The 142,460-nt window shown below is 50.8% G+C and overlaps 2 protein-coding genes across 8 annotated transcripts; both read right to left on the minus strand.

The window, feature by feature from the left end:
- Positions 1-11,687: 11,687 nt before the first annotated feature.
- Positions 11,688-73,829, minus strand: Spsb1 (splA/ryanodine receptor domain and SOCS box containing 1). Of its 5 annotated transcripts, none has more exons than XM_074081423.1 (3): positions 73,648-73,829; positions 20,802-21,644; positions 11,688-13,644 (listed from the first exon to the last, which is right to left on the minus strand). In XM_074081423.1, exons 2-3 carry the CDS (start codon positions 21,493-21,495, stop codon positions 13,517-13,519), a joined length of 822 nt encoding a protein of 273 aa, XP_073937524.1. In that variant the 5' UTR covers positions 21,496-21,644; positions 73,648-73,829; the 3' UTR covers positions 11,688-13,516. The 5 variants fall into 5 exon arrangements, with proteins under 5 accessions (XP_073937524.1, XP_020013094.1, XP_020013095.1 ...); XM_020157505.2 differs by having other exon boundaries at positions 73,620-73,829; XM_020157506.2 differs by lacking the exon at positions 73,648-73,829 and adding an exon at positions 55,876-56,006.
- Positions 73,830-84,557: 10,728 nt separating this feature from the next.
- Positions 84,558-113,781, minus strand: H6pd (hexose-6-phosphate dehydrogenase/glucose 1-dehydrogenase). Of its 3 annotated transcripts, none has more exons than XM_020157502.2 (5): positions 113,359-113,781; positions 103,476-104,112; positions 102,216-102,333; positions 91,853-92,122; positions 84,558-89,814 (listed from the first exon to the last, which is right to left on the minus strand). In XM_020157502.2, the coding sequence occupies exons 1-5, from the start codon at positions 113,361-113,363 to the stop codon at positions 88,451-88,453; spliced, it is 2,394 nt and encodes a 797-aa protein (XP_020013091.1). In that variant the 5' UTR covers positions 113,364-113,781; the 3' UTR covers positions 84,558-88,450. The 3 variants fall into 3 exon arrangements, with proteins under 3 accessions (XP_020013091.1, XP_073937526.1, XP_020013090.2); XM_074081425.1 differs by lacking the exon at positions 113,359-113,781 and adding an exon at positions 112,956-113,351; XM_020157501.2 differs by lacking the exon at positions 113,359-113,781 and adding an exon at positions 112,938-113,351.
- Between the last annotated feature and the right edge of the window lie 28,679 nt (positions 113,782-142,460).

The following is a 142,460-nucleotide window of genomic DNA, read 5'->3' on the forward strand; positions in this document are numbered from 1 at the left end:
TCCTCGGATGGGAAAGAAGGGGTGGGGTAACAGCCCGAAGTCTGGGGATTACCCATGACCCTCGGCTCCCTTTGTCTGGGCCACAGCCATATTGGTGATTGTTGAGGTGATTATGAATTAGTGTAGGGCTCTCAGTTTCAGTTTTGGAGGTTCTGTGAAAAATCCAAGTGCGCTCCCTGATGAATGTCTTTATCTATTATGTGCTTTGCACAGGGGAAAAACATGGAATGCTACAATTCTGGAGGTCTGAGAGTCAGTGGGCATGGCTAGTCTTTCCCTGGTACTGCTGGGAAATGCTCGTGGACTCACTTCTGGTCTCCTACTTGCGGGGAGCCCCTGAGGTTGGTGGTCTTGCCCAGTTTGGGATGCGTGGACTGGTCTCCTGGGAGCTAGGAAAGGAGTGTAGACCCTTGAAACTCCATGTTTGATGGAGGAGTTGGTCCAAAGATGGACACAAAATCTTGCAACTCACTCTCCCTCAGGAAGTGTGCCCTCCCGGGGATGAAAACCCTACTCAGGCATTTTCCTCCATGATGGTCTGGAGCAGGTAGCCATGGGAGAAGCCAGCAAGGGCTGCATCCCAGCCACCGGGTCTTAGCTCCAGGGTGCCGAGGGGTCAGTGGCTCTGCAGTTGGGACCTGTCTTTGGACATCTTCCCTTTGTCCCCTTTCTGGTCCACTTGTGCCCAGCTAGGCTGGAGGCCAGGAAAGCAGGGCAGCTGTTCTAATGTCCCCCTTTTCATTCTCAGCACCCTTAACACAGTCGCTTGTTTGAGATGTGGATGTGTGAGATGGGAGAGCGAGGCGCTGAGTGAGGCAGAGAGGGCTCTGTTTTCTCCATCGGGCACTGAATAAACACGTCTGCTGCCAGCGCTGTGGCAGGCAGTGATGGACACAGAGAGGCCGAGGGGATAGGGCCCAGCTGGGAATCAGAGCCATCTCTGTCTGGAATTCTGGCTCTGTGGGGCATACTTGGGTCAAGCCTTGCCCCTCTGGGCCTCAGTTTCCTCCTCTGTAAAATGAAAATGGGCCATCGTCTCTTCCACCCTTCCTTTGTTCTCTGTTCCCAGAAGGTTCCTGGTGTCCCTGCTTGCCAGCACACTCTTGTCCCATGGATCGCTCCCTGGGTGTCGGGTTGGAAGCACGTCTGCTATGTTCTATGGCACTTTTTTTTGTTCATGGCCAGCCCCATCTCCACCCCACCATTTCTTCCTGACTCTCTTCCCCACCTTCAGCAAGTCAGATGTGTGAGTATCCCTTGCTTGTGGTCACCCTTTCCCTGTTCCAGAACTGGCTTGGGTCACCCAGTATTCTCCGGTTCTTGTCCCTGTAGTCAGAAGAGGGAACTGCCTGGGAGGGGGGTAGGGGTTGGGCCAAAGCCCTAGGCAGGTGAGGGAGGCCTGACACCTCTGTGTCTGGAGGTGCTATGATTTGGGGCCACAGGGAGAATCCCACTAGCTTCCCTTCTGGAACAGAGGGAACAGAGTCATTACTACTGTTCCTTGTTCTGTGCACTCTTGTCAGTGCAAGAAGAGAGGGAGGAGAGGAGAAAAAAATAGCGTGATTTGGGGAATCCCTCACTGAACACCCTAAAGATGCCATTTAAAGCAAATAGGTCCACAGAGATCCCAACAGATCTGCTGGCTGGTCCCAGGGGATTGCAGGAGTCTGGTGCATTATGGACGTGTTGTATCTGGGTGCTGCCTGTCTTACTGTGGTCCCACTGTCCTCTGGCTTACCTTTCAAAGGCCCTCACTCTGTGCAGATGGAGAGCCACAGGGCAGGGAACCACATGAGTTTGCCAGGTGCCCTGGGGGAAGCTGCCCCCACCCCCAAGGTGGGCTGCAGCTCTCGGTTAGGAGCCTGGGGATGGGAGTCTAGTCCCAGGTCACCATTAATGAACACAGAAGCTCTATCCCATCCACAGGGCATGGACCACTGTGTACCAGGCCTCATGCAGGCTCTTACACATGTGTCTTCCCTCCCCACCACAGCCACGGCCAGGTTCCATCTTAGAGATTCCTCTTTGTTCTCTGTAAATCTTCTGCTACTCTCCCACTGACCCTGTGGCTTCCCCCAGCCCATGTAAGAAGCCAAAGTGAAGATGCCACAAACCCATAGAGAAGCCAGGAATTTTGTGCTAGAGACTTGATCTTACTAGGACTGCGGGAAGGGAGACAGACAAACACAGTTCTGCCTTGTACAGGTGTTCGGGTTGAGTACTGCACAAAGGTACATCCCCTGAGAACAATATTCTCCGTGTGGATATAAATTAATCTACATGAGAGTGTGTGGGTGAGCACGGGAATGTGGGGCTGTGGCCAAGCCTGGAGCAGTGAACTCCCTTCGTGGGGCTTGGACACAATTAGGGAGGCTTCTGGCACACCCGCACGATGTGTGAACAGTGCCCGGCCCCTCGGGCTGGAGGTCACCCTCGCTCCCTCTGCCTGCCTGCTATCCTAAGACCTGGGCTCAGCCCCTCCTGGATCCTCAAAAGCAGGTCTCAGTCAGCATTGAAGGAGCAAAGAGAGAACAACTCAGTGGATGAGCGATGAACCGTGGATGACAACGGCGTGTGGAGAGAGTGGACCATGGAAGGGGGCAGCAAGTGGAAGGAATGGCTGAAATGCCTCAGTCTCTCTGCTGACGTTTTCTCTGGGTTGGGGCCTGGGGCCTGTAGCCTCTTCCATCCCAGGGAGCAGTGGGAGGATTGCTGACTTTGGAGTTTAAAGCTAAAAACTCAACTGTCTACCTGGTGCCCACCGCCCAAGCACCCTCTCTGGCCTCACAGAGGGCGAGGGACAAAGACAGGTAGGATGTTGGTTGTCTTGGACCTCTGGGGGCCACAGGCCACTCTAGGATCCCAGGGCATTCCCTCCTCCCTCCTGCAGGTTCCGTGCCAGGCTCCTCTGGGAGTGGAGCAGGGACAGGCAGGAGCCAGGCAAGCCAGCCTGCCGGGAGCCTGCTCAACCCTCTCTGGGCCCCAGTAAGAGCTGGAACACAAAGCTATTTTTATTTATGATAGTGTCCGGGGGCCAGCCTCTGTCTAGACAGCTGGTGTTATCATTTGAGGCCATCCTGGAATGCGCAGCTCCATTTATTGAGAACAGAGGACAGTGTGCGGATTAAACTCATAAAAACAAGCCAGCAGCCAATGCTGAGCAGAGAAGACCAAGGTGACCTCAGCTGGGTCAATTGTCCTCGCTGGTCTTGGACATGAGAATGTTTTCAGAGAAAACAGGAGTGATGTGGACTCGGAAAGGCCAGAGTGGCCTTGTGGCTCGGTGGAGCTGTCCTTGAGGGTATGGCAGAATGTGGTCTCACGAGTACAGCAGGTACAGGATGGCATGAAGGGACTGTCTTGCCCAGAACGGGCCTTCCAGAACATTTGTGACTTTGTCTGCAGAAAGATCGACGGAATTTGAGCCTCCCAGTTCTGGGAGCTGTCATGAGCAGCCACCGTGTGCCCACCTGCCCTCTGCAACAGTCCTGTGCTGGTCATCCAGGTTATCTGGGCTCTCTAGGGCATCCATCTTTGAGTTGTGTCTACTGGTGGCTCGTGTCATTTGTTTATCTATCCATTTGTTCATTCCTTGGCTCAATCAAGCCTCAAATAGGTATTGAGCAATCACAGTGTGTTAGACAGCAGCTCAGGTCTTTGAGAGGTGTCCACATGGACAGGCGTGAGGCAAATGGACATGAAAACATGATCTGAGCTCCCAAGGTCACGGAAGCTGTCATGGGTCCCAGGTGTGGACACAGTACACTGGCGACAGGACAACACTCTCAGTAAGGTGTAGATGTCAGGATGGAGGGTAGCTGTGGAGGAGTAAGCAGCAAGGCAGTTTTCCTAGGACCACAATGAGCAGAGTGACAGCTGGCACCTGGCACTTTCAACTGCATCCATTTCTGAAGCCATTGCCCTTGGGAGGAGGCAACCCCAGCTCTGCTAGGTTTCAGCTCAGGAGATGACTTTAGGAGAAAGACCGCCTCGATTTGCTCTCTGCCATTCTGTAGCATAGGGAGTACTGAGCCTCCACCCACCAAATTCTTAAATGGTACTGGCGCATATGCCAGACACTCTTCCCAGAACCTTACAAAGAACCACCTAGAGACATTCCCATTTTATTGAGGAATGTACACAAACAGGTTCACTTTCCTGCCTTGGCAAACTCCTATTCATCCTTTTATAACCCTGTGAGGGCATTTTTGCCCTGATTGCATGGCACACTCCATCACTCCTTCCTGTGCATCATTCCAGGTCCTGTCTCCTATGTCTGCCAGTCTGTGATCACCCACTGAGCTCCTTGCTCCGGTTTTCTGAGCCTGTGTCTGGCATAGGCAAAGGAGTCAACACCTATTGGCCAAACGGGATGGTGGGGGCTGGGGTCTATAGCAGCCTCCCCAACTTGGGTGCTAGGCCCCCACACCCTCCTAAGTGGGTGGCATGTCCTCAGGGTCCATTCTCCGAAGGCCAGTCTGGGCTGGGCTGCCGCCTCAGCCATGTGACTTCCCTTGGTGACAACACCACTCCCAATTCATCCTTGCAGAAAGCCAGGGTAGGGGGATACTCAGAGGGGACCCCCAGCTGTCAGGATGACTGCCGCAGACTCAGGAGTCGAAGCTGCTGGACTAGAGGGAGGGGCCTCTCTGAGAGGGGGTGTGCATTCCTGGGATGCCTGCCTTTCCCACTGTGCCATGAATAAGTAGTATGACAGTCTGACCTGGGGTGAGCATGGGCTCTGCAGCCTTTCATCTCACACCCAGGCCTCATTGATCTTGGCAACGCCATGTACTTGGCTGGAAGCTGTCATGATCTCCACTACATGGAAGACCCGACCTGCTAGTCGCATTTCTTGGGCCATGCCTGAGGCGCTGAATGGTCTAGTCACGGGATCAGCAGCTGATGTTCTGAGTCCCAACTCCTGAGCCCTGTCCTGGGCCTCTGCACTTCTGCAGCAGTGTCACCCCTGCCATGGGTCAGCCTGGGAACATCCTAAATTCCACCATCATTTTTGGGTTGGTAACATGGGCTCCTGGGAGAAGGCACAATGCCCAAGGCCTTTGCTCTTTCTCCTTCTCTGGAGGGCGCAGAAGGAAAAATGGGAGGGAGGGTTGGGGTGGGGGCACAGAAGATGGAGTTCCTTAGGGCTGCCCAGCATGAAGGCTGGAGGGTCTCCTTTTACACCCCAGGGAGGCAGGGTTCCCAGAGCCCTGTAGCCACTAGGCTCCACTCCTCCAAGGCCAGGCCCTCCATCCAGGCGTCTCTGGAAAGGGAGAGCCAAATTCTAGCACACAGGCAGAGGGTGTTTTCCTTCCCGGCGGACAAAACATTGCTGGCGCTTTCAGGGGACTGAACACTCTGTCCACTTGGGCGGCGTCCGGCCGGGATTCCTGGACAGACACGAGTGCGCTTTCACAGGCAACAAGATTAATCACGAGCCTCCTCCCGCCTCCCGCGCCCTGCTCTCCCCATCCCTTCCCCTGTCACCCGCTCTGCTCCACAGCAAACTCTGAGAAAGCCATTCCCAGTGGCCTCAGGAAGTCATCATGAGCCCTGAGTCATGTGCCTCTCACCACAGCCTCCCCTGCAGGGGAGGGGCTGAGCAACACCCCCAAGTTCCAGTGAACCCCCAACCCCAACCAACACCTTTGTGCTTGGGGAATTCCAGCAACCAGAAAGATGATGGTCTTTCTGGCCTACCCTGAGACAGTGGTCTCCATCCACAGGCTGGTCCCACTGGTCCCTCCCCCTGGGACTTTCCTGGTTCCCAAGGTTAGGAACTTTCCAGAAGCTGTTGGCCGAGCTGTGATCCCAGTCCTGGTCCCCTGTGGCCTCGCATGGTCCATTTTAAGATGCTGGCGTCAGGTGGCCAAAGTAAAACAAGTGGGAGGGGTCAAGATGGAAGAATAGGAAAGAAAGTGAAGCATAGCCTGCCAATCTATGTCACATCTCTCAGGCCACACCCAAGTGTATGGGGACAGCTCTGGCAGGTGGACCTCGTTGCAAAGTTATCGGATGTGTTTGTGGGAGTCTCTGCCTCTCCCAGAAGTGAGCTCAGACAAAACATTCCACAGCGTTCTTAGGGTTCCTGAAAGACATCCTGAAGTCAGAGCTATGTGACGTCTCCAGAAAGGCTTCAGAAACTAGGCTGCACCCTGGCTCCACTAGAGGCCCAAAGGCTCAGACTGAGCAGGAGGGAGCCATGGGGCAGCTGAGTAAAAGCCTGTGGGTCCGCGCCAGCGCCCTGAACCCGCTGGGGCAAGCCGAACTCCGGCGGGAGGCGGCTGCTCACCAGTAAGCAAGTTGTAAAACGCAGCTCAGACGCAACATCTGGCAGCTGCTTCAAATAGTTCTCTGTCTGCTGTTGGAGCTGCTCGCGCCGGCCTCCTGTAAATCAAACCATGTGCACAGAGGAGAGGAGCCCGGTGCCGGCCAACCAAGGCACCCCAGTTTGGCCCGGCCCCAGCAGTGCCTCCAGCCTCCTGAGAGCTTTAAATAGCCTGGAGCTCACATTCCATGCCCTTGTAGGATCAACTCAGAACAGCCCTGTGAGTTATATCCTTCTGCCCCAAAGTCTGATAGAGGGAGATGAACTTGGCTTCTTTCAGGCTCGTCCCTGGGGATTTTGTCACTTGGGGCATGATGCCTTGGGCTTGGACTCTATTTCCAGTGACCTCTGAGCAATGACAACCCTTCTCAGACCCAGGAACCCACACATGGTAGCCTGTCAGAGAGGAGACTGAAAGTCAAGTCCACTGTGCACTAACAAGTGTCTGGACTGAGCCTGGCCCTGTGGCTCCCAAACTAACTCGCCTGGTAGAACTCAGGTAAAGCTGGTGTTGGGGGAGTAGCCATAAGAGGCCAGGGCAGAAGAGAGATGCGTGTGGCTCTTAGCTATGGGAGCCTTTTCTGTCTGGCAGCACCCACCACAGGCCCACCATGGGCTGTGTTTTGCACCTATATTGTCTTATAAATCCGCAGAGCCACCCCAGGAGAGGGCGCTGTTCTGAAGATGTGAGTAGAGGGTTGTATGGTGGCTCTTAGCAGATGTCATTGAGTTATGAACCTTGAGATGAGATCGTCCTAGACTGTCTGGGTGTACCCTAAATCTAATGACAAATGTCCTTAGAGTGCAGACCCAGAGAACAGTGAAGAGAACTCTATGAAGACAGAGGCAGAAGCCACCAACACGTGGGGCCACCAGGAGCTGGAAGAGGCCAAGAAGACTCCATCCCTAGAGACTCCAGACCTTTGTGCTGGAGTTTGGCCTCTACAGCTGTGAAAGAGTAACTGTGTTGTTTGGTGCCACCCAATGGGTTGAGCGCTTTGTCACCGCAGCCTCAGGAAACGAAATTAAGGATGAGAGAGGTTGAACAAGGCCACAGTGCATCTACCTGCCCTGCCCACTGCTATCCATGGTTGCCAAGACTGATTGTACAAACTGGACCTCATTTCTGTCCAGAAGGACAGAGGCTTCCAGGCTCTCACAATTACCCTGCAAGATGCCCTCCTAGGAAAGGGCTGGCTTTGGTAAACTCACGACACACACGAGGGACTCTGGGCGCTCAGGGGATGGGTGGGGAATCATCCCAGCTGCTCTTACTGATCTAGAGCCAGACGGTGTTCTAAGCACACTGAAGAGACTGACTCACTAATCCCCAAGCAATCCCAATAGGAGGAAATGTTCTCCCCATCTGACAAGCAGGGAAAGGAAGAGAGGGGAGGGTGTCAGGGAATATCCCCTTAAAAGTCCATTTGAAACCAGGAGAAGCCAGACACAAGAGGCCACACAGTGTGTAGTTCCATTGATCTACATACAGTGTTCAGAACAGACAAATTCAATGAAGCAGAAAGAGAATTGTGGCTGCCGAGGGCTGCAGGCTAAGGGAAGTAGGGTCACTGGGTAAGGGGGTCCCTTTGGGGGGGTGAGGAGAATGTTTTAGAACTGGATGGAGGTATGACTGTACCACATAGAGCATGTATTAAATGCTGCTGAAGGGTACACTTTATTCTTAATTGATTTTCTTAATTTGAACTGGGGCTTGAACTCAGGGCCTGATGCTTATTAGGCAGTAATTCTACCACTTGAGCCATGTCCCCAGCCCTTTTGGTTTTACTTATTTTTTTGGATAGGATTTCATGTTTTTGTTTTTTTTTTTTTTTTGCTCAGGGCTGGACCGAGATTCTCCTCCTCAGTCTTCTGAGTAGCTGGGATTACAACTGTGAGTCACTGTGCCTGGCCCTTGAAGTGCACACTTCAGCTGGAGCTGGGTGCTGGTGGCTCACACCTGTAATCCTAGTTACTCAGGAGGCAGAGATCGGAAGGATAATAGTTCAAAGTCAGCCCTGGCAAATAGTCTGCAAGACCCTATTTTGAAAAAAAAACCCATCACAAAAAAAGGGCTGGTGGAATGACTCAAGGTGTAGGCTCTGAGTTCAAGCCCCAGTACTGCAAAAAAAAAAGAAAAAAAGAAAAAAGAAAAAAGATGAATTTGATGTTATATGGGTTTCACCTTCATTATAAACAAAAGGGCAGGTTCTGAGTGGAAAGTCCTGCTAGGAGGGTTTGGTGGGGGCAGTGGCTTGGTGAACTGATGAAGTTGCCAAGCTTCTGGTTCTCCAGGTACTGATTTCTTTGGGGAAACAGACTCAGGGGAAGTGCCCCAGGCTGAGGTTTCCCAGCCTGTGCTTCCTTGTGGACCCTCTTTGTTCATTCCTAAGGCCAGCCCTTTTGTGCACAGTGACACACGGACATTTGTGTCAGCTCCTGGGGGCTCTGGCTGGTGCTGAGATCCCAAGCAGGTACAGCTCACTGAGGCTGGGCCACAGTGACCTTCCTGGGCATCTTCTGTACCAGTGATCACCAAGCTTCTTAGAGTCCCAGCCCCCTGCAGGTCTCTAAAGAAACATGAGAGTATGGCAGAGGGGTCTCATGGGTGCACTCTGCACAAAATTCCAGGACCTCAGGGAGCCCCAGGGCAACGGAAAGATGAAGACTCTAAGACCCACCCATGGCCCATCAAGCTTCCTATGATTTTGCTTTTTCTCCAGTTCCTGTGGTGATTCAGATGTGGGAGGAATCAGTGAACTACAGGGCGAATCATCACCTAGGCCACCTTCTTAGGGACAGCTGCAGGCCCACCATCACCATCGGGGGAAGAAAGAGGTCTGAGGAGGCCTTTTCTGCTACAAAGTAGACCCAGAAGGGCTGCAGCTGGACCCAGGTGGGACAACCCAGGGCTAATCAGAGGTCAGAGCTAGCTTTTATCCAGCAGGCCGCCTTTGTCCTGGACTTTTTCACAGTGAGCATTCCAGTGAGCATTCCCTCTGCCCAGAATGTCATGGTCAGACTAGTAGTGACAGTAGCAGCAATTTCTCTGGCCTGGGAACTCTTCTCTTTCTTTTCTTACAAAAAATAATAAAAAATCTGAGTCCAGAGTGGAAAGGGTGAATGAAGGAGATGAAGGTGAGGGAATATGGTTGATGGGCTTCATATACATATGTGAAATAGAACGATGAAACCTCTTGCAATTGCTTCAAGTGGGGTGGGGAGGAGTTCTCAGGGTGGGGGAGCTGGTGGGGGTGATCTAACCAATATACAATGTTAAGTCTATTTGGAATTGTCACAATGAATCCCCCCTGTACAATGAACATATGCTAATAAAAATGGAAAAAAATCTGAATCCAGAAGAGGACCCCAAAATCTGAGCACCAGGAGAATGGGCACGCTGAGTCCTGAGAAACCCTAGGAGAGCTGTGAGCAGCTTCCTCTGGCTCACTCAGCCAGGACATCATTTGTTGATCCTCGAGCCCAATCCGAGCTCATGATTTCCCCCCGGTTGCCATGGCCGTACAGAAAACACAGCAAACTCCTGGCCCTGGGCAGCCCATTTATTTCAAATATTCCTTGCAGCTGGAATCCAACCATGTTTGGGTGTCTGGACTGGGGCATGAACTAATTACTCTGTCTTCAGCCCCCTCCCCAGCTCCCCCAGCATAGTTTATGGTTCAGTAAAGTCCACATTCCTCATCCCGCCGAGGAGCAGGAGGGAGACTGCTTCAGAGGATGGAGACCGAGGACTCTTCCCATCTATGGCCAAGCCCGCGAGTCTGCTACCTGCTTGAAGGCAGGGGATTAATTACAACCACATGGGCCAAGTCTGCACAGATGGTTTTATTAATACTGCTCTCTTCAGCACAAAACCGTGTTCCCCCAGAAGTCTCTGCCAGCACAAAGGCCCTCAGTTTTCCTGAGCTTCCCCCATCCCCCATGCCTGACCCCACTCCTCCCCTGCCACCCCTTCAAAGGAGCCTGAGTTCCAACTGCAACCCAGACATGAACTCCAACCTAAAAATAGTTCGAGACCACCCTTTCCTGCGCCTGTGTCCGAGGCAGGCATCAGGGGCTCCTTTCTTCAATATCCAACCCCATCTTTGGAGACTACCTGGGAAGAAAGAAGATTCACCAGGAAGTTCATTCAGGAATATTTGGTTCATCCTCAAAGTCTAAGACCCAGTTCAGGAATTGCCATCTTCCAGAAATGCATGAGTTTTTAAAGCACTTGCTGGTACACTTGCTGAGAAGCCAGGCCCCAGTCTGGAAGCCTCATGTCCCAACCCCCTAAACCCCACCCCACCTTGTTACCTGCCTCTGACACAGGCATATCCATTACTGCCATATTACAGAGGCTCATCCAAGGCCACAAAGCTAGTATTTGAACCCAGGTCTGACTCAGAGTCCATGTGCTCTTCCCTGGGCCAAGCCACCAGCCACATTGAAATAAGCCACACTCTACTCAGCAACCCTGCAAGACAAAGAGCTGACACAGTCAAACAATGGCGTCCAACTTTCATAGGCAAGGTCACCTGGGGACCTTGGGAGAAAGTGCAGATCCCTGGGCCTGGTCCCAGAATGGTGAGTCCCTGTGCATCTCAGGTGGGGCCCCAGGATCTACATCTTAACAAGGAGTCTGAGGAAGGCTGGTTAGGAGGTTTTCAGAGAAAGGAACCTGAGCTCTTAGACCAGGCACTTCTCACACACTCCTAGATCCTGACATGCCTGGAGGATGAGAAACCCCCACAGCTAGCTGCACACATGCTTGCTGAGGCTTTGGAAACTAGTCATGAGGTATGATCACAGCAGATTGACTGTTCATGGTTTCACTCATCCATCCTCTAAGCCAGAATTTCCTGTCCTTCGTACTGGGGGCTGTACCCACAGCAGCTAGCAGGCCAGGTTCACTGGGCAAAACTCTGAAAGCAGCACTGCACACTTGACATTGGAGACACAAAGATGAAGGAGGATCTGCTCCTGCTGAGTGCTGAGTCTGGACGCCATGGCTGCCATACTGCTGTTCGGCTCCTAACAAACCTGTGGCAAATATGAGCTTGTTAATGAGGCAGACAAACCAAGGTGCCCATCGTTGTGCAAAATCACATTCTGTTAGCCTCAGAGAGCTTTCTTCATTGGGCTGCTGGAATAATAATCTTCCAAAAGGGGCAGGCATCCTCAAATGTTACCCAGGATGCTCCTCTTCCATCTGAGACTCCAGCTGACATTCTACACTTGACCAAGTCAAAGGGTGGCAGAGAAAATCTTAGGCAGTGCTACTGGCTGGACCGGAGAGGGCTTGGCCATGCCTCTTTCTCCTCCCCCAAGGCACAAAGGAAGGACTCAAAGTGGATTCATGTTTTACCAAACTTTTCTTTATTAGGTTACTATTATGAGCCGTCGTAAAACAGAAGTAGTTTCAAAACTGTACATGCCACAAGGCTCTGGGCTGATAGGAAAGGAGGGTGGAGTTGAGGGTTCCAGGGAGTTGGGGGGTGGGGATGCAGAGAGAGCCCCGAGATTCCCCAGCATCCACAGGGGACAGCTGGGTCAAGGCAACAAGCTTGGATCTGTACTAGTGGACCTCTCTCTTGTGTAACATTCATGAGAACACAACCCACCCTGAAACAGAAGTGAGAGAAATTTTCAAGAGTTTGACAGGTAAGGTTCCCTGCTCCAACAGGAAAAAAAAAAAACCCTCAAAATATTAAGGGGATAATTTACATTCCTCACCCAGTCTTGGCACCAATTTTGTGCTTCAAAAAAATATACCCCACTGGAAGATTTTTTTTTAAGGTACCCTACAGCAGCTGCTTAAAACATAATTCTTATGGACAAATATATATATATATATGTATATATATTAAACACTTTAAACAAATAAAGTCATCTATTGTACCTGTGTGGAAATGAACAGAACTCAGACTCTACGGGAGTTGATTTTAGGATACAAGAAATGGCGAGGGTACTTGCAGGTGCAGAGATGCTACATGGAAGAGTTGCTGGGGTGGACGGCCTTCTGCTGGCTGCCCCACCCGGCCCTTCTGAGGCTCTGAGCATGTCGTGATGAACTTGGGCTACTCAGTGTGGGTCCCAAGCTTCCATGACACTTGACTCAGTTTCTGGTCTCCCCTGTCCTGCCCTGCCCCTGGCTTCTTAAGGGATGAAGACCCATTTGCTACCCACCCCGCTTTTTTGCCCTGGTTATCCTCTGGATACAGTTTCTGAGGATACCCTTGGAAAAATCTCAGCCAGATAAGCAGATACAAAATCAAACCCACACCAAAAAACCTATAGAAGACAAAAGAAATTCAAACATGTGCGACGATGTATGAATTCTGGAGGTAAGTGGCTACCTGGGGACATGGGGACCTGCCCCCCTCCAACAGGACCCTGACACTCATTGCACGTAATGCTAATTCTCCCTGAGGGGCCTGCTGGGGAACTCAGTGCAGAGCCCCCTGGAAACCAGGTCAAGGGACATATACAAAGATACCCTTGTATCCATGCATATGGGCTCACGTGTCACAGGCAGGACCCTGGGAGAAGGTGTGGCATGCATGTCTCCGGGAGGCAGCAGGTGGGAGAAAAGCAACAGAACACATCAGAGCTGACCAAACAAGGTTTCCTCTCTAAATGGAATAAATAAATGACCTTTGTTATTGGTAAAAGAATAAATATAGGGTATGGGGCACCAATAGCTGGGATCAAGGCTGAGTACTTACTAGCCCAAAGGAGGTCCAACTTGGGGTTCTGCCTCGGTGTTTGTGGGTCATGACATCCTGAGCTTCACCCATGTGGCCTAGTCCCAGCCTCTCCCACTCCTAGTATCTGCCCTCGAGCCTGGCACCTCCCACAGACCCCACCATCTGGGACCCCGAGGCAGCTGCAGCCCACCACATCCAAGAGCAGACAGGCGCCCAGGCAGGCTTTCGTAGGAGTTTATTCTCTACGTCTGGTTCAAGGAGGGGCTGTTTCAGCATGCTGGGATGCTGTTCCAGCCAGTGGGAGGAAAGGCACCCTCCGGGCATCTGTCTTGGGGCAGAAGCAGCTGGGAGGAAGAGCAGGTGCTTCTGCCCATGGCCGTGGGCAGGTGTCCATCCCAGGCGCAGGGAGCAGCAGCCCCGGCGGCTCAGTGAGTTGGCACCAGGTGGCTGTCATGTGGCGGTCCCAGGGCAGGCATCACTGGTAGAGGAGGTAGGCCTTGAGGGAGGCAGGCAGTGGCAGCGCGGGGATGGCACCCAGGCGCTCCTTCCCCAGGGCCAGGCGCACCGAACGCCGGCAGAGATCCATGAGTGGCAGGGGCTCGGCTGGGGAGACCAGGAGAGAGAGAGAGAACTTCAGCACAGCTCGGGATGGTTCTAATGACGTACACAAGGTAACCATTGATTTACTTGGATTGGAATAGATGAGCAACAAGTGTGAAGGTTAGATCTAACTGCCATGGGCTTGGGTGGCTTTGTAAGCCCTTCACCAGTTCTGACTCATTTAATCCCCACAATGGGTATCATGAATGACACAATAATCAGAGATACCATTGTCATTCTCATCCTCATTTTATAGAAGAGAAAACTGACAAAGTCTGAATAACTTGCCCAGGGTGGCCCTGTTAGAGGAGACAGAGCTTGGATTTGCACTGAAGCCATCTCTGGTGTCCTTATGGGATCACTCTGTTCCATTCAGACAAACAATGCCTTCAGTGAACAAGTAGGAGCCAGCACACTTCCCAACACAGGACCTGGGATAGGGTTTGGGAGGGGGATCCTTGTATGCCACCCACCTGCTCTCAGGTACCATTCTTGCCTTTAATTTATAGCAGAGGACACCGAAGCACAGAGAAGGAACCTAACATGCCAGGTCAGAGGCTGGGATCTGAGTCTGGACAGCCCACACCCAGCCACTGGCTGTGCTGTACATTAAGACATAAAAACCACTGACACAGAGCCATGCATTACAGGTAGAGAGCAGGTCCACAGCCTGACAGTGTAGCATCTGGGCCATACGGACCAGTGTGTCAGAATGGGAGAAACCCCAAGGCCGTATAGGCTTCTTTCTGCCTAACAGTGAAGCCCAGAGAAGTTGGAATGCCAGCCCAGCTGCAGTACGGACCCCAAGGGCACTCTGGACCACCTCTGCCACAGTCCTAGGCATCAAAAGGTTATCTCTCAAGCAAGAGACTCTCATAAGAGTGGCTTCCTGATCAGCCTCTAGGGCTCTCGTAGGGAGAAGGCCCTGTCTTCCTGCAAACAAGGCCATGGTCAGCCAGGACCTCAGATCAACTCTCAAGGAATCTGAAAATCTGTTCTCTCTCAGGCCTCTGAGCACCCTGAGGCTGCCAAGGGTACAGTGTGCCTTGCTTGCTTGCATCCCCAGAGCAATTCTCTCTGCTTTCTCCTCTGGACCAGGCACAGGTGAACACACCTAGAACTGCTTGGTGCTCCTGGGTCTGGAGCTGGAAAGGGCGGAAACAAACTGACTGTGGCTTTGACCCTGGTCTCTCCTTGACTGTGAGTCTCCTTTGTGAGCAAAATAAGGGTCAGACAAAAACAAAAAACCAAAACAACGACAAAAAAAAACCCCCAAAACCCATTCCACTAATTAAAAAGCTGTTGAAATTTTTCATCAGTCGCCAATGTTATCTAAAAAATATTATAAATGCTATTAAAGGGGTGGAGATGTAGCTCAGTGACAGAGTTACTGTCAGAGTTAGCATGTGTGAGGCCTGGGTTCAGTCTCAACACCAAATCAATCAATCAATGAGTCAATCAATAAATCACTAAATAAATACCATTAAAAACCTCAATTGTTGAGACCAGATCCCATGGCTGGGGGAAAATGGAAGGAGACTACAGATGAGTACGGGTTTCTTTTGGGGTGATGAAAATATTCTGACAAAATACTCTTGAGTTGACTAGTGATGGCTGTGCCCCAAGGCCACTGAATTTGATACTTAAAATGAGTGAGTTGTATGCATGGTATGCGATAAAGTTGTTATTAAAAAGAATAGATCTCAGGCTTGATAATGTATTTCCTAAGTTCCAGACTTTGAAGGAAGACAAGTAACTGTTCTTCCCCTTCCCCAGGGCAGCTGCAGTCACAGCTAGACAGGAGAGGACCTGAAATGGGAACGGTTTTTAACAGGAAGCTTTGCAGTAGGGTATTTCTTGGACAACACAGGGTGAAAACCAGGAGCCAGACCTAGAGGTAGGAGGATGAATTAAATGACCTTTCTGTCCTTGAGGGTCAAGCATTCCACGACCTCAAAGGAGGACTTGAGGCTCCCACTTACCTGCCTGCTCAGAGTCTCCACCAGGAGACCCCAAGGCTGGCTCCTTACTTCACCTTGTACATCAGTCTGCCATTAAGCAGGCCACTTCTCCTACCTGAGCCTCAGTTTCGCCATCTGTAAGATGAGGAATCTGGGCCAGATTCTTCCCAAAGTGTTGTCACTAAGAGAGCCTCAAAGCCAGAAAGACTACACTTCAACCTATGGGCAGGACTGGACAGTTGCAAGGTGGCCCTTCTGCACCATGGAGTGGGGAATTCACTGAGCTTCCTTTTTGCTTCTCAGGACCTCCTTACATCTGCCCCTAATGGGGCCAAAGGGCCTGGGGCTGTCCCCAGTCCCTTCCCTGGAGGACATGGCTCAGCCCCATTGGGAGGCAGAGGGACTTCCCCAGGGGCGGAAGACACTTGAGGAAGTATCAGGGACCACTGAATGTGGCCTGCAAGCCACACCCTGCCGTGGGAATGAGACTGAGAGGGGTTCCCAGGGCCACCCCAGGAATACCCTGTGAAGAAGGTTCCCAAGCAAGAGGACTGAACCAGCCCCTAGCTCCATCTGCTTTAGCTGAGGGGGAGGAGTTTGGTCCCCAAACTATGAATAGGGAAAGGGAATTTGGGGGCCTAAGGTCTGAGGGCCAAGAGCTCTGAAGGGGTGAGGCCTTGTACCCACTTCATCCCACCCCTGCTGAAGGCAGCTGCATAGGGGGAAGTTTCTGTGGCACTAGCACAGGCCATGGAACCTTCTAGGACTGGCTACTGAGGGGCAGTTAAGGGCTACAGTAATGCATCATGAGCTGAAAATATGACAAGAGTTACCAGGAACCCTGTGGACAGGTCTGTCTTCTGAGGCCTTAAGTACACAAACAGGTCACACCTCCCAGATCTTGTGCGCGGCAAAACAATGTTGCACATTGCTGTAGTCTGACTCTCTTAAGGCTGGGCTGAGACCAGGAAAGGCCTGCCATAGAGGCATATGCCTTGGCAAACTGTCCATCCTGGCAGTTGCAGTTGGTCACTACCAGGACCCAAGAAGATCTCATCCTGCTTAGTAGTTCTGACTGAAGGCTATAGGATTTGTATTGAGCCCAGGTGCACTCAGAAATACCACTGTGCTGGTGGGCACCTGTTGTGGGGGGTCTAGCCACTGTGCCAATCCCCAGGTATCCAGGCACCTATTCATTTAAGTAATGAATAATGAATGAAAAAGAAGATGGATATGCTGGATGAGCAGCAAAGAAATCAGGGAGTACATCAGATGCTATTTGAGGCAGCAAAGGTTGAGGACTTGGAAGAGCCCATGTGCCAATTTCTGCATTTCTATGAGAAACAACCCTGGCCAGTTTAGACCTCCATGGCCCCAGAGCCTCAACCCACAACTCCTGTGGTTCTCTGAAAAGTTTCGACCCAACCGAATGCAGCATTGGCTGGGGGTGTGGGGGTGTGCAGTAGAGCACCTGCCTAGCAAGTGTGAAGTCCTGAGTTCAAACCCCAGTAAGGCCAAATAAATAAATAAAAGGCAATGCTATGCCTGGTACACAGGCTAAAGGAATGAATGGCAGGTCTGTGAGGTCAAGGAAAAATGTCACATCAGGTAGTGCCTCTGATTCAATGATGGTCACACTGCTCTCCCTCACAGATCCTGTGACTGGCCTGGTGCTCACTCAAGCAAGCAGCTGGCAGCAAAAATGCTCATTGAATGGGTTCTAGAACATTGTAGGTAGGGGTGGCCATTGCAGAATGTATGTGTTTTCTCCTTTAGATTAAATAGTTCTTAAAAAACAAAGCTGAGTCACAAAACATCAGCTCCTTGTCCTTGTCACCCAGGGAAGGATGTCTGAAATCCATCCAGGTGGTAGGCATCCTTGGTCCCTGTCCTCCAACTCAGAACCTATAGTCCTCAAAGGACCAGCCTTTCTGGGGGAGAGGGTATAGAACAACCCCTCCCCCACATGGCCCGTCACCCATGGAAGGAAGTTTTAGCAGGGTAGGGTAACCAGTCTCCCCAGAGCCCTGCTGGAATGCAGGAGCAGGAAGAAGTCAACATGGGGTGGGGTGCCTGGGAGAGAATTTTGGGAGGAAAGAGACTTGCCCAGGGAGGAGGCCAGGTGCGGAGAGGAAGGGAGAGTAGCACAGTTGCAAGCCAAGGATCGCCAGGGGCTGCAGCAGCAGAGGCAGGAGCAGGCGCTCTCAGAGCTTCAGCGAGGGCCAACCCTGATTTGGGACATCTGACCTCCTGAACTGTGACAGAATACAATTCTGTTGTTTTAAATGGCTTGGTTTGTGGTGATTTATTATGAAACAAATACCATCCTTCCTCTTCCTCCATCAGAATTGACCCCACTCCACCAGAATGGCTCCTGGCAAGATTACTAATAACTTCTTTGTTGCCACAGCAGCTGTCATTACTTTGCCTTTTTCAAAGCTCTTTCTTCATTTGGCATCTCAGATACAAGTCTTCTGGGTCCCCTCCAGTCACACCTCCTCCTGGGCCTCCCAGCCTCTAATAGGCTTGGCCTTAGCCTTCTAGCCTGGCTCTCCCCTCACTCTGGTGATCTCATCAGGGTGGCAGCTTCATATTTTATTATCATTATAGATAGATAGAAAGATAGATAGATAGACAGACAGATAGATAGATAGATAGATGACAGATATAGCAGTGCTAGGTGGAACCCAAGGCTTTGCACATGCTAGGCAAGTGCTCTACCCCTGAGCTACATCCCCAGTTCAATGGTCACATCTTTAAACGTCATCCGGACATGGATGACATCCAGATTCAGCTCAAATAAGCATCTCCAATTAACTTCTACCCTTTGAACTGCTCCTTTCTCTAGCTTTTCCATTTCACCAGACAGCAGCCCTATCCTTCCACTTGCTCAGGCCACTTGGAGTCACCCTGACCCTTCCCTTTCTCATCTCACAGATATGTGCCTTCTACCTCCACAGTTCTCACCCTGGCCCAAGTCTGTCATCTCTCACCTGAACAAATGTCATGGTGGCCATTCTTGCCCTACCATTAGTCAAGAGATCCTTCTAAGACATGGGCTATGCCCCTTGATAAAGGCACCAAGGTCAGTGCAGGCAGATCATGACTGGCGGCTCTTACACATTCCATCTCATCCTGCCCTATGACTGCAGTGGGGCTGATGACAGCACCCTGAGAGGTGCTGCTCAGCATCCCAGGAACTGGCCATCTATGTTGCCATCCACATCCTCCAAAGTCAACCATATCTGATCAGGACTGGGGAAGATGAGAAGCCGGAGACCCTGGCACTGCCTGGCATTTGATTCTGGTGGAGAAGGAAGGTGGTCTCGCCACTGACCAAGTGTCCTGATGTGACACTTTGAGTCTCTGTCCCAATTCCAGTTTACAGATAACAGTTGCCAACAACTTATTCCCATTTGCACCCTGCCCACCAACCCCTTTAGGATTTCCGAGTAAGAACAATTATAAATCCATCCAACCTTCCACTGGATGCAGCACTGAGGAGAGCATCACCTATCTGTACAGCACAAGTGTGGACCTCTGGGATGGCATCTGCAGAACCTCTATTTGAGCTGCTTGGCTCACCAAGAGCAAACAGACTCCAGCCCCTCCCAGCTACTCAGGGTCTGTGCTCTGTATTGCAGCCAGGACACACAGACAGGGAAGTCATACAGACTCACAAAGCTCACGATGGTATCAGCAGCCTTATTCCCCAAGGGACAAGGCTGGGCCACTCTCCTGGAGACCAACCGTCTCCACGGCAGCCAAGGGCAGCAGGCCTAGCAATCCCCTCATTGTCTGTCTGCACGCGAGAGACAGTAACCTCTCTGGCTCACTGACCAACCCGCTGCCAGGAAGAGGGAGGCAAGGACCAAGTTCTGGGCTCCCAATCCTACCCGTCCCTGCTTGGGGTACATTTGATTATGGATTTGTGCCACTTATTTCTTTCACCTGGGGAGATGGACTCACAGAACTTGCTCTGCTGGTTCTCTAGTCCAGGTCTGAGATGACTTCCTCAGGGAGGTTACCTGCTGGGTAAATACCTGGCTTCCCCTGCCAGAAGCACCATGCCCTTGGGGTGCTGGCTGTACAGGGGAGGAAAAAGCAGCCTGGGGGATTCTGCACTGCATATACCTCACCTGGCTGCTGGTTCACTGTTACCCTCTAGGCAAAGCCTGAGTGGAGGATGGAGAGAGAGAGGGATGGGGGAGGAGGCTTCCAAACAGAAAGGTTCCCTCATGCCTGACTGCCCTGGATGTTCCAGTAGCTTCCAAAAACTGACATGAGAAGAGAGGGGGATGGAAGAGCCTGCAGGTTTGGAGAATGTGAGACACTCAGGGCCTGTTCTCCTGACCCCAGTGGTAGCCTCCCTCACCTCGCCTACCAGTAGCCTAGCCCATAGAACAGGGTTAGAACTTGGGGTACCAGGTCAAACCTGCCCTAAAAACAGTCAGTACATGAATGGATGGAGGTTTCTGGCCCACTGTCTTCCTAAGATTATTTGTAGGAGGTACAAGGGACCCACACAGGCAGTGAGCTCCCAGAGTGAGGGCCAAGCATGGGGGTGGATGATTCTGGAACATAGGACCTCCTGCTAGCATAGGCTTCCAGTTGGGCAGCCACAAAGCTGCAGCTCCTGCCAGCACTGTGCCACTGCACATGAGCTATTTCCACACAGAGTCTGAGTCAGGACACCCCCCTTTCCAAAGGAACAAGCAGAAATTGAGAGAAATACCCCAAACCTGTCACTTGAGTGGGTGAGGTCACTGGTTTTCATTTATCTGAAAGGCCCTAGTATTCCAAAGGCTGCAAAGCTCAACTCAACAATACACTGGCTACTATGCTAGAATTTGGTCAAAGTGCAAATGGATCAGAGACAGACAAAGACTGTTCATCCATTCATCCATCTCCTCATTCCTCCATGGCCCATTTATACGTCCATTCATCTATCATCCATCCCTCCATCCGTCCATCCACCCATCCACCTACTCATCCATCTCCTAGCCATTCATTCATGGCACTGCCAGATAACCCAGCAGACTTTGGCTCGAATTCCTCGTTTAACCAGATGCAGGCAAGAGCGGCCTCCGAGGGTCTGAACACATTGGCATATCTACTTAAAGACATTTTAAGTCCAACAACTGCATAAACTCTTGGCCCAAGCCCAGCCAGGACCGCAGGGATGTGGGGAACACTTACGATCGAGTCCATTCAAGTAGCGCATACGGATCTCGCAGTGGCCCCAGACAGCGCTCACTACAGGATATAGTTTTTTGCCCTTGAGTCCCCGAAAAGCCACTCCCATGTATTGTCCATCCACAATGAAGCTCAGAGTCCCATCATCCATGTCCAGGGCAACGAGGAAGGAGTCGGGGACAATGAAAGTCTCGTCCGGCTCCAGAAAGGCCGGGTACGTTTTGCTTGGCTGGTTTTTCCCATCATGATAGAGCCGGTTGCGTCCCAAGTCCCAGCCCCAGGACTCGTGGTTATTCCCCACGAGGGTCGTGTACCCAACAGAGTGTAGGGGCGCATCTGCCGTGGCCACGCCCACCACAGCATGCGTGCCCCGCTGCCGCATGGCCCACGTGATCTGCCACACATGCAGCCCTCGCGTGTACCCGACTTTGCCCCTGATAGCATCTGTGCTCTGGGCCACCGGATGCCGGTGAAAGATCAGCTTGTCGTCCTCCTTCACGAAGACATTGAGCGAGCGGTCGTTGTTGTTCCAGGAGTGGAGCAGCTGGACGTCGTAGGACACGGGGGGCATGTCCAGCAGTAGGTCCAGCCGGGTGGGCTTGCAGTAATCCAGCCCCTGGAGCTCGTGCTTCAGGGGCCGGTACGTGGGGTCCCGCATGTCCACAGTCTTGATCCCTCCGGTGACCTTCTGACCCATGTTTGCCTTTGTTTTTACCTTCTCACCAACTCCCAAGGCAAACTCATCAACCTCAGGGCGTTGGCGCCAGTTTTCCAATCAGGGCCAGACAGAATTCCTAAGGAAGGTTGCTAGGAGACCTTCTCACGGTGTGGAGCTCTCGGTTTTGCCTAATGGATGGAAAGAGACACAGGAGGCCGTGTGAGCAGGGGCATAGGACCAGGGGGAAGGGTAACTAGGAGCGCAGGCTTCCCACACCAACACTCCCCAGCAGCCTATGTGGGACAGCCCAGAGCTTGGCACAGAATGAAATGCTCCTGTGCCCTTGTGGCTACACTGTCACAAAGGGAAGGGCCTGTCTACCCCATGAGTGGAGACATGGGCTTGTGCGCCAGGCGTCACTCTCAAGGTGTTGTGTCGGTCTGAAACACATAGCGGATGCATGCCAGGTACCTAGGCAGGGTTTCACAGGGCAGAGGGCCAAGGTGGCACAGAACCTGGAGTTGACCACAATGCAGTGGGCAGCCTCTTGGTCAGAATGAAGGGAAGTGGACTGGCCTGGTCTTGCTGTGGAGAAGACAGAGTCCCAAGTAGCAGCAGATGGAGTGAAGATGCTAAATCCCAGGCCTCCTGTCTTTTCCAGCACAGCCACCTCTGACAGGTGTGACATCAAGTAATCCCAGGGAGGGGACCTGGCTGTGGATGGGAGCTCAACTTGGAGGTCTGTGTGTACACTCGGCCAGAAGAGCCCCAGGAGACTCTGCTCCACAGCTCTGAGGTTACAGCAACTCCTCAAGTAGGTTGGGGACTGGACTGGGCAGGCCCTGTTCAGATGGTCATGGGCTTAAGGGGCTTATCCCCCAATCCCAGGTAATTCTGGGCCAACACTTGGATGATTGACTGCCTCTTTCCTACCTGCCCACAACCTTAAGCCAGAAGCCAACATTTCATCCTTTGGGTTTCAACAGCCTGCTGGGAAGGGGGCCTGACTCCATAGAGCCTCATCACTCTCTGGCATCACCAGAAGGTTCTCTTGGCTGCCCAATCTGGGGACAGGTTCCTAGAATCAACAGGACAAGGGGGAAGACAGTTTCCTGGTTAAACAATCTAACAAAACAAATTAGAGGTCACTGAGTATTGGCTGCCGAGCATACAGCCATGCTGGGTCACTTGTCCCAAGAAGCACTAAAGTGCCTAAGTAAAGCAGACAAAGAGAATATGAAGGAATGCAGTATCAGGGAGCTGCAGGCTGCCAGACACAGGGACAAAAAGCACTGACCTCCTGTTCAGTGTAGGTACTGTAGGGTTTGGAGGGAGGCAGGAGCTACAGTGGGATGAGCTGCATCCTTCTTGGCTTGGAAGAGACCCCATAAGGTGATGTCCTAGGCCTCTGGAGGCTCACTCCTGGCAGAATGGTCTGGCAGAACTTGGGGCCTGATGCCCTCATCCCATGGGCAGGTCGTGCTTTTTGTCTTCCCCTTCCTGGAGTGATACAGAGGGTCCCCTCCATCCCAGAGACATGGACATCTCTTCAGAGTCAAGAGTAGGACTCCTGTGTCCAATGTGGACAAAGCTAGCACAGAGCTGAGATGTCCCTATACACCTGGGAGGTTGCCCTGGTTCCAGAAAGTACAGTGACCTCACATCCAGGACCTCGAAGGACCATCCCAATTTCAAGCTCTTAATCTGCAGAGATCCTGGGTTTGGGATGGAACTGGCATGCTAAAGGTAGAGACTGACTGAACTCAGCAGCAGCCTTCACTGAACAGCCCTCCTCCAGTGCTCCCCAACCTCCCTGAGCATCTTCTGGAGCTGGGGGAAGCTACTCAAGGTGGCTCTCAAAGTCAGAGTTGTGCTGAACAACCCAGGAACAGCACCCCATCTCTCTGGCTGGATGACCCCTCTTACTTAGTGCCCAGTGACCTAACACCTTTGGTTCTGTAGGACCCTGTGGGGATGGACACCAGCTCCCTAGGAGGAGGGGAGAGGAGGAAACTGGCATCCTTAGAAAGTTCATTTCACTGATTCCTGCAGTAAAGTGGCCCATAGCCTCTGCTAGCACCATCATGGCAATAGGAAGGACCTCTCTTGCAGATTTCACTGGCATGGGAGATAATCCCCCTCACCCCCACAGGACCAGGTAGGAGGCTGGGGGCAGGCAAGGCAGATGGGAGAGGAAGCGGAGGGAGGGGGTAGTGGAGAAGGACCATCACAGGGAGGTTGAGAGGAAAGAGAGGAGTGAACGTAGAGAGGGGTGATGAGGGGTGAGGGAGAGAAAGAGAGAGGGAAAGAGGGAGGGAAGAAGGTAGGAAGATCAAAGTCCAATACACCTGGGTCTGGACACACAGAAAGCCCATTTCAGGTAGACCAGACTCTAGCAAACTTTCTCTGTAAAAGGCTGGATACTAAACACCTTGGGCTTTATGTGCTAGACCGTCCCTGTGCAACTACTCAGTTTCTTCTTGTAGCACAGATTCATCCATGGAGGGTACAAATCAATGAACATGGCCATGTTTCAATAAAACTTTATTTAAAAGAACAGGCCAGTCCATAGTCTGCCAACCCCTGAGCTAGACTACCAGCCCAAACATTATCTCTACCAAAGACACAGCCTTGCGACAGTCACAGTAGGCATGGTATGACGGATGGGAGACAGCTCACAGTAGCCTCAGAAAGAGTGATCAGAAAAGACAGTCACACCTCCACTCAGCATAACAATTAAAAAAAAAAAAGAATCAAAGAAAAGACAGCTACCTCATCATGAAACATCTGTCTGTCCGAGGCAGCTCCACAAGCCCCTCTAGCTCTTAGATGCCACCACTGCCTGAGGCCCAGTGAGTCCATTAACACCCACCCTGAGCTGAGCTGCTTCCCTCCCTGGGCTGTCAGAAAGGGAGGGCCCTGGGCCTGGACCACATGGCTGGGAGTAGTGGACATCCATGGGAAGGAAGATATGTGGGGAGGAGGCAGGTAAAGGTGCCCAGGGCATCTGGTGGTGACTCCCCAAGAATGCTAGGGGACCTGGGTTACCTACTCTGCCATACCTGATGTCTGAGTCAACTTCTATGTGGCCAATTGCTATGGTGACCCTTCAACCACTCTTGACTTGTCTTCTCTCACCCTGTGTCCAGTCTTGTTACCTTCCTGCTGTTTACCCCTAAACACCTCTATCTGTGCAAGGATACAGAAGCCATCCGGTCACCCTCCTCCTTCCATTCATTTTTAAATGTGACAACACAGATGTACCCTTTCTGTAAGCTCCCCGGGAGGGAGCTTGATTTACCACCTTCCCTGGGACTGCAGCCTGGCAGAGCATATCCCCTGGGCTCCCAAACCCACGCACAATAGTGGCTTTGGTACTGACTAAGATCCACCCTTAGCTTTTCCAAGCTTCCTCCTGCTCATCTGTAACAAGGGTGTCACCTGTGTGTCACACACTTATCTAAAATCAAGTGGAAACAATGTTCCAGAGAGGGCCTGGCACAACTGGCATTTTATTTTTGTTTTCACATTCCAGAATATGCTCATTCACTGAACAAAGATCACTATTGACCAGTCTTCCTGGTCATCACAACTGGCCCAACAGATGGATGCTGCCTTGTGACCATGACCCAAGTGCATGGAATGCTGGGCTACAGCAGATCAAGGTTAAGATCTCTCAACCCGGGGGGTCAGCAAACTTGTTCTGTGAATGCCCAGATATTAAATATTTTAGGTTTTCCAAACAATGAATAAATAAATGGATGTGCTATGTTCCAATAAAACTTTATTTAAGAAAATAGACAGTGGGCTGGATTTGGCCCAGAGGTACGGTCAGATGGCCCTGTTCTAAACCTGTGCAAAACTGCTGACCCCTGTCAGTAAAATACCTGGACACAGAGCTCAGGGTGGGGGAGGGCTGCACCAGCCTTGAATGCTGAGTGACAGGGACACAGGACACAGCTCCTGTTAGCATGAGGAAGACACGCTTCACTGAATCGGGGGGAGCCCAGCAGTAGGCACCCAGCTGCTCCAAGAAGGAGGAGCACCGGGACAGGAACTGACTCTGGGTCACCTCCGTTTTTGGTCCTTCTGGGAAGCAAATGCAGAATCCCAGGCCTTGAAGGGCCTACAGGTGCTCCAGAAGGGTCAGGGTCTGGGGCACTGAGCAAGCAGATAGCACTGTCTTGGGAAGATGGGAAAATGGCCTTCGTTCCCACTCAACAGGTCAAGCTACAGAGGGTGTGAGGGGCGAGGCTGTGTGCTGCAAGAGAGAGTAGACAACAGAGACAGCCCTGCTGCGTCCCCACACCCCACTAGTCACATACACACCGGCATACGCATAGGCACACACGCACACACGTGTGCCACGCGCTGAGAGCAGTGGCCACTGAAGCTGATAAGCAGGAGAGAGGCATGAAAATCCCGGCAGTGCCCTGGCCAGTGGCTTCGGCTGCCATTCCCTCAGCGGGTGTTCTCATTCCCAGAAAGCACACTCTGGCATTAGCCACCACGTCCCCCGAGGCTGCACCTGCCATTCATTCTCACGGTTGGACAACACCCAGGACACACAAATTCTTGGTCTGTACCCCTCTCGCCCCACCAAACTCTGTTTACCTCCAACTGAACAGTTCCCACTGTGCTCAGTCTCCAGGGCTGCAAGGGCCAGTTGTCACCATAGAGTTCCCGTGCTGGAGCCTCCCAGAGGCCAAGGGCACTCCCAAGGAAGGGCTGAGGAGGAGGAAGAGGTCCACCTGCTTGGTTGGGGGATTGTTACCCCCCCTCTAGAGCAGCAGAGTGAGTATCATTACCAGGATAAAGTGTGTATTTGTGTGCGTGTGCGTGTGTGTGTGTGTATAGGAGCTCTAACTGCAGATCTGTCACTCTTACAGGGTGGCAGGGAGATGGCAAGTCATTCTCCTAGTAACATTTTTCTACAGGTAAAATCAGATTAAAGTCAAGGGGAGAAAAGGAGCTGTCGAAGGGTGGGCTGGGAGCACGGGAGACAAGGGAGTTCTTTACAGACCCATGAGAGTGCTTGTGGGTCCGGGAACAGAGCTTCATCTTATTTGTGGTTCAAGGTCTAGAACCAACTAGATGATAGGACTGTGTGCTGTAAAAGTTAGCTGGAGCCAGGCACTGGTGGCTCATGCCTGTAATCCTAGCTACTCAGGAGGCAGAGAAGCCAGCCTGGGCAAATAGTTTGTGAGACCCTATCTCAAAAATACCTAACACTAAGAGGCTGGTGGGGTGACTCAAGGTGTAGGACCTGAGTTCAAGCCCCAGTAGTGCAAAAAAAAAAAAAAAGTTAGCCGGACATTCGCTCAGGAAATGCCACAAGGCATGACAGGCAAGTCACCCATCCTACTGATATCCCCATAGGCTCGTTCTCCTTCAGGGATGTGTGGTCTATGATGGAGACGAGCATCTGTAGGCAGCAGGTTCGTGGGAGGCATCAGCAGTTTCAGGGTCCACAGCCTCTGCTCCAGTCACAGCTCAGCCTGCTCTGCCTGGCCCAGCATTGGCCCTGTATACCTAATGCAGCTGGGGGAGGAAGAGGGAGACCTGTCCCCAACATCAAAGCCAAGCATGCATGGTGGGAGTGTCCCATCTCTAACACTGGGCAGGCCGAGAGGAACAGGGTGGAGAAGGAGCAAGAACCAGAGTCAGGACACCATAGCCAGAAAGCAGGATGTCTACCCTTCAGGCACCAGCTCTGTGAGCTGACTGGCTGACCCTGTCGAGGGATGGACACACAGACACAGACACACATACTGATTCTACATTTACTTACAACAGAGTGAATGCAGTCAAAAGCCTGGGACTAGGGGCCTCTGCACTCACACCAGAGCACACTGACCCCGTGGTCACTTTATCCTGTCCTTCCCCCCTGCCCTTCCCCCTGAGAGGAGCTCCCACCCCACCACCACCACCACACACACATTCCCGGCTGAGGTCATAGCCCAGGTGAAGGTTCACTGGGAAAGGGACACTCTCTAACGGGCAAAAGCCTTCAACCTAGTGGACAGCTGCTATGGGAGGGGTGGTCTGGGACCCCTAAAACACCACCAGAGCCATGTGTCCCATAATGGACTTTCGGGTGGACAGCCTGACCTCTGAGGAGAGTTCCCAAAGTCTTGGCCTCCCTCTGCAGGCTATAGAGCCATTTAAGGATGTCTTGGTCTGGGGTCTGGGGCTCACCACTGCTATCTAAGAGGGAGGCCTGCTTCTGACAGGATTTGTGGGGGGCCAGGGCTCTCTGGGGGAAGGAATAAAATAACCCTACAAACCAGCTTCCTTCTAGTTTCTCAGGTGGGGTGAAACAGCCAGATCAAGAACCATAGAGGAAAGAAGCCCAGAGCCCATTACTCACCCCTCGGGCATAGCCCTAGGGCATGGCGAGGGGGGTGCAGTCCAAGTGTACAGTTGAGGGGTCCTAGACCTGGGACAGGCCAAGGGTACTCTCAATCCCAAGCCTGTAATGATCTGAGGCAGTGAGTCTCCTGGAAGAGGGATGGTGCTGGGAGGGGCAGGAGAGAAGACGTGGCACATGCTGGACACACAGTACACAATGTCACCACACCGATGGCGACACCAGTCAGGAGGGGTGAGAGCACCTGTGCATGCACAGGGCTAAAAAAGGGGAAAAGGAAGCATTTGGGGAAAAGGCCCCTCTTACACAGGTGTTGGGTGTGTCCCTCCCAAGGGGGGAGTGACAACCTCTTGGCAGGCAGGTGAGATGTGGAGAAAAGTTGCCCTCCGCATGTTTAACTATTTACAGGCACAGAGAAAGGGCCAGAATAAACATCATACACTTCACAGTGGGTAGTCCCGGGGGTGGGGTGAGAGGAGACGTGCTCTTTTAAACACTTTTTAAAGCATGTGTGTTACTTTTTTAACAAAATGATTTTTCAGCACACAAAAAAGAATCAAAGGTTGAAAATCACTGATTCATCACAGTGTACTCACAACAGGTTGTCCACAAAACATTTCCTGGACACTCCATCCTGTCACTTCTTACAAAGTAAGCACAGGAACAATGTTTAAGCATGCTCTGCCCTTAGAGGTCAGGTTGAAGGTCGCTAATCAGTGGAAGGGCACTGAGGGTACATAGAGCGCTTGCTTAGCATGCACGAGGTCCTGGTTCAATCTCCAGAGTGGAAAAATAAAATAAAATATAATAAAAGAAAAGAAGGTATATGGCAAGACTCATGGCGAAGTTTCAGGGCCAGCCCAAAGTGGAACCTTAATTCTACCATGATTTCTCCTAACACTTCCAATTGCACTGCTCTAAATCACTGATTTATCCAGTAACAAATGGGGCAGCCATCTGTCTCCATAGCCCCACACAGCTGCGCTATTCCACAATCCAGCCCCGTGGGCTGTGCCTCAGCGCTGCCCTTGGCGAGAACCTGGAGAGGCTGTCCCTTCACAGACACCACGGGGGCTTTGGCCTTGACAGACCAACTGTAGAGAAGGGGAAGAAGGGAGGAAGAATGAGGACCTGAGAGGGGCACCAGAGGGGGCAAGACTTTCAGCACTTGACTGAGATAGGACAGCCTGACAGCACCTACCTGAAATCCTACAATGTCTCTTCAGCAAATACCACAATCCTGAAGACCTCACCTTGCTCCAAACACTTTCGATGAAAATTACCCTTCTGTTGTGTGGTTTGCAGCCTTTGTTGAAGACAGTCAGGGTAACCAGGGGCCAATGGATGGGGGTGGGCAAGGGACAAACAAAGAAGGGTCACCAGAGAGTGGCAGACACCACGCCCACCTCCTGAAGTTTGGTTCCCCCTCAGTGCCTCTGACCCCAGAACAGTAAAACCATTGTTTTGACACAAGACGGGGAAAGAATAAAATTCAGGATGTAGAACAAGGTGACCTATTTATAAAGCCTCCTTTCACCTGAAGATCAAACGCGCTCCCTCCCTCGGCCTCCCTGCCTCACACATCAGTGGCTACAGCCCAGGATTTTGCAAAAGAAACATGCCCCAAGCAGTCTGCTGGCTCTGCCTGCTAATTAGGGCTCAGCGCTCCCTCCAACCTTCTGAACCCAGCACTAGTCAGTGGGAGCACCAGGACGTGCTCCGTGCCAGGGGCCCAGGGGGCCATGAAGCCCTGGTAAAGGTGTGCCAGCCCCAGCAGGACCTGTGCCACATGGGTTGCAATCCCTAACCCCATCCAACTGCCCTTTGAGAGGGGCTCCACAAGCAAGGATATAAAGTTAAGTCTTTGCCCCTACAATGAACAGACAGGATTGGACCCTTCTGGAAAGTTCTGACAAGCGATTTTGGAGAGAAAAATCCCACACGGTCCATGGCTCTAGCCTCTGACCTCAAAAGATCAAAAATGTACCTGCCACAAACACCTACGGAAGGACCCAGATTACTCACAGCACTTTCAGAATGGGCTCAAATCAGTTGAGCAGTGCCCCTGGGAAACCAGCGTGACATTCATACAGAGACTCAAAGTTAAAATAAAAAGTTAGGGTTGTAGCCTACTTAGAGCAGTGAGGACAGGGCTTGTGGCCCTGTTGGTGGAGGGCCCTCAGTGACACACACAGCCTTGCCAGAAGGTTACCACACAGAGGGACGTCACCTTCAGAGGCAGTGGGAATAGACTGTGGACACTGATCCTACACGGCTGGGGGTGGGTATCTGTCACAAACCAGGCCACATGGGAGCTGGGAACCCAAATTGCAGAAGTAGAAAGACTGGGGAGAATAACTCCTGGTCATTGCCAGGGAAAGAACTGTGACAGGAGCCCACAGAAAAAGACCTTGTCACTCCTTGTCCCCACCCCCAAGCTCCAGAGGAAGGCAGGAGATGGGGACTCAAGGCAGATGCCTGAATCGCCCTGGTGTGGCTCTAGAGAGCTCACTCCTAGAAGGAGGTTCCCCAGGGAAGAGGGAACTTCAAGAGAGCGGGGCTTCTTCCTCCTTGGGCCTCCTGAGAGGAGAGCAGGCCTGAGGTCAGTCACAACCCTGCATATGGGTGGCTTCCTGCAAATAGGATGTCACACCAAACCCCAGCTTGGATGGGAGCAGGTGATCTCCTCCCACAGTGAAGGTCACTTCTAGAAGTGAACCCTAGTTCACACCATGCCCCTCTAAGGAGAAGTAGCAGGAGAGAGACCAGGGAGGGGATAGGAAGAGGATCAGAGGCCTCAGGAAAAATCTGTTCACAGACAAATTTGAGGGGCTATTGTCCAGCCTGTGAGAGTCAGAAGAGGCTGGGGGGCCCATCTCACCCTGCAGACCCAGGTGGTGTAATAAGGAGGAAGAAGGTGGCATTCATGATTTCAGCTTAGAACTTGTAGCTAAAGCTCCTGACAACAGTATCAGGCACACAGTAGGAGCATAATACAAGCAGCACCTTGCCCCTCCAATACCAGGGGACAGCTGAAAGCAGGGAACTTGAATGTGAAGTATAGGAGGGCACTCTGCTTTTAGGTACAGGCCCACAGCTCACAGGGGTGGCCCCAGTTTCTCATCTGTCAAGAAGATACAAGGGTGACACTGGCAGACAAGTCTGTCCCTGGGTCCATGAAAAAGCAGGAAGGCCGGGACCCCACACACCTTCAAACCTCCATGTTCAATCATACACACCCCCTTAGTCCATGCCCACAGGCTCCCTGGACCAAAGCAGCAATATCCCCTGAAAACCTATCTGAATTCAGATGCTTGGCCCCACCAGACCTGAATCAGGACCAAGGACTGAGCCAGCAATCTATGTTTGAATGAATGTTCCATGGGTTTAAAAGAATTATATCTCAACAGTTTGGAATCTGAAATCCTATTAAATGAGAACTACCAAGTTTGGGCTCACTCCGTGATTTTTTTAAACTTCTTGTTCTACATTGATATGAAGTATTTCAAATATTGTACTTCTAAGAAATCTCATTACTGAAATGTATAAAGTATTCCCTCTCCTCTTACCTACGAGGAAGCACTGAGGCACGTGTATGTGACTTACAGACCATTCTGTGCACATACAAGTACAGATACAAGGACAGCCAGTTATGGCCAAGGGTTACACACTACATAGCACTCTACAGTTTGCCTTTTCCAAGTCATAACATATTGCCCCATATCAATTGTTTTGTTAATGGTTGCATAATAGCCCTTGGGTGCTATCACCAAAATTGTGACAACACAGACACCTGGGTTCTTACCTATACCAATGGTGACAGTCACGAAGGGTTAAGAATTTCCCTGTAGCCAGGAGACAGACGGTAAACCTGCTCTCACCCTCAAAACCTTGACTCTCAGGGCTGGGGGTGTGGCTCAAGTGTTAGAGGAGCTGCTCAGCAAGGGCAAGGCCCTAAGCTGAAAACCCAGTACAGCAAAAAAACAAAACAAATAAACTAGAACAACCAACCTTGGCTCTCAGAACCTCCACCCCATTTTCCTCTTTTGCAGCAGGAAATCAAATGTCCGACTAACCTACCTCCAGGCTTCCTGGTCTTTGCAACTGACCATGGCAAGGCTGAAGGTGCTCAGGACTTTTGCAGTGCTAGTTGAACTGAAGCTTGTCAACTGGACCTCAACTGGATTGCAGCCAATGAACTTGGACAGGATTCTAAAAGGAACTGGGTAATGTGTCGACTCATGAAACCTAATCACCATTTCCTAGGTGGGATTTCACAGGACTGAACAGGAGGCCAGGGAAGAGGTAAATCCCAGACTTCACAGTTAAAAGGACTTTAATATCTTAGGTTATAACAGCCTCCAGGAACGTCCTCTTGTATGTTCCTGACCTCCCTCCTTCAAGCCCAACATCCTGGAAAGTCCTGAACCCTCTAGAGGGGAGGACTGGGCAAGAACAAAGAAGGTGAATAAATTAACCCTACACTTCCAGGCAAGCTGAAGGGTCTTGGGGCCAGATTTCCATGATACCAGCTTGTCACGTGCAGGATAAGGCAAAGAGAGAGGACATGACCTCCTAGCCAGTGCATGGATGGAGAGTAGTCCTCAGTTTCCAAAAATGCTTACAGGGTCTCTGGGGGCTCAAGTGGCAGAGCACCTGCCTAGGAAGGAAAGGCTGAACGTGCAGGAGCCAAGACAGGGTGGGTGTGGTGGTACAAACCTGTAATCCTAGCACTCAGGAGGCTGAGGCAGGAGAATGGTGACTTGAAGCCAGCGTGGGCTGGTTCTCTCAAAAGAAGAACAAAACCAGCACTACCAAAATCAAAAACCATCACATGCAGGCAAAGAAACCCAGAAAGGTAGAAATGACTGTGTTTAGGATGAGTTAATGAGTTTCCCTCTTTTTAAAATTTCTTCACAATTGTTTTTTATTGTTGCAAAAACAAACATGAATGGACTCAAATGTCCATCAGCAGATAAATGGATAAACAAATTGTAGTCTACGCAGCAGTGGAGTATTATGTGGCAATAAAAGGAATAAGTTCCAGTGTACACTGCCATAGGGATGAATCTGAAAACTACAGGAAGTGAAAGAAGCCGGACACAAAAGGCCACATATATTAAGATTCCATTTCTATAAAATAGCTAGAATAACAAATTCACTGAGACCAAAGCAGATTGGTGGTTGCCAGGGGTCAGGGGAGGGGGCTGGGACCTCTTTTAGGGGTGAGGGTAATGTTTGGGGACTAGATAGAGGTGGTGGCGGCACACAGCGAATTTGCTTACTGCCACTGAATTGTACCCTTTAAAAAGGTAAAGGTTATGCCACATAAATTGCACCTCAATAACGAAGAAAACCTAACTGCATTACTTCTCCAAAGCCCAAATGGACAGCAGGAGGGTGTGGACGGAGGTTCAGGGTTGAGGGAAGCACAGATTCCAAGGACCTGGCCACTCCAACAGGGCTTGTTAGCCAGGGTTTCACGCGGGGACAAGGCTAACGATGCTCAGATGTGGGTGTTCAGAGCCTTCCAGGGCCGAGTTGCTGCAATCTGGTCTCCACCCTCCTCCCCTTTCTTTTCTGCAGAAGAAAAAGTGCAGAGCTGTGGTTTGGCAGCTTTGCTGCCTTGGGCCAGCACCTGTAGATCAAATTTCTCTAGAGGAATCTGGAACATGTGTCTGCGTCTCGTGCCTGCGCCCCAACTGTGGTCTGTGGAGGGGCAACCCACGTGCTCAAGGCCTGCTGGCGTGAGGATGAGGGCATGGGAGAACTGATGTCAGGACCGGTCGTGCCCACTGTGGGATGGAGGAGGGAAGGGAACTTTCTAGATCCTTACTTTCCCACAGAGCAGGTCCATGCCTCAAGGCTGCTTGCATTGGCAAAGGACCCACTTCTGATATCAGGAAATCATCCCAGCTACTCAGCTTCTGCTTGCTTCTCCTGCTGATGGTGTCAGAGCCTCGCTGCCAGCATTGTCACACACTGAGTTCCTGCCCATAGCCAGGAGGTCCCAGGTGATACATAGCTGGACCAGACTTGTCACCACATGCAAACCTGTTCTAAACGAATGAGTTGATACATCGTGTCAAGATGGCCACTCATGGACCTGGGTACAACCCTATCACCTCAGCCAGGTGCCACCATTTCTCACACTCTTCTGGGCTGGCCTCGCTCATGTGAAACACAGGAAAGCTGGCCCAGAAAGAGGGTTGATTAAGGGGGACTCATTTACCACATGCCTGCAAAATGCAGAAGGTGTGCCATTTGCAGTTGGGCTGTCTGGACTTCAACTTCAGTTCTACAAGCTGGGTGACCTGGGGCAAGTCTCCGCACCTCTCTGAGCCTCAGGTCTCTCCTCTATTGTAGTCTCACTGGTTTGCTTTAAGGGTAAAAAGAGGATCCCACTGGGAGCTTAGCATTAAGTGGACAATGGACACTGGCTACATATTCATCATTTACTGGTGTGAAGAGAAGGGAGGAAGGAAAGATGGAGGAAAGGAAGGAGGGAGGGTCTCCTGAGATGGGGTCTCTGGGTGTTCCCCAGTGGTGGAACACAGACATGCAAATCCCAAAACTAATTTCCCTGACCCAAACTCAGCCATTTCAGCAAAGAACAGTTGCCTTGAGGCACTGTGACTTAGCTCTGTGGCCATCTCAGCCCACCTTACCCTCATTAATGTCCCTGGAGGAAGTCTTCAGGGGCTGCTGAAGCCAGGTTCCTCAGGGGAGAGAGGGTGTCTACAGGATCTGGGTGGGGCCAGGTGACAAGAGACTGTTAGGAAAGTTTCTCAAGAAATCAACTTGGATCAGGGTGGGGCTGTTCCATTTCTCATGTCTGCAAACACAAAGGGAAGAAGGGGGAAGTGGAAAGGGGAAATTGGCCCAATATCCATTTAACAGGCTACAATCAGAGCAGAGAGAGAGGAAGAAGCTTGTCCCAACACAGCCAGCCAGCTTGGGAGGCATAGCAAGCCCAGGAATGGTCACTTGAATGTGATCAGCCCCCACCACCTCTGGTACAGGAGAGGCCCACGAATGTGCATTTCACATGCTCTCCTTGCCCCACAGGCAGAACTGCTCTGCAACGTCCCAAGGGCTGCATTCAGAAAGGTTATTTCCTAGGCAGGCTGGACTTGTCATGAAATTAGAGCACCAACATGTAACCTTCTCACACACGTAACTGCACCCGGGTGGCCAAGGGGGCCTGCCCCATTACAGGTGGGGAGCTCCCACCAGACCCAAGTGCAGGGACCCCTCTCCAACCCCTGCTGCAGCCTTTCCACCAGGCACACGTTTCACAGCTTGGAGTTAGACCTCAGTCCCTACTCCCAGCGAACACACAGAACTCACTGACCGGTTCTAATGGTGTCCGAGTTTCCGTTCCCATATCAAAAGCACCTCTTTTCTGCTGAGGCAGTAAGACCTGCCAACAAAACAAGCCTCTGGGACCCAGGTTTTCACAACAAAATGCACTGCAATGAATCACTGAGGTTTAATAGGATCGGCAGCTGGGCTGGTGGCAGGAACCCATGTGAAAGTTGCACTGTGGAGCTCAGGGGTCCCCACTCCCTGCCCCTCCTGATTGACAGCTCCCTCTCCAGCCCTCAAATGGAAAACTAGAGAGGATGGAGACCGTGACATGGAGCAGTCTGACCCATTTACAGCTCTTTTATGGGCAAACAGTCCCTTTATTTAGGATGCGGGATCCAGTCACAGAGTTGCCCTGTACCTGGTGACACCCATGGAAGCCCGTGTGTATGGCCTGGGAGCTATGTGGAAAGACAAGAGTCTCAGGACCCACTCCACCAACTACCCCTGAATGGAACAGGCACCAGACTCCAGGTGACCTGTGTGCCCAGGTGGCTGGTGGTTGCCAGTGTGGATCCTTCAGGAGGTGGGAGGCTTGGAGGAGAACAGATAGAGGGCTTCATCTCCTCCAAGAAGATGGTTCTGAAACACAATGGACAGAGTGACAGACGTGGTGGGTGATGCCCTGTCCCAGGTCAGGGCCCCTGGCCTTCTGCCAGATCCACAGAGGTGGGGGATAGGGGGATATAAAACAGGCTATTGATCTCCTGGCTCAGACCTTACAGAAACCCATGGTCATGGGTCTGGGAAGACAAAGGTCATGGTGACATCACCCTGGGGCCCCTCTTCTGCTCACAGCTTGTCATAGGTTCCCTCTGCCCCTCACCCTTCAAGCTCCAACAAGCCTCTCAGCTTCCTCTACTTCCCCAAATATCCCTTAGACACCAGCTAGTCAGACCAGCCTTGAGTTCTCTTGGAGCCACATCTGCTACAAAGAGTTCTTTGCACTTGATGGTTCAAGTGCAAACCCCACTCAGCTGAAGCCTGACTGCCCAGACTTCCCTGAACCCTCATCCACAGAATCTTCTCTAGTTGGCCTCCACAGTTGCCTCACAGCCAGCTCCTCCACCAAACTGCCCCCCAAGATTACCTCAGGAGCTTGGGTCCTGCTGGAACCAAGCCTGGTGGTCAGTCACATCCCTGACTCCTGGCAGACATCCACAAGTCTGATTAAGACCACCCATATGTGGCCAGTGAGCAGGTGGCCTCATGGACTCCCAGACACCTACTAGAGGATACGGAGTTCTGGAATGTTCCAGGCAAGGGCCTGAGGAAAGAGCCAGCAGAAGAGCCCATGGGTCCTCTTACCACTGGTGGGAGAATTAAAGAGAAAGGCAGCTCCAGTGTCTGGGAGTAGGGTGTCCTCCTGCCAGTGGCAACTTCATAGAGTCCCCTGGCCTGCCTTGCCTGGGCTGTTGGATCAGCAGTGGCCTGAGTGAGTGAGTGAATGAGTTCCGCTGTCACCAAGGGGAAGCAGCCCTTGGTTACCACTCACCGAACACAGAAGGCAAAACAAACACTGGAGTCTGGCTAGGAACAATTACAGGGTGATCAGCCTGAGGCGTTTTAAAAGCCCTCCAGGAGTGAGGTTGCCAGCCCAGTGGGAGGCCAGTCTGTAACCCAGTCCCTTCCTGCTCCTCAGTACAGCACAGCACCCTCCATAGGCCTCAGAAACCCTCTGCCACTCCCTCCCGCCGCCAGGAAACCAGGGGAAAGCCAGATCCATGAAGGACACAGGTACAGCCCTAAATCAAGTTCAGTTTTTCACCACCAAGCCTGACAAGTGCAGAGGTGACACCATCAGACCTTGTGAAGACCCCAGCTCAGGCAGAGAGGCAGACTTGAGTTCGCACTATTCTGCCAGACCACAGAAATTCAGCAGCAAAGGGGAAGGCGTGCTCCCTACCAGGTTCTAGCCAGGTCTGGTGGGAGAGCGGCCAGGACCACACCAGGGCCCTGTGCTGGCCTAAGCGGGGCTGCAGGCACAGCTAGTCCAGCCCAGACACTGGTCCCTAACCCCCTCCTGTCCAGAAACCCGGCCCCCCTAGTCAGGCCTAACCTCTTTGGGACAGGGTCTCTCCTATGCAAGACACCCACAGTGAGTCCCTTAGGTACCCATGAGTATACACTGTGGGGAGGCCAAAGTCAAAACGGGGTAGAGGAAGAACTGAGTGATACACTGCACCCCACCTCAGACCCCGAACCCTGGTCTCCAGGTCTGCCCCAGGCTATTGGGGAGGTGGTATGAGTGGCACCTGCTTTGAGAGATGTTTGCCCCTCCCCCACCCAAGACCCTAATAGCGCCCAAGCACCAATCCAAGTCATACTTTCTCTTCCCTACACACCAACTGGGAAGGTGGGTGCACCCCCCATCAACCCCCCTGGTGTTTTGGGCGGACAGGTGCTGACCTTGAATGGGAATGTTGGCAGGTTCAAACCCCCACTAGGACACCTGGAAGACCCTCTTACATTATCCCCTGCCCACAATACAGGTACACTTGGAACCCCTGTCCCTCAGCCTCACTGGAGCCACGTTGGCAGCCTGTAGCCTGTCCTGGATTCATATATTTGCCTACAGCCTCAAGAACTGTCAGCGCATGACCCAAGGTGGCAGGACTGACTCCATGAGGGTAGGGCTGAGGTTGTGAGTGGGAGGTACCCCCAGAGTGTCTGCGGAACTCCCTACCCTGAGCTGGTCTCCAAAGGGCTGGAGGTCAGGAAGTCAGGGTGTGCCCCTTCCACGGGGGCCTGGCTTACTCTCTCATCGTCATCCCCCCACCTCAAGGGTTTTCTGCCACCAAACCCGGGAGATCTTAAAGTTAAAACATGTTAACAACCTCACTAACTAGCCAGGAAGGCTGCTGACTGGCAGAGTGTGAGGTACCCTGGGCCATCTTCTGTGGGAGAGAAGGGGTCCACCTTGGAGTGGTCTCCCTGATATAAAAAACCAAATCATTATCTTGGAAGCAGAGGCCCTACTTCACTGAAATATCAGGAGTGAATGTGTCAGCCCTTCAGCTTCAGCTCTCTTCCTCGCTTGTCTCGAGGGACCTGAGGGCCCACTCCAGCCCTTCCTCCAACCCAACCTCAGTTGCAAAGAGGGGAAGGCTGGGCAGCTGGAGGTAATGTGTGTGCGTGGAGGATAGAGTTTCAGATCCCGATGTTGACATGCTAGAATTTAAATGGCACCCTTCTGGACAACGAGCCAGAAATTACTAGAACTCATTCCCTGACCCCCCTCATTTTGTCCTCTGAGTAGAGAAGGTGCTTGGAACAAGGAGCATTGAGTGCAACAATATCGGAAAGAGCTGGAAACGTGGTCTGCAGTCAGACGGCAGGGGCACCAGGCCCTGTCACAGCAGGGAGTCAGGATTCCAGCACTGGAGAATAGCCCCCGAGGGGGGACACAACAGAAAGCTTCCTCCATGAGGGCGTCCAACCTCCTGAGTTCCCAGACAGGAATGAGAAAGCACTATAAATGGAAAGCCAAAGTCCTCCTGTTCCCACACAGTGGTTACGGTTTCACTACCTAATGGAAAGGGCAGCGAAGGGCAATGATTCCAGAAACACAACAGCCAGTGCCCTTTTGGTGTCTCAAGAGTCAGCCATGAGGCCCAAATGGGGGAGGTGGTCCCCAAATGTGTCCTTGAATACCACTGGAAAACACACCTCTTTCTTAGCCCTTCCTTCCTTTCTTTCTTTCTTCTTCCTTCTCTCCATCCTTCTTTCTAGCCTTCCTCCCCCTCCTTTTCTTTCCTTTTTCCCCTCCCTCCCTTCTTTCTTTCCTTCCTTCTTTCTCCCTTTCTCTTTTTCACTTGGGGGAGGTAAGTTAAGAATGAAGAAGGATTCGAAAATATCTTTTAGGTACACAGAAAATTTGAAGTGAGTTAACCTAAGACATGACACTTCAAACAGCATGCAAAAATGAGAATAAATACCTGCCCTGGAGGACTGCTGAGAGAATCAAAGAAAATGAGCATGCACAAGCACACAGTAGTCCTCCAATAATGCTGGATGCTTACGCAGCTGTGTGTGCAGGCACTCTGAGAATCAACACCCGCCATGTATTAATGCAGTAGGAGACGGCTATCATACCGGTCACATAACATTCAAATCTTAACACACTGATGGGAGAATCCAAGGACCACGGCACTGTTTTAAAGCACAAAGATATCTTTAAGATCACCCAATCAAAATGCTTCCTTTTGTAAGAAATGGCGCAGTCACTGTGGAAAACAGAATGGTCATGCCTGAAACATGTGACCCTAGGATCTAGCAATTCCACTTTCCAACATATAGCCAAAAGAACTGAAAGCCAGATCCTGTACATCCGTGTTCATAAGGTCATTATTCATAACAGCCAAAAGGTGGAAGCCACCCAACTGTCCACAGATGAATGCATGGATAAGCACGACGGGATATAATTCAGACCTAAAAGGGCAGGAAATTCTGACACATGCTACAGCATAGCTGAACCTTGAGGGTATTTGGGGAAGTGAAATAAGTCAGTGACAAAAAAAAAAAAAAGCAAAAAAAAAACAAAACCCACACTGTAGGCTTCTATTCACATGGGGTTCTTGGAATGGTCAAATTCAGAAACTGACAGTAGAATGGGGGTGACAAGAGCAAGAGCAGGGGTGTGAATTTGTGAATGGGGATAGGGTTTCAGTTGGGGAAGATAAAAGGTTCTGGAGATAGACAGTACTGACGGTTGCCTAACATTGTGGATATACTTAATCCCACTGAACTTTCTCTTAAAAGTGGTAATGTGATAAATTTTATGTCTATTTGCCCCAATAAAGAAGAGTTGTTTTTTTTTTTTTTGTGGTACTGGAGTCTTGTGCTTGCTAGGCAGGTGCTCTACCCTTAGCCTTTTTTACTTTGGTTATTTGTGAAATAGGGTCTCCTGTTTATGCCGGGCCAATGATCCTATTTATGCTTCCTTCAGAGCTGGATGACAGCTTTTTATTGGCTGGGATGGGGACTCATGAACTTTTTGTTCAGGCTGGCTTTCAACCTGCTGACCAAATAGCTGGGATCATGCTACCACACCTGGCTAAAAGGCTTCCTTGTGTATGAAAATAAGAGAAAGAAAACCTGGGGCACAGAAAAATGAAATAATGAAAGTAAGAAATGTTTGAAATTGCTAAGGAATGTGGTTGATCACCCTTGGCTGTGTCCCTACACCTCTCAGAGCCACGGTCAGTGGTCAAGGTTTTCTATCTATTGAGCTGCTTTCCCAGGAGCCTTGCTGGAGAGGACAAGCAGCCTCACAGGGAGAGGAGGTCACCTTTATTTGGCTAGCAGTTTCCTTGGACCTCTTTTCAACAGCCTTTCCTTTGGATGGAATAAGAGAGGCCATCATAATTCCAGGACTGCATCTGTGTCCAGTCTTGACTGGGTGAGGCCATTCAGCAGGGTCCATGCTCACAAGCTCACACCGTGGCACCTCACCAAGCCCTAAAGGGCTAAGAAGGGAGGACAGGCTGCTGTCTGGGAAACGACTCTGGTCTCTCAGGGCTCCTTGCATGACAGACACTGAACAGGGTGGACGAAGGATTTCAGTGAGGAAGGCCCTTTCCCCTGTGGACCTGTGAGGCCAGTTCTTGGACACTGGGGACGGCTGGTGTCTAACATGCCCACAGGAGAGCACCTTAGCTGACATTTGCTGGTGAACAGCATTAAAGTCAAGTCTGAGGCACAGAGCTAGGGGTACCAAGTCTGCCCCATGCTTTCTCCTGCTGCCAACCACACTTCTTGGGGCTTCCAGCCCCATCCACACACTCTGAATTAAGAACCAGCTGACTCAAGCCCAAGTCCTGTAGGGAAAGTACTTTTCCAAGGTCATGAACTCCTAATCAATAAATTGACCAGGCCTAAAAACAGCATCCTTCATATTTCTCAACTGCGTCTGAAAATCCTGCCTTGCTATGAGGTGTTCTTTCATCTCCATGACACACCCTGCTCTCTCTCCCAGACACTGTCCCAGCTCCCTGGCTGGTTCTCGGCAACCCCGAGGCACAGGCGTTCTCAGTTACTCACTGCAGGCTCCTCTGCTCTGGTGGCTCTAGAGGCTATGCTCTCTTGAACTTACCATGTTCTCCAAACAGCAGCTCTCTCATGGCGACTCAGACAGGCCCCTCCCAGCCTCTCCACATCTGTCACCTTCCATCCTCAACCTCCCAGTCAGAAACCATATCTAATCTGGATCCCTCCTCTTCTCTGTGTCCCTTATGAGATGTTGACAGTTCTTTCTGCACCACACTGCCTGCCTGAGTCATTATCACTTACAGACAGAGTTTCCAAATCTGGTCTCCCTTGCTGAACCCCACTACACCCTCCCAGCCACCCGTCCTAAAGCACTCTCATTGAACAACTGTCAGCGCTCAGTCACATTTGCTTTTAGTTCTCTTATTGCACAATAATTAAATGGTTACAGGGTGTGAACAGTCCATTCAGAGAAAAGGCGAATAGCAAACAAACTTGTATGAAAAGATCTCAACCTCTCAAGTAGACAGGGGAACAGAAAATTAAAGTAACGAGACATCACTTTGCACTCCACAGACTTCTACTGTGCCCATCCTGAGGCCCCTGCTGGGGTAGTGGAGAGGCCAGCACCACACAGTTTGTTTAGGGAAACAAATTTGGAAACCAACTCAGCAACTCAACTCTTAGTGCTTGAACCCTTAAGAATAAAGTGTCAGCCAGGCGTGGTAACACACACCTGTAATCCCAACACTGAAGAAGCTGAGGCAGGAGGATCAAGGGGCAGAGGCTAGCCTGGGCTAGAAAACAAGACCCTGTCTCAACAAAATAAACAAGAATAAAGCACCAGACTATGGTATACTTAAAATGGTTCTGCTGACAAATTTTATGCTAATATGTATTTTACAATTTTTTGTTAACACCAGTTTGGAACTGGAGCGAGAGAGAGAGAAGGGGAAGACGGGATGGCAGTGGTGGACAAACACAAGGCACCCCCAGAAGTGATTATGGAAAGGTATGAATACATATATGTCAGCATTACAAGGCGTGGTGTCAGACTGTTGACTGGTTACCTTGAAGTGGTAAGATTTGAGATGATTTGTACTATATTATATTTACATAAATAAATATTTACATATCACGGATGTGTTTGAATATAACAATTATTCAGAATCTTCAGATGAGTGTGTGTTATAATCAGGAACAAGAATGAAGCAATTTGCATTGTGTGAAAGAACTGCCTATACAGGAAGGTAGGTTGAAAACACCAAACCCACATTTTCCTAGGCAGGACTGATCACTATTATTGCTGATGGATTCAGGTCGAGCTGCGCCCCCTATGAACATCATGTCAAGAGCCCAGCTCGTGGCCCTTTCACTGTAGATCGACTTCATCCTGACGCCCCTGCTTCTTCTGTCTACAAGACCAAGTCCAAGTTTTTGAGATGGTACCAAAGGCTGACCCCACCCTGGCCCCAGATTACTACACAAAGCACCTTCTCAACTCTCCACTAGCTCTCACCTTAAACCATACAACAGAGCAACCTCGAGGATCCAGTCCTCCTTTTTTTTTTCCTGTCCATACCAGAGTTTGAATCCAGAGCTTTACTCTTGCTAGGCAGGCGCTTTAACACTTGAGCCATACCTCCAGTCCTTTTTTGCATTAGTTATTTTTCAGGTAGGATCTCGTGGTTTTTTTGCCCAGGGCTGGCCTCAGACTGATCCTCAGACAGAACTGCAGTTTGGAGAAATGTTTTATCGCCTCTCAGAGAGTCACAAGGCCCAGCAGCATCATGAATGCCCTGAGCAGTCCTGCAGGGCAGAAACTCCCAGGTTCTGTTAAACTCCAGCTGCTTCCAAACTTGAAGAGAAGGGGACATTCTTTCCAAAGCTTCCCTTTTCACAACATCCAGAGTGATGCCAGTTGGAGGCCTCCAAACCTTCCTGGCTCCACTGTTTTGAGATTCTATGACAAGCTGGGCCCTGTCTCCCCCTTGCTCCTCCCATGTAGTGCCCTCTACCATAGACACGTTTATGAGGCTCTAAAGGAGGTGGTATGCACACATGGGGCACAGCTGAGTGTATTACAATGACTGTAACAGGATGTCTGCCTGTAACAGCTACACATCACACCTCCAACCCCTCAGAGTACAGGCCTGACTAGAGCGCCCATTCATTTTCAGGGAACAATTGCACCGGGGTGGAGAATCAGTGCTGGTTTTGAGCTGCATTGGGACCTGTCCTCTTATTCTACATCAGGGCTGGTCAAACGATAGTCTGGGGGCTAGATCTGGCCTGCTGTCTGTTTTGTAAATAAAGTTTCATTGGCACACAGCCAGGCCCATCTGTTTACATATGGCTGGGTTGCTTTCACACTGCAGAGCTATGTGGTGGCCACAGACCCTGTGATGACAAAGCCTGCATATTTACTGTCTGATGCATAAGGTTTGCTCACGCTTGGTTGAGACTTCTGGAAATGGCCAAGCTGCTCTCTAAACTCCTCTGTCCAGGCTCAGGCTCCTGCAGGAGGACCAGCTGCTGAAAAGGGAAGGACCCTGCTGTCTGCTTATACCGATGATACTGTCACCCCCAAAAGACACAGATTGATGCACACATCAGACTCGCGGTCATGCTGCAGCAATCCATAGTGTGCACCATGAAATAACACGCAACACACTCATCCTGTGAGTGCCACTCTAGAGACTGGGGGCTTGGAGGGTCACCTGGCACCCTGAATGTGCTGCACGTGCAACAGAAGGTCATGCTTGTCTCTTCCCCAAGATGCAATGGCGGATACATCAAAGAACAAGGGATCCTCCTGACACCCAGCCCTGAGCACCTACCCTGAAGCAAACGCCCTCTGGTAGGAGGATCTTAGAACCCAGACCTGGGAGATCTGGGCCAGGGCATGCAGGAAAGGAAGGCTTAGGGAACCCCCTCCCCCAGAAGGCACAGCTACTCCCCACTCTGCCGGCCCCCCCCCCACCGACAGCCAGTAAACACCACAGTGCATCCAGGGGGATTTTTGTGTTTTGACTCAAAGGCAGTAAGTCCTTCAAATTAAACCAAAGCAGACTAAACTGCAGGAGAGAGGAAAGCCCCCGCCGGGCATGGCAGACTTACCGCTTCTGCCTGGCTGCTGTTCGTCTCTGGGGGCGGGAAAGAGGGACCCTTGGGGAAAGTGGAGGAGGGAAGCTGCAGAAGGAGCATTGAGGTTCCAGCTTTTTGGGGCTCTCAGATGTGCTCCCTTATTTCTGTACTGAGCCCTCCCCAGCTAACCCATCTACCAGGGAGGACATTCAGCTACATGCAAACAGGGACCTGAGAGCCTAGGCCATCTCCCACCTCTTTCCATTCTGGTCATGCTCTATGAAAGGGGCAGTTTTGAGGGGGCTGCTCAACTTTTCTGGGGGCTCCAAGTTCTTCCACAAGGTTGAGTCTGAGTGGCCCATGGCATCTCTGCCTCTGTGGCATGGGGAGACTGAGGCTCAAGAAAGCAATATGACTGGCCCTTGGGGTGGTGCTAGGAGCAGATTCAGATTGTCCCCAGCAGACCCACAGGGAGACTCATCTTACCCAAGAGGTCTTCCCATGAGCACCAAAGGTTCAACCAACCAATGGCAGAAAAGAGCAAACCCTGAACCTGGGGAACATTCTACCTGATCCCCTCAATGCCAGCAGCTGACTCTGCCACACACCTAGGGACAGATGGGTGCGAGACAGGGCCAGTTACTTGTGGATGCTTTTTGATCCCAACACAACAAGGACTCTGGGGTCGGGGCAGGACTGCATCTATTCTTGAAAAGCCAGGACAGCAGAGGAGACTTGGCTGCATCTTCCTTTCCATGTTTACAGAGAGCAAGTTCAATGGCAGGGACCTTCTTGCCAGTCCAGGAAGCAGACCACCCAAGTGAGAAGGCGGCTTCAGTGGGCAGCTAGCCACCTTTAGAAACACACCCTACTTGTCTACCACGAGCCGGCTGGCAGCTAATCAGGGATGTGAAGGAGGCCACCCTCCACATCCGACGAGTGAGAGGAAGCTGGGGCAGGCTAATAACAGGTTCAACTCTGCCACCCAAATGTGTGCAGGCAGCTTCACACGCAGAGGGAGCCAGAGCACATGTCAGCCCCAGCAGGAGGAGGCAGAGTGGCAAGGGGCTCCTGGGGCCAAACTCTGGTGAGCCCTCTTCTAGGATCGTCATGAACTCCCCCCAGCCAGCCCCACACCCAGCCTGGCATCCACGTGGTGCCTTCTCACATGCTATCAGATCACACCACCTCCCTGATCCTGTGGCCATCCCTGAAAGACACAGATCACTCCTGCAAGCCCACCAGGTGCTTATTACACACCAGGCACAGGCCACCTCAAGGACAATGGTCAAAATCTCACACACGAAGGCATTTTAGACCTGGTTCTACCTTTCCAGCTTTTCTCTCCACTCCTCCCTACCACCACCCTATGAAGATACTCAGTGCCCCTGACAAGTTGTTGGGGGGTTGGCAGGGCATCTTTGCCCAGCTCATAGTTATCTCGTTCTGTGGATGCACCTCAATTCTGATTTTGAGGCCTTCTTTCCTACTTCTAGAGTAGGTCTTCCCTGGGCTCTGGAGGCTGAGGACACAACCCCTGTCTGTACATCAGAGCATCATATGCTCCTAGGACAGTGAAGATACAGGACCAGTCAGAGACAACCCTGGGACTTTGGCTTAAATAATCATCTGGAGAGAGACAAAAAGGAAAACAGATGCTTAAATGGAGAGATACGCAGTTGCTAATGCTACCGTTTGAGCCCCCAGATCCAGCTGTGCCTGCAACCTTGACACTTTTTAGGAACTTCTGGTTCAGCAAACCAATCTCTTGTGCCTAAGCCTGTTTGGATGGGATTTTGACTAGCAAGTCAAGCTTTTTAAAGACTCTTTTCTTGCTCATGCTGTGTTTTGCATCTGGAATGTACTTGCTTCCTTCTCAGGTTTTATCTCCCACAGCCTTTGAAACTGGGCTAGGGTTCCTTCTGGAAAGTCTTCTGGTCTCTCCCTCTGTCTCAAGATGCCCCTCCTCCATGTCCTCTCAGTACTTGTGGATTCTTTCTGCTCATTTACCTGTAAGTCAAATAGGTACTGAGCCACAAATTCCCTGGCCCTGGGTCAGCTCAGTCCAACAGGGAGAATGTGATGCTGCTAGATTTTTTTGCTTCCTTGAAGGCAGGAACCAGGTTGCTCAAGCACCTGGTCCTAAGCCTGGCACACAGCAGGTACAGATAAATGTCTGGATGGAGCAACCTGCCTCTGCCTCCTATTGTCCTTCCTTTGACATCATGTCAGGTGTAAGTTTTGGGACAGAAATCTCACCCATTTTAAGCAACCCTTGTTGGTCCTACCTTAAGCTACCCAGAACCTAGCCATAATCACCATCTTACTGCTTTTCCTAGGCCTAGCATGACAACCCCTCGTGCTGCAGGGCCTTGCCCTTGTCAGTATGGGTCCCAAGCTAGCTGTCATCCCTTCAGTGCTGCACTCCATCATACTCCCCTGGGGTTCACTCAGGGAGGAGCTGGTGATCACAGCAATCCACAGACCCAAGGGTGGCCTCCTGTCACCTGCTCCTCTTCTCCCTTGCCCTGCTCTGTCCAGCCTCCCTGGTCTTCCAATGGCTCCTATACATGCCCAGTTTCTTCCTCAGTGTCTCTGTACCTTCCCAGCCCTCTGCCTGGCTTCCATCAGGTCTTGGCTCCAAGTTGCCACATTGTAAAGCCTCCCCACCCACCTAATTTACAATGGCAGAGTGTCTGCCCCAGCTCTCCTGCCCCACTTCCCACAACCCTTGATAATGATGCTCACTGGGCTACCTGCTTCCGACCTGTCCTCCACCAGCATAGCTGCTACACAAGAGCACGGACCTGCTTACCGCCATGGCTCAGGACCGGGACTGGTGCCTGGCACTTAGTGGCACTCAATAAATGCCTGTTGGATGCGTGAGGGGCTCTTTCTGTCCCACACCTCCATGTTCACAAAAATATTGTTCTAGGGAAGCAGGGCCTGGTGCCTCCCTAATTATACCACTTTCTTGAAGGGGTGGCCAGGCATCCATCTGTCTATCCCTGACCCACTACAGAGCCTTCCTCCATTCAATCTGAAGTTCTTTGGCACCAGGTCCCTCATTCCTCATGGACTTAGTCCCCAAATGGAGCCAGGGCATGTCCTGCCAAACTATCTCTAGTGGGTAGGACTGGCTGGCCCCAGAAAGCAGGACCAGCCCTAGCCCCTCCCTCCACCTGCACAGGCCAGGAGTGAAGGTCATCAGCTCAGAGCTGGATGACACAGCACAGGCCCTTCTGGGCGCCCAGCCCTGGCCTGGGGAATTCATGTTCACAGTGGGAGCAGAGGCAGCTCCATGAAGCAGCTCCATGAAGCAGCTCCGTCCTCACAAGCCTGTGGGCACTGCTGTCCCAGATGGGGCTGCCCACTGGCACACAGCAGCTCCTGGGCACCTCCCATCCACCAGTCCCCACTCCACTTTCTAAGAAAGAATGTGTCTGCTCTGGATTCAACCACACAGGCTCCACGGCACAGAGAACAGACCTGTCCCAAACATGACCGTCTGGCCCAGTGTTGGCTGTAAGGAGTCAGGAGTCACAAGAGTTATCGTTGCACTGCATTATGGCTCTGAGGCCATCAGTCACGCCCTTCCCAGAGTGTCTGGGTGCCAGGAGACACTGGCCCGCCACTGCCTCCCACCAGCAGCCACACACAAAGTTCCCTTTATGAGAACAAGACAGGCTGGGCACTGGCAGACCCAGAACCAGGGAAAGGCAGGTTTGGATTTTTTCCAAGGACACAACAGGCTTCTGTCCGGACTCCTGCCTGTCCCCACCTGGCCAGCCTCCTCAGCAGGCACAGATGCAGGACTCCACAGCTCTGCCAAAGCAAGCCTTCTGTAGCTGGCCACAATGATACCATCAAGGACAGCAAGACACGTGCAGCCGGCTCTGGATGCCTCCTCACTACCCATGAGATCAGCTCACCGAGAGCCAGAACAGTGGTGCACACCTGTAATCCCAGAACTTCTAAAGGCTGAGGGAAGGAGGATCATGAGGTTGAGGTCAGTTTGGGCCACATAGAGAGACCCTTTTTTCAATCTTTAAAAAAAAAAAAAAAGAAGAAGAAACTGCTCATGGAGGACCTACTGCACGCTGAGGAGTGGGACCGAAGCAGAGGCAGCTGGATAGCAGGGCCACAGATGGGACAGCATTGGCAGCTAATTAGGACACCATTCACTGATGCCATGGATGGCCATATGCCCTACTGTGTGCAAGCCCTTGCACAGTGAGTCTACATAGTGATAAGGACAAAATACTGCTCACCTGGGGCCCATTGTAGCTACATCAGAGGTTCTAACTTGCTGGCCAAGAGAAATGTAGACATGTGATTATCTACTAGAAATTTGGGTCCCAACATTGGCACACCAAAAAGATATGAACTAAAAACCCTAGGAAAAAAGAGATGAACTAGAAAACCCAGGAATTGTGACCAAGATGGAATCAAGAGGAGGACCCAAAAAGGAGGTCCATAGCCTGGTTTCAGACCTCTTCAGGGTCTGTACCCTAGCTTTTCTTTGTGTAGGAAAACACTCCCTGAAATTCTCACTGCCCCTACAAGGGAGGATCCAAGAGGGACCAAAAGGCCCATCCATGGCCAATGGCGGCTGAAGCACATTCCTTATCACCTTGGAAACCCAGGAGCCATGTCAATGCCATGTGGCATTGTCTGGCTGAGGCCTGAGAAGCCAACTAAGAAGCTGCAAAGGCCATTTCCCCAAAATCTGTCCAACAGGGGCTACTGTGCCTGAAGACATAGGACAGCCATGGGTAAGAAAGAAATTATCTCCTTAGAGGTCTTCCTTTTCTGCTCATTGACATCTGGATTCCATGAAGGCTAAAAGTCAAGGCCCAATGAAGCCCCCCTTGCAGACAGGACTCCAGACCTAGGCAAGGTTGCCCACTACCAACTTCTGACCTTAGGGTCTTCATGGCTCCTGGCTCTCTGGAGAGCATCTCCTGAGATCCACGGAGGTCTCTGACAGCAGGCCCGAGGACCAACTCAAGAGCCAGCCAGGAAGTGGAAAACCCCAGTGATTCTGCAGAAGGCCAAGTGGCTAGGGGTTTGGAATGGACCAAGTGTAGCCAACAGCTGCCCTCGCTATGTCCCAGCAGGAACTCGTCTGTTTCGTCCAGACACTCAAAGCTGTCAGGTCAGCCAGGGCAATTCATGAGACCGGAAAAGGTCAAATGCTCTGACAGAAGGTCCCAACGATGGATTTCCCCTTTTCAATATGGTGAGAGGAGGAGGGGCTGAAGGAAGGCACATCCAGCGGGTGGTAGCTGAAGTACCAAAGTCCTAGAAGGCTGTAGCTGGGAAGAAGTAGCTGTCTGGCCCCCTCTGCTACCAGCATCAAAGAGTGACAGTCAGACACTGTCACCACGGGGAAGGTCACATTTGGGTCAGCGCTGGCGGCACGGGAAGGGAGTGACTTATTTCCAAGGTCCAGTCAGGAACCTCCCTGCAGGCCCAGACATCTGACGCAGCCAGACAACAAAGGGAAGGGGGCTGGGAAGAGCATCAGGAAGGGTGGGGTGGGGACGAGGGGCTGGAGGGGTGTCTGGTGACCTAACATGGTGCTTCCCTCCATGACACGGGATCCTGCCGCCTGCTAATCATCAGAGTGACCAAGGCAAGACCCAACGTATAAGCCACTGTCCTACAATACCTGCCACCTGTGTGCTGGCTCTCCTGGCCACAGTGGAACCAGCAGGTGGTCCTGGCCTCCTCAAAATTTGGCCCAGGATCCCTTAGGCATGACCCTCCTTAGCCCATGGCCACTGTCTGTTCACCAATGTCACCACTTCTTATATGCTTTGAGGAAAGCATGGCAGCTCTGGACAATGGGTCCTCTTCACAGACATCCCTTTACAATCAGCCACCATGGCAGGACTTTAAACCTCACTTGCCAGGAGCTTTATCACAATTCACATTGGGCAGGTGGCAGGTGCTTTTCCAGACAGGAATAACAACTAAGAATCTGTTGAAAATTTGCAAAAAATGAGAGATAGGCACAAGCTTTGGAACTGATAGTCTTGGGTTCAAATCCCACCTCTGACCCTGATCCACCTATGACCTGAGATTCTTCTGGACCTATTTCCCCATCTTCAAACTGAGGATAATGACCCTGGAACAATGCTGGCACCCAGTCAGCCTTGTACCTGATATATGTGAAACTTCAATTTAACAAGAAGCTAGAGCCAGATGCTGGTGACTCACGTCTATAATCCTGGCTTCTTGGGAGGATGAGATAGGGAGGATCGAGGTTCAAGGCCTGTCCAGGCAAATAGTTCACAAGAACCCCATTTCCAAAATAATCAGAGTAAAATGGACCGGAGGTGTTGCTCAAGTGGTGGAGGAACTGCTTGGCAAGTGAGAAGCCCTAAGTTCAAAATCCAGTCCTACCCAAAAAAAAAAAAAAAAGACGGATGGGGCAAAGTTGGTCATCGGGGCTAAGTGACAGGAGGCTGGGTCATTGGTAAAGGGCCCCTTGAGCCCCTCACAGGATGGTAGCCAGCATTTCAATCACCTGCCCATTTGCATAAGGACCTGGGGATAGTCCTGGATAAAGTAGAGACCATAGTTGCTCCCCCACAGGATTAGAGGCTGCACTGAGAGCCAGAGGTGGGCCACTGGTCAGGGACATCTGCTGCACTCATCCTACTGCTGCCGTCCTTCCCAGCTTCATCCTGTCCATAAAACATCACCAGAGACACCCTCTGCCCATAAAGAATCTTTCCTGTGACCTTGGCAGTACCCCTGCCCAGTCACCATCCTCTGTCCTTCACTGACTCAGTCACGTGGTTCCTGTCTTACATCTCTGCCATCTGACTGGTCCTAGAGGTGATGATACCTTATGGTGATGACTGGCAGCATATAAAAAATGGCAACCTCACTCCCTGACAGTCGTTGATGTGATAAGCCACCCCACGCCTGTCTCCTTGCAACTCATCTGCTTCTCTGATACCTCTTATCCCTTCTCAGCTGCATCCCTGGCACACAGTAAGTGCTCAACAACACAGCGGGTGTCTCTGAAACAAAAAGACACTTCTCTCCCGGCACCAAAATGACCATGAACAAGTCAGGTCATCAGTGGGTCTCTGATGAAGCCTTAGAGACCCACTGTCCTCCAAGAATGGGCCCTGGTGCTTGGAGCCCCCCTCCCCCCAATGCCATGCAGGATACTTGGAATTCCAAGGCACACACGCCTTCTTTGTAAAACATTCTTGCTTCACCCTCAGTGGACCACTAACCCAGAAACTCGACACTCAAAAGAGCCACTGAGCGTGCAAGAATGCAGATGTTTGAGGCCCCAACCAGAGACCCTGCAGACTAAACTAGAGAGGTTTAAGGGTTTTGTTGTTGTTGTTGTTTTTCAGCTTAGTATTTTGAGGGGATTTTTCTTTCTTTCTTTTTTTTTTTTTTTTTGGTAGTGTTTTCTTTTTTTGAGGGTGGCAGGAGGAGAAGGCTGAAAGGAAATAGGACTATTTCTAGCACCTGTAATTACTCTGTGCCTCCTTCACCAGAATCCTCAGCAAGTTTCTCCCAGAGCCTTGGCCTACAGATCTGGAGTCAGAGATGCAGGAATTCAGACATGCCAACAGGGCAGAGAAGGGGACAGAGAAGCTAGAAGCATTTGTAAAGGAAGGGAAGGAACTTCTCCTGGAGTCTGGGGGTTCACCCCTCCTGGTACACCAGTGTTTCATGGTCAGAGAGCACTGAAACTCCGTCCTACTAAACTTGGCCCTGGGATATTGTGGCCTGAAAAACACCAGTGACATATACAAAAAGTCCCCCCAAGGAAGCAAGAAACATGAACTCACTCTTAGCATATCTCAAAAGGAAGGATATGGTCAGCCTGTACTAGGAGAGACAAACTGGGGTGCAGACCTGATCATTCAAGTGGGATTTCAAGGGGTAGAAAACAATCAACCAGCCAATTCAGTATTTCATTCCAGGTCAAGATCCAGCCTTCCCGTGTGCCAGGCACTGTCCTAGGCACAGAAGCTGCAGAAACAGATGGATAGAGCCCCAAGAGTGCCAGTCAACAGATAACCCCAGAGTATGAGCTAGTTGGATCCAAGATGCTAACTTTTTCACCATCAGTGAGAAGATGCCTAGCTCATTCATTCAATCATCCACACACTCAAACTCCCAGCAAGTAACAATTATGCCCCAGTCACTGTGCCCCAGCCACTGTGAGAGGCAGGCCAGGAAGTCAACAGCGATCAACCAAGGTCTCTGCCTGGTTGAACCATGCATGGTTTAAACCATGATCCAACACCTGCGACAGTACCTCTGGGGTTCCTTACAAGCCCCTCAGTGGGGGCACTGAGGGTGTAAGGCAGCCCCAGCTCTGTCTCCGCAGCCTCACTGTCTGAAATACTTCTAAATGGGAGGTGGGAGCTTCCTCCATGTGCCAGGGACTAAATGAGATGCTCTGAGCAAACCGATAGTGTGCAAAACACCCCCTGCAACAGTGCACTGGGGAACACGGACATGAAAAGGGCTCTCTGGCCCTCTGGAGTCTCCCAAAGGCATGGAGGAGATGGGCCACCCCACATCTGCACACACCTGGGACTGGGCAGCGGGGAGGAGTGGTGAGACGAGGGGAAGTCCTGGAAGTTAAGAGAAGATGGACAGGTTGATGGGTCATACACAGAGGGCAGTCCTGGCCCAAGAGACAATGATGGCTAATTATGGCCCTCTGATCTTTCTTCTTCCAATTGCAACCGTCTGTCCGGCACTCGTTGGCTGTTCATAATATTTGTAGGAGGACATTCCTGCCATGCAAATCAGGGAGCTAGACAAATAAACTATAGTAAAGGCTAGGAACTATGAAAGAAACATGCCAGCCTGGATAGCCCAAGTCCCTGGTAGGAGACTCTGGCCCTGTCTTGAACCTTTACATCTGGATGGGAGTCCCCTGACTCAGTGGGCTTGAAAGTGGTTCCCTCCCCCATCTTTTCCAGGAGAGGGACTAGGAAGGTAGCCAGCTGAGGTCAGGGCCCAGCCATGGTCCCCCAGGAGGTCTGAGGTGGGTGGTTGGGGACAGGAGAGGCAGGGAGGCAGCTTCTCACCTGACTCCCTAGTGGAGGAGTGGCTGGGCCACCAGAAACAGCAGTGCAGATGTGGAAGGAATGCCTGCAAGCTGCCTAGTCCAGTTCCCCCTCCCTGCTTCCCCTCTGCCTTGCTGCTCTCTCTCCACTCTACAGTGGACACCTGGGGCTGCTCCTCTCCAGGTCTCTGCCAGTGGGGCTCAGCCTCCCGCAGCTTCCTCTGTGGCTCCTGACTCCACTTTAACGATCAACAGGGCACAACTCTCAGCTGGGCTCTCAGCAGGATCCCTCCTGCACCAGTCACACAGTGTTACAACTACCAGATCATATGACTTCCCCCATCGCGGATGGCTCGGCCTCAGGAGCAGAGACACTTGTACAGCTGTGGATCCAGAGCCTGGCAGAGGCCCTGATCTTTCTGCATGAGCTGAGCACATTGTTGAATGGACAAAAGAACAATCCTCTGAATGTCATCAGTCACACGTCTGTCTGCAGTCAGTCCTGCAGCATTTCTGTAGCACGACCTCATGCCCATTTCTACAGATGTGGAAACTGAGGTGCAGAAAGGCTAAGGAACTTGTCCAGAATCCATGTCAGAAGCTGGAATCGAAGTATGTGATGTTCCCGAGATACTGGAAGCCTGGGAGTGGAGGTGGGAGGGTGGCCCCGGGACAAAGAAGAGCATAGCAGGAGGGCCTCAAAGGCACTGTTCCCACTACCCCCTTGCTGCTCCCCCAGGGAGCCTGGAGATGCTGCATCTTGGGCAGGACTTAATCTACCAGGGGAGAAAGAGAAAAGAGGCCTCAGCCGAGAGAAGGCACAGCAACAGGAGTGGACATGGACAGAGACCAGCATAAGAGGACCCATTGCTGCCTGTCACCGGCTGCCTCCTGGCCAAGATCTGGGGCATCTAGGCCTCTGGGTGCCCACGCACACCTCCAGCCTTACTCACCATCAGCCCAGACCCCACAGCCCTGCCTGCACCAGCCGCAGGAAACACAGTGGCTTTCCAAGCTGAACTTCCCAGAACAATTGCTGCGCCTCCCCAACCTGCCCGGAAAGGGGGAAAGAGCACAGCTGCTTCCTGTCCCCACCTGACTCGTCACAGCCCACAACTGTCCACCCCACTTCCTCTGGCTCCCGGGGACACTTAGGCCATGCCTGGTACATACAGGTCCTCAACACGCATGTGGAGTAAATAGAAGGTCAAAGAATAAAAAGGTCCCAGCCAGGCAACCAGTTCATCTATGGAGGCTCCTCCTGCCCCCAGCCAAAAAAACCCAGCTCCCTCACCACAGGAAACCAGCTACATATGACCTTGAAACTGTCCTTTCCCACCTAGTAGCCTGAAAATCTTTAATGCACACATCTCTCGCCAAAATACCTGAACTGAAAGTCCTAGAATCATACTGATTTTGATGATGGTGCTTATTAGGCACTTATAGCTGGACTCCAGGTCCCAGCTAAGCCCCTGCTGGTTTTGCACACACACCACCTTTCACCAGAGCCAAATCTCTTCCCAGTTTCCCTTCCTCCTTCCTCTCTAGTTCTCATGCATCCTAAGACCCAGCGTCACCTCCAGGCTTCAGTAAACTCTGCCCCCTATCAAAATCCTTCAGAGCTCTGCTGCACCTCCACTGTCTTCACCACCCACCGCCACTGCTGTCTTACCTGAAAATTATCTGGATATTTGTCTCTTCCCTTCCAGAAGCAAACACTCAAAGGCCAGGATTAAGGATCGTAAGTTCTACAAAAGGTTTCCACCTTGAAGCTCTAGATCCCAGCTATTTTAAGGACAGCACCAGGCATCCTATCCATGGGGTATTTAATACCCACTTCACAAGGGGGAAACTGAGGCTCCAAGGTTAAACAAGACACCGCAACACAGAGGCAGGAAGCACCACTGCTGAACCACAGCCACCTCCCTGTCTCCCAGTCAGGCTCAAAACTGCTTTCAGCCCCTACATCCAGACTAAACACGGCTGTCCAGGGCGGCTTCCTTTGGAGAAGGGACTGCCATACTAAAGAAGGGCCACATTCAGAGATGTCACCAACAGCCTACCTGTACCTGAGCTCTGAGGCAGTAGAACATGTGTGGGCTCTAGAACACTGAAATTCTGTAGAAGCCTCCTGCTCACCCCACACTGAGACATCAACCTCTGCCATGACCTGTGTCCCCTCCCTATCCAGCAACTAAAGGGGTTGTGCCCTTAGTTTAGGGCACAGAAGAGGCACGCCCCAGGTCCTCACCAACACCAACGCCAACACTGCTCTGCTTGGCTAGTGGCCGGGCCAATCCAGGTGCAGCTGTTACCTGGATGAGGCAGCATGAGAGAACACACACACACACACACACACACCCTCCCTCCCTGTCCCCTGGGAGCTGTCTCTCACCCATTCCACAGCAGAATCTAACAAGCCTGGGCACACCCCCATCTCCAACCCACCAGAACAGGTGGCTGGGCCAGCTGGGAAGCATCTGCTTGCCAGGTCAGGTCCCTTGGGAGTGCCATGGGCCCAAGCCGCTGAGGCTGCGCTCACCTGGCTGGCACCTTCCTCTTCACTCAGCTCCCCTCCTGGATGGGGCAGGGTTGAGCTGCAAAGAGCACCAGGCTGCTGTGGCTGGGTGGGCAGCCCCTCCACCTCCCTGACCTCCCGCACCTGGTCCCCGCTCACTTGTAAATGACTAAGCGATTTCTCCCTGGAGCAGGCTGCCAGGAGGCCCGGCTGGCTGCAGAACTGCACCAGGATGCCCGGAGCCACACGCGCTGGACCCGTAATTAGCTAGTTCTCTTCTTGGGAAAGAAAACCCCTCCATGTTTTGTTTTGTTTTATTTTCCCCTTAAATGAAACAAATCCACCCACAGAGTTACTGGAAGCGCAGGCATGTGAAACTGAGCCGTTTGCAAAGAAAATTAGTCAGCAGCCTTTAGCTGCGCTGCTCGGGCTCTGTAGGTGGGGCTGCCTGGGCCCCAGAGTGCCCGCTCCGGAGGGGAACCAGGTGGCCCCGACCGCCCCACCTGCCGTTCCCACACCGGGTGATGCGGGCAGCGGGTCTGATTAGAATACAGCCCATGCCATGGGCAAGTTCACCGGTACCGGATGTAGAATGCAGTGCACTTTTTTACCGTGGGCCATGGAGGAATCGGACTGGTGTTCAAATCCTACCCGACCATGATAATGGAGCCTCTTGGGGTCTCAGGTTCTTCATCTGTAAATGGGAATGACAGAACCTACCAGGTGGGTGTGGCGTGTCCCCAGAATGGTAACATAGCATGCAAAAGGCAATCCCAAAATGCTAGCTGTTGATTAGGTGTAGGGGAGCAAAGGTGAGGGCCGTCTCAGGGTCCTGTCCCTCAGAGCCAGCGTGAGCCTCTTGTCACAGGGAAATCAGCCCTGTGTTTTACCCACAGTGCAGCCTGGTAAGGTGGGCAGTGGGCCAGGCCAGGGGCTAGCAGAAAAGCTCGAGTCCTTGCCTCTCTGGACCTGAGCTGTGTGACCTAGCTGGGCTTCTCCATCTGCTCCCCACCCCCATCTTGACAAGGAGAGCAGATTCATCCCACAATGTTTTATTTTCAACCAGTGTGTTGTGATTTTAAAAACAACGAACCCACTGAATTATTTGCCAATGTTTTTAAGGCCTGGAATCTTGGCTTCTCTAAGGGGGAAGAAAGGACACTCCAGTACCAGGGAGCTCCATTGCCCCAGGGCCACCCTTAGGAAGGACATGCACCTTCTGCTCTGTCACAGTCCTCCCCTCTGCCCTACAACCTTCCTTCCAAGTCCCTGGGGACATGTGAGTTTGTGACCCAGTTTAAAACCCTAATTAAAACCCTAAGGCACCACCTTAGCCACTTGTCACTAGAAATATCCACAGGAAGTATCCCTGGGGAAGGTAATTAAAATCTGACGGTTAAGGCTAATTTTTCTTAGAGAAAAATAAGACGCTGTAAGAAGACCTACACCCTGGGCTGGCCAAGGGAAACCCTGTCTGAAAGACTTTCTGTGATCTCCTAAACAAAGGACAGAGTGAGTGTCAGTGTCCTGCTCTTTTTTCACAGCCTCCCTCTCTCTCCTGGTTAGGAACTCAGGGCGGGATCCCCCTGGCTCTCACACCTCTGGACATGCAAAAGGAGGGCAGTAGAGTCAAGATGCTGGTGGGCAGCAGACCTGTGCTCATCTTCAGCAGAGAGACTCTGGACAGCCTTGAGGAGCCCTCCTGCTTACCCAGTCAGCCAGCTCTTCTGTATACTTGCATATTCTGTATATTTGAATTCAGTGGGACACGGCTGGATCTACTCCCACTCCAGCAGAGACACTGAAAATGTCTAGTGGGCCTCTGGGGCAATTTCCAGTTGCCCCAATCACTGCTGAAGAGAAAAGTGTTGAGGCACAAGATCTCCAGCTTTCGCTTTTTTTAAGGTGGTACTGGGGTTTGACCTCAGGGCCTTGCTCTTGCTAGGCAGGCACTCTACCAGTGGGGTCATGGCCCTTCTTTGCTTTAGTTATTTTCACATAGGGTCCTTGTGCTTTTTGCCAGGGGCCAGCCTTGGTCCTGTATCCTCCTACTGGGATGACAGATGTGTGCCTCCAAGCCCTGCTCTAGGATCTCCAGTTTTCTCCCTCTTGAGTGACATCCCCTTTGTTCATTCAACCATCACCAAGCACCCCGTAAGGGCCAGGCACCAAGACACAGCAGTGGGTGAGCTGGGCATGCCTCAGCTTCCAGGCTGCAGCATCACAGGATATTTTCTTTTACCTCCTCCCGCTGGTACCCTCTCATGCCCCAATTAAGAAAGACTTCCTTCCATCAGAAAGTCCTCCTGCATGGCAACAAGGTGCACTCCGCAGGGCTTATGCTGCGAGGTACGGCAGTGACTGCTGCCTTCCAGCAGCACTGGGGTTTGAACTCAGGGTCTTATGCTTGCTAGGCAGGCACTCTTACCACTTGAGCCACTCAGCCAGCGACTACTGCTTTCTGATCTGCTCCGCACCCCTATCTAGCTCAAGGGTCCTGTGGGCAGTCTGCATTGAGCCTAACTGCTTCTCCAACTCTGGCCTGATCTTTTAACCCATTTTAGCTTTGGTTTTTCCCACCTGTAAAATGGGTGGTATATGAGTTAAAGATGGAATGTGTCATGTATCTAGGAAGGTGCCTGGCACACATAAATCTTCCGTTAACATTGAGCAAACTGGTCTCCTTTCTGAAGCTGCAGAGAGAAAGGCAGTCTGTGTGCAACAGGCCCACTGTGGACACATGTGGCCTTGGGCCCTGGCTTTGTACAATCAGCACATCTGCCCACGGTCACCTCCCCCAGACAGCTTTCCCTAGGTACTTCTGAAAGCCAGGCCGCTTTTATGTGATGAGTCAATGAAAGATCATCCAGTTATCACAAAATCCAGTTCATGAGCAGCTCGTCCAAGAAACTTCTGTGACAGCGCCTGCCTAGGTGACTACTGGCCCTTCACTTGAGAGCACTTTCACCTGACACCCCAGTCTTCACCTGCAGGGTGTGCTGCAGTGATGAGAAGAAACTGAACTCAAGGACATGTCCATGGCCTGCCCTGACTGCACAGGTCCTAAAAATCACCAATGTGGACACTTACAGCAGGTAACCATGCGGCTGAGTTACAAAACCATAAAAAGAATCATGCAGCTGGGTGGTGGCGGCTCACACCTGTAATCCTAGCTACTCAAGAGGCTGAGATCAGGAAGACTGTGGCTTGAAGCCAGCCTGGGCAAATAGCTCATGAGACCCCCCACCTCGAAAAACCCTTCACAAAAAGGGCTGGTGGAGTGGCTCAAGGTGTAGACCCTGAGTTCAAACACCGTTACTGCAAAAAAAAAACAAAAAAACAAAAAAAAAAGAGAAAAGAAAAAAAAAAATCATGCACTAGCTTTCATGGCATATGTTCTGAGCCCTGAAGAGGCAGCATCAGTCTGCCTAGTGTCCAGTAAGGTCAGGTAGGCCTTTACCTTGTAAAATATTGACGAGAGAGAGAGAGAGAGAGAGAGAGAGAGAGAGAGAGAGAGAGAGAGAGAGAGAGGGAGGGGCGGGGGGAGGGAAGAGACAGAGAGAGATTGATCGATGGGAACCAGTGACCAGTGACACAGGGACAAAAAATTTGACCGCCTGAAGCCCTCCCGTATCTCAAGACTTAGTGACTGGCTTCAGAAAGACATCAGCCCCATCCTCTATTCTGTCTAAACAAAGGTAGTTTACCGGGCTGTGGCTTAAGCACAGCTCCGCATCACAAAGTTCACGTTCCCCAGAGATGCTTACCGCACCCATCTTCCCAGGAAGAAAGGAGAGGTCACACCCCACATTGCCAAACATTTCACACTTGACACACCGCACTTACAAAAACAGCCTGGGTGCCACCTGCTTGACCCCTGTATCATTGGCTCTGATCTATTCCTGACGGTTTACAGAAGCATGTGGAGAGAGGCAGGGAGGCTGGAGGCAGCCATTCACAGCTGGCCTTTGGCCTTGGACCTCTTTTGTGTGTAGCGGTACTGGAGATGGAACCCAGAGCTCACTTGAGTCACGTCCCCAGTCATTTTGCTTTTAGTTTGTTTTTCAGATAGGGTCTCTAGCTTTTGCCCAGACCAGCCTCAGAGTGTGATCTTCCCACCTCTGCCTCTCAAGTGGCTGGGATTACAGGGGCTCCACATGCCCGGCCCATTATAACTATTGTCAGCAGTTCAAACTACTTCCCCTAAAGCTAAATCGTGTATAGAACCCTGTGTCCCCCGCCACACATACATACAGAGTGCAAAAATAAATAAGATTCCTGTGGTTCAAATGGCCCTGAAGTCCTTCAGTAAACTGGGGACAATGTCCAAAGGAGTCTGTGCTCTGAAGAAGCTCAGTTTAAATCCCCAAAGCACAAGAACCCTGTCTGACCTTTTCTAGGACTCCAATGTTATTCCTAAGCCTGACTGATCTTTCCGGAAAGGAGAATATCCAATGCACATTGAAGAGATGAGGGAACAAGAAGTAATTGTTGGGGCTGGAGGATCAAGGTCTAGAATTCAAGATAGCAGTCTCTGCTCTTTGTCTGTGTTTAAAATTTTCCATCATAAAAATACACAAACTGACAGCACAGCAAAACCTCGGCTGTGGCCAGACACATTAGGGGAAAGAAAAAAACCCAGTCATGGTGAGGACTCAGCTCCAATGCAGTCTCTGGGTCGGCCCTGTCTGGGCATCTCCCCCAGTAGAGGCACCAGGACAACCAGGACAGAGCCAGCATTCAGGGGACACAGGCTGGATGATGAAGGGATTTTTAAAAGGGGGGAACCCTTATCCCAAGCTGTCCAGACAGCCCTGAGTGTGTCTAGTGGCAGAAAGACCACAAAGGGCAGAAGGCAGGGGCAAGAGAAGGAACCTACCACAGGGAACAGCTCAATATGACGCAAGGGCAAGAAGCAGAGAAATCCCATTTCTCCAAAGATGACAAGTCTTTTCAATGGACCTGTGACACATACATATAATTTACAGGTAATTACACCTGTGCTGCCTCTTGATCTCTGTAGCTTCACAAACACAATGTAACCACTTTCTTCAAATCTCCAAATTGAAGACCCTGGGACCAAAAGAAACATTCACCAGCCTTCCCTGCTCCTCATCTTCAGAGAAATCAGTCAACTTGATTCCGGTTCCCCAGCTTTCTGATTTTCCCAGGGGTTCATCCCCCAGACATCCACGTAAGCACCAAGCAAAGCCCACCATTCTCCCACTCCTGTGCTGAATCTGAGGCTTCCTGGGATCCACCTACCAGGCAAATCTCCCCAGCAGGGGCCATTTCCTATGGCTTTCCCATGGCAGGTGTAGGAGCAGCTGTTATCATGGGGTCTCCCCAATCCCTACCCAAGGGAAGATTCGGCAAAACAGGGTAACACCACCCCAGCCAGAAACTGGTGCCTTAGTCAGACCTGCAGCTAACTCACCAAGTGGACATCAGTGACCTGATTGGGAGAGCCCCAAGGTGACCCAGGGAGCTGAACTGGGTCTCGTGGGGACAATGACCAGGCCCCAGTGACCATGTTTTAAATTCAAGAGTGCAGAGTGTTGGGAAGAACTCTAGCTTACCCACGTATTTCAGGAACAGCTTTGGTGGTAAGTGGGTGGAGGAGGGCGCAAGGATCCCTGGGCTTAGCACCAGATGCCTCTCTCTGCTGTGTCTCCATTCTTCGCTCCGTGCTCCCATGAGGCCAGTCTCCCGGCCCCAACCCCGAAACCCCCCACACCAGAAGGAACCCTCCTGAGCATCACACAAGGCCCTGGGGGCCACCTGGCACCCTGGCAGCTAGTAATGCTGCCAGTTAGGTTGCTGGCTCTCGAGGGCCCTGGGCTGCTTCCCACACCTCCCAAGCCGGGCCTGGCAAATAGGAACACCCCATCCGCGATGCTGTGGGGTCAACAGTCACAGTACAAAGAACACAAGCTCCGAAATCAGGCTAGCCCACCATCACCGACATGGCTGTGCTGCCTCCTACATCTTAGACAACCTCTCTGAAGCTCAGTTTTCCCACGTGTAAACGGGGAGACCATATCCACCTCCCAGGATTGTGGTGGTGTGTGGCAGGCACTGAGAAAGGTTCTAACTACCCACAGAATCATCCTTCTAGCAGACGGGATTTCAGACACCTCCCAACTGCCGGCCTGAGCATGGGAGAGAGAAAGCAGGAAACTTTCAGGGAGCTCCGGCAAGAAATCAAGAGAAAATAAGTCTAGGTAACCAGGATCTGGGGACTCCATCTTTCCCCCACAATCCTGGGGCCACTTCTGGTCCTGCTCAGCCCCCTCCAACCCACTGACCCGGCCACAGGTGACGTATGTTTTGCTGACAGTCTCACCAATCGCTCATTTCTTCCTTGTTCCTTCCTTGAGGCAGGAAATGGTGATCAAAGGTGCTTGGGTTCAGCTGCTGGTTCTCCCCCTGGGTGGCCAAATGACCCTGAGTTGCCACCCCTAACCCCTAAGTACCATGGATACCTTGAAGACTGTATGACTTCATGTGCATGCAGCACCTGGACATGACCTGGATGTGCTGGCCTCAGGCTGGTGACTGCTGGGCCTGTCTCTCCTGATAGACAGTGGTCTCTGACAGCAAGGTTCTCTGTTGCTTGTGACCTCCGCCCTGGCAGATTGGCTCATGTAACAGGTGCTTGGTAAATGTTTGAATGAATGAATGAATGAATGACAAATAGTCTGAGAATGTTTGCAGTTCCTGACCACTCACAGGGTGATGTGGGAAATTCTTTTTTTTTTTTCCAAGCCAAACTGTATCCAGCTTTATTAAAGATACTTTTCATAAACAATCATGGTATTTCAGGCAGGACACGGGCAGACAATCTTTAAACAGTATACAACAACTTTCAAACTCCCTTCTTGGATGGACTACCAAAATCAGAAAGCCACTATAAAACCCAATGACATCTTCATTTGAAGCTCTGAACATGGAAGTTTAGAGTGAGGGTTGACATTTCACATTAAACATTCTTACTGAGACTGAAATCCTCGCAGTCTGGTTCTGTGATGAGGTCCGTGGGGAGGGAAGCCTGGCAGTGGCCAGCACCCCAACACCCAAGATCACTACGCCGCACATCAATGTCAATACATATCACCCCTCAAACCTCCCAGCCCCACAGGAGGTAGCTGCCCCACTCCCCAGCCACCCGGCCAGAAGGGACTAAGCCGCCCCAAGCCCACATTTGGTTCTCTACAAGGCTCTGCCTGCTCTCACCCACCCAACAGGTGTCCAAGAACCTCCTAAGGATGCAGCAGGGAACAAGAACGACATACATAGTCCTGCTCTCCTGAGCCGTAGTCCAGTGGAACGACAGCTGCTATCCTCGCACTGTCCTCACACCTAGAGGGGGCCAGGGTGTGTCTGCGTTACTGACACAGGGAGCAAGCTCAGTTTCTAGAAACAGTATGAAAGGGACTTGCAGGACAGCCTGCAGAAACTGGGGGAGGGAGAGAGGGGCCTCCTCAATCTCCTTCCTCATGGGTTTAGTCACTGCCATCTGTGTTATGCTGACCCCCATCTACCTCTGGTACAGATGTCCTCACCTGTCTCCATGTGAGGGAGATTGAGGAGGGCTGGGAGAGACAGAGACCCTGGATGGGGGAAGAGCAGGCAGGGTTGGAGGCAGTAGGAGGAGTTAGGGGAGGGGACAGGGTACTGAGGTAGCACAGGAGGTGAACCGTTCTGCACAGGAGCTACTGGAGAGGCCTACAAGGGCAGGGAAATGAGGAAGTAGAGACCAGATATGCTGACCATGCCTGGAGACATGGGAATGGAGGCCAGACACTGGATGAATGGCACTTGCTCATGTTCCTCCTCTCACCTGGGTGGCAAGCCTGGCTATCAGCAGCCAAGAGAAGTCAGAGTGGCCCTGCAACCTAGGACTCCAGGTGACCTCACCTCACCTGCCATCCAGCAGAAAGGGGCAGCAGCAAAGCCTAAGTCCACCCCCAGAACTCCCGAGGCCCTATAGTCACAAGTCCTCAAAGGCACACGATGAGTGGTGTACTGGTGGCCCACACCTATAAATCCTAACTTTTCTGGAGGCAGAGATCTGGAGGATCATGGTTCAAAGCCAGCCCAGGCAAATAGTTCACAAGACCCTATCTCAAAAATACCTAATACAAAAAAGGGCTGGTGGAGTAGCTCAAGTGGTAGAGTGTCTGCCTAGCAAGCGCAAGGCCCTGAGTTCAAACCCCAAGACCACCACCAAAACACACATACACACAGAGGCATAAAACATGGTGTATCCATACGATGGGCTTTGAGCCAGCCTTAAACTCAACATGTGCTACAACACAGATGGACACTAAGGTCATTATGCTAAGGAGATAAGCAAGTCACAAAAGCACAAATATTTTATGATTCCACTTATCTGAGTGCCTCAGAGTAAACAATCAGAGGCAGACAGTAAGTACAATGATGGCGTCAGGTGTTAGCATTTAATGGGACAGGGCTTCAATTTGGGAGGATGGAAAATTCTGGAAACAGTGGCGATGGTTACATAACAATGTAACCTTGCTTAATGACACTGAACTGTGCACTTGAAATGGTTAAGATGGTAAATTTTATTGTTGTATTTCGCCACAATTTTAAAAGAGAGACAAAAGCATAAAACTGTAAACCAAGAGAGGCCTTCCCAGATGGCTCTGGGGCATCCTGGCAGTCACCTGGGGACCTTAGCAAGTAACAGGTGTCATGAGAGGTGGCTTCTCCCTACACAGAGGTCCAGACAGAAGCACAAGGCAGGAAACCTGCCAGTTCCAGAGGAAAATGCCAGCAACAAGGCTCAGCCTGGGGGTTTCCAGTGATGGCATTAGTGGCTTTGTAAGAAGGAGGGAGATGGAGCTGGCACATTTGCTCTCTCTTCACCTGTGACGTCCTTATGATGAGACAGGAAGGCCCTCCCCGTAAGCTGGGCCAGGACCATGCTCTCGCACCTCCAAGCTCTAGAACTCTGAGCTAAGTATATTTCTTCATAAATTATCCAGGTATTCAGACAGAGCAACAGAAAATGGAGGAAGACAGCACTCCTCCACCTTTTTTTCCACCCAGGCCTCTCATTAGTTGCATGGTGCCTGCCCATATTGAGGGCTGATCTTTCACCACTTGGTCCACCAACTCACACATCAAGGCAGCCCAATCATTCCCATCAAATGCCAAGTCACTTGAGTTTCCCTTTCAGCAGAAGTGCCTACTGAAACACTGAGATTAATGGATGCTTTACCAGCTATCTGGGTTGCCCTTAACTCAGTCAAGTTGACTCCCCAAATCAACTGTCACAAGTCCACCCCAAATCAACCAGGCGGCCATATGCATCCTTTCAAACTATCCTAATAACAGGATCATGGTTCCGTCTGTGATCAACTCTCCTGTACACAACAGAAAATGCAACCGTCCCCTACTCAGAAGAGAGGGCAAAGACCTTGAGAGATCTGTTTGCTCTCCTCAGATCCTATAATTTAAAAGCAATGATGCAAAAGTAACAATGATGAAATACTGGTATAAACTCACCACATCTTGTGTTATATGATAATGAATAAGAGAGGCAAGAAAACAAGGATATTTGCTTCACGTATTTATATACATATGCAAACATATCCCTAACAAAACAGAAAGAGCTCGTGACAATCACAGCCGAGGTTTCTACAACTGGTTGTACAGTTGTAGTTGGAATTTACCATTCTCTATTCCCCTTCCCTGCAGCAAGCACCTCAGCAGACTGTGGTTCTTTACATCACATTCCTGAAGGGTCTGGGCCATTCACAGAGTTGCCAGGATTGGTCATAGTTTTCTACTGACCTTAATCTTGGACCCTGATAATATTGAGATACCCTAAGTAGGCTAGTGGTCCAATTTCCTCTTGGTAGCCTGGATCGATCATCCCAGCCAACACCTTACTTTCTTCCTAGCTTGCTGATGCAAAGGCACGAAGAGCACACGGTGGTTGGTGGCTGTCTTGTCTTCCAGTTCAATGGACTCACTGCTGTGGATCTTGGTGGAATCAAGTCTTCCCTCTGGAACAAGACCTCCAGGCCAGCAGAGCATAAAATTATGGGAATACCATTCCCATTTCCACCCTCGCTGTGGGGGCCTGTGACGCCCTATTATAGGAGACACGGCACCATCTATCCGACACTGGCTCAGAGCACATGCAGCCTTCTGGAGAGCCTTGCTTGACCTAGCCGGGCAAGACGTTGCCAGCTTGCTGGTACTGTAACTGCATCTTCAAAAGATCATTCTGCCATCCAGCAAGCCACTACATTGCAGGGGGGTGGGGGGCAGAACATGGTGGACCAGTGAATTCCATGAGCACAAGGGCTCTGCCACACTTCTTTGGCTGTGAGGTGAGTTCTTGTCGGAAGCAGGGCTGTGTGGAACACCATGATGATGGACACATTCTGGAGTGCGCAGGTGGTAGTTTAGGCAGGAGCACTGTGTGCAGGGAAGACAAACCCATACCCAGAGCAAGTATCTATTCTAGTGAGGATAAAATGCTGCCCCAACATGACAGAAGTGGCACAATGTAATGGGCCTGCCACCAGGTGGCTGGCTGATCATTCCAGGGAAGGGTGCCATATTAGGAATTCAGTGTTGGTCTCTGCTGAGGGCAGATTAGGCACTCAGCAGTGGCAATAGCCAGGACAACCTTGGTGACTGTGCTCATGCACAACTTCCCTCCTTGTCACCATGGCCACTTTGTTCAAGAACCCATTGGGCGATGACTGGGGTTTCTGGGGAAGGAAGCTGACTGGTATTCACAGACAGGTTACCTTATCCACTTGATTATTTAAGTCAACTTCTACTGAGGTCAGCTATTGATGAGCATTACATAGGACATGAATATCAGCAAATATCACCTTTGTCCATCCAGACAGGTCTAGCCACATACCTTTTCCCCAAATTTCTTTGCAAGCAATTTTCCACTCCCATTCTTTCCAAGTCAAACCGTTAGCAATAGTCAACAAATCAGTACATAATTGCACATCTGACCACTTCTCCTTCCAAGCAAGGTGCACAGTCCAGTTCTGCCCACTGAGACTATTTCCCTTCACTTATGTTCTTCAGGGATGTCCCACAGGGGGCTATGGCACTATAGCTGGCTACTTTCAGGTGGTGGCTGCTATGGTGCAGAACTATCTGTAAACCAGGCCTGCATCTTCTCCTCCTCCATCAGTGATCATAGAGAGCTCACCATAACCCCTCAGGGGCAGGGTGAGGGACAGAAAGCAGTGTGACAGAAGGAGGAACTCATGGGCAGTTGGGCCACTTCTTCTGTAACTTACCTGTGCCTTCAGGACCTGCTCAGCCTGATCACATATATCCTACTTCTATTTGATCAGGGAGTGCTGCTGTGCACACCCAACTTTATGGCTTAGTGACTCAAATAACACCCAGTCCACATGGGCAGCTGAGGCCAGAGTGATGAGCCAGATGGTAGCCCCTAGTCAAAGGTTCACTTTCCACAAGACCCAGTAGTGGGTGCCAAGAGTTATCTCTTATACAGGGGGGAATTATTTGGGAGTGATATCTGGGCCTTGATCCAAAATCCCAAAAGCCTGGGCTATGATTCACATATAGGGACCTGTCAAAGGCTCTAAACAGTGTCCCTACCTGCCCCTGTCACCTTGAAGACCACTGGAGCTGCTGGATTATGAGGCTCATGCAGCAGAGAAGCCTGCATGGCAGCCTGGACCTGTTGCAAAGCCTTCTTCTGTCCTGGGCCCCACTCAAAACTCACAGCTTTTTGGGTCACCCAGTAGTTGGACCAGAGTAACATAGCTAGTTTTAATGGGTGCATTGCTTCCAAAATCCAAATAGATGCACTAGCCCTATGCCTCTTTCTTGGTTGAGGGGGTGGGGGGCAGGCACAACTTAGCCTTCACCTTAGGAGGGGTCTCTCAGAGTGCCCCCATACCAACTGGACTCTTAGAAATTTCAGTAGAGGGCCCGTGAATTTCAAGAGGATTTATTTCCCACTTTCTGACATGAAAATATCTTAACAATTAGTCCGGAGTGATTTTTATTTCTTGCTCACTTTGACCAATTAGCACAATGCCATCAATTAACCAGGCCAGTGTGATATTTGCAGAAGGGAAAGAAGATGGAGATTACTAGGAATTAAAGAGAAGCAGAGCACTGGAAAGCTGACATACCCCTGAGGTACAACAGAAAGCGTACTGCTGGCCTTGCTGGCTGAAAGCAAACTACTCTGGCAGGCCTCGTGGACAGGGGTAGAGAAGGCATTTGTTGGATGAACAGCTGCATCCTGGCTACCAGGAGATGTGTTCACTGACTCACTCAAGGAAGCCACATCTGGCATCGCAGCTACAACTGGAGTCACCACTTGGTTAAGCTCATGGCCAGCCACTGTCACTCTCCAGGACCCCTCTGTGTTTTGTATAGGCTAAGTGGGAGAGTTGAATGGGAATATGATTAGGACCACCACCTCTGTAATCTCCAGTGTCCTTGGGCGGAAGGCATCTCTATGATCCCACTTAGGGATGCAATATTGTGTCTGATTTATGATCTCCCTAGATAGAGGTTTCCACTTGGCCTTTGCTACCACAGTAGAACCCACTCCACAGGTCAGGGAGCTAATGGAGGATTGTGCCAGCTGTTGAGAGTTTCTACTCCAATCCTGCACTCTGGGAGTAGAAAAATAACCACAGGACGTGTCTGGGACCCATCAGACCCACTGTGAGTTGGACCTGAGCTAAAACTCCACTGATTATCTGAGCTCTCTCTGCCCCTCTCTCCCTCCCTGACTGCAGGCCCACAATGACAGTTCCCAATTCCTGGAGTCCAATCAGTTCAGAGCCAGTGTCCAGCAGTCTCAGAAAGTCTCAGTATTTTCAGTTACCCTGGTCAAAGACTGTAAGATCCTTTGGGGAAAGCTGGCGGTGCAAGTTTTCACTAGTGTGCTGGGGTTCTCATTCAGTGGGGACCCAGCCCCCTCTTCTTTCAGGAGTTCAGGGTGTGGAAACTGGCTCAGGCATAGGAACTGATTTAGGGCCATGACTGTCTGATCCCAGTTAGACTCTCATTCACATACCCTGGAGGTTTTCTTGTACAGCCAAGCAAGAATGCAGCAGGCTTCCCCTCTATTTCACTTCTAGGAACACCGTGATTAACTCACCAGCGCCCTAGATCTGCACAAGTCAGACAGCTCTGATTGCTGCTCTGCCTCTGCTGTCCATTACGGTAATGACTGATTACGTCCACCTCGCCTTTGGCGGTTGAGTGCCGAGGCTGGCCCAATCACCCCAGGATCCAATTACTCCCACTGCATTTCCGTGTTCTGAGTAGCTGTGGTTCCTTGTGAGGTCTGGCCTGCAGAGCAGAGCAATCACTGAACTCTTCAAGGGTGCAGAACCTCCTCTCACAAATCTACTTCCCAAAGTACTGCAGGGAAGTGTGTCTTCTGGGCCCTCCTGGTGGAGGTGGGTGGGTTTTAAGTGATGAACTCTAGCACTCCGATCTCCCTAAGCCTATGACTTTCTTCCCCTACATTAAACCTAAAGAGCTTGGTTCCAGCCAGCTAGCTCATGGTGGACCAGCTTCTGATCCATGCGCCAGCCAACCAATCCACCCATCAAACTGTTAGACTCCTTCACGATTCTCAGCAATGCCACGTTAAGTGCCAGATCTCCTCATCAGTAACTTTAACCTGACTCAACTTTATGTCCCCAATCTGATCCCACACCCTCAATATCCATCCCCACATGCTCCCAGGTTCCTGCTGTGTGAATCAGAAACTCATTAGCTCTTTTGGAGTGTGGCACTCCTCACAATTTTTAAACCACCTTTAGAGTAAGGTGACCAGAAGAGAAAGATAATTTGCTCCTTACAGATGGGGTAACCAGACTACAAATGGCCAGACAACCAAAGTGGCCCCCAAATAGAGCCAGCAGGAGCAGGTGGCCACAACATGGATGGTCTTGGCAAGCAGGGGAGCAGAGTGGAAACCTCGTCACAGGCAGGTCCTGCCAACCCTGGATTGCTAGCATTCTACTCAGCTGTCCTTTCCTGAGTGTGGGGTGCATGACACAATCCCTGTGTCTCGTGCCAAATCATCTACTGCTTTCCTCCTTTCCAAGAGGTGCCCTGGAGTGGTAGAGTTTCCCATACTCCTCCACCCACCACCTGCACAGCGAATTCAAGAGGGTGAAGCTGGGCTCGAGGTCTGATCCAGCACTTGTTAACAACTTATTCTCTGATGCCCAGGCCTGCCACAAAGCTCCCCGCCCACATTGCACAAGGCCGGGGCCTCGATGGCAGGCAGAGTTGGGCTGGGCCTTGGCAGATTCTCCTGCTAACTCTTCAGGGAGGCCCATGAGCCTAAGCCCACTGCTAATGTGGTTTGCCTCATGATCCTCTAACGTTGAGCAATGAACAGAACTTTTTACTGCACAAAACAAGCAAGAAGCCACCCAAAGGCTTGGGGCAGTGGCACCAAGACAGAGTCCCCCCAAAAAAGAGTTGCACAGTCCTCCCTTTGTCAGGGCACAGTGTCAACCTCACCTCTAAGGAGGAGACGCCATGCTTACCCCGACCCTTGCCCTCACCTGGAGTAACAGGTAACCCCTCTTTGCGACTGGCGTCTTCACCTAAACATCTTCAGAAGTAGATACAGATGACCTGACATCATGCATGTGCTTCAGAATAATCCAGCAGGTGTGCACATGTGCCTATGCGTATACATGTTGAGCTTTGAAGTTGGTAAGGGAACCTGAGGACCCAGTACACTCTCCTTTCCACATTGGTATATAGTTGAAATTTTCTACAAAAACAAATTCATTATAAAAAATAAACACAAGCTTCCAGAAGGAAAGGCAAAGGCAGTGGGTGTGACATACAGTGCTGGTTATTGGCTTAGGTGTGAAAATCTGGGTTTGAGTTCTGGCTCCTCCATTAATAGCAGTCACCAAGTCACCCTGCCTGCTGAGGACAAGGGGGATGAAGGGAGAACCCGCAGCTCAAGGCTCCTAGGAAGTGTATACCGGTTAATGTGTCAGAACTCAGATCGCAGCCTGGAATTAGAATGTTCCACAAAACGATTCCCCACTGTGACTATGACTGAGGCTCACATCCGAGCCCTGAGCTGTGCATACCTAGCACCCGGTGTGAGCAACACTTCAACTCTTAGATCAGGAAGGATGCCATCTGAGGAAGGGAGAAGCCCACATGGAAAGCCCCAATGATAGTCCCTTTAAGTCTGATCTTGCTAGCGTGCAGGGGAACGGAAGGCCTGAGCACTCCTGGGCAGATGGAGGCACCTAGGTCCACCCTTGTGCCTCTGTCTGATAAAACTTCTCAGAACAAAAAAGATAAATCCATTCATGCACCCCAGGTATATCCTAATTCTTAAGAACTGGTGCAAAATTCCCAGACTAAACTCGTGAACATCCTAAGAATCTGAGGCTTTGCTAAATTCATCTTCAGGCAAGTTTCCATCCATCCCAGAGGAGGCAGAAGGTTTAAGGGAGCAGGCACAGCCCAGGAGCACAACCTACACCATCCTCAGGGAGCCACGTGCAGGGAGAAATTCAACTTCTGTGCTGATTTCCAAGGGAGCAAGTTTTACCCTGCAGCCCCGAGGAACCCACTGAAGGGCAGGTCCAGCCTTGCAGGAGCTGCCCAAGAAACACAGCCTTATCTAGAGCCAGGTGACATCGCCCAGGACCCCAGGTAGGACCACTCCTTCCTAAACACTTTGAAAACCATGGTTTCACTGAAGCATACACCTACCCTGTCCCCTACTGGGGACAGGCTGATGTGCTGTTGCTTTTGTTTGCTCTGCTTCTAGGGTGGTAGCCAGGCTGGGCAAGAAAAGAAAGAGTTGTAAAATTGTTGCATTAGGCGATTTCATACCTCCCTGTCCAAAAACACACACACACACACACACATTTATCTATACACTCACTTACTCCACCTACTGGATAGAGTGCTCCTTGCAGAAGAAAAAAGCAGCAAGGGAAGAGGAGTGCTTCAAATAATCTAACAGCTAGCTATCTCATCACTTTGCAGCTGCCTGGCCCTTGCAGAACCTCAGTGCCCAGGACAGTAACCAACAGCAATAGCCAGGACCCGGCTTGGTCCACAGCCCCGGCTGTGCAATTTGGGTAAGTCACATACCTCTGCTGGGAAAAGTAGGGTTGGTCTAATTAGATGTCTGTAAGTGATGAGGGGCTTCCCTAACTCTGATTCCTTCCATCTGTGTCACTAATGCTCAACCTAGCAACTTCTGCCTTCCTAGAGGGGCGGAGAAGAAGGCATGGGGCAGAGAAGGGAGAGGCAGCCCCCACTCCTTTTCTTGCTGGCTGTTCTCCTCACACCCAACCACAAGGGATGAAAGCCTCTCCCAACCGTCCAACAACAGCCACCACCACCACCACTACCCCAAAAATCCTTCCAAGGACACCAAGCCTTAGTCACGGGGGATGGTGTGCTTACCAGGAACACCTGTTAAAACTCAACTCATGAGCAGTTTCTGATGCTACTGGCTGGAGTGTTTAATTAAATATTACTCACTCAGGAAGCAGCCCCTGCCAGCTCACCACCAAACTGTACAGTTCCTTTTCAAAGAAAAAGGAGAGAAAGAGAGAAGCCCGGGTGCTCCTTGGCTGGCAGGGGCTTTGCTAGCTGCGTGCCTGAGGCGGTCCAGCACAGCCCATTTTCCAGAACCGAGCAAGGAAAGTCATGCTAAGCAGGTACTTGGAAGCAGGTGGCTCTGCCCACTGTCAGGTTACCACAGACCACACACACGTTAGACCCACTCACAGAAACATTCAGACACACATTCACCGAGAAGATACAGAAACACACATTCACAGACACACGCACACAGATCCACTCAGGCACACATCCCACCCTCAACCCGAACACACACAACTTCCCGGCAGTCAGTATCCTCAAGGACACCATTTGCTCACATTTGGAGCCTTTGCCTTCGCCCATCAGTAGAACTTGAACAGGACAATTACCATGTCCCCGCATACACTCAAGCGCGGGGTGACCCATCACACTCGGCTGCCCACGTTTCTCTGTTTTCATCGATTTCCTGATATAACCCTAGGCTCCCCCTCCGTTGCTGGGAGAAGCCGCGGCGGCTCCGGGGCGGTGGGGACGGTGGCGCCGCCAGAGGTGTCGCCCGGCGGGCTCCCCGGGGGAGACGCTGTGGGCCTGAGCGGGGGAGCCCCAAGGAGTAGTCGGGCCGCCCTGCAAATCCGGGCCGAGAATAGCGGGAAAAGCGAAACTAACTTAGCCGAGCGGGGTCGCACTGCCCGGTGCAGGAAGGGCCGAGGGTATGCCCCGGCCTTGGCCTCGGCGACAGTCTCGGGAATGGGGGGGTCCAGGGCGCCGGGGCACTCCGAAGTGGGCGGGAGAAGCCGCGCGCCCCGGACCCGGTTCTCTGTCTGCAGCTGCCGAGGCTCAGCCCCGGGCGCAACAGTCCCCGCTGCTGCCGGGACCCCCGCCCAGTCTCGCCCCCGCAGGTGGGACCCGGGAGCGGCCACCACCCGCCTGCGCCTGCAGGGGCAACAGCGACAGCAGCAGCGCTGGGCGGCGCCCGGCCCCTCTCCGGGGACCCGCGGTGAAAGGAGGACTCCGGGAGCCAGCGCCCCCCCAACCCGGACGCGCATCCCGTCCCAGTGCTCTGCCCTGCGTCCACCCGCTCGATGCCCAGGGTGGCGATCGGCGCGCCCACCTCCACCCAGTCCCCAGCGCCGGGCCGCGCGCCCACCCACCGGGTCGTCGGTGTCCTGCGCTGCCTACCGCGCCCGGGGAGGTCGCGGCTCTCCAGGACCCGGGAGGCTCGTGGCGCCCCGGGCCGTGTCCGCCTCAGGGAGCGAAGTCGCCTCCTCCCCGCGGCCCCGGCGCCAGCGCCTGGAGCCTGGTTCCTGTTGCGAGCGCCCGGGCCGCCCGAGCCCGACTTCTGTGCGGAGGAGAAAAAGCAGCGATGGCTTTAAAGTGGAAAAAAAAAAAAAGCGAGAGCCAAGCGCCGTGGGCGTGGTCGTCCCGCCCCCGTGGCCACGCCTCCTCCCTCGGCTCCTCCCCATCCGCGTGCTCCCTCTCCCCCCCCCCCACCAAGCTCACAGCGGGGCTGGGCGCACGGGGCGGGGGCGCGGGGCGCGGGCGTCACGTGCCGGGCGCTTGGTCTGCCGCCCTCTGCCGCCCGCCCGCTGCCTCCTCCGCCCCGCGCCGCCGCCCGCTTTCCGAGGCCGCCCGGGGCGCGCGAGGCCGCGGCCCTGCCTCCCAGCCTGGTGTCCGCCGCGATGGCCTTGTCGTTGCGGGCCCGAAGCTTCGGGCTCTCTGCAGGCGTTTTTGGGAAGGGCCGGGCGTTAAGGCCTAGGTTGCAACAATGGCCCTGGAGTAGGGAAGAATGGGGGGGCTCAGTGATAAAAGCAAACAAAAACTTTTCGGAGCAAGGCCTTGCTTTTCTGATCTGAAATCCGTCACGTTAACTTTCTGTAATGCTGGGGAGCGAGGGTATGGTGTGTGAGTGGACACATAAACCCTCCGTTATATTTTGGAATCCACAGGGACCACGGTCTCAGGACTTCAAGACCACCCCACCCCATCTCTGGGGCTCGGGCACCTGGGCAACCGCAGTGCTTTGGGTCGGTCCTCTGAAAGTTTTTGTTTATTTGTGGGGTTTGTGTGGTGAGACGTTTGAAAGAGAGTCTTGCTATTATAGTCCGGGCTGGCCTGGGATTTGGGATCTTCTGCCTCAGTCTCCGGTGTGCTGGGATTACAGGCCATGTGCCACCGCATCCAGTTTGCAAGTTTGTTGAATGAATCAATGAATGAATGAGAGACTGCCTGGGAGGTCTCTACCTCTGAGAACTTCACATAGAGTGTCCTGTGGTTCTGGCTTATCAATGGACCTTTTCTCTCCTTGCCCTCCAAAGAGCAGTCACTTGGGACTGTGGAGATTTTAAAGAAATTACTGTGTTAAGAGCAAAATCCCCTTATGTCTCCCCGCCCCTCACTGTGCCTACTATCCATTGAAGGGAGGTAAATAGTTTTTCACAGTTATTTAATCTTTACCATAACCTGTGAGGGCGGGACGATTGCTACACTCATGGTAAAGATGAAACAGTGACTGCCCAAAGTCTACTATAGTGGAAGTGGGAGCCCAACTGGACGGTTAGTCTCCAAAGTCTGATGTCTTTCACCTCACTGTGCTGCAAATGTTTCATTTCTTTTTGTTTTGAATCAAGAATAAAAATACAGATGCTCCAATGACTGCTGTGGACTAAGTGGGCCTATGTGTGCCCTGTGATCACTCCAGTGACTTTTAGGTTCAAGTTGCCAGACTAACCAGGTGAGTGGCCTTGTCAGCAACCCAGGGGTGCTTCTCATTTAAAAAGTGCTCATGTGCCCATGGCTCATGCCTGCAATCCTAGCTACTCAGAAAGCAGATAGCAGGAGGATTGTGGTACAAGGCCAGTCCAGGGAAATAGTTCATGAGACCCTATCTCAAAAATACCCAACACAAAAAAGGGCTGGGTGGAGTGGCTCAAGTGGTAGAGCACCTACCTAGCAAACATGAGGCCTTGAGTTCAAACTCCAGTACTGCCCCCCTCAAAAAAGCAAACACTCATGACTCCCAGTAGCCCTTTGGCAATTCAGTAACTATTGCTCATTTTAGAGAAACTGATCGATTCAGCCATGTTTGGTGTGCTGTGCAGGTGTGGTCATCCCACAGAGCTGGCATTACAATCACACTTAAAGGGCCTCAAGGGAAAGTCCTCCAGGCCTTGACTGTGGGAGAGTTTCCAGGGCATACTGGAGCACATTTCAAATGATTATAGGGTTTGTTCATTTGGAGCTCAAGACCCCACCTTTGATGTGAGGGCCCAGAAAAAGACTGTTCCCAATTAAAAGTCTTTGACACCTCTCCTCCCTTCAGCATTAATCTTGAACTTGCAGCTCTGATCCAGTCAGGTAAGTAGATCCTGCTGACCTAAATGCCCAGAGGAATGCCTGGGGATTGAGCCTTCACCTCCTCCAGGACAGTGGGCAGGTGGACCATGACTACTGTGACTCAGAGCACAGTTGAGTAATTTGAAGGCCAGGCTATGTGTGAAACAGGCGTAAACTGAGCTGCTGATAACTATTGTTTGTAAAAAAGATACATAATCTTGCAGTATTGTAACATGAACTGATAAACACTACTGTAACATACACTGGTTAACACTGGCAGCTCGACTCAAGTCTTAAACCAAGGATCTTTGTCCCACAGGGGTGAATAGGGAGGAGGGTGCTGAAGTACTGCAGCCAGCCCCAAGCCCCCTATTTCACCCCCCTCTCCCACATATATTTCGTCACTTGTATCAGTAATGCAGATGATATAATTTGCTTACTTCTTTAATCTGACTCAAGAAAACAATAAAGCTAAATTGTTAGGGAGCAAATTAACATAAGCTTTTCTGATGATGGTTCTAGGTCCACTTAGAGTCATCTCAGACACCCTTGTGACCGAATCCTATAGCCCTCACTGGGTTAGAGGCTCCCATCTTCTCTGAGACTTTTGCTGGTTGGAGTGAATGCGCAAAAGATGTGCAATTAGACAAGCATAATGCAAACCCATTGCCATTCACCAGCTGTGTGACCTTGAACAAAGCACTAAACTTGTAGAGACTCAGTTTCCTTATCTGTACAATTGTTCTACATGTTTCCCAAGATTGAGGTGTGGGGGGGAGATAATTCAACAAATGGTAATTGAGCATAAAATGTGCAAGACATTGTGTTACAATGAAATCAGTGGAGCCTCACGCCTGTAATCCTAGCTACTTGAGGGGCTGAGATGGGGAGGATCAAAGTTCAAGGCCAGTCCAGACAAATAGTTCAAGAGACCCCCATTTCCAAAATAGCCAGAGCAAAATGGACTAGAGGTGTGGCTCAAGAGGTAGAGCTTCTGCTTTCCAAGTGTGAAGCCCTGTGTTCAAACCCCAGTGCCCCCCAAAAAAGTCATTGGTTTTGAGGAGTTTCAAGATAATATAGTTTCCCAGGAAAACATGGGATCCTTAACACAGAAGTGTGAGATGCAGAAAGCACACTGAAGCATGTTAATAAAATATAGGCCCATTACGCATCCCTAGCATAAACTATATTCATCTCACAAAGTGAAACTGGAGTGGCTGTTCTCTTATAGGTTTTGGTCTTACAGCATTCACTAATTAATATATTGATTCATTTCATAGATTTATCCTTTGCCAGTTTCCACACAGGATCACACATTACTAGACAGGGACACCTGCTGGCAACATGTGAGACCGCAGTACAGCTCTATCAGACATCGTTAATCATAATAAAGGAAAAGAATCATTACAGTTTTGTAGCTTTACATGAGACATTGGGTAGTGACCAGACTAGGAAAGAGTCCCATGATGTTTGAGAAGCAATAAAGAAACTATCTTGGTTCTTGTGATAATAATTATTACAAAATCCTTCAAAAATACTTTCAGTGACAAAAAGAGTGAGCAGGCTGTGATCTGGTGGTGACCATCCGAGCTCTTTGATAGACACTTTCATTAGTCATTCAGGATATTTTTCCCCATGGACAACATCTTGAATTGAATTCATAAAAGTTGTGTTGTTCTACATACTGGAAAGGAAACAAGATGGACCAAGCTCCTGGCCTTAGAGGAGTTCCATTTAAGTGGGACAGTCTGGTGACAGATAGTAAATGAGGTCATTTCAGACAATAACAGCAGATAAAGAATTGTTTTACATACATTTGCTCTGTGGTCTGTTTTTCTTTACCTTGGGAAAAGAACACCTGTATTTAGTGGCTTCTGCTCAAAAATCTTAAGATTCTGTATCAAGAGTCTAAAAAGGTAACCCTCTGTCACAAATGACAGATCAGACACCCCCAATAGTCAGGGGCTCATTTTCCCCTCCAGTTCTCCACTAAAGAGCTTGCTGTGTTTGGTAGATGCCATGACAGTGACTCTAGACCCACAGATTCAGCCTTTGCTCCACCTCAGGACAGCCTAGTCCCCAGCGAGGGGTCAATGCCTCACTCATTTAGTAAGCATTTACTGGGCATGAGCTGTGTGGCATGAGCTCATGTAGTGTTGATCCTACAAGGATGCAGATAGAGTGATGGAGTTTAGAGAATGAGATTAAATCAGACCCCAGTCTGCATCACTCCAAGAGCATAGAGCATCAGTACTGTCACCCTTTTGCACAGAGTCTAGAACATTATGGCTATATGCTGAGCCAGTGTGAACCACGATCTTCTGGTTTGTGTTTCCCCACATAGTTGAGTTTACAGGCATGCGTCACCACACCCAGTTATGGTTCACACCAGAATCCAAAGATAAGACCAGCTTGTTCTCAGGCCAACCCTGCTCCCCCGCTCTCCCCTCCTCCTTGTGTGGCGAGAACCACATGTTCCCGTGTTCTAGAAGTTCCCTTTCAGACTCCCTCCTCAGAGGCAGGCACTTCCCCCACCCTCCTGGGAACACAGGCTGTGAAGTCTTCAAACCACAGAATTATCCAGCGTCAGCATTGGAGGGGAACAGGTGATCCTGAAGCACCCGTGATGGCCAAGTGGGGAAACTGAGGCACAGAGAAGTACAAGACTTGCTCACAGCCTTGGAAGAAGCTGGTGACAAACACCAGAAATTAGGGCCTTAGAATTGAATTCTAAGACTGGAAGCAAAAATGCTTGCAGAGTCTCTTTTTGTGCCATGACTCCAGGAAAACTCAGTAGTCACACTGCAGAAGCTCCTTTTTGTTCCGGAGGGCGCCCTGATCTCAGCCCCACGGCTAGAGAGGAGCCCATTGTTTTGATTATAATTTCTGCTGTGCAGGTGATTCTCAGACAGGCAGGGTGGCCAAGTGGACTCAGGTACCCAACTGCTGCAGTGGAATTCCAGCTCCACCATGACTGTGGGGCAGTTGCCTAATCTCTCAGCTTTAGGGCTCTGACCTGTAAGATATGGAGAAGAACACAGGCTGAGGCCTCCTTAGCCTTTCCCATCTCCAGGCCCAGATGCCACTGTGACTCCAGACGGTCCCACTCTGCAGAAGCACACTGGGTGAAACACACACCTGGGTGGAACCCGAAAGTGACCCTGGGAGCTCCTCTGACCTGCTTATAGACCCTGAGGCCCAGGACCCCATGGAACTCCTGCTAGCATCCATGTGTGGGTTGTCCAGAGGTCCCAGGGGCCTCGCACCCACAGGAGCCAGCCTTGGCTCTTTGCCACTTTGGAAGATTACTTTGTGAATGCTGATAAGTCCATTTTTCTATGAATCCTCTTAGATTTTAGATATTTAGGTAATGTCAAAAATAATGGCTAGTACTGCAATAAAAAAGGAAACAAAACAGTGGTCTAAGTACCCTGTTGAGATATATGCAGTACCTAACAGAAGAACAGCTAAAAAGAATCCAAGTAGTCACCTCCTGGGTGTAGCAATGGTGCTTGGGAAGGGATGAGACAGGAAATTGCTGGGGGGCTTTGTTTTACTTGAGTACTGTGATATTTTAAAAAAAACTATTTGTGACCGGGGTAGAGCTCACTGGTAGACGATTGCCTAGCATGCTTGAGGCCCTAGGTTTGATTTCCAGCACTGCAAAACAACCAATTTATGTATGTCTTTAGTCCATTTGGGTTTCTATGACAAAATGCTACAGGCTGGGTAGTATTTAAACAATAGAAATTGCCAGACATCAGTGGCTCTTGCCTATAATCCTAGCCACATGGGAGGCTGAAGCAAATAGTTCATAAGACCCCATTTCCAAAATAAATAGAGCAAAAAGTGGACTGGAGGTTTGGCTCACGTGGTGGAGTGTCTGCATTGCAAGCATAAAGCCCTGAGTTCAAACTCCAGTCCCACCAAATAAATAAATAAATAAAAACAAAAACCAAGAAATTTATTTCTCACAGTTCTGGATGCTGGGAAGATGAAGATCCAAAATTCAGTGAAACTGGAGGGCCTGTTTCCTAGACAGCTGTAACCTCACGTGACACCTGTGTTCACTGTGTTCTCACATAGTAGTAGGACTGAGGGGTCTCTCTAGGGCCAAGTCAAATTCATAAGGGTACCACCCCTGGGGCTTAATCACTGCCCAAATGTCCCACCTCCTAATACTAAGACCTCTTCAATATATGAATTTTGGGGGGACATTAAAATGCAAATCAAAGCAAAAAAAAAAGAGAGAGAGATTCCAGCAGCACAAATGATCCCAATTCCCTTCCCCAGAGGCGAACATTTGTCAACTTCCTATATGTCCTTTACCTCAGGTGCTGCCACACATGGCCTCCCTCTGCTTCTTTCCCTTAACTTTGTTTCCCTAGGGCACAACAGTCTTTCTTTGGGGTTCCATTGCATGGTTGAGGCTCAGAATGGAGCACAGTCTTCCAGCTTCAGGGGACTTCTGGCTGGTTGTACCTTCAGTGACACGGGAACAGAGCCTTGGGCCCAGCGGCCTCTCCTGGTACTTGACTCAGAAAACTGCTCCTGTCTGAGCAGGCCTCGCAGGCAGCCCCCCTTAGGAGGCCAGGTGGTCCGAGACAAGGACCCCTGCCAAGGCATCAGTGCCTTTCTGTCCCCCTGCTGCTCTTACAGGCTGCTTGGCAACCCTGAACCCTTGGCCTCTGATTTATTTGTGCCATGGAGACAACTGGGCTTCGGTGAGAGACCATCCCTCTCTGGCTATAAGGTGCTTTGAGATAGTGGGTTGGTCAAATACCAGTCTGTCTTGTACCCTGTCCCTGTGCTTTCAGGAGCAGGCAAGTCCCTGCCCCTTCACCCCGATGCTGTTGCATCCCTTGAGCCAGGGCAGCTCAGTGTGAGGGCTGCTAAGTCTGGGCAGGGCCCCAGGTGCCCCCTCAGAACGCAGCAGGCAGGCGGAGGCCTGGGTTCCTTTCTATTTAAAGAAAAAACACAAGTCAATATATTTAGGTGCCAGTTGAGAAAAAGTTACTTCCTTGGCAGAGGGTCTGTCGTGTGGCCTGGTGATGGCTGACACTGTCTGCAGTAAGGATGGAGAGGAGGGTGAGGAGAGGAGGAAGAGAGGAGCCTGAACCTTCTGTCTGCCTGGGCTGGCTCAGAAGAGATGCTGACATCTGGTTTTAAGTGCAGGGTCTGTTTTTTTCCTGCTCAACTGGTGGGTTTGCCTGGAACTCTAGAATGACTTTCAGGAAATCGGTGGCAATCTGAACCCGGGATCCTTCTGGCCTCTGGGTCTTACTCCAACACCAGGACCACCCAGGCGCTGGCCTTGCCACCACATGTGGGCTGAGCTCTATCCGGGAGCCACTCGGGAGACACTGAGGCCAATGTCTAGGGCCAGGTCTGGCTGTGGGATGTTAGCCTGTACTCCTTGGGTCCAGGCCACCGGAGCCCTCTGTGCCTGCCAGGGCTGACTCCTGAAGGGGCACAGGCTGCTCTGCAGCTGGCCAGGACCACGCCTGGCTCCCAGGGAAGCCAGGGAGGACATGGGAGCTACAGCAAAGGCCCAGAGAGAAGCTGTGCTTCTCTTAGGGTTCCAGTGGGGCAGTGGGGTGGCCAGACTTGGTGCCCTGAGCAATACAGATGCAGAGGGCTGGGACTGAACAGGCCACTCCCCAGGGCTGGCTGCCTCCACAGTTAACTGCCACAGTTCCTACCGCAAACAGAGCGCTCCAAGAAGGCTCTGGGCTTTCAGAGTGCTTCCATCTTCCCAGGTAGATCCCCCGTCTCCACAACGCCTGGGAGTTACACGCATTGGATCTACCCGAGCCTACAGTACGGCGGTCTGCCCTGCTTGTGGACCATGAGACCAAGGCACAGCAGGGGTGGGGGGGGGAGTTGATAGTTGTCCACATCAGGACTTCCCGCCTATCTGCTTCCAGCTCAGCACCCCTTCCTCAGGTTGAAATCTCATTCTGTGCTGCCCCCAGGGCACCCTCTGCCTGGCCCAGCACAGCTCTGGCCCCCACTCAGGTGCTGCCACATAGCCTGGGCCCTTGTCTGTTTCTCGAGAGCCCCTGTGCATGGTCCTCCTCTGTCCTGCTACCTGGTTTATCCCCACACCAAATGCAGTATCCAGCACACGGTAAGTGCTCAGTTAGTACTTGCATCGTTCCACAAGTAGTAATTGAGCACTTACCGTGTGCTGGGTACTGTAGCATTTACTGAGCTCCCTAAATTGTGGCCCCAAACTTTTTGGAGAGCCTTCCTAACTCCCCTTCCCCTCCACATACACCAACAGTGCCCAGAGCCCTGCTGTGCCTCAGTTCTCACGACACCTGAGGTGCCTCCTTTCTGGAAAGCAGAGTTGACTATCCCAGTTCACAGAGAAGACCAAAGCTCACAGCAGTGAAATTACCCCCATGTCACTCACTGCTAAGCAAGTGAGGACTTGAACTCAGATCTTTCTGATTCCAGAAATAAGGAGTTGTAAGGTTGTCCGTGACAGGCAAGAACAACATGGACCCCGGGTTCTTGCTCCTTGCATCCTCCAGAGAGGATGAAAAGTGTGTAACATGCAAAGTCCAGCCCGCCTGGTGGGTCTGGAACAGGCCACATTTTGAAAGGAAATCGCTGTTGGCAGCAGCCTCTGCGAGTCAGAGCAGGGGTATGAGGGCAAAGCAGAAGCAGAGTCTGCAGAGACATTGCTGAGGTAACCCATGGAAAGAAACGTCTGTGCACAGCACACTGGTCTGACCGGAGGCCTGACTGACTTACTGAGTTCTGATGTACACCAGGCAGGGGCCATAGCAATGAGCAGTTGGCCTTTGCCCTTAATGGGAAGGGATGTCACAGAGAAATCACAGTTTGGTATGGGAAGAGAAGAGTCTGCCTGTGTCATGATGGCCAGGGACCCAGCATTCGTGCCGGCACAGAAGAGTTACTGGTGGAATGAATGAGTGAATGAAGGAAGGAAGGAAGGAAGGAAAGAAGGAAGGAGCGAGTAGCACATCAGTGTGGATCCCATCTACCGTGGACCCTCCGCAGTGAGAACTCCTCTGTTGAGTCCCAGTGCCATGAAGTGGTACCACCCTGTGTCACCTTAAGTGGAAATGGAATTTTGCATTCTGCTCTAGGTTTTAGGGCAAGATAGGGCTGGTGGTGGCTCAAGCGGTAAGAGCACCAGCCTAGCAAGTATGAAGTCCTAAGTTCAAATTCCAGTACTGCCAAAAAAAAAAGAACATTTAAGGACTGGGGTGTGGCTCAAGTGGGAGAGCACTTGCCTAGCAAGCACAAGGCCCTGAGTTCAATCCCCAGTAGCGCCAAAAAGAAAAAAGAAAGACAACCAAATTTGTACAGCTCTGGGCCGATACACTCTGGCCTGATGGGATCCTGGCCCAAGTTGGCGATTGCCCTCCTGGTCAGCCCAGACCACCTTCTTTCAGGTCAGGTCAGGTGGGTTCTCTGCGGGCCTCCTTCAGAGAACTGAAAGAGCTCTAGCTCTCAGCGTTTTCTGTAGCAAGGCACAGAGGTGTTATTAGTTTAAGCACCTATCATAGTGAAAGGCCTATGGGCTACAACAGATTCTGGTACTGTATCCTGTACAGCTGTGTCCTGGGCTCCTGGGACTCTGCTGTCCTCCGTGTCAGGCCTGGGGATAGAAATGACTGCCCACAGCTCCCAGCTGCCACACCCTTAGGTCTGAGTCCAAAGAGACAAGGTCAGTCCAGCCCGAGGCCTTGGGGCCACTCTGACTTAACTGATTTGAACTCTGGCCTGTCCTCACACCAGACGCTGCAACTGGGGCCTTGGTTGTTCTGACCAGCAGCCAGGCCTGGGTCAGATGCCAACCCTGACAACAGACCTCCCTGGAATGTACATTCAGATTCCCCAAAGTGGGGGTGGGGACCTTCCATGCTGCCATCACAGACACTAGCTGGGACCTGAGTCTTAGATGGAGGCAGTAAGCCCACTTTGCCATATCTCTGTGAGGACAGCTGAACCAATGACAGTCATTGAATAGCTGGACAGGGACTGACTCTGTCCCAGGAAGACCGTTCCCATTCCTGAGGCTTCCCAGTTGGAAGGGACAATCCAGGACTGCACTGAAGGCACTGGCTCCCGGCCTTGTGTTGTGCCTCATGGTGGGGTCTTTCCACTCCACGAGTGGAGACGGTATCAGTCGTTTCCAACCCCATGGCCTTGTGGTCCCTACCTGGAGTGACCCGCTTCTGGACAGGGAGTTGTTCCTGTTGCCACATCATGGTATCACTAAATTTGCTAGGAACCTGCTTGCTGTTCATGACAGCTCCTGTACCAACCTCTAATTCCTATACCCCAGTGGTCTCCAATTCGATTTCATTTCCCTGGAACACTTCAATTGCTGAGAAAATGACACTGGCCAGAGGTGGGATAGAGGGAGGGGACAGAAGAGAAGGGAATGATGGTATTGGATTGGACACTGCTCCTGTAAAAGACGTCCCTCCTGACACCCCCTCCAGGTACTACCCCCCATCCCCTGTGGGCTGCAGACCTTGGGGATCTTCTTGGACAGCCTGGGAACCTATGAACTCAGCCTCTCCTGGGAGGCCCTGGACCCTCATGCAGATGGACCACAGCAGGTCTGCCAGACATGCCACACTGCACAGCACACAACCAGATCTCACTCCAGGACCCTTACTTCCCCACCCTTCCTCTTCCTCCAGGAACACACACTGCACAGGACCAGGCCACAATTCACTACACGCATCTCCCAAAGAAACTGTAAAGCATGCAGTTGGCAAAACGATTTATTGTTTAAAAAATAGATGTTACATTGATATACAAAAAGGCATTTCAAAAACTGTTTTACAAGGTGTAAAAAGGCCTCCATTCTGAATGGATCTCATCACCTTAGGCATCTTTAAGTCTCCATAAAACCAGGGGGCAGCTCTCTCTCTGAAGAAAGCCTGGCACGTTTGCCTCTCCAAGCTCACGTACTGGGGACTTGGCTGCCAGTGGAGGGGCTTTGGGGAAGTGACTGGATCCTGGGGACTCTGACCTAACTGATGGATCAATCCCTGGATGGAATCATAATATGACGGCATTATTGGAGAGTAATAAAAAGTAGGTGGTGGGAGCCAGGTGGGGTGATTCACACCTCAGGAGGCAGAAGTCAGGAGGATCATGGTTCAAGGCCATCCTGGGCAAAAAGTTAGTAAGATCCCCCTCCCATCTCAACCAATAAAAAGTTGGGGGATGGTGGTGTGCACCTGTCACCTGTCATCCCAGCTGTGCATGAAGTGTAGTCCATGCCCACCTGGGCATAAATACAAGTCCCTATTTGAAAAATAACAAAGAAAAAAAGGGGGGCTGGGGTATGGCACAAGTAGTAGAGCACCTGCCTAGCAAGCACAAGGCCCTGAGTTTAAAAAAAAAAGAAAAAAAAGTAAAAAGCAGGGCGTAGAGAAAGTCAGGGGGCATACTTTGTCCCTCATCCCTTGCCTTCCTGTTTTGCTCTCTCTGCTTCCTTACTGCCTCTTGGAAATACCCTGGAACAAAGCCACCAGCACCTCTTCAAGTGTCACCAGCTCAGGCTGAAGGCTTGGGGTCTGTGGCTCTAAGCAGAAATGCTGCAGGGGACTAGTGTGTGTGTCGGGGGAAGGGTGACATTCCCAGTTCAACCAAGGGATGGCCAGAGGTCAACCGTCCCTTGTGAACCAGCAGCCTGTGACATTTAGAGGCAGCAGTCCATTCTGGGCAGGTACTGACCACATAGGCTGGTCATTGTGGCCACTGTGCTCTTATTTCACTATCAGCCTTTCCTGTGACTTGATCCTTCCCTGACATTGAGATGCTGCCAGGGGACTTTTCTTCCAATGGACGCAGGCCTGCGGAAGCCCCATCTGTTTCAAGTAAAAGTACAGCTGGGTAACCTGCTGCAGGGCCTCTTGTGTGAGGCTGCACACATTCTGTAGGAAAAATAAAAGATGTTGTTCCTAAAAACTAAATTGTAGGAAATGGCCCCATCAGGTTTTCTGGAGGTTTCTCACTTCCTTTCTCTGTCACACCATCCCCAGCTCTCTGTGAAAACAGGGCAAGAGGGAAGCAAGATAAGCAAAGGGACAGACCACCAAGCCCTGTCCATTTTGGATTGGCCTCAGAGGGACTATTCTGAAATGTCAGTCCAAACAGTAGGAAACTTTGATTACACTGCTAATTTCGGAGGGAGTGCACCCAAAAGTGACAATAAGGCATTCTCTGTAGAGTAACAAGAAGTGGAGAAAATTGTAAAGATGCAACCGTTTAACTGGCAGTTAGCAGAAACATTTACCCCAGTTGGAAATGAGAAGGGTAGTTCTGAGGCGAGTCATCCCTCTGGGTAAGAACAGGACATTCTAGGCTCAGCCCTGACAGTGACTCACTATTATTCAGAATGGTGACATAAAGCCTGCTCACCCTTTCTCCTGGACGGATACTGGGGTGTGTGGAGCCCCCCCACCTCTGGTGTTGCAACCACAGAGGGATGAGTCCCCAAAGAGTGCTGGGCCAAGCACGCAGGGCAACACAAGGAAATGAGAAATACCACAGCAGAAGAACCTTGCCACCAGGACGGACCTCAGGGGTGCTGCGTGGGAGCCTCCATGTGGCGAGAAGTGGAACTCTGATTGCACCACCTGTTTCTGCTTCTAAGCGCTGTCCACAAGGAAGAGAAAAGACTCCCAGACTCCCCGTGGGAGCTACGGCTGTGTTCTGAAAAGGGCAGATCTCTTAGTATAGAGATGTTCTGTCAGACTGGGTCGCTGGAGGCCAGAGGGAACAGAATTTAGACAAGAGAGCCTTTCATACGAGGGCCCCGTCACAGGCTACATTCCACATGTACACATCACCTGTGAAAGCGCGAATTCTTTCCCATCTGTAGACTGGAAGAAAGTGTAAACAATCCAAAGTAGAAAACCGGCTTTCCTGATGCTCTGCACCAAATGAAAGCCCTCTCTCTGGGAAGATCCCAAAAGACATAGAGACTTTGTACTGCGCAATACAGAGTGTGACTGTTAAGTCAGAGGACAGTCACACAAAGAGGTCTGTCTTAACCCTTCCAAGTCCTTCCTTGGTGGCATGGCTATGCCCCCAAGTTGAAATGAAAATTACATGTGTCTTGGGAAATTTACTTTTTTCCCCTCAAACTGAGGTTTAAACTCTGGGCCTCAGGCTTGCTAGACGCTCTACCACTTGAGCCATATCCCAGCCATTTCAGCCATTTTTTGTTTTAGTTATTTTTCGGATAGGATCTTATGTTTTTGCCCAGGGCTGGCCTCAGCCCTTCTTACTTATGTTTCCCTTATAGCTAAGATCACAGGCTTGAGCCACCATGACTGGCTTGTTTGCTGATATGGGCTCCTGCTAACTTTTGTGCGGTGACCTGGAATGGTGATATTCCTGATCTCCACCTTCCCAGTAGCTGGGGTTTCAGGCACGAACCACCATACTCAGCCAAGGAATTTTACTTTTTGTTGTTGGCCTTCTTAAAAAGAATTTCAGAGCCTCCTCTTGGAGGTTTCCTAAAACAGATGTTACTGTCCTGCAGATCCTCAAGACAGAAGACCTTCCCTATGCTACCCAAGGGATTGCCTACTCACTTCCCCAAAATCTTAGGCAGGCCATTGGTGGTGAGCTGGGAGGGGCAGGAGAGAAGTTGCCAGGCTTGAGAGGTGGTGTGAGGAAGGCAGGCTGCAGCCTGTGGGGGTCAGCCACACGAGCCCTGGAAAGGCTGTGAGCATCACTTGCTCAAACAGGCAGGCCTGATGGCTTGTCACTTGATGCTACATCCTCCTCCATCAGAGAATGATTTATGGTAAAACATGAGGAAATGAAGTGAAAACACCCACTGAAGGGTCCCGTGTGTAAGTGACCCTCTCAAACTAGGGACCCCTGCAATGGGGTCCCCTGGCCCTTGTATATCATTGCGCTTCATGGAAGGAGACCTGCTCCAGAGAGGAGCAGGAAGAGGGTGGGGTCCACCCTGAGGAAGGTGGGGACGATTCCCAAGCAGAGCAGTTCTCAAGGAGGAAGGGAATCCCAAATAGCCTAGGTGTCGGAGGACCTTTTGACATATCTGTTACTGTTACAGCAGAGCATCAGTGAAGGGACTGAAAACCCAAAGGGCAGAGGACCCTGGACAATGGAAGCTACCTGGAAGGCCTGGGCAGCCAGCTGATGGCACAGAGGCTAAAGTAAGGCACACTGAAGGAGGCTTAGTCTGGGGATGGTCTCCAGCCTCCTTGCTTGGCACAGGGCTCTGCACCCCATGAGAACCCCAGGCCCCTCTTCTCCACAGGAGATAGTTTGAGGATTGCCTCCCCTGATCAACCCTGGCCCACCTCGTCTTATTTTCTAACTGCTGGGGTCTTTTTCTCTCCTGTCCTGCAGTAAGAGCATCTCAAGAGCAGAGATCCCACCCCACTGTGCCTTGTTTCTACCCATCACAACCACACAGGAAGGATTGTCCAAGGGGCTGGGACAAGTCCTGATCCTATCCTCTCTGGGGTCTGACTCTGGGCACTGAGGTCCAGACATCAGGAGCACACTGGGCAGATTGGTTGTGGGAGGAGGAGGGATACAAGGAAGGGAAAGAAGACAGCATGTGAAAGAAAGGCCGAGAGTGAACAAGGGCAAGGGTGCCCCATCATCCCAGAAAGGCCTCGTAGTCCATGTACCAAACCAGCTGGCCAGAACGAGGTAGCACACCTGAGATGGGCCACTTCTTTGGCTCATGACCCACGCGGCTCACCAGCATGGTGATCTCACGCTTTGTCCTGCCCATGACCAGGACGGCCACCTTCTTGGCACGGTTGATAAGGGGCAGGCTGAGGCTCATGCGGTGGTGTGGCCTGAAGGGGCTCTCGGTCAGCACCACCAGCTGCTCGCCGTCCAGGCCAGTGGGCGACTGTGGGAAGAGAGAGGCAGTGTGCCCATCTGTGCCCATACCCAACAGCACCAGGTCAAAGCTGCTATTGGCCACCAGGGCTGAGATCTCGTTGGCGTAGGTCTGGGCACCGTGGTCTTCCTCGGCACAGAGCCTCTGATGCAGGTGCACAGGCATGGGGTGGATATTGTAGTAAGGGACCCTGATGTGCTGTAGCAGGTGAGCCTGCAGGCCCTGGAAATTGGACTCTGGGTCTGAGAGAGGGACGCAGCGCTCGTCGACCAGCCACAGGTGTGTGTGGGCCCAGGGGAAGGCATAGTGCCCTGTGGCCAGCTGCTGGAACAGGGCAATGGGGCTGGAGCCACCCGAGAGTGCCAGGTGGAATCTGCCAAAGAGCCGCACTGTCTGCACTGCAGTGGCCTCAATGTCACTGGCCAGCTTAGAGATTAGCTCTTCAGGCCAGGCCGAGATCAGTGGGCTCTCGCGGTACCGGGCCCTGAGGACCTGGAAGTCACTGGGCCTCGGGACAGACTCTGGCCCTGGCACCAGCTGCTCAGGCTGCTCCTGGGAAAAGGACAAGTGGCCACCATTGAACTCAAAGTCCAACAGATGACCATTCTCTGTTCCCCCTGGGTAGAGGCGTGGAACTTCATGGGCCACACTGTCCAGCAAGGGGGTCCAGAAGACCCAGGAGGCCAACAAGTTCTCTGTGGTAATGAAGGACTCCTTTTGGCAGTGGAGGATACGGGGTAAGAGGATGGAGTAAGCATCCCGCTCCCTCACGGGGCTGTAGGCGTAGAAATCAGACAGAGGGCGGCCAAAAAGGCGGAGCCCAGGCTGGTCTTCAACTTCCTTCCAGCCCTGGGCAGGCAGAGAGGGCCTGAACAGGTTCCGGCTGACCAGGATGGCAGGGTGGTCCAGCTCACCGTGTCCAATGTAAAAGATGATCTGCCGGGGCAGACATCGGCTCTGCTCTGAGGCCCAGTGGCTCTCACTCTGGACACAATATGCCTGGTTCTTGAACAAGATCCGAACGTAGCCCACTCTCTCATCCAAGGCCTTGCCAGACATCAGGATGAAAGGAACGCCCTCCCAGCGCAGGTTGTCCATGTGAACTAGGACGCCTGAGGTGAGAAAGAGCAGAGGGTGAAGCCACAGCCCAAGAGTCAGCCATCCAGTCCACCTTTGCAAAGTCCCCCGCCCCCTTACTGTACCTTCAGGCCAGCCTGTTAACTGTCCTCCCAGATAGTGCTCAAAGCCAGCCTCTGGGGCCAGCTCCATGACTGTGACAAGACCGCCCAGAGGCCTCTCTGGGAGCTCTGGTACAATAGTCTGGGAGCTCGCAACCCAGAGACTAGAGGAGGCCCACCGTGGGGCACGAGGGGTGGGGCTGGGGGGTCATAAAAAGGGGGTCCTCAGGGACCTTAGTTTTCAGAGCACTCAGGATGCACCTAAAGCAGGGGCAAATGCAGACCAGGGACCAGGGCAGGAGAAAGGGACTGAGAGGTGTGCATGCACATGTGTGTGAGTGCATCATATGCAGGTGTGCTAAGAGCCCACGACCGACCTACTCCACACCCAAGTTCCACGTCTGTGACTTTCCCTAGCTTCCTTCTGCCTCATTTCCTTGTGGGTCTGTGCGCAAGGACGGAACGAGACGACATATGGAGTGTCCGGCACGTTGAATGGACAGCAAAAGCAGCTGCCGCTGTTGTGGTGGTGGTCACTACCTTCCAGGAGCCAGCCCTCTCCCAGAAAGCGCTGAGCCTTCAGAACTAACTGTCCAGGGGATGGCTCTGGCGGACGTGTGCTGACCAGCGTGCTGCTTGCCCACAGCTGTGGCTGGAGAGAAGTTTGTACTTCATGGGTGTCCAGATGTGCACCCCACATGTTTGAGCCTGTGGGCAAGCCCTCAGTAAAGGGGATACTGTTTCTTGCACTCCCTCCCTTGCTGCAGCGAGGTTCTCTCTCTCGGTCCTTGGTTCTTACTGGACCTAACTGGGCTTAACTGGGGGCGAATGGAGATTTTAGAAAAGACACAGGATATATAGACAGACAGAAAGCTGGGGTAAGGTGTGTTGTATGCTCGGCTGGAGACGCACAACCCGCATTGCTTCTTTTCTCTATCTTGATTTTTTAAGGCCTTACTCCTTGCAGTTCTTTAAAACCTTGCTTCAAACCTCTTTCCCATGTTTGCTCTTAACTTATCTTTAGCTTAATCGCTCTTAAAGTCTTTTGCCCCCAGGCTTGCACTGTCCCATCTCTTTAGCTCTCTCAAAGCCTGGGTGCTCAAACTTGCAAACAGCCGCGCCTGCAACCTGCATATGCCTAACTCTTAAAGTTTCAGTCTAAGACTCATACTGTGCACTGTCCCAGGTTCTCTTTGGCTTTTCTTTAGCTTTAGCTTTCCTAAGGCCTATGCATGCAGTTCTTTCTCAGCTTTGCTTTCTGAAGCCTCTGTTAAAGTGCAGACTTTCTACCAACCCCTCTTTAGCATTTTCCCTTCAGCAATTTTTCCCTTTAGCATTTTCCCTTCAGCAATTTTTCCCTTTAGCATTTTCCCTTCAACGATTCTTTTCCCTTCAGCAATTTTTCCCTTCAATAACTCTTTTCCCTTCCAAAGGCTTCCCACACCAAAAAGCCCAAAATAAAGCCCCCAAAAGCCCTCCTTCAGCGGGCCTTTTATAAACAGCAGCAAACAGGGTGGAGTAGAGGCTCTTGGGGAGGGGTGTGACATTGCAACAGGAGAAACCTGCGTTCCTGCTTCTCTGAACACAACTTAGGAGACGCAGCTGTTCTGCCTTTCCCTGTGTCGTGCCGGGGCTGTGCCTATCTCAGCCTACAGGTAAAAGCAATTAACTGCATCTCGTCTTGCTTGTGTCCAGTTCTCTTAGGCTTTAATCCGCTCCCCACACTCGGGAAGCTTCTCTGGGTTTGGCCTAAACGGTGGCTGACATGACATCAAGACACCCTTAGCACAGAAAGTGCTAGCAAGTGACCCACTGTTTTAAGCTGGCAGAAGGCCAGAGGGGCAGCAGGTTGTCATGCTTGCCTCACCCTGTGAAAATCTCCCCGAGTCACTGTCATCCCAAACCAAAGGGTACTGGGTTTGGAAAAGTGCTTCCAGCTAGTGGTGGCTTCGCAGCCGGCTCTGGAGCTCACCTGCAAAGGTCGGCGTCAGGCTGAGGAAGCCCTCCGGCTTCTGCAGCTCTTGACGCACCTGCCCACTGTAGGCCCGGTACTGGCCCAGAACAGCATTGCCCTTCTGCAGGCCCTGTATGACCCGGAGGGCCTGTAGCTTGTGCTCCAGCACAGCCGCTGAGCTGCTGGTGTTGTGCGGCAGCTCCATGGCAACAAGCGTGAGGATCTCCGTCAGGTGGTTCTGCAGAACGTCCCGGATGACACCGTACTCCTCGTAGAAGCTGGTGCGGCCTGCGCGGGGAGAGGGCCATCAGGAGGTTCCCCGCATTACGGCAAGATTCCCACCCATGTACTTGTCCTGGCATCCTCCTCTCTCAGTTCAAAGCGCAAACAACAAGGTGTGCCAGAGTAAACGGAAACCCAAGGGCAGAAGGATGTCTTGAAGCAACCTCCCTTTGCCAAGAACTCTCCTCGGGGAAGGCGGCAGGTCATCTGTCTGGGAAGAAGATGTGTGGCAAAGCTCTAGTCCCAGCAACAGCCAGACAGAATTTTCACATGTGTGGCTTTCCTCCTGCCCCAGCTGCCCCAGGTCAGCAGGAAGTCTAACATGTTCAGCCTGAGACGAGGCTGTGACACCACAGTGAGAACAGGGGCATTGGGTCTGATGGTTTTGTCCTGGAGGATGGTCCTAGGTAAGTTCCTTAACTTTTGTTTCTGATCCTGCCATTAAATGCTGTGATCCAGTGCACACATGAGCCAGGTGACATGCAAGGAGGTGAGAAAGTGAGGAGAAAAAGGAAGTAAAATTGTAGACAGACTGTGACAGAGGGTCACGGGAGGGACTTCTGACACTGGAATAGCCCAGGAGAGAGCATCCATGTGAAGGGGTCTTCAAGTGCACAGCCCTGGGGCAGGAAAGAGCTAGATCTGCTGAGGTTGGAGGAAGGTGAGCAAGAGGGAGATGAGGCTGGGGTGGGGGGTGGAGGGTGGAGCTCAGGATCCTGAGGGGGCTGCACTTGGTTCTGTGCTCTAGGGGAAGCCATTGGAGGGCCTGAAGCAGACCAGACTGGGCCCATATTTTGGAGGGAGCCCTGGCCTGCTTGGGGGAGAAATTGCAGACAGAGGGAAACTAGAGCTGGACGGAAGATTCCTTTCGGGGTTGGACTGGACTGGACTTGCTGACAGATGGGAAAGGTTGGAGCAAAAAAGGAGAAGCCAAAGACAGGTCCTTGAACTGAGGCCTAAATAGGACAGGTAGTGGCGGCATTTACAGAGATGGAAAGACAGGTTTGTGAGGCACAAGCCGTGAAGGGAGGGAAAGCCATGTGTCCTGCTTAGGACATGGGAAGACAGTGGCTGAGCATCCCTGGGCCTATGGCGTTCTGGTCTTCAAATCCTTACGATATTGTGGAGATGGCATTAAGGAAAAGACGGTAACAATGAATGGATAGCAGGCCATACACTCCCACTCCCCATAGTTACGATGAATAAGGACATCCCACTACCACCCCCATTTTGAAATATAAAGAAACCCAGGTTCAAAGAGGTCAGATAACATGTCCAAGGTCACACAGCTAGTAAACAGGCAAAAATAATATTTGAACCCAGGCAGTTGGCTCCAAAGCCTGCAACTTTTTTCTTTTTTGATGGGTCTGGGGTTTGAACTCAGGACCTTAGGCTTGCTAGGCAGGCACTCTACCATTTGAGCCACACTTCCAAGTCCACTTTGCTCTGGTTATTTTTGGAGATGGGGGGAGGGTATCACTAACTATTTGCCCAGAGCTGGCTTCAAACCTCGATCCTCCTAATCTCAGCCTCCCAAGTAGCTAGGTTTACAGGGGTGAGCCACCGGCACCTGGCCCAGAGCCTGCAATTCTTACCACATAACACTTCCTTTTAACTTCCTGTTCTTCGACTGTACAACAGAACATTCAACTTGGTGTGAAGCAGAATGGCATGAACTCCACTGGCTTCAGAAACAGAGCATAGGGGCAGCAGAAGACACAGGCTGAGCTGCGCTCTGGAAGGAAGTCCTAGGTCAAAGGTCAGGGGCCCCACTACTGCCCTTGGTCAGTACCTGAGGTATATGAGGGATGGGACTGTGTCTCTGGTGGGGGAGGGGAGGGCGGAGGAGGTTTATACTTGCCTCAGCTGCCACCAGAGGGCACCCCACACAAGTGTAGGCCCAGATGACCACATCTTCCAACTGTTTGGGAAAATGCAAAATTGTGGAACAAGTACAATCTTTCATTTTTAAATGGGCACATGCAATTCAGATCTTTCAGAGAATTGTGTGTGCGTGTGTGTGTGTGTGTGCACGTGCACACACACGTGTATCAGAGACCTCTGTAGGTAGCATGGACAACGTGGTAGGTCTGGCTGGCAGAGCACCTGTTATAATTTACAAGAGCAGAAACAGAACAGATGCAACAGGACTTAGAAACTAGACTAAGAAGAACGAAGAGCTATAGAGGGTTCTTGACTCCCAACAGTTAAACCCAGTTATGGTCCAGAAATTCCACTCCTAGGTTTATCTCAAGAGAAGTAAAAATGTTCATCCCCATAAAAACTTGTACACAGATGTCCACTATAACACTACTCAAATAGCCCAAAGCACACAACCCAAATGGCCACCAACTGGTGACTTGATGAACAAAATACAGCACAGGTTGAGCAACCCTACTTTGAAAATCTGCAGTGTTCCAAAATCTGAAACTTTGCGAGCACCAACCCATGCCACAAATGGAAAAAGCCACACCACCTGACAGGTCATATTCAAAATGCGTTAAAAATACTGTATAAGAGCCAAGATCAGCCCATGCCTGTGATCCTAGCCACTTGGAAGGTGGAGGCATGATGTCCTAACAGCTATATGGGATGCATAAATAGAAGGATCACACTCCAGTGGCCCAGGTATAAATGCAAGGCCCTATTTGAAAAACACATAAAGCAAGAAGAGCTGGGGGTGTGGCTCAAGTAGTAGAGCACCTGCCTGGCAAACACAAGGCCCTGAGTTCAACCCCCAGTATCACCAAAAAATAAAATTAACTATGTAAGGGCCGTGGATAGGGCTCAAGTGGTAGAGTACAGGAGGCCCTGAATTCAAACCCCACTACCACCAAAAAATAAAAATAAAATTACCTTCAGAGTCTGTGAATGTAGCTCACAGGTAAAGCATTTGCCAAGCATGCATGAGGCTCTGGGTTCAAACCCCAGCATCACAAAAAAAATGATCTTCAGGCTATTTATATAAAGTGTTTATTAAACATAAGAGAATTTCATGTTTAGACCTGGGTTCCATCCCCAAGATACCTCATTGTATATATGCAAATATTCAAAAATCTGAGAAAAGCAGGGATCAAAAACATTTCTGGTCCTAAGTATTTTGGACAAGAGACACTCAACCTGTATATCCATACAATAAAATAGTACTCCACGATAAAAAGAAATGAAGCCCTGCTACACGCTACACTGGAACGAACTTTGAAAATGTGATACTAAGTGATTAAGGCAAACACAAAGGCCACATATGATGTGACTCATTTATGTGAACCATCAAGAATATGCAAATCCAGAGAGAGAGCATGCAGATTAGTGGTTGCCAGGGGCTGGGGAACTGATGGCTAAGAGTGTAGGGCTTCTTTTGGGAGTGATGAAAACATTGTAAAATTGATCACGGTGATGGATGCACAGCTCTGTGAATTTGCTAAAACCCACTAGATTGTAAACTTTCAGTGGGCAAACTATATGGTATGTGAATTATGCCTCAATGAAAGTTTTAAAAGCTTTCAGAGTGGGGCGGAGGAACTGTGGAAGAGGTAGTTTGGGAAAACGGAGCATCTGTGATCCATCTGACAGAGATGGATCTGGTGGTAAGGAAACAGCAAGGCAGCACGAGCTATATCTGAAGTAACAGGCCAGAGCAATGGAGTAACAGTGAAATACAGACACAGCACTCAGTGGTGAATAAAAACTAAGTGGTAAGTAGGGGATCCATAATTGGTGATCCAGACTCACAATCAGAGTGTGGTCCCTAGGGCCAGGGTGTAAATACCAGCCCTGCCACCTTTGGCCTTGTGACCTCAGGCAAGTGACACTGCTACAGCATAAAAAAGGAATAATCACAGAACCCACCCAGCAGAGGACTGTTCTGAGAATTAAAGAGTTAATATGTATCCAGGGCTGGGAACGGTGCCTGGCACACAGGCAACCTTGATAAATACTGGTTATTTTATTATTATAGGGGCTGTAAGTAAGAATTACCAGCCAGGCAACTCAGAGAACATGGTGACCATATGGCGATTAAAAAAAAATTAGAATGATGGTTTCAATTCTAAATCTGCTGACTCAGAGGAGGTGACATGACATCCAGAGGAAGTCCCTAAAAGGTCACTGAAGGTACAATACAAGGGCTGAAGAGACAATGAAGGCTGGCGATGGACTGGATTTCGTCAAAGCTGAAATGCCATGGATGGTAGAAGCATTTTTTGTCTACAACTGCCGGGAGAGAAATGGACACCAATTCAACTTACGCCACCCGCTTGACCGTAAACCCAACTTCAGCAGTGTGCAAACATGAAAAACCGTATTTTTGGAAGAATCAGTGAATTTTGGCAGATTTAAGAATAAAGAGGCCAGTCAGTAAGGCTTTAAGAACAAATTCCTGACGGCGAGAAAGAAGTGGAGTCCTCAAAAGCCCTGTTATCTGCTTACTATTCATTAATTTAGCAAATCCCAAGAGACCCTGCTCCTATTTTTATCCTCGCAATTCTTGATTCTCAGAGAGAATGCATGCCACGGGGTTACTACCCGCTGGGTAGAGGAGAGCTTCCTTTATTCCTTCATTTCAAGCTCCAGGGGGTGCGCCTGCATCTAGCACAGCCTGTGGATTTATGGACTCTGCTTTCATCCTGGTCAGCTATGCCTTTGCAGAGTTCAAGTGCAGGGACCAGGACCAGGACCAGGACCAGGACCTGGCACATCAGGGGGAAGAGGCCACATATGCAGCTCAGCAAGGTTAGAGAGTGAGGCACTGGTGATGCACACGTGCTGATTTATTCTAGGAACTGCCAGTTTTTGTGGACTGATTTTTCCTAAAAAAAAATTATCTATATTGGCTCCAAGTATCCTTTCCTAGGTTAAAAGCTGAGGCTAAAACCTGCCAGAATTTGAGAAGAATAGAAAAGGCACTACTAGAAGAAGACCCCGTGCACTTGGCTCCTGTCTGTGCAAGGCCAGAGTGCATTTGAGGTCTCAGGATGATAAAGCTGGGAGCCAATGGCTTGGCCCTGGGTCACACAACTTGGTTTGATTAGTGGGAAGAATGTCTAGAACGTATTTTTTCACCTTTTGGCCTACTGAGTCCATGCAGAAAGATACTTAAAGGGGGGAAGGGGGGAGGACGGGGACATAAATGCTCAAATGCTCATAAATCCACTGAATCATATACTTTAAAAGGGTGAATTTTATGGAATGTGAGTTTTAGATAAATTTTTTTTAAAACTCAGAAATTACTATTTAAAATAGCAAAAATCAGAAATAATTAAAACAATAATAGAATTTATACCACATGTTCTATGCTATAAACAGAGTTGAAGGGCTGGAGGTATGGCTCAAGAGGTAGAATGCCTACTTTGTAAGTGTGAAGCCCTGAGTTCAAATCCTAGTCCCACCAAAAAAAAAGAACAGAAATATAGTTATTAAAAGATGTATTAAGCAGCTTGTCCATTTATGGAGATTTGAATATGTATACAAGTACATATATGTGTGTGTGAAAGAGACATGTTAGGCAAGAATGGACACAAAACAGTATTACATACCAATTTATATAATAATACAACATAAATGAAGGGCACAGACAGTACAATCACTGCCACAGCTTCTCCTGGGCAACTTGAAAGAGGACAGTGTTGCCATGTGTAAACTTTTCTGAGGACGCTATCTGATTTAACCCATAAAACCACCAAGAGAGAGAACAGGGGTCCTCAGCACTGTACAGAGACTGTGCTAAGGGTGGCCACCTTCAGAACTGGACCAGGAGGATTTGGATTTTCCCCAGAAAAGACAGATACTTTAATTTTTTATGGTACTGGATTTTGAACTCAGGGCCTCATGCTTGCTAGGCAGGCGCTGTACCATTTGAGCCACTCCACCAGCCTAAAATCAGATACTTTAAAAAAAAGAAAGACAACTAAAATTGTTAGATATTGCAGTGCCTACCAACATCTTCCAGAATCACTAAAAATAAAGACGTTGAGAGCCAAGGAGAGGCAGGTCAACTCTTGGCTGGTTCTCTCCCTCTCTCCTCTCTGTGGATAGGAGGCTACAAATGCCCCAAGCTCACTCTGCAGAAAGCTAGGCAGATGGGCCAGGAAGGGATGCTGGACTTGCTGAGTTCTCAGCCTTTTCTGGCACACAGACATTGGGCAGGATAGCTGGAGCTGCCTGGGAGGACCCCAGCTGCCTTGGTCCCTCTGTGAGAAGCACTGGGCAGTCACTCCAACCTATAGAGGTGAACGCACATCATGCTTCTTTTCTAGCATCAGGACAGGGGCCGTCCCACCAAGGACATCCTCGGGAAGTCTCCTTCCTTCCCTGCCAAATAAATGAGCCTGGAGCAGCAGAAGACAGTGTTTCTGAGTCTGTCCTGGCAGGGAGACCAACTGCTGAGGGCCTGGGCTGCTGGAAGGCTGGGGAGCACAGTGATTAGAGTTTGGTTCTGAGGGGCCAGAGACTGTGGTTCCAACCCTGGAAGTGAAGGCAGCTTGAACCGTCATCATTAAAGACCTAGTTGCTCCTGTCTGTAGAGCCTTTCCTGATGCCATGATGGGGGACACACAGGGGTCATTGCCATATAGCAGCCAGATAACCTGGCCAAGTTCATGCCTATTGTCCATGCTACTGCATTTGGAGACCCTAGCCAGTGACCCAGGGCACCTGTGACTTTCAGAGGCTTGGACTTCTGCAGGGTACACCCAGGTCAGACTGCTGGATTAACAATTGGGCTGGATGAAGGTTGTTCTCTTCCTTCTTCCTCCTGCCTACCCTCCACCCCTGCCTGTACAGCAGCCTGGACTGGAGAAAACTCCTCCAGGCCAGAGGTAGAAGGCAAAAAAATACAACTTGGTGGGGAGGGAGCTGGGGAAGCTGCTGCCACCTGTGTGGGTGCGTGGAGGTGGGGGAAGACATCCAAAGGCCCTTGCAGCTCAGAGGACCCTTTCCTAGGGTTGCAGCAACACTGGACCAGGAAAGCTCAGTGTCCCCATCCTGGTTTGCAGCTCCCCCACTCCCAGCATGCAGGATGTGGTCAGGGTTCCTTCAGGGGCCAGGAGCAGCTAGTGCTGCACCCCTGCAGGGGAGGAGAAGCAGGGTCTACCCAGCTCAGTAAGGGCAGAGCATGGGGTGGGGCCTGTGACCTTGGTCCTTCGTAGTGTTCAGACTGCAAGACTTGGAATTCTGCCTATGCTGAGGCCCACAGCAGCAGCCTACCCAACTCCAAACTCCGGCAGGGGCCATTTTTCCTCCTGCCTGCTTCCCACCCCATCCAAGCCGTGTGTGTGTGTGTGTGTGTGTGTGTGTGTGTGTGTGTGTGTGTGTGTGTGTGTGTTTTTTGCAGGTCCGTGTGTGTGTGTGTGTGTGTGTTTTGCAGGTCCGTGTGTGTGTGTGTGTGTGTTGCAGGTCCGTGTGTGTGTGTGTTGCAGGTCCGTGTGTGTGTGTGTGTGTGTGTGTGTTTTGCAGGTCCGTGTGTGTGTGTGTGTGTGTGTGTGTTGCAGGTCCGTGTGTGTGTGTGTTGCAGGTCCGTGTGTGTGTGTGTGTGTGTGTGTGTTTTGCAGGTCCACAGCTCCTATCCTCTCTTCAGCCTGGCCTACAAACTCCGAAGGCAGGGCAAGGGGGGGTAGGGGTGAGCCATGCTGAGGTCACCAGAGCTGTGGCAGATGCTTCCTCAAGAGGCAGACATGACCTGTCATCCTGGCACACACGTGCAGGACGAGAAAGAACATACTCTCACTCTGAGGCCGAAGCTCCATGTGTCAGAGGCCTCCTTTCTGGGGCATGGGCCTAGTAGCAGAGCCATGCTGACACTTCTGAGTCTGTGCGTGCAGCTGGTGGGAGGCAGGATGACCAAGGAGACCTATGCCCCAGCACAAGCCCAGTAAAAACAGGCACTGGACCAGCCCCACGCCAGCCCTCGCCCTTGCTGGCTGTTACCTCCTCTTACAGGTGGAGTCTTGGCTGCCTGTCCTGTTCTGGGCTGAGGACACGGAGCCCCACTGAGTGGAAAAGCCCAGGAACAGTGAGAATCCACTCACTACAGCAGCCTTGCAGACTGCAGGAGCCCCAGTCTGTCCCTCCAGCCAGCCCAGTGGTGGTTGCTGTTCAAATCCAAGCTCTTCACACTACAGGCCAGCCTCCTCCTGTCTTTCTGTCTGGTCCCTGTCTTCCTTTCTCCAAATTCCAAAGGCACCTTTGCTGGGTCAATCAGACCTGCAGTCTCCTAGCTCTGGACTCTGCAGGGACACTGCAAAGAACTCAAATGGGAGGGAGGGTGGCGGATGCACAGGTGAGAGGGCCACAGGTAACTCTAACCATCACGTTCTTTATCACCCAGGTGGAGCTACCAGAAAGTAAAGAGGGAGACCTGGTCTCCCAGCCCTGCACAGACTGACCAAGTCCAGGCAGCAGAGAGAGGGGCAGGCAATGTCTGCTGGCCCTGCTTAGAGGTGGTGGTAGCAGCGCCCACCCACTCCACACTTTTAGCCTTTTAGCACCAGATGTGCCACCCATCTGCAATGAGTGCACTCTTGTCAGGGCCTCAGAAACACATAGGCTCAGAACATCCATGTCCAAGCCCCTGCGGGGGACCAGGCAGAGACATCCAGAAAGACTAAGGAGAGTTTCCTGAGACCCAGGAAGGGTCACTGCTGGGGGCCAGGACCTCTTCTCTCCTAGAGGGAAGAACCCAGGACCTTCTGAGTGGTGTCCTTCAAGGCCCAACTCAGAAGTCCTATCTGGCCTCCCGCCCCTCACCCACCTCCCACAGCACTGCCAGACTGCACTCCCCATGGTGGAGTCTGTTGTACCCCCAACATCTGTTAATCTATGAGGTATCAGAGAGCAGAGGCTAGGTCTGTGCCATCCCACAGCCTGCACAGAGCTTCTAGCACTAAATACACCTTCAAAGAGGAAAGGAGAGAAAGCCAAAGTATAACCAAGGGAAGGTGGAAAGGAATGAAAGAGGAATGACAAGGAGAAATGACAAGTGGAAAGAGAAAGAGACAGAACTTCTGCCTCATCACAAGGTCTAAATGCTCAGAGTTCACCCATCTGGCCAGGTACACACCTCCAGGACCCCCTGCAACTGCAGAAGGTAGGCACAGGGCTGAGCTGGACATGATCACTGCTCTGGTGACACTGTTGAGTGGTGCCAAGCCTGGAAGCTGAAGCCACACTGCTGTCCCCAGGACTGGGCTCCACCATGCCTGCTAGAGACCTTGCATACATCACCAAACCTCATCTGTAAGGAGGCCAGTAATTGTTCCCAGCTCATATGGGTGCTTGTGGCAGCAGGCGGTAGGGTAGGGGCACTAAGGACACAATAAAAACTAGTTTATATTATTATAGGTAAGAACCAATGCTTTAAATGTAGTTGGTGCTCAAAAATGTAGTAACCTCTCAAAATGCCAGAGCCCAAAGTGACCTTAGCTGCCACCACCTACAAAACTCACTCATTCCACACATGTGGAAATGACCAGGTAGAGGCAGAGATAAGCCGAACACTCAGGTCTCCTAACCAAGGTGGACACCACTCATTCAGTATTTATTCAGTACTTCCAAGGTGGGTGTCCTCCTGGGAGAGACAGTAAGACAAAGACAACACCAAGGAGGACAGTGGTGGGAGGTCTGTGGCACCATGAGATTGTAATGGGCGGTGGGTCTTGAATGATGATCAGCCAAGACCCCTGGGAGCCTCCCAGGCAGGGGGCCTGCTTGTGCAAGTTCAGAAGTGTGTGAAGCCCTCACACAGCTCTGATAATCTCCACCACACTCGTGTAAATCCCAGGGTAACTTCTAGCATTTATTACCTGCCAATTATTTCAAGTGTCTGTGCCAGGTGTATGTCACTAGACCAAACACCCCCTATGGACAGCAACGATGATTTGGGCTCTGCCACCAAGCACCCTGCAGTTGGCTCAGTGCAGAGTGGGCGACACACAACAGGCCCTGGAAGGAGACCACACACCAGCGGAAAGCCTCCCTTCGAGCTAGGCTGCCCACACACAAAAGCCCGGCTGCCGCTCTAGCCTGCAGGGCCTGGCACACGGCCAGACACCAGGCAGGCAAGGCTCAGTCCAAGATGCTGCACAGTGCACAGCCACTCACACACCTCCTGCATCCACAGTCTCCTTCATGATGATCTCCACCCGCTCCACGTGGTGCCGGTTCCAGAGGCCATCCAAGGCTTTGCGGTTCTGGTCCCGGAAGGGCAGAATCTGAGCCACAGCCTGTCAGGGAGGAAGACTGGTCATGCCGGAGATTCTTCTTGGGAGGTGGCAGGGGCCCGGGCTCCAAGGGCTCTAGACCTCTATTCCCTGCTCAGGGGAGAAGACGTTCTCTGAGCAATTGTTCTTGGGCTTCAGGGTTTCACAGCCCACGAAAGACTCCTAGAACTTATAAGTGACCCAAACAGAGTTACCAGCCAAGAAAGAACATATTTAAAATTACTCATCTCCCATAACTATGAGTTTTTAGTAAAGATATTTTCATGCCAAAAATGTCGCAAGAAAAGCCTTCAAATTGAATACATTCTGTATTTCTCCTCATTTTGCAATCAACAAATAAAAACCTCACCAGGCCTGGCCCTGGTCTGGGGACCCCTTTTTGGAACTATTACTATGGCAATTGCATAGGATTGGATGGAACTGGATGGAAAGTCACATCTTTGCCCTAGAACACTACCTGGTATCTGATATGTGCCCTGGATTAGCAGCCTGGGTACCAGAGGACACAGGTGCAGTGTTCTCTCTGCTGGGTTGCTGAGTCAGAACCCTACCTTCTAATAAAAGAAAAATGAAAAAAAAAAAAAAAAAAAAAAGAACCCCACCTTCCCAGGGTTCTGAGGCCTGAGCAGAGTGAATTGGCCACTGACTCACATCCAGGAGGTCACCCCAAGCTCCTGCCTCTGGGCCCGGCTGAGATGCCTGGGCTCAGGGTCCTACTGCCCCATAGAGATCTTGTTGCCAGCCTTTTGCTCAAAGCAGAATTCAGGAAGCAAGCGACGTTGGAAGAAGGCAGATGGGTACAAAATAGGCTGAATCTAATTCTCATGACATCCCCATAGGGAAACCAGGTCCAGACACCAGAATTTCTTGGCCACCTCTGGTGGAGGGAGCAGGGCAACACTGAGGAATGAGAGTCAGGAACAAGGCTGGAGACACACAAAGAACTAGAAGCTGTACTTACAGACAAGGATCAGCAGTCCTGCCCATTGCTCACTGGTTTCTCTTGCCATAGCACCTCCTGCCCACCTGCAGGGAGATCTCGAGGGCTCAGAGTTCCCAATGCCCTCAGGCGACGTGGCCCTGCTGATGGGGTCCACTGGCAGCCAACACACCCCAGCCTTGGGAGGCTCTGAGTTGTAGCTCACCTGCTTTCCCAGGTAATGGTCCACCCGGTACATCTCCTCTTCTTGAAAAAAACTTCCTAGTTCTGTGGCTAGCTGCTGGGCTGAGCGGTGATCGTGGCCAAAGGGCTTTTCAAGGACAACCCGCAGCCAGGCGCCTGGGCCTGGCCGGCAGCTGCTGTTGATGCTACGGGCAATGTCTGCATAGGCAAAGGGCGGCACCGAGAAGTAGAAAATCCTGCCGGCCTCTCGGAGGCCTTCCCGCTGGACCTGTGCCTCAATGTCCTTGCTCAGAGTCTGATAGTGTTCATCCGTCTTCAGTTGTCGGTACTGGCTCAGCTGCAGGAACTGCTCCTTGAGTTTGCCACAGTGACCAGGTGCCATGTCCTTGGGGCAGGAGAGGGATTCCAGGGCCTTGGCCATGAGCTCTTGGCCCTGCTGGGGGGGCGTCAGGGCGGCTCCATGGAAGCTAAAACTATAGCCCTTCCCTGCCTCATCCAGGTACAACTGGAACAGCCCCTGCCACAAGTATTTCTTAGCCAGGTCCCCAGTTGCTCCCAGCAGGATTATGGAGACATGTCCCTGGAGTGCCTGGGCTTGCAGGCAGCCCAGAAGGGCCATGCACACAGCCACTGTGAGCATCTTCCAAGTGCCTGAGTGCCTGGGATGCATGCAAAGACAGACAAGGAACAAGGAAGAGTCAGACATAGTTCAGGTAGCTGTGATGTGGAAGCAAACGTGTCAAGCTATCAAATTGTTTCCTGTCTGGTGACAAACAGCCACCTTTCTTGGGAAAATGTCATAGTCCTTTGGCATTCCTCTCCTTCCTTGGCAGCTAGGCCTCTGTACCAGGAAGTCAATGGTAGGGAGGCTGTCCTGCAAACAGATATTATGCCTGGGAGAGATTCTGCTGCTAGGAGCATGGGAAAGTAGCACAAGACACAAGGAGCCCCACAGGATTGAGAAGGGGACCTGTCCACTTTGCAAATGCAGCCAGTCTCATCTGTGAGCACAGTCGTCTAGACCAGCAGGGCAACCCTAGTCCAGGAATGGTAGCAGACCCCCCAGGTGATGGCTGAAACTGTGAGAAGAGGTGATATCTCCTCTCACCTCTCCCTTGGCTTTCTTCCATGTCTACTGGACTCTACACAGAACTGCTACTAATAATGACTGGCACAGTGATTTAAAACAGACTCTGAGCTAGGAGTGTGGTTCAGTGGTAAGGCACTTGCCTAGCATGTACAAAGGCCCTGGGTCCAATCCCCAGCATCATGCACACACACACTCACACACTCATACACACACACACACCACACACACACACACACACAAATAACCTACTCACTGCCTGAGTGTGAATCCCAGCTCAACTCTTTAATAATTGGACACTTATTATTATTATTATTTTGGGGTTTGAACTCATGGCTTTGCGCTTGCAAAGCAGGTGCTCTGTTGCTTGAGCCACACCTCCAGTCCATTTTGCTCAGGGCAGAGCCCACCACCTTGTAAGCACCATGTGCACAGAAACTTCTTACTGCAGAAGAGCAATAGCAGCAAACACAGAATGCTTGCATGTGCCTATCACTGAACCAAGTATATTTTTCTTTTTGAGACAGGGTCCCACTATGTAGCCCAGGCTGACCTCAAACTTGAAATCCTCTTGCCTCAGTCTCCTGAGGCATTATAGATATGCACAACCATGCCCAGCCTGAACCATGTACTTCTATGCATTGCAACAAATCCCATGGAATTCAGACAAGAGCCCTGAAAAATCATGCAGGGTGTGTTCTGTTACAGTTTGCCCTTTTGCAGATGGAAAGGCTAAGGCTCTTTCCTGAATAATGGATAATGGACCCATAATATGAAAATGGGAAGCTGGGACATGAGGCTTTCTGGCTCCTAGGCAACTGTATGCCACCAATTCTGAAAGGCAAGCATGTCATCAGGCTGGTTTCTGCCTGATTTGAGGCAGCTTGCACATCTGAGAGGCTTGTAGCCTTGGACAGGCCATGTACACATCAGAGTACTTGCTGTTTCTGGCCTTCTGTTCTGGTCAAGGTCATAGGGCCCAGTGTGTGCTGGTTTGCACCCTGAAGCAAATTTCCCACTGGGACCAGACTTTGGGGAAAGGGCACAAGGAAGTAAGGAGGAAAGAAACATGGTTGGCATCATGACCATGGGAAGTAGATGGTAGAAAGGAGGCCCAGCCTGGTGGTGGGAGAGTGAAGGGGGAACTAAGGGACTGACTGAGTACCCTCACAGAGGAGGCAGAGAGGATTGGCAGAATCTGCCTCCACACTGGGGGTGGGGGCGTACTGTGCTTATGCAGAGAGGGAGATCAGATTTAAAGAGAAGACTGAACATGTGAATGGCCCCACTGAGCCAGCCAGCTTATTAGCCACCATCCCCACACAGAGGGGACCAAATCTGCCTCTTGGCCCTCCCCTACCCTTCCTTTGCATCTTCCTTGTTTCTCTGGAGATCCAGTCCCAAGATGGCCTGGCAATAGCCACACCAAGTCAGAGGCCCAAGAACAATGTCTGGGATGGTGTCCACAGGATGCTGACATTTTCATTCATCCAAGGACCACCTGAGTGGCCCCCAGCCTTCCTCTCCTGTCTCTCTGTATCTGCACTCACTCCCAAATAAACATATGGACCACAGGCCCATTCTTTCTCCTGCTTGCCAGTCCTGTCTTTGGACCTCCAGTGTTTCCTTCTCAACTGGAAATAGCCTGTGCCCAGAGGGAAGAAAAAGCTGCAAGGTCAGTACTGGAGAGAGGCAGGCAGAAACCTGAAGCCCAGAGAACAGCCTGGAAAGGGGGGAAGCGCCAGCTGGCAAGCCATGTTTCAAACTCCTGATCAGTCCTGGAAGACAGGGCTCTGGATGTGCCCGGCACGGGGAGCTAGGGGACCTTACAGTGCCTGATGGAAGGTGCGGGGGAGTCCAAGACCCAAGGCCAGCACCTGTACCCACCCTCCAAGACTGTGGACCACCAGGTGCCTGGCTCTCTGCTAAATCCTATTCCTCCCTGACTGCATGCCAGGCTGCAGTCCTCCTTATCAGCCCTGTTCCCATCAGGGTTCAGGTCAGCTGTCCTTATCTCTGCTTATGTTCCCAGCACTCCTGTAAGCACCTGCCGTATCGGGTATTTCAACACAGTTGCTTACACTGTGGTTGCTGAACACCTAGGGAACAAGTCCTTCCTAAGTCAGTTTGGGTGGCAGGCCTGTGCATTTGCTTTACTCAAACTTTAATGGGTATTTGCATATCCTGGGGATCTTTTTAAAGTGCAGATTCTGGTAAAGAAGGCCAGGGGAGGAGCCAGATGTGCCTGCTCCAAGGAGCACAATTTGGTGGCAAGACTCCGGAATGCTGAGCAGGGCATCTGAATCAAAAGGCCCACAGCACATCAAGACAGTGCAATGCTGACTCAGTAGGTTCAGGGCAGACCAAACAACCAGGAACGGTTTAATTCGCCCATCTTCCTGGAACAACTGGCTACTAACTACTGAACCAGATAACGCCTATGTTAACCAGGGTGACTTTGTTATACTGCCTTAGCACCTCACAATAACAACAGGCAGGTTCTGGGCTGATTCTCACTTTACTGACAAGAAAGCTGAGCAAGTGGCATCAATTGTGAAGTCACACCCCAGCCCTCCTTGCTGCACTACCCAGTTTCTTTAGTCAAGAGAGGATTGTGCCAGGGGTCCCAGGAGCTACGTCCAGCTGTAGGACCTCAGCAAACCACTTAGTCGGTTTGAGTCCCGGTTTCTTCATCTATGAAACAGGGCTGATCCCACCAACCTGAAGGGCGGAGGCTTGTGAGGTTTAACTGTGATGAGGCATGCAACAAAAACAGACAAAAGCTGGGCGCTGGTGGCTCTTCCCTGTAATCCTAGTTACTCAGGAGGCGGAGATTAGAAGGATCATGGTTCAAAGCCAGCCTGGGCAAATAGTTCTTGAGACTCTATCTCGAAAAAACCAATCACAAAAAAGGGCTGGTGGAGTGGCTGAAGGTGTAGGCCCTGAGTTCAAACCCCAGTATTGCAAACAACAGCAACAAAAAGACAAAAATGCTAGACAAATGTTAACACAGTGAATTAAGCGTGCACCCAAGGGTGCATGATACCACTACTATCTAAGGGGAAGACTAGTCTCTTGGGCTACAGAGCCAACCTTGCAGATGGCCCTGGAGCACAGATCTACTTCACACTCCACTCCAATAAACACCTGCAGTGCCAGGAGCAGGAGAAAGGCTGGCATGGTTAACCTCCAGTTAAGGTAGGAATGGGACCCTCGTCCTGCAGCAGAGGTGTAGTACAGGGAAGCTCTGGCATAGCTCCCTGCGGTCCCTCCCAGTCACCCTCATGCTGTAGATAGAGGCTGTGTGTTTGAAAGGTTTTTTCTGAAGAACTTTTTGCTTGAGAGAACCAGGCTGGGAAGTAAATCTACCAAATTTGCAGAGAGCCAAAAAGCACGGCCATATAGATCCAACTATGAATTTTCTTCTCTTGTTTTTTAATTAAGAAATCAGTAAGATACCCTTGGTAAACAGTTGTGACGCTACAGGACAGAAAAGCCAGGATCTTCGGAACTGGAAAGTGTGGTCAGTCTTGTCTAGTACCTGCCCTAAACAACTATATAACCTTGAACCTGGCTGGGCCTCAGCTTCCTCAGCTTGGAAATGAAGCATATCCCAGATATTTTACTGCCCCTCAGTTCTATGCTTCCCAAGGAAGGGAAGTCTCTGCCCTACCATCAGAGAGATTCAGGAAAGTGCTTAGAGCCCTATACCAACACAGTAGGGCCAGGAAATCCAGAGCTAAATTACGATGGAGCTGCTACCTGAGTGTGGAGAAGTTAAGACTCTTTGAGTTATATCCTAAGAGTGAGGTGGATACAGTTTCATGTGCAACAATTCTTATTCAAGAAACTGGCCAGGAGATAGTGTAATGGCTGAAGCAGGAGGATGGTTAGATTGAGGCCAGTCTGAGCTACACAGTGATAAAAAAAAATAGTAATAATAAAAAGGAAGGAAAGAAATATGAAGAGAGAAAAGAAGGAAGGAAGGACAGAGGGAGAAAGGGAAGAAGGGAGGGAAGAAGGAAGAGAGGAAGGAAGGGAGGAAGGAAGGGAGGGAAGGAGGGAGGGAGGGAGGGAGAGAGGAAAGAAGGAAGGAAGGAAGGAAGGAAGGAAAGAAGGAAGGAAGGAAGGAAGGAAGGAAGGAAGGAAAGTAGCCAGAAATGCATTCACTACAAAATCCAAGGACCTCTTCCAGGGACAGGCACCAGGCACTGCTCTGCCAGGATCATGGTACAGTTAGGACTGACTGGGCACAGTGACTCAGTCCAGGACATCATTGGCTGCCCAACTCTGAGTCTGAGAGGTCATCCAGGGGAGACTCACCTGTTAGACAAGGGCCCTGCTAACATCCCAGAAAGGGGAACCCTTACTTGGCTGGCCAGGGGGTCTGGATCAGAACCTGGCTCTAGTCTTTGTTTTCACCCATGTGGGAAAGGTATGCGTCTGGCCAGACTCACACAGCTGTGCCTCATCAGGCCAGCACAGGCAGAAGCAGTCTGTGCCAGAGCTCCAGCAGCAGAGCAGTGTCTGGTCAGCCATAGGAGGAAGCAGGGCTGGCCCTTTCTGCCCAGCAGAGCAGGGGTGGGAGGAAGGAGCTGGGAGGGAAAGGTCAGTGGCTGCTGCTGGCGCCATGTTCCCTTTCCAGCCCCATGGACGACACTGCTTCTGTGTGTGAGGCAGGAAGAGGGAATGTCCTTTAAATCACAACCCATAAGTTTGGAAGAACATTGGAGGAAAACAAGAATCAAACTAAAGTTCACTTTAAACTGAAGCCAACCCTAGTACTTTCCCTGCACACTTCCTCTCTTGTCCTGGTCCACCTGTGCCAAAGGCATCCATGCAGCCCCAAGTCCAAACTCTGCAGTCAGTCAACTTTGATCTGTGTTCATTCCCCTCAGGACCAGACAGGAGACAAAAGCTTCCAGATGCAGCTCTGGGGTCCTTACCGAGCTGAGACCTCTCACTCCTACTTCCTCTGTAGGTACCAGTTGTGGGTGGCCAGAAACAGTGAAGGACTACACCCACTTCATAACTGCATACAAGAATCAATCACTAAATTTTCAGGTCAGTTGTTAAACACAGCTATTACTAAAAATAGAATTATATAAATACATAATTAAGTTAGATTAAAAATTAAGGTAATAATCAAAAGTCATTGCCTCCTAATCATTTGACCACTTTTTTCACTCTCATCTATGCTTTTTATAGTTCTTGTATCTGTAAGGGGGAGATATTTCATATTAGTGTGCTAGAACCTGGCCAACGGGAATATTTATACCACAAATATTGACAAAGGCTATGAATCAGGTCCCCACTGCAATACCAACCCATGCAGAACCGACTGTTAAACATTTACCGGCCCAGAGCTGAACTTTCCACACAACTTCAGACAAGTTCAATCAACTGCACTGAGTTAGCCTCCCTACCTGCTTCAAGTGCAGTTCCCCCAGCCTCCATCCTTCCAGGTGATCACGTCGCAAACCTTGGGATGGTCAGATCTCTTGGCAAATCCTATAGTATCTATCTTCAAAATTTATTTAGGATACAACTGCTCCTCATCACCTTCTTCCACTCCACCATGGTCTCTGTCTGGATTACTTGGGAACCTCCCTCGTGACCTCCTGCATTTACCTCTAGTCCCTAGGGAGCTGAGCTCAGGGATCACGGTGACCTTCAGGGTCTACACATCTCACCCTCCTGCCCATCCCTCTGATCTCTTCTTCTCATCTGCCCCTCTTCAGACTCTAGCTGCTCATTCTTCTGCCTCAGCGCCTTTGTACTCACTGTGCTCTCTGCCTGGCCTACTTTTCCCAGCAGTGGTCCACCTGATTACTCCCTCATTCACCTTAGCTCTTTACTGAGCCATCAATAGCTCAGTAAGGCTTTCTCAGGGCACTTCAATAAACTGTAAACCAGCCACCTCCATCTCACACCCTCAGCCCTCCTCTCCTGCCTTATATCTCTCTGTAGAGCTATCACTTTCTAACATACCCTATGAAAACTACATTTATCTTGCTTATTGTCCACCACTCCTTCCCTCCCCTGCCCCAGAAGGTAAGTCAGGGAGGAGGCATAGGATTCTTCTTTGTTTTGTTTCCTAAAGTAGTTCCATTACCCAAAGCATGCCTAGCACACAGAGGACACTCTAGAAGCAGTTGCTGAAGGAACTAAATCAACAAATACATCTGAATGACTGCATGGAGGAAAAAGCTCCGATGGTGATTTTGGGCATCAGCAGCTGCTTATTACTTGTAACAAAATGTTAAGTAATAAGAGCTATTTATTGAGCACTTAGCCATATGCCAAACGCTAGGCTATGACAGGCATCATACCCTTTAATCCTCACCACAAGCCATGAGGTAGGTACTACTGTGACCCCATGTTCAGCAGTGAGTAGAGAAGAAAGAAGGCTTACAAGGCAGAATAACTTCCCGAGGGGGCCAGACAGCTTAGAGAGGACAGGATGTGAGTATGGCAGTCCAGATGGAAAGTTAGCTTCCCTCCTACTGTAGAATGTGTGGTTATATCTCCAAATGGCAAAACTGTAATCACTGTCTTGGTGTAGATAATGGTTCTGCTCCTCTCCAAGACTGGACCAATAGGGGTTTTGGCTGGACAGGCTAGTTCTCTCACACAAACTAGCCAGTGGGCAGCAGCTCTGCTCCAGGACACAGCTGCTCTGGCCACACATCCACTTTGCCTAACAGTGATTCCCCCTCCCTCCTTCTGACATTAAAAAGCTCTGGTAAAATCTGGAAGGCCCTCAGGTTAGTTTCTGGAGAGCTGGCTAAGCGAGAGAGCCTTGGATTCAACTCTTAGCCCTGTCTCTGAGCAGCTGGGTGACCTCCGACAAGTTATTTAACCTTTGTACCTTAACCACAGAGTGGGAAAACAAGCCGATGAGGAGATAAGGGGAGTATGGCACTTATGGAAATGCTTGGCAAGCAGTAAGCACTCAAAAAGTGTCAGTTCCACCTCTGCACATCACCAGCATGAACAAGGCGCTTCTTACCACCTTCTCGGAATGCCTGTAAAACCAATAAACCATCTCACAACAGAAAAATATGCTAAGGAGGCAGGGTGGGGTGTGTACAGCAATAATCACAGCTATTCCAGAGACAGACATAAAGAAGATCACAGTCTGAGGCCAGCTCAGGTAGAGAGCATAAGACTGTATGGGAAAAAGAAATTAAAAGGACTAGGGTGTGACTCAAGTGGCAGAGAAAGGCTCTGAGTTCAATTCCCAGTATTCAGAGGAGGAGGAGAAAAGCAGCAGCAGCAAAGGAATGGCTCATGACAGCTTATTGGACCTGCAATCATAGTGATGAAAAAGGGATCCGATGCTGGGATCTTTGCACTCCCTTTGAGTTTCTCATGTGGCAGGAAGAGTAAAGAATAAGGAATGGGTCTGTAGCTCAGTAGTAGACTGCTTGGCCAGCATGCATGAAGCCCTGGGTTTGATCCTCAGAACTGCCAAAAATAAATACATACATACCAAAGAATAAAAAGAGTAAGCTCTAACTCAGGCTTAGGGTTGCCCTAAGCTCTTTGCTTAATTGCTCTGGGCTGTAAAGCAAGGACATTTCGCCTTGTTCAAACAGATGACCAAAGGAAACTTTCCCTTTCCCTGTGTTTGCTCACAGGTTTCCCTTTTAAATGACCCAGAACTATCCACAGAATAACAGTAACTTAAACTCTACTCTTTGGGTAAAAACAAATTCCTGCCTATACTCACTATGGCTTTGTGTTGAGCCATCATGTATTTCAAAGAAACCGTTATGCCAAAAATTCTCAAAAATAAGCCCTACTCAACAGCTAGGAGACATGGCTCCCACTTGTCAACCCAGCTTCGCAGGAGGCTGAGGTTGGGAGGATTGTGGCTTGAGACCAGTCACAGCAAAAAGTTTATGAGATTCCATCTCAATAGAAAAAGCTGGTAGTGATGGAAAATGGTGATCCACACCCACTTAGCAAAAAGTGAGACTCTATCTCAAAAATAACCACAGCAAAAAGGGCTGGAGGCACTGTTTAAGCAGTAGAGCACCTGCCTAGCAAGCTTGAACCCTGAGTTCAAACCCCAGTACTGAAAAAAGCAAAACAAAACGAAACAAAAACCACCCCAAATCCTCTGCTCATGCTAGACGCAGCACTCTTATCTTGGGTGTTTCCAAAATTCACTAAAAGATTAGCCTCACAAACTCAAAGACTTTATCATGCACCGCTGCAGAGACTGTAGAACGTAGTCTAGACTATGTCCAATCTGTCATGTTACCCCCCACGAGCCATGCTCTGGGGATGGGGGTGGGGGGAGTGCAACGATCTTAGCCTTAAGATGTCTCCAGAGTTCTCGTTTCTGGCTAAGCATTCAAGACTGTGCAGAGACCCAGCGAGGTTTACCTCTGGAAAATCACTCACTGGGTGGTGTGTTGGAAACGCTGTCTGAAACCCGAGAGCACAGGCCAAAGCTTAAGCAGTGGGAAAGCTCGGGGCTCCCACGCATCGGATGTCGTTCCGGGAAGCCTAAGGAATGGGGCGCGTTGGGCCCCCTGGGAGGAGCCTGGCCGCCTTCTAGTGACCGGCCACCAAACCGCACCGAGCCCTCAGGCTCTGTGGACGGTGGCGATTCCTTTATTCTGCGGAAGGAGGGCACGGGCGCGGAGTCTAAGAGGCGACAGCGGGCGGGTGGGTGGCGACTCCGGCGAGCACAGTGCCTGGGGATCCCTGCTACCTCCTTGGCCAGGCTCCAGGCCGGCTGGCTGACCGTCGGGTTATAAATAACTCAGCTGGAGAGCAAGCGGGGGCGGGGGTGGCAGCTTACTTCATCTCGCTCGGTAGAGCCCGCAGCTCCTCCGGGAAGTGGCCGGGGCGAGCGGGCTGGCGGGCAGGGTTCGCTCCCGGGGGCTTTCGGGCCTGCGACCCCGGCTCACGCCTCCTCTTCCGCAGGGCCACCGCCCCAGCAGGTGCGTGCGTCACGCGGGCCCGCGCCTCACCGGCGCTCGGATTGCGCCGGGGCGCTCGGGAAGGGCTCAAGGCCAAGTCCAGCCCTGCGGCCGCCCCGCGCCTGCCCGGCCCCCTCGCCCCACAACCTGAGATGCCACCGAGGGTCAGGGCAAGCGGGGACAGGGCCCAGAGGCCAGACTTCAGACCACCGCAGCCCCGCACCCGCTCACCCCGGGGCCAGGGGCGCGCGCAGTAGGGCCCAGGAGGAGGCGCGCGCAGTGGGGCGCGGAGCGAAACGCGCGCGCGCGCGGCAGCAGCCTGGCGTAGGGCGCGCGGAGGGGGCGGGGACATGGGCGGCCACGCCCCGTGGCTCGCGCTCGCCTGCGAGGAGGCGGGGCCTTCTTCCCCGGTTAGCGTGGGGCGGTTGAACTTGAGCGCCCGCCCCGCCTGCCTTCGCAGCTCTGTTCCCCTCCTCGGGTCCTTCTGCTGCCGGAAATGCGCGTGTGCCCCCAAAAGATGCCAAGGGAGGTGGTTGTCTCGTCGGGAGATCCCGGGAGTCGGGTTGCTGGCTCCTCCTGGGATCTGGATCAGGATACCTGACCTCCCCAGGCCTTGTTTTCCCCCATTGGTAGAAGGAGCGTCCAAAGAAGTTCAGTGTCGACCCCGTTTCCAATATCTAGAGATAGTGAGTTAAGTGTTGGAGTACACGCGCTTGTCACGCCCCATCAAACAGCTCCACCTCACTCACACCTCATCATTAGGTGGCATTGACACCTGACTGCATCTTCACAATGAAAATCATGGGAGCACCCGCCTCGGGCTGTCTGGCGGATAGTAAGACCTAGTAAAAGGCAGCTTGTACCTGTGGCTGTAGGAAAGACGGGAAATGGAATAAGATCGTCTCTGGAGGGTAACAGGTGTTTAAAGTTGGATCTCAGCACTCTGTGGGTGATCATTTCCGTCCTCCATCCGCTCCTCTCCATTACTGTGCAGTATGCACCCTGCCCCAATCTCATGCCCACTTCTTCACCCTCTGTCAGTGCCTGTGGTGGCCCTTGCCATTGAAGAGGTGGCTGCTTCGTCCCTAGGTGGCCCTTTCTCTTATCAGAGCCCAAGTGACCAGCCAGACTACCAAGGACATCTCTTGGATGTGGGTATCCATCCCTACTCCTGGAGGAAATTATCTCTGTCCTTTCTTCAGATTACTGCCTAGCCACCCCAGGGACAGAGACTGCATGGCCATCTCTGCTGAAGACCACTGGTACATTCTGGAGTGGGAACTCAGACCTGAGAGAAAATGAGTAGCAACCTTTTATTTCACGATGATGGCTTCCCAGGTAGGAGCATCAGGAATTAGCAGGGGGAAGTTAATAGTGACCAGAAGGACTAAGTGAGGCCAACAGGCATGATTACCACACAGGATGTTGGGCAAGGAAGTTCCAGGAAGGCTGGGAGCTGGGGAGAGCTGGGCCCCACTGTCACCAATCCCAGGGGCCATATGGGGACCTGCAGAGAGCTGCTGAGCCTCGGGAAGGATTTAGGTCACACTGAGTGGAGTCTGGGGTAGGAAGTAAGTTCGAGGGTCCAAGGCAGAGGTCAGTCAACCAACTCAGCTGATGCCCTCACTCCTGGCTTAGAGTTCTTTCCACATTCCATAACCCCATGAAACACAGCTATGAAAACTCAGGCCAGGGAAGGTGCAGATGAGAGTAGACAGGTGCCCAAGGACTGAGATGACCTGAGGTCATTTCTCAGACCTCAATGTGGCAACTACAGGGCGACCTGTTAACCTGAGGACATCTTTTAAAATATTTCCAAACAGGGTGAACACGACCAAAGTAGGTAGCATAATAAAACCCGCTAAATACTGTTTGAAAAAGCCGGGGTGGGGGGGGCACTAAGGGACTATAACAGAGGGGGTGAGTCTGATCAAAGTACATTGTACACATCTTTGGAAGTAATAGTGCGATGAAACCCTTTGTATAATTTGAGCTAATTTAAAAAAAAAAAAGAAAAGAAATCTTTGATGAACTTTAAAAAAAAAAATCCCTAAATCAATTTAGCAAGCTGAAACCAGCTTGCTAAGAAATTCCTGTGCACTCACTTCATTGGGTGGTGTTGGGGCGGGGTGAGAAGAGGAGCCTGGGTGTCATTCTTGCTCTCCTGCTGGGATGTCTCCCTCCCACAAGCCTGGGTGATGCTTCCCTTCTCTCTCTCCTTGCTTGCCGTCTCAGTCTCATCTCTCCCCTGTGCCTTCTAGTTTGATCTGGACAATTGTTTTGCTTTCTTTCCATCACAAGAACAGTTTGGTTATGCTAAACCCCAGCATCTGAAACCTTGCGCACGTGGACCTGGCGATTGATCTCAATACTTTGCCTGTCTGAAGCATTTCTCATTTTTGTGCTAACTGCAGTTACTTTGCCCTCCAGGTCATGTCACAGGGACCAGCTGCGCCCAAAGTTCCATGAATTCCAGGAGTGGTGACCCTGGGAGGGGGGGTAGGGGGGAGGGGAATTCTGTGACCAGATTACATCTGTAGCTTACCTCCTGCAGGAAAAGGAAAACCCTGGGGCTCTGTTTGTGAAGCTACTGTTTCTTGGATTTTTCTTCTTAGTCCTTCCACTGTGGGGTAGGCAGAAGCCAGGGTTAATTCAGCCTGCATTACAGACATGGAAAGCAGACCCAGATTGATGAGTGACTCACATTGTCTGTGGAGTTAGAAATAAAATCACACTGCAGCCTCTGTTTTCAGGTACCTCCCTCTAAGTCACTCTACCTCTGGCTCCTAGCTTCTCACAGGGAGTGAAGAGGAGGGGAAGCAAGTGGTGGTGATTTAATTTTCTATTGCTGCCAGAACCATGTGACACAATCAAACAACACAGACTTATTATCTGACAGCTCAGGGGGGAAGAAGCTTCACTTGAGTCTTGGAGTGAGGCTGAGCTCTTGTCTGGGGGACCATTTTCTGGGTCAGGTCTTGCTTCAGCCTTTTTCTGCTCAAGGCAGAATGCAGTACCTTGTGGTTTTAGTACTGAAATCCCTCTCTTTTCTTTTTTCCTTTCTCTCCCTCTCTCCCTCTCCCTCTCCCCTCTTTCCCTCCCTCTTTTTCTTTTATTTCCTTTTCTTTCTTTCTCTCCTTCCCTCCCTCCCTCCCTCCCTCCCTTCCTTCTTACCTTTCTGACAGAGTCTCACTATGTAGCCCAGGTTGGCCTCCAACTCACACACAATCTTCCTGCCTTAGCTGGGATTACAGACATCCACCACCACTCACAGCTGAAATCTCTGTGTTTCTGCTGGCTTCAGCTGACAGCCATGCCCAGCTTGGAAATCCCTTAGCTTGTGGCCCCCTTTCCCCATCTTCAAGGCAGCAAAGGAAGATTGAATGGTTTGAATTTCTCCTTGTTTTATCTCTGACTCAGTTGGGAAATCATCTCTCTTTTGAAAGATGAATGAGACTAGTTTGGGGACACTTGTGTAATCCAAGATAATTTCTATCTCATTGTCAATACCCTTAATCACATCTGCGAATACCTTTAAAGAGCCATTGCTCTGCCCACCACAAGTTACAAACGTGCAGATTCTCAGTTCCTCTGGATTATACAGGTCTTTATCACATAATTTTTGAACAGCTTCACTGAGACGTAATTCACAGACTATACAATTCAACCATTTAAAAGTACAAGTTAGTGGTTTCTGGTACATTCACAGAGTGGTGCAACCACCACCACCACCAAATTACATCATTTCTGTTACCTCAACAAGAAACCCTCAGCAGTCTGCCCACTGCCGTCCACCCTCTTAACACCTGCAAGTTGCTCATCTGTTTTCTGGCTGTGGATTTGTGTGTCCTGAACATCTCATATCAGTAAGTTACACAATGTGTGGCTTTGGGTCTGAACACGTATAATGATCTCCAGGTTCACCGGTGTCAGAGTGCACATTGATGCTTCGTTCCTTTCTTTGCTTGGGTGGCTCTGGGGTTTGAATTCAAGGCCTTGCACTTGCATAGGAGCCATCCACCACTTGAGCCAGTCCCCCGCCCTTTTTGCTGTAGTTATTCTCAAACAGGGACTCATTTTTATGCCCTGGGCTGGCTGGACCATAAGCCTCCCATTTTTTCTTTTCTACGTAACTGGGATGACAGGCGTGTGCCATTACACCCAGTTGTTTGTTTTTCATTATGATGGAGCCTCACAAACTTTTTTGCCTGAGCTGGCCTTGAACTGTGATCCTTTGAATCTCCACCTCCCAAGAAGCTAGGATTATAGGTGTGAGCCACGGTGCCTGGCCATCTAAATAGTACTTAATTGCATGTATACACTTCATTTTAAAAGTTGATCCATGCATCAGTTGATGGACGTTTGGGTCTTATGAATGATGCAGTTATGAGCCTGTGTGTACATGTTTTTGTACATTTTTCTCAAGCACATAATTAGGACATTGGGATCATAAGATAATTCTGTTCAAACTGTGAGGAACTGCCACAGTTTCCCAAAGTGACTACACCGTTCTCTGTTCCCACCAGCAGTGCACAAGGGTTCCAATTTCCCAGCATTCTCACCAACACTTGTGATTATCTGGCTTCTTTTATTATAGTCATTCTAGTGGGTGGGCAAGGGGATCTGTCATTGTGATTTGGATTTCCCTGATGGCTAATGAGGCTGGGCATCTTTGGACATGCTTCCTGGCCATTTGTACACTCTTCTTTGAAAAAATGTCCAGTCATATTCTTTATCATTTCTTATTGGGCTCTGTGTCATTTTTATTGAGTTGTTAGAATTCTTTATATATTGTAGATAAAAGTTCTTTACCAGATATATGATTTGCAAAATTTCTCTCCCATTCTGTGGGTCTTGTCTTTTTCACTTTCCTGATGGTATCCTTCAAGGCATAAGTTATAATTCTAGCGAGGGGAGTATGGCTCAAGTGGTAGAGCACCTACCTAGCAAGTGTGAGGCCCGGAGTTGAACCCCCAATACTGCTAAAAGAATTAAAATTTTTTTTAAAATTTAATTCTGATGACATCTGATTTCCCTATTTTTATTTTTGCTGCCTGTGTTCTTGGTGTCATATCTAAGAAGCTTGTCTAATACAATGTAGTGAAGAGCTGTGCGTTCATTTTCTTCTAAGAGTTTAAAAGTTTGGACTCTTACATTTAGGATTTGTTTGTTTGTTTTGTGGTACTGGGACTTGAACCCAAGGTCTCTACCATTTGAGCTATGCCCCCAGGCCCTTGAAGGATTTGGGGTTTTTTTGTTTGTTTGTTTTTGTTTTAGCAGTCCTGGGGTTTGAACTCAGAGCTTGGCACTTGCTAGGCAGGTATTCTACCACTTGAGCCATGCCTCAGTCCTTTTTGTGGCTGTTTTGGACATAGGGCCTCACTTTTTGCCTAGGTCAGTCTGGACCCTGATCCTCATAGTTTAAGCTTCCTGCTGGAACTGTGATGACAAGAGTGTGTCACCACACCCAGTTTTTTTCCCTTGAGATGAGATCTCAAGAACTTTTTTGCCTGGGCTGGCCTGGAACTATGATCCTCCTAATTTCTGCCTCCTGAGTAGCTAAGATTACAGATGTGAACCACTAGTGCCCATCCTGTATTTTGCTTTCAAGACAGGGTCTTGATAATTTTGCCCCAACTCGAGATCCTAGGAGAAAGAAAGACAGAAAGGAAGGGAGGAAGGGAGGAAGGGATAAAAAACAAAACACACAAACAAAACAACCCAACAAATAAATGAACTCAAGATCCTCCTGCCTCTGCCTCCCTAGTAGCTGAGATCACAGGCACAAGCTACCACACTTGGCTTACTTTTAGGTTTTTCTTATTATTGTCATCATTTGCAGTGCTGGGGACCAAACCCAGGGCCTTGTGCGTGCTAGGCACAGGCTGTCCCACTGATCATACCTCCAGCCCCACGCTGAGGTTTTTGGTCGTTTTTAATTAACTTTTTGTATGATTGAGGGAGGGAATCCAATTTCCTTCTGTGGCATGTGGCTGGCCACTTGTCCCAGAATGTACTGTTTACCTGTCACAGGGTGTGCTCCCAAAGCATGTGCTTAGAGAGATACCCAACACAGACATGATCACATCACCTTCCCCATCTGTGAGACAGTCCTTATAGACCAATGCCTAGCAAATAAAAGACCCTTAAAAAGACTACCCACTGAACATGGGGTGGGCTGGGGAGCGAGAGCCACCAAGTCCAGGTCTTGGGGTCCCCTTAGCTTTGCACGTATATGGATGACTCTAGAGTGTCTTCTCTGAGTGGTCACTCAGCCACTGAAGAGCTCTGTGGGGCCCTTGCCTAGCAGGGATGAGCTACTAATGCTGCTGCCTGAGCCGAATCTCAGGGGAAAATGTTCCCAAGTCAGACTTCCTGGGGGGCTGGGGAGGGAGGGCAAAGGGAAAAGGAGATCGAGAACAGGGAACAGCTGGCCTGGGTGGGAGTCAGGTCAGGGGACCTTGAGAAAGGAAGTGAGAAGCACCTGTGGTCAAGGTCAACCCACATTCCTTGCTCTGAGCTTCAAGAGGCAAAGACAGGGTAAGGCTCTTGGCTGGCAGATAGAATGTGAAGATAAAAGTGCTGGCAGCCACCCCAGACACCACTGCACCACAAGGGCTGCATCATAGCCTTGGCCAAGTGGAGATGCAGCCCGGACACAAGCAAGTGATGGAGGAGCCTGGGGAAGGACAGGCACCCTGGCAGGGAAGTGTGACTGTCAGCAGGACCTCACAATACACAGGCCACAAGCCGGCTTCTCACTGGCTTCTCTCAGAATACAGGAGCAATGTGCCTTTCTCCAGCCTGCCACTGCAATGGCCTGGTCTGGGGCCAGGAGTTTGAAGCCTCTGATGAGCCAGCAGTTCCCAAGTGGCTGCAGGGTGACAGCAGGGGACAACTCTGCGCTCATCAGCTCCATGAACTCCTGCAGTCCTGGAAATACAGGTAAGGTGCCCCTCGTTCAGTCAACCAACAGAACGTGCCAGGCACCATGCTAGGCTCAGGGCGCCCAGCAGCAAACAGGCCCTATGCTCAGGGAGCCCCCATTCTGCTCCAAGTGGCTGTGTATGACGGGGAGACAGATAAAAACAAGTACAGGGATAATCACAGAGTCACAAGTGCCACAAAGTAAGTAAAACCAAGTAGTAGCCTAGAGGGTCTGACTGGGTGTGAGAGATGGTCTCTCCACGAGGTGACATTTGACCGAGACTGAAAGAAAGAGGCTAGTTGTGCAAAAGCTGGAGGGAAAATGTTCCCGGGACAGCACGTACAAAGGCCCCAGAGCAGGAGGTAGCTCAGCATCTCTGAAAAACTGAAAAGAAGCCAGCATCATTGGAGCACGGAGCACAAGTGGTTCAAGAGCAGGCTTCAGGGGCTGGAACACATAGGGTCTCAGAGGCCACCATGAGAAGTGTGGGTTTTATCCTAATTGTAACAGAAGACTCTAGGGAGTTGTAAATAAAGAGTATGTGACTGGTTTTCATTTTAGAAACTCCTTTGGAGCCAGGTGTGGTGATACATGCCTAGAATCCCAGCACTCAGGAGTCAAGGCAGGAGAATCATGTCCACAAGACAGCATTTCTATACATATATAATTTACATATGCATAGATAGATAGATAGACAGACAGACACGCAGCACTGGGATTTGAACTCAGGGACTTGCACTAGCTGGGCAGGCATTCTACCACTTAGCCACACCTCCAGCCTCCAAGGTAGGGTAGGTTTGGGGTTTGGGGACATAGCTCAGCAGTGGAGTACTTGGCAGGCATGAGCAAAGTCCTGGGTTTGATCTCCAGCACTGAAAGAAAGAAAAAGAAGAAAGAATTGGTTTTCTTACTCTCCAGACACGGCAAGGCTGGCAGATCAGGAGACAACCGCCATTGCAAGATGGTTTGTTACACTCACAGACCCCAAGGAGAAGGAGCATGGCGCCCCATGGGGTGAGGGTGGAGACAGGGAAGCACCAGGGTGGGTCAGGCATTAGAGAGTGAGGGGAAAATGTGGTCATGAGCCTGCTTGGGGCTTCTCGGAGTGGACGAGGCATAATACACAGGCTTAGGACTGGATAATGTGGGTATTTGGTCATTTTCCACTGTGAGAACAAAATGCCAGAGACTGGGTACTTTTATGACGCAAAGGAGTTTATTTGAGCTCACATTTTGTAGGTTTGAGAGCAAAGTGCCATCATGTAGCAGATGGCATCCTAGTGGTACAGACAGGCAAGGGAGGGGTCACATGGAGAGACAGGAAGTCAGGTGGGGAGGGGTCACCTTGCTCTTTTACAACAACCCACTCTTGCAGGAACAACCAGGGTCCCACAAGAACTGTCTTAATCCCTACTGAGGGCAAAGACTCAATGACCCAATGACCTCTCTCAAGGTCCACCTTTATTTTTTTTATTTTTGGTACTAGAATTTGAAGTCAGGGCCTCATGCTTGCCAGGCAACTGCTTTACCACTCAAGCCACACCCCCAGCCCTAGACCGCACCTCTTAAAGGTTCTACAACATCACCAGGATGCATACCAAACTTGCCACACAAGAACCTCTGGTGGACAAACCCAATCCAAACCACAGCAAAGGCTGCCCTTTGTTGTCTGCACCTGGCTGGGTGACTAGCGCAGGACACAGCAGTCCCAGGGCCACGGTAGGTAGGGTGCAGGCTCAGTGTGTCTGTGCGCACTTGAAAGATGGGTTTCCAAGCCAGTCCTTAATAATCTCTGGTGACTGGCTATACCTAAGAAGGATGGGCCTCCAGAGTCAGCAGGCCCAGATGTCAGAGCATCAGAAACAACACGGCTTCAGAAGGCTGAAGCAGGAGGTGGCAAGTTCCAGGCCAGCCTGGGCCACCTAGTGGGATTCTGTCTCCAAGAAAGGAGGGTCGCTGTGTCCTGTGGAGCAAGTTAAGGGGAGAAAGGGGGCATTGCTGATGGACTTTCCACCTGGGAAAAGGAAGAATCAAAGACGATGCCTGGGTTTTCGGCTTAAGCAATTGACTCCTCTCACACTTTGTTGTTTGTCTTTTTTGAGACAGTTGTCTCCAAATGTAGTTCAGGCTGGCCTTGAACTTGCAATCTTCAAGTTTGGTGTACCACCAAACCCGATTTTCCCTCACTCATGAAGTGAGTCTCTGGGGACCTGGACACATAGCTACCCTCAGGAAGTTGAAACTCTCAGAGAGGAGCCTGGCCTCAAGAAGAGTAAGTAATCAGTCGAGTCATGGTATTAGGCTCCCTGAAGCATGAGCACAGCCTTTTTAAAGTGACAGATCTGTCACAGGATGTTCTCATTAGCTATTTAGACATTGTGACATTGTATTTCTCCGGTGTACTTACCGTTCAGTAACCACGAGTTCTAGCCAGATTTCTCTGTCCAGTGTCCAGAATCATCAGTTCTGCTGCTACAATCCAGGAATTGAATGTTTCTACATACAAAGTTTTTCTGTGTTAAAAGCTGTTATAATTTAAACCAGGCACAGGTGACTCACATCTGTAATCCTAGCTACTTTGGAGGTTGAGATTGGGAAGGTCAAGGTTCAAGGCCAGCCTGGGCAAATAGTTCTCAAGACCCCCATCTCCAAAATAACCAAAGCAGAATGGACAGGTGTGGCTCCAGAGGTACAACACCTGCTTTGCAAGCACAAAGCCTTGAGTTCAAACTCCAGCCTCACCAAAAAGAAAAATAAACAATGATGCTGTAATTTGGATGTTAAATGTCCCCAAAGGGTGGATGTGTTAAAGGTGTGATCCTCAGGTGGCACTATTGGTGAAACCTTTTAGAGGCAGGGCCTTGTGGGAATCTTTAGGTCTTTGGGGGGAGTGTGTCCTCAGGGGAGATCAAACTTGTGAGCCTCTCACCTCAGCCTCAGGTAGCTGAGATTATAGGCGAGCATTACCACACCTGGTTCTATTCTTTTTTAAGTCAAGAGTAAGAAAATAGAGTCTCATATGACATAAAATAGGTGGTAAAAATGTTGCTGCGATTTGTTTTTGTTTTTTTGTTTGGTTAGTCAGTTGGGATTTTGGGGGGCAGTGTGGGGTTTTTGTTTGGTTGGTTTTTGGTTGTTTGTGTGTGTGTGTGTGTGTGATACTGGGGTTTTGAACTCCTGGCCTCACACTTGCTAGGCAGTTGCTCTACCACGTGAGTCATTCTGCCAGCCCTGTTTTATATTGGGTATTTTTGAGATAAGGGCTGGCTTCAAACCACAGTTCTCCTGGGTAGCTAGGATTATAGTCATGAGTCACCAGCACCAGGCTTGTTTTATTTTTTTTAGGCAGATCTCACTACATAGCCCAGGCTGGCCTCCACTCACCATCCTCTTACCTCAGCCTCCCTAGTACTGGCATTACGGATGTGTGCCACCCCACCCAGCTTCTGTGGCTTATTTTGATGGCGCAGCCTCCACAGAAGGCAGGACTGGTGATGTTTTTACACCTGTTGCAAAGCTATGAAAGAGCTCGCTCCCCCCCCCCTGCAAACTGTAACCTTGACCTGGTGAGAGACTGAGTGAGCCGGAGCTGTTATAACGCCTGAAGTTAACGTCTGCTGACCTACGAGCCTCCCCACATCTGCCCTGTGGGTGGAATTATTGATGGCTGGCGAGAAATTTGATTGTGTGGTTTGGGGCAAGTGAGGAAGGACTTCCGTGGCTTTCCTGACCAGCCTCCTTCAACACTGAGCGCTGTGTCACACCTTTGAAATGGTTGTGTGACCCCTACAAGCACATGGCTTCCAGGTGGAAAGCAATAATTATGGGTTGTCAGCCTTTCCGTTATGTACGGGGCACCTTGTCAGGCGGACTGTGAACGCTTTCCAGGCAAGGTGTCTGGTGGCTACGGCGTCTATCAGTATCCCTCGCCCAGCACCCAACACAAGGCTCTCCTTACTTCGTGTGTGTTGGTTATGGGGGTGACGTACTTCATACAGCGTGGCTGGTCGCTGGTAACCTTTGTCGGATCGACTACTATTTTTGACCTCTGCAAAAGGTCACATTTCATTATGCATCAAAGGAAACTATCAAGAGAGTGAAAAGGTCATTTATGGGGCTGGCAGAGTGGCTCAAGTGGTAGAGCACATGCCTACCAAGCTCAAGGCCCTGAGTTCAAATCCCAGTACTGCCAAAAAAAAAGAAAAGAAAAAGAAAATCCACAAAATAGGAGGAAATATTTGGTAATAGTTTATCTGGTAGGGAATTAGTATCCCAAATATACGATTTCTAATTGGTTTTGTCCACTAGGGTGCGGTTAACTGATGGCACCTAGGCCAAGGCCCTCTGCAAATGGTTTGGCGACTTTGTAACGGCTGCCTGGGCGTCAGAAATCACATGCATTGGATGGTCTTTGCCTTCCCAGTTTAACCTTGATCTGGGGAGTGGCTGGGTGGAGGGAGAATGTGGATAACTCCCACTAGCGTTTAATGGGAACGAAGCTTCTGTTTGGATGATGAAAAGGCTCTGGAGATGGATGCTGGTGACGCCTTGTGAGGACTGAATGCTTCTGAATTATAAACTGTAAAATGATTGAAATGCTGATTTATTTATTTATTTGGCAGTACTGGGATTTGAACTCAGGGCCTTATGCTTGCTAGGCATGTGCTCTACCACTTGAGTCACTCTGCCAGCCCCCAACGGGTAATTTTTAAACTTGTATATTGTACCACAATTTCTTAAAATTACTGGGGAAAAAAAAACACAGGATATTTGGGGCAACATCCTATAAATCAGAGCTTAGGGACAACGCAGAAGTGTAGTCTCATTTAACCCCTCCCGGCTCTCCTGCCCCAGGCAGGTCAGATACAAGGAGCTCTTATCCCCATGGCTGACACCTACCAGAGCAGGGACAGCAGCCAAGACAGGCATTTGTCCCTTCAAGGGCTCAGTTCTCGGCTCCCTGTGTGCATCCCTCTTGATATCTGGGCAGCACCTATTCCACCTGCAGTTTTGTTGTAGAGGGTGGTTAGGTGTTAGCTTAAGCCACACACTGCCTTGGTTACCCATCCAGGATGGAGAATGTTGACACCCATTTGGGTCCCTGGTACAAAATGAAATGCATATGAAATTCAAACAGCCGCCAAGGTCTCTGAAACACTTGGTTCCCCAAACCGGTGCATTGTGGTAGTGTGACAATGATATTCTCCAGACTCTTCTAGAGTTTGGGGCCTCTGGATGAGGCCCCAAAGGAGCATGCTCATCTGTTCTGAGTTCCAGGACATTGGGTAATGTGAGCTTGAGGCTCCCAGGTACCTGAAGGAATCGAGTTACAAATAGAACACTAATGAGTGCAGACTGTTGGAGAACTAGCGCCTTAAACAGGTTCTTAGAAGTGAGGCAGGAGGTGTAAATGGAGCCCTAATTAATGCATGGGCTAATTGTGCTAATTGCTATGAGCAGATGAACCCTGGCAGGTATTTTCGAAGCTCTGTGTGCGACTGCTGCGTTGAACAAGTGGGACTCAGGGCAGAAAAAACAACTTTGCCTTCCCCAACAGGTGCTGCAAACCTGCTCCCAGACCCTTAGTCGCTCCTGAGTGACATCTGAGGCCAGTCCTTGACTTTTTTGGTCTCTCTCTGCAGCCAGGACTTAAAATGTCCAGTCCCGTGAAAGAGTTGGAACCGAAGTACCCGCCAGTTCCTGGTCTTTTCCACTGCAGGTCCCTCCACCTGCTGCCCACACTGTCCGTCTCGTCCAGGTTGGTGGTGGCGAAGGAGGGGGACACAGTTATGGAGACAAGTGGGGCTCCCTGGGCTTGGCAAGGATTTAAACCCCATCACTTGGGACATTTGATGAGCTTTCAAGACTCCTTCAACTGCAGGGTCTCCCAGCTGCTGTGCTTTTTATTCTGTCATCAGCATGTCCCCTGGCTGGTCTTTATTTGTAATTCCACCTCCAGCTCTGGGACAAGAAGCTTTAATAAATCAGATCTCTTCCTGCTCCAGGCAGTCCCCATGGGAAGATCTAAGGATCTCGAAGACCCCACCTGGTTCCCAGAGGCTCCCACCAAGGACAGACTCAGGAAAAGAATGCACCCCTCCTCGCCTGCCCCTCAGGCAGGAGTGGCACGAAGACTTCTGTCTTCAGGATCCAGGGAACACATTCTGGCTCTCTGATATCTTTTCAGAAGTGGGGAGCAACCTCCCACTTCTCCGCATGGGGCACTGTGCCGGAGACACGGGCCCCTTTCTCTACAAGACGTTCTTTCCCTGACCTTGAATTAGCTGAAGCTCCTGTATTCTTCAAAGCACATGCGGAACCAATGGGTGCCAAACTGTCCTTGGACCCCTCATCTTTGCCTGTGTGCTGTTGCCATCCACACCTCCTTCTGGAATTGGGAGTGGCTGATGTCTGACGACTGGGTCTTCCGCTAAGGTGGAGCTGATATCCCATTACACATACTTCTTTTAAAAAACTTATTTTGGTGGTACTCCAGTGGCTCTACCACTGGAGCCACACCCCAGTCATTTTTTTAAAGAATTATTTAATTTGATTAACTGATTTATCTTGTATCACACATGCTTCTGATGACCAAAAGATTGAGTGCAAACCAGGGACTTCATTTTTTTCCTATTTTAAGAATTTGGGGGCTGGAAGCGTAGCTCAGTAGTAGATCATGTACTTAGCGTGTGCCACATAAATCCTGAGTTAATCCCTAGTACAAAAAAAAAAAAAAAGTTTTTCTTTCTCCAATTGCTAAGCAGGCACTCTGCCACTTGAGCTGCTCCACCAGCCATTGCTTCCTCCAAAATCTAAAAGATGAAAAATTATCAGCTGCGGTCGAGGGACCCCTGTGAAGCACTGAACTTCAGGAAGCCCAGGAAAGTGAGACACTGTTTAAGAGCCCAGCAGTTAATGAAGTTCTCTACAGCTGCACAGTGCTCTGAGAGGCCAGGCCTCTGCTGTCCTCTGCTGGGTGTTTTGTCAGTAGTGTGGACGATCTTGGGGTGGCCTCCTTCTAGGTCCTGCAATTGGCTAGGCACCCGTGGCTCATGCCTGTAATCCTAGCTTCTCTAGGAGCAAAGATCAGGAAGATCATGGTTCAAAGCCAGTCCTGGCAAATAGTTTGAGAGCCCCGACTCTATCTCTAAAATAAAACACAACACACAAAAAAGGGCTGGTGGAATGGCTCAAGTGGAAGAGCACCTGTCTAGCAAGCATGAGGTCCTGAATTCAAACTCCAGCACCCCCGAAGTATGGGCTCTCTTCTCACCTAACCTGATTGTGAAGGCACACAGGTACCCCTCAGCGAGCAAGTGTGGCATTGACAGACAACCCCTACCTGCTACTTGTCCCCTCCCCCCAGCCTTGCACCCCCCCAACCCCCCCTCCCGACGCTTTACTAGGATCTAGACCAAGCCTGGTTTGAATTACAACCTAAGGCTGAGAGACCAGGAATTTATTCTTCAAGGAGTTTACTCTTCTTAAAAACATTCTTTTAATTGCATTTTAGATATAAAAATTTCAATCCACTGCTTTATTTTTTTACTCTTCTACTGTATGAAATTGTGCTCCAGGTGTCTTAGAACTGTAACGAGTGAAGTCAATAAAACAAAATAGCAGGCACATTAAAATTGCCAATATAGATTGAAAGTGGGCTCCTAATATCCTCCAACAGAAAAATCGGGATTTCTCATCTACATCGTGTTCCATTGAGGTTACCTGCCCCCCCCATATCTACTCCTTTCTTAGTAACAGACCCTTGATTTTATGCAGTATGACAGTGTGCTCGGTTATAATATGACATTTCTAAGCTTCTCTTGTAGCTTGTAACTAAGTTCTGGCCAACTTATGTGTAAGTAAAGTCATCAGGTAGAATTATGAAAAGGGGAACAGATAGCTAGCATGTCCTTTTCCACATTCTTTTCCTCTTACCTTTTACAGCTTACCCAAGATGTTGATATGATGGTTAGAGCTCCAGAAACAATTTTGGCTCATGAGGTGACTGTGAGAATGAAGGCACAGGCTAAGTCCCTGAATTTAGTCCCCAGTACCACCAAAAAAAAAAAAAAAAAAAAAATCCAGAGATCAGAGGTCCCTGGCTCCTTGCCATGGTTGGAATTTGAAATGTCCCCTAAACAGGCCCAGGATGGTAGAAGTATACTAATCAGCTTTTCATCACTGTGACAAACCCTTGAGCAAAACAACTTTATTTTGTCTCATGATTTCAGTCCATGGCCAGCTGGCTGTAGGTCATGGTGAGGCAGAACATCGTGGTGGAGGGGTGATGTGAGCAAAATTGCTTACCTCATGGCAGCCAGGAAGCAGAGAGAGACATGGGGCCAGAAACAAAATACCTCCTTCAAAGTTACACCCCCGGTGACCCACTTCCTCCCACTAAGCCCACCTCCTAAACCTCTACCAACTCCCAATCATGCCATCAAATTAAGACTCCATCAATGGATTGATCCATTGAGAAGTCAGAGCCTTCAGAGCCAGTCCCTTTCAAAAAGCACCATCGGCTGGCAACTGGGCCTCTTCAGGGGACATTACAGATCAGACTCTGACAAGAAGCCAGGAACCTGTGATCTCTGGATTTGTTTTTTGGGGGGTTTTTTTGTGTGTGTGGTGGCACGGGGGTTTGAATTCAGGTGCTCACACTTCTAGACAGGTGCTCTACCATTCGAGCCACTTTGCCAGCCAGTATAGAATAGTTTTAAGTGAGAGAAATGAATTTGTATTTTGTTTAAGACTTTATTTTCAGCTCTGTCATTGACACAGTTTTTATCGGTGACATCTGCTGTAAAGGATCATTCAGGCTCTGGTCATCCTGTTTTTCTGCTTTGTAAGGAAATTCCTCCCGAATGCGTCGTACATACCCTTGCCTTTCTAAACCAAGCATGTAGCAAACATAAGGCACCTAGATAAAATACAATACATCAAGATCAAGGTGAGTTTTAGATAAACACAAATCATTTTTTTAATAAAAGTGCATCCCAAAGATTATATGGGACATACTTATACTAAAAAAGAACTCATTGATTACCTGAAATTCACATCAAACTGGCCATCCTGCCATTTCATTTGCTAAGTCATTAGCCCCAACAGAGCAGATGACTTTCCTGCTGTCACCTGTGGGGCTGTGCACAGTGATACCCAGCCAGTCCATTAGGACATGCACAGCTCTGCACTCATATGAGCCCCGGCCCAGGTGGTCTCGATTTCACTCTTTGCGCGTTATAATGTTTCTGTATCTTACTTGCTTGTCAGTCTGTAGGTTGTGCCATGGACTGCTATAAGCATCCTTGTCTGTCTGTCTGTCTGTCACAGACAAAATACATTCATTCATTCACTTCTGAACTGAAGACGGAACCCAGAGCCTCCTGTGAGCTAAGCCAGTGCACTGCCATTGAGCTGCCCCCCAGCCTTCCTGTCCCATTTCTGATGAACCCTGGTAAGCTGGGTACATCAGCAGTTTGGAGCTCATGTCCTGGCACTAGAAACCTGGATAGAGTCCAAGCCCCGCTTTGTTTAGCTCTCAGACCTTGGGCGAGTCGTTGGGCCTGTCTGAGCTGGGATTGTTAAGGCATAGGAAGAGGGGACAGTCAGCACTGCCTTGTGGGTTATGTGGGTTACGTGGGTTTAAAGGTGTATGGCACCCCCTCGGGGGACCCTTGGTCCCTGACTAAGCACTTAGTGAACTGGGCAGTGGCTGTGCCGTGGGCTGAGCAGACAGACAGATAGCCAGGCACACAGGGTAGGAGGGGGCGCTTCTGTGAGTCAAACATGAGCAACAGGGGCCATGAGGTTGCTGAGGCAAGGACGGGAGGAAGCTGGGGGCTGGGCCCTGACGTGGGAGCAGCATGAGTACGTGCAAGCCAGACCAGCCTGTGACCAGGCAGGGACCCAGTGGGTAGTGTGGGTGTTGTTACGAGATGAACTGTATCCCCCAAAATCCATACGTCAAAGCCCTGACCCGCTCTCCAGCCCCTCCAAATGTGATGAGTTTGGAGATAGGGTCTTTCCAGTGGTAATTAACCTGACATGACTGGCCACCAGTGATGAGAGTGATGAAGGAAGCTGAGAGGGCTGGGGATGTAGCTCAGAGGTACAGTGCTTGCCTAGCACAGGCAAGGTCCTGGGTTCAATCCCCAGCACCCCCTCCCCGATAAAAAGGAAGCTTGACACAGCTCTGCCCGCACAGAGCTCTCACCCTACCACGAGAAGATGGAGCCATAAGTGACCGATCGGTGAGCCCCAGAATCACAGCCAGCAGTAGATACCGGGTCACAGGGACTGTGGGAAAGGGTGTGAGGGACAGACAGGTATCCAAGGAGGGTTCTATGAGCAGGGGGCAGGCTGACAGCTGGAGATGAGAAAGGACCAATGGGGGGACTGACCTCACAGCCTCATGGCCTTGGTGAGGTCTCTAGTCCAATCTGAGGGGCAGCTCTGAAGGGTTGCAGCCCTGTAGAGGGATGGGCTGCTCACGCCAGTCCACCAGCCTGTGCACTGGGGTGGGGTGACCTCCACAGCCAGATTGGGGGTCTGTAGTTAGGCTTATGGGAAGCCAGCTTTCACTCACAGAGATAATAACTGTCCAAGTGGCAGGGAGCACAGGTTTGCTGGGCCTGGGCAGAGGAGAAAGGGAACACATTCCTTTCTTCCCACCCATTTGCAAACATGCATGGGGCCCAAGCAAGTGCTGGGGATGGGACAGGGACAAGCAGTGGCTTCTCTGCCACAGTGACATAAAGGAGGCAGGAAGTCTGCCTTGCCATGGAGACAGCTCTCCCTTGACTGCAAGGGCCTGGAAATGTACCCATCATGCCTTTGCAGCTAAAGTGTCTGTTAAAGACAGACACCCCCGGAAAGGAGGTCCTCAAAGCCAGTAAACTCCCAGCATCCTAGCAAAAGGCCTTAACAGCCTATGGAGTGCAGGCTAAGCCTTCGACTGGTTCGGAGAAAGGAGAAGGCAGTAAGACTGTGTCCAGCATAGATGGACTTTGTACCTCTGCTTTGCACATAGTACACGCTTGATAAACAGTCATAAAATGAGCAAAGGAAAACGTAGAGTGCAGACATAGCAGGCCCACCTGGTCTTTGGACATTTATGGTTCTGCTGAAACACACCAAGAGCCACCCCATAGCGAGGACGAAGAAGCAGGAGGCAGAAGCGATTTGGCTGTTTGGGGTGGAGGACTTTTCCTAATCACAGGAGGTGTGGAGCACTGTGATCCCTGTGCTCTCGTGTGGTATTGCTCAGAGCAGAAAGAGCCAACTCCACGCACCAGCTATCAGCATGAATGATATGAGAAATTCGGGGTCAGGTGGCCATGAACTCCGCTGTCTTGTTGCCCTCCCTGGCAGCTGTGCTTTTGTGTTGCTGGAGAACAGGCCAAGTGCACTGAGGTCATCAAAGGCTTCATTCACGCGGAAGGAAAGCCACTGTGACTCATCTCACCACTCCACTCCCAGGCCAGATGTTTTGTTAAGGCATGGGACTTTTTATGACTTAAGAGGAAGGAACTCTCCGGAGATCCATGGCAATCTGTGGACAATCCAGGTCAGCTGTGGGCTCCAGGCAGCACCACTCTGCCATCCTTAAAAGAGAAAGATGCTACAGTGGACTTTTTTCCCCCCTTTGCAGTACTAGGGTTTGAACTCAAGGCCTTACACTTGCTAGGCATGTGCTCTACCACTTGAGACACAATCCACCCCTCTTTTGCTTCTAGTTATTTTTTTAGATAAGGTCTCTCACTTTTGTGCGGGGCTGGCATTGAGCCTCATTTCTCCTATGTGGGAGGCATCTCCCACATAGCTGGGATTCCTGGTACACACCACCATACCCAGCTTATTGATAGAGATGGCTTCTCAATAAATTTTTACCTGAGCTGGCCTCAAACCTTGATTCTCCTGATTTCTGCCTCCCAAGCAAATGGGATTATAGGCATGTGACACCATACCCAGCTTGCAATCAACTCTTGAGGTGATATTTTAGAGCAACTTCCAGACAGAACACATTACTTAGGTTTCGCCTAATTTTCTCCTGCTGGAACTAAAAACTAACAAAGATAGTGGGATTACTGTATATCAACCCCACACAGGCAGCCAATAAAAAGAACATGACTGTGTCTGCCTCCCACGCCTGTGTGTACAATGCTCATTGCCATGGTCAGAGACCCAAACAGGAGCGAGACTGCACAGGTTTGGTTTTGTTTTCTTTTAATCAAGGTCTAAGTTGACAGGGTCATTTATGTGCCAAAGCTCTGAGGGGCTAAGAAGAAATCAAACCTATGTTAGAATTTGCTCTTGAGGAAAGGGAAAGGGTAACAGGTTTATCAAAACACGACATGAGAAAATGGAGGTCAAATGCAAGGAACCAAAATGGTGCCAGTGTCCAAAAGACCACTGCTGTCCCTAAGTTTCTGCTTTCATTTTGATTTTAAAATGAATGCTTAGAGCTGGGAGTGTAGCTCAGGGGTAGAGGGCTTGTCTAGTATGTGAAAGGCCTTGAGCTCCATCCCCAACACACAGGGAAGGAGGAGGAGGGGGAGGAGCAGGAGAAACACGAATACTTCTTTCCTGTCCATCACTTCTGACCAGGTTACCTGTGCGTAGATGTCTCTCTATTCCTGTTCTTAGAATGAGAATGGTCACTGATGACCTTGGACTCTGACCTGCATAATTTAATAATAATGATAATAATAATAATAATAATAATAGTAATAGAGACAGAGAAGAAGAAGCAGAGTGTGGATAAGAGCACGAATCTGGAGCCAGGTGGCCCAAAGCCTGCCACTTACTTTCTGTGCCACCCAAGCCTCTCTGTGCCTGAATTTCCTTGACTATAAACCAGGAGTGATAATGATAGCACTGGACTCAGAGGGTTTGTGTAAAAATGAAATAAGTCAATACCAAAAACAATAAAAAGAGGCCGAGATGTCACCATTAACTTCTGATAATCACAGGGGGCCGTGCCATAGCACTTGTGGATTTCGATGGGATTGGGGCTGTCCCATTTGGAGGCCATTGTTCTCATGTGAAATTTGTCACTGGAAAATATAGTGGGTTGAATCATGGCCCCCAAAACTGATGTTCAGTTGGAACTTGTGAATATGACCTTATTTGGAAATGGGGGCTTTGCAGACATAATTAAATTAAGGATCTAGAGATGAACTCATCCTGGATTAGGATGGGCCCTAAATCTAATGTGTCATCACAACAGAACAGGAGATGCTGAAGACTGCGGGAAGTGATAGGGCTGTGTCTAGAAGCTGAGGAATGCCAAGGACTGCAGAGCCCCAGAGCTGGAGGGAGCCTGGGGGAAGGCAGCCCTGCCCACACCTCCCTTTCAGAAATGGAAGACAAGATATTTTTGTTGTGTTAGGCCACCACATTGGTGGTCATTTGTTAGAGGAGCCCAAGGAAAGGAAAGCAGATGACATTCTGGGCTTCAAAATTGGAGGGGATTGAGGAAATGCTCCCTTAGGCTTGCCGTGGGTCTGGTCTCATCTCTGGCCACAGAAAACTATGTGGTATTGTTTCACTTTCAGAGAGTTGAAATTCCTTGGCCTATCATTGGTCACATCATTTATTGGGGAGGAGGGGACTGAGTGGCAGAGCGGAGAGGTGACTGTCAAGGTCATCTGAGGACATGGCAGAGCAGATCACTCACCCAAGAGGGTCTGATGACTGGGAACAGCAAGAAGATCACAGGACCTAGAATGTGAAGAATAAATTCGAATCCATGGGCTGCACACTGTCCGGGTGACCTTGAGTGAGCTCTGGTCAATTCTCTGGTCTCAAGTTTCCCATCCGTGAAGTGGAAAGATTTGGCGATGTGTTCTCTGGGGTCCCTTCCACCATGACACTCCAAGACTCTGCAGCCCCCACCCTATTCCTGCAGCCAGGGAAAGGTGAATGTACCAGTCTTATGGTGGCTGGTCCTCAACTCTGCCCACCAGCATAGCACCTGCGCACAGCCTCACCTGTCCGCCAAAGCCACAAGCCAGAGAGGCAGGTGAGAACAGCCAGAGCAAGGCTGTGTCTGGGGTGGCCATGGTGCACTGCAGCAGTGTGACTGTGTCCCAGACAGGATGCCAGCAGCAAAGCCTCCCCTCCTGGCCAGTTTAGAAACAAGTCATAGCTCCTGGTCTTGCTTCAGTAATGAGCACAGAATTGACGCAACTGTTCCTTTTAAACAATTTATTTAGAAGGAGAGTTGTAGTCTCCCTTCTTCCAAACACACACACACAGCACATGTCCTCCTCCTTTTGTGTCCTTTCTCAGACTCTGAGTTTGTAATAAATTCAAAACCTGGGAATACCTATTTCCCCCCTCACCCTCTCCTAGCTCTTGGTGTGTCTTTTCTACACAGTCCCTGTGGCTTGTATTAGAATGTGCTTTTAGCCATATCTGCATTTAAAGAGCTTCTCTTGGAACTTTCTCCAGTTCCTGCCTCAATCTTAGAAGCTATTTGACCTGCATAGAGGCAGCAGTGGAAACTTTACGAATTACAGATGCGTCAGGAAATATTGACATTTGGTGGCCTTCTTGTACATTTCTCTTGCATACACATTTTAAAAATGGGATTTCCTTGGAGTAAAGCAAAAAATAGACATTTCCCAATCTGTTGGGAATTTGCTAGTAGACAGAGAGGAATTTTCCTCTTCTCCCCCCTCATCTACCTCTGTCGTCCTGGAGTGAAGCCAGGTAGACAGCCGCCCGAGGCCTCTGCCCCTTCCTTGGCATCAAACTGCAACGCTCAAACTTTTGAACAAGTCCTACCTTCTCCAAAATGAAAGCTTAAGGATTCTGCAGTCTCAGTCTTTTTTTTTTTTTTTTCAAAAGAAGCATCTCCAGGTGAGCAGACCTAGGAGGTGGAGCAAGCCTTGGGCCTGGCTGTGAGGGAGTGTGGGGAGGGAGGAGGCTCTGGAGATGTGCCTACCAGAGTGGGCATCCTGCTGTGCCAAGGGTTTAAATTAAACTGGGGAGGGGGAGGGGAGAGACCAGCCCCACTGGTGCTGCCGCCTGCAGCGTTGACTTCTGGCACCATTTCGGTGCAGGGACCCGGCTGACACTTCTGATTTTGGGTCCTGCCTCCCCAGCAGCAGTCTGCAACTTGCCGGCATCCGAGCAGGACGACAGTCACTGAGCAGAAGACCGAGGTAACTTTGCTGGAGGGTGCGCTGGTTTCTAGATGCTAAGTCGGCTCATATAAATGAGGCTTAGGTAGCTGCAAAAGGACGCCCTCTCCTTTGGGTTTTAAAAAGCTTTCTCCTTCAAGAAGCTGGAGTCCTCCCTGCACTTTGCAGAAACTCTGGCCTCAGTAAACTCTATCCAGCCTCTTCCAGGCATGGCTTCCAGCAGAGCAATGTAGAGAAAGCAGAGTCCATGGCTCACGGGAGTCAATTTCAAAAGAATTTTTAAATGCCGTTTAAATTCTTTTTGGAAAAAAAAGGGGGTGGGGTGGAGAATCTTTCTTGTCTTGGCCTCATGTTTATACTTTGTGTTAGGCTGCCAAGAATATTAAGTTTGTGGAGGAAATCGTGGTGGGAGCTTTACGATTAAAAAAAAACCAAAAAACAAAAACTACTCCATTGCAGTCCTGCTGCAGTCCCGGCAACCCGGCTTAGCTGCAGAGCAGCCTCCTCTCCTCTTTACCCTTGCGGGAGTCTGAGTGGCTCATCTCCACCTGCCCGGCTGCTCCAGTCTCTCCCCCACCCCGCAGCTCCATCTCCTTCTCCACCCAGCCTCTGCAAAGGACCCCGGTAAGTGAGCTGGTGTCAGGGACAGTGGGGTTTGAAGGAGAATTTAGATACTGCAGCTTTAAGAATGCCGTACTGCGAAATCTTTCTCCTTCAAGTGACTGCAGAACCTCGCCACGGCAGCAGCAGTGGCGCGAGGAGGAGGTGGCTGGAAGAGGAGGAGGAGGAGGAGGAGGAAGAGGAGGAGGAGGAGGGGAGAAGGGGAGGAGGGGAGGAGGGAGGGGATGCTCGTTCTTGGGTCAGCTTGTTGGGTACCTCTGACTGGGGAGCGCTCAGCCCCAAGCACATGCAAAGCATGGTCGTCAGGACACTTTTTGGTTACTTTCTCTCACCCACATGCTGGGGGCGGGGACCCCGCAGACTTACTGATGAGTTTCGGCTCAGTCCTCTCTTGGTGCTGTCATCCTGCCGCGTGGCGTGCGTTTGTCTGGCTCATTGGCTCCTGAAGCCATGAGCTGGAGACATCTGATCTCTGTTGCGATCTTTCTCTAACCTGGCTTGAACCCAGGGGACGCAGAGGTAGCCTTTGCTGCCCTGTCCACTGAAAGCATGAAGGCTTTCTTTTTCGGGGAGGGGGATTACTGAGATGAGCTTTGGAGGGAAAGTCAAACCGGAATGATTTGTGGCCATGGCAGGAGGGGGGTGGGCAGAGGCTGCAGCATGGAGGAACAGGATGATCCCCCCCTTCTGTTGGTAGCAGGTGAAGATGAAGAATGGGGTGCTGGGCAGTGGGGGAGGGGCTCCTCCAGATGAGACTGCACAAAAAAGCAGCAAAAAGCATACTTTGGGCATTAGTTCTTTCTGGGGAAATGTACAAACAACCTGAGGCACCTGAACGGCGTCCCTGGGACCCAGACTGCTATGCACCCAGCCAGAGAGCTGCCCCAAAGCTTGTTGCCGCCTCAGTGGGGGCTAGCTGGAGGAGCACCAGGCTGCCACTGCTGGCATGCCAGTCCCAGACACACAGTTCTCTGGCCAGGTCTGTATGGGAGCGAGTTATGCAGTGCCAGGATGGCATCTGTTCAAGTGGTCCCAGGCACCGCAAGACTGACTGAGCTGATGATTCTTCCCAAAGCAAAAAGGTATCTTTTGACAAAAAAAAAAAAAAATTCTACTTCTTACAATACATCAATTCAAATTATCCAGGCAGCTTGTATCCCTGAAACAGCAACTGGGCACTAACGGCCAAGCTGGCAGAAGGACATGACCTCCATGTGGCTGCATGGTGTTCTGATTCTTGTTGTGGACAGGAGCCTATGTGAAGGTTCACCCAGAGAAAGCCTGCCTGCCCTCTGCAGGGGGCTGCGGTCTCCGTGAAGCAGGCATGAGAGGCGCTCATACTAAACACTGCAGACACTGGGGAAAGGTACGCCCTTAGACAAATGTTTTATGGGGCTGTAGACTGCATAATTGCCTAAAATTCTGTGGGCCAAATGCAACCGCATCCCCCCAGATCAGCAATGCCTCCCCATTGGCTGGGTTCACATCCCTCACTCTCCTCATAGCCTTTTCCCTTGCTCCATTTAAAAAATACATTTACCATATATTTAAAATCATCTTTGACTTCAGGCTATTAATCTGAAACAACTTTAATTTCCCAGACTAACATCCTTGGGTGCCATTGATTTTGAGCCAGACAAGTGCACCTAGCCATGTCATTAGGGTCCCATCACCAGGGACTTTTGAGGTCATTGTCAGGTGGTGTCAAAGATGCACCTCACTTGTGCACCATTTGACTCAATCCTCCCTCACCCCAGCCCCCACCCAGGAGCTGCTGAGGTGAGCCTTTGGCTGTGGACTTGCAGCTCCCCCTCATCCGTGGGATGGAGATGTCTGTGACCTCACTTCCCTGGGAAGGGACAAGGGAAGGGAGCTGGCACGCCCAGGCAAGCAGGTCTGCATTCCATGTGTCCTGCAGCCTGGATGACAAATGAGCATCTTTTCTCTCCAGAATTAGTCCAGGGAAAGGCCTGCTGGTCTCAGCTGCAAAGGAAGTGCCACATTGGTCCCCAGCTCGCTGTCTGTGTTCACTAGCCCCTGGCCCCTGTGGGGAGGTCAGGTGAGACAGGAGCTCCACAATTGTGCTCTGAGGAGGGGCAGGTGACCCCTGCGCCCAGCACCCTGACACCTCTGGGCCTTGTGAAATGACCTGTACACATTATCAGTTTGAAATGAACAGGGGGCAGCTGCCTGGCTTCTACAAGCTTATGGCAATAGACCTCCTTCCTAGAAAGGTGCTGTTGGGACAAAATTGGTCATATCATCAGGATGGTTGGGAAAAGAAGGTGCATGGCCAAGGTGATATGATACCATCAGGGATGGAACAGGTTTAGGGGTGCTTAGCCTCTGCATGTCTGGACATCTTTGTCCCTCAGGCAGCAGGACAGGGAAGCCACAGCTGAGAGCCAGGCAGGTGAGAACTGAGCCAGGACACAAGGGCCTAGCAGTTCCCAGGCTTTCTCAAGTTGAAAATCCAGGCAATCGGTGATCACCACCACCACCCACACCAATTATCCCCTTGTCAGACCGACTGGCCGGGGGCCTCCCCTTTTTTCCTGCTCCCGTGTGAGAATCTATGGCCTTGTGCTTCACAAGACTGTCGCATCTGGGCACTTATGTGGACCTGAGTTGGGCTTGAAAAAGAATTCTCTGTCTTTCTTTCCGTCAGAGGCTGCAAAGCAGGGTGCGTTAAAGTGCAGTTATGTGGAAGAAGAAATGAGACTAGATCAGTGCTGTTTCCCGAATTAGGTGTGGGTGTGCGTGGAGGAGGAGGCTCAGAGGTGGATGCTCTGGCCTGAGGTCCGAGGGAGCAGTACATGTCGTGCATAGTCTCCCTAGGACACCTCCCAATGCACCAGCGCTGACTCAGGGCCCTTTCTCCTTCCTTCTCCTCTCCCACCCCCGTCCACTGCCCCAGCATTGGCCAGCCAAGCCCTGGCTGCTGGGCTCTGCTCTCCCGGGCTCCTTGCGCAGAGGCAGTTGGAGCCCAAGCTGCTGCAGGCCCTCCCCCGCCCTCCCCGCCTTCCCGGGCCAAGTCAGCAGTGCTGACGGCTGCTGCGGGGCTGCAGCAGCGGCGATGCGGAGACCCTGCACCACTGCTCAGGGCGGGCGCCGCGCTCTGCCTGCGCCGCGTCCCGACGGCCACCTCCTGGCGGCTGCGCGCATCCCGCGCCCGGCAGACCCGACCGGCCGGCGGCGCTGATTGGCGCAGTGAGTGAGTCCCTGGCTTTATTTAGACCACCTTTTCTTGAGGACAATACTTCACTGGAGTGGAGGGCTGGGGACTGGAGGCAGCCTTCTCTGGCGGGAAGGATGACGAGTGGAGACTTCTGCCTCTGATGTCTGTACCCACTGAGTTAGTGCATCCTTGGACCAGCCATTTCCACAGGCGCTTTGGGACTGAGCATCCAAGTACCCTGCGTGCTTTTGGGAAACTCCAGCCAAGAAGACAGACCCTCCGAAGGGTTAGGATGGCCTGAGACAGCCCAGGGAAGCTATGTCTTAGCTCTGGCTTTGGATCCATTCTGAACCTGGACACTCCAGCTTGGAAGTCAAGCCCGCCTTCCTGGTTGGGGGGTAAGGAAGGGACTCCCAACTCAGGCATCTCATGGGTGAGGCAAAGGGACCTTCTGGGACCCTACTCTTGAATGCTCTCGGTTGGTATTTCTGGGACAGCCTATAGAGACAAATAGAGGCTTCAAAGTGGTGGGAAAAAGATTTCTTCTTCAATGTCATGTTGTTAGTTGCCAAGAGTTTGAACTTGAATATGGAGGAAGTCCAGCTTCCCCTGCAGAGAGAAACCAAGCCAGCAAATGTGGGTGGAACCCAGTAGTTGCTATCCCTCTGGGATATGTGATGGCTTAGGTGGCAGGAACCAAGGGTCTGGGGACAGGGAGGGTAGGCCTAAGGGGCCTGGACAGCACCTTCTGCCCAGAATACCATTCTCTGGTGCAAGTCTGTTCATGCCAGTGGCATGAAAACCCTGCCCAGAGAATTCCCAGGGGCCTATTCTTGGCAAAAGTCCCATCTCCCAGCAAGATAGGAAGTGATGTCACACTGCACACATGAGCTCGTTCTTCTGGGGTTGCTCAGTTGTGAGACTGAGACCTCTCCCTTGTCCTGGACTCCAAACTTCCACTGGAAGAACTTCCATCCTGGTGACTTCTTTTTCCTGTCCCCATACTTCAGGTTGAGTGTCTCCACCTTGGAAGCTGCCCTTGGAGCCTGCATTGTGCTGGGAAGAGGAGGGAGGCAGGGGAGGAGAAGGCTCTGGACATGGCAGGGGTAGTGGGGCCAGCAGGCCCTGCTCCATGCTGATGTCACCAATTTTGGTGGCTGCTCAGGCCTGTGGCTGCCCTAGAACTGACATCAGAAGCCCTCTTGCTCAGTCTGGGACAGCACAGCACTGCGGCTGCCATCTCCCTGCCAAGGACATGGGGAGAGGCAGCTGTCCAGGAGATGGGCTGCACCCTTCAGGCAGAGCCAACTGGCTGGCTGAGCCCCTGCGGCTTCTCCAGGCAGTAGGCTATAAGGGAGAAGGTGAGGGTCATGAGAGGGAATAGAAGGCTGATTTTCACCTGGCAATGATATGATAGAGCTCACCTGGCAAGGTGAGAGGGGATGCCAGGGAGGTAGGCGGGGGCCACAGGGAAAGGCTCCAAGGAGCCACCAGGATGTGAGGGCTGCAACCCCAGACCCTGACCCCTGGCACCTCAGCACTGAGCGTATTTTCTTTTCTCTCTCTCTCTCTCTCTCTCTTTGTAGGACTGGTTTGCTTTTCTTTTAATGCAGAATCAGCAGTGTCCCCTCTGTCCTCATTCTCTGCAGATCTGAGTGACGATCTGTTCCTGTCTTTGCTTTCATGCATTAAACTTTAACCCTGGATGCCCAAGGCACCATCACTTTGCAGACACTCTATCGAAAGATGAAAGGTATTTAGAAATGACCTGACTAAGCCCCTGAGGTGGGCTGAGATGAGGACCCAGCGGAGAAGTGATGCTCCAAGGACACAGAACACACAGGGCCATCCTGGGACTCCCTGGCACATGTTCCAACATGGCATACGGATTAAGAATGAGACCATCAGCTCTGGACCCACCAGGTGCCCCGACTCAGGTGAAATAGGACAAGGTAAGGAAATTGGGGACCTGAAGGGGACACAGACCTGGGGTCCTAAAGGACCATGTGTAAAACTAACTGGACATCAGGATCAGGCAGTGCTGCTACAAGAACTGAGGGCTGCCTTTGAGCTCACTTGCAGCACCTCTGGTTTAAAACACTCACTAGGCAAAGTGCCAGGGGGAGAAACCATGCGGCTTCTTTCATAGTTCCTCCTTTTTGCAGTTTTGGAAATCGGGCCACTTGAGTCTGGCAACTCCCTGTCTGGTTATTAATGCTGTGATTCAGGCTTCATCCAGCAGAGGGCACCCGAGGACAGCAGAAGGAAACAGCTGCTCACTCACTACCCAAGGAGGTCGTTTGCAGAACAGGGGTCCAGTGGTCCCAGGTTTATGTGCTTTGGCTTTCTCTCATGGTTGGTTCTTTTTTCTTAGAGTAAATCTGATTAGTCATTTGTGCATCTGTGATTGGGAGAAATTTAGCAAGATTATCAGGAAAGGCCAGCCACCCTTGAATAGGGAGTCGAAGCAGGTCTGAACTCAGCTCCTTGGTATGGTTGTAAGATCCTTGCATTTCACATCAGGAGCTGTGTCCAGACCATGATTGGGGAATGTTACAGAATGACAGTGACGAACCCAGACTGGAGTTCACAGGAACCAGCCTCTGGCTTTGGTGTCATTCTTAACCCCCTATCCTCTCCCTTGAGCATCTGTCTCTTCATCCTTGCTTGGAGGCGTCTTGAGAGCTGTAGCACACTTTTGTGCCCAGTGAGACCCCCCCACTTCCTCTCAAATGGTTTCACTTATTTAATTCAGCCTGTGACCTTCAGCTACTTGGAGGTGAATTGCTGTCATTCTCAGAAGATAGTCCATTTCCTCAGATCAGTTCAACTTGCTTCTGAGTGCTAAATATGCCTTACAGACCATGTAGGTTCAAGTCCAGGGCTCACTTCCATTTCCTGGGTTAGGGCGAGTGGACGACTGTGAGTGTGCAGCCTGTGTTTGTCAGTGCAAAGGCTGAAGAGCAGGAAAGCTGCCAGACCCCTTGCTGAGAATTAGGTAGTATTTAGATGACCTTGACAGGAGTGTAGAATCTTAGCCAAGGAACTTGACCAGGGCCATCTTAAATGGCACCAACAGGCAAAGTGTAGGGTTTTTTGTTTTGT

Source organism: Castor canadensis, chromosome 7 (genome assembly GCF_047511655.1).
Source record: "Castor canadensis chromosome 7, mCasCan1.hap1v2, whole genome shotgun sequence".
In the NCBI taxonomy this organism is placed as follows: Eukaryota; Metazoa; Chordata; class Mammalia; order Rodentia; family Castoridae; genus Castor; species Castor canadensis.

Bases quoted from the DNA above. Each gene is read 5' to 3' on its own strand.
- Spsb1 (XM_074081423.1), bottom strand. From the start codon at position 21,495: ATGGGTCAGAAGGTCACCGGAGGGATCAAGACTGTGGACATGCGGGAC. The intron at 13,645-20,801 runs GTAAGTGTTCCC...TGGTCTCCCCAG, and splicing joins CTACTTGAATGGACTCGATC to CCGAGCCCCTGCCACTCATG.
- H6pd (XM_020157502.2), bottom strand. The intron at 92,123-102,215 runs GTGTGTGAGTGG...CTCCCCGCGCAG, and splicing joins GGAGACTGTGGATGCAGGAG to GCCGCACCAGCTTCTACGAG. The intron at 89,815-91,852 runs GTGAGCTCCAGA...TTCTCACCTCAG, and splicing joins CCTGACGCCGACCTTTGCAG to GCGTCCTAGTTCACATGGAC.